Raw genomic sequence first — 144,179 nt, forward strand, 5'->3', positions numbered from 1 at the left:
CTGCTCCACTGAGGACCTCCATGGGTGGCAGGGGGGTGGCCCTGCCATCTCACCATGGGATACAGGGGTCTCTCTGTTCCAGCACACGTCGTCTCCTTCCTCCTCTGTTCTTCCACTGACCTCAGTGTTCGCATAGGTGTCCTTCTTGTAACTCCTTCTCACAAGTCCGCACCCCTTCTTAAATATGCTCCCCTTCTTAAATATTTTATCACAGAGGCATGGCCACTATCACTAATTGGCTCACCCTTGGACAGAGGCGAGTCCTACTTGGAGCTGGGGGAGCTTTCAAGAAGCTTCTTACAGGGGGCCACCACTATGGCCTCCTCCCTCACTACCAAAAACCCTGCCACACAAACACAGCACAACTTCTTTAAGGCCACGAGATCCTTCTCTCTAAATTGAAGAGATATGGATTTGATGGGTGGACTGTTTGGTGGATGACGAATTGGTTGGATGGTTGAATCCAGAAGGTAGTGGTCAACAGCTCAATGTCCAGATGGGGATCAGTGAAAAGTGGTGTCCCTCAAGGGTCCATATTGGGAGCAGTACGGTTTAATATCTTCATCAATGACATGGACAGTGGGATCAAGTGCACCCTCAGCAGGTTTGCAGACAACACTAAACTGAGTGGTGCAGTTGACATGCCTGAGGGAGGGGGTGCCATCCAGAGGGACCTGGACAAGCTTGAGAAGTAGGCCCATGTGAACCTCATGAGGTTCAACAAGGCCAGGTGCAAGGTCCTGCACCTGGGTCAAGGGAACCCCTGGTATCAGTACAGGCTGAGGATGAAGGGATTAAGAGCAGCCCTGCTGAGAATGACTTGAGGGTGCTGGTGGATGAAAAGCTGGACATGACCTGACATGCACTCGCACCCCAGAAAGCCAACTGTATCCTGGACTACATCAAAGGAAGTGAGTTCATCAGGTTGAGGGAGGTGATTTTCCCCCTCTGCTCTTGTGAGACCCCACCTGGAGTCCTGTGTTCAGCTCTGGGATCCTCAGCACAAGAGTGTTGTGGACCTGTTGGAGTGGGTCCAGAGGAGGGGCACAGAAATGATCAGAGGGATGGAAAACCTCTCCCATGAAGAAAGGCTGAGAGAGTTGGGGTTGTTCAGTCTGGAGAAGAGAAGGCTCCAGGGAGACCTTATTGCAGCCTCTCAGTACTTAAAGGGAGCTCATAAGAAAGATGGGGACAAACTTTTTAGCAGGGCCTGTTGCGAGAGGATGAGGGGTAATGGTTTTAAAATAAAAGAGGGTAGAATTAGACAAGATACAAGGGAGAAATTTTTTATGATGAGGGTGGTGAAACACTGGAACAGGTTGCCCAGAGGTGGTAGATGCCCCATCCCTGGAAACATTCAAGGTCAGGTTGGACAGGGCTTTGAGTTGAAGAACATCCGTGCTCATTGCAGGGGGGTTGGACTAGATGATCTTTAAAGGTCCCTTCCAACACAAACTATTATATTCTTTTCCCAGTATCTGCATCAGTAATCAGAAGTTGGTGTTAACTGGCAATGAATGAATTAAATTAAGTAAAAAAATCCCCTAGTTAAGACTATTTTGCCCATGACAGGTGTTCAGAGTAAGTGCATATACCAGCTGTCCTGTAGTCTGGAAGGTTTACCTAAATCCAATTCAATAATGAAATGGGATTTGTGGTCTTTTGCTGATGATAATTGTGTACCAGAAGCAAAAAATTGGGAGATGGAATATTTTGCAGATGTGCAAATAACAGTTTTATTTGAGATTTCGATCTGAAGCAAAATAATGATGTGCTGATTTTATGCTTTTCATGAAATAAATACAATATAAAGCAACTTAAAAATTAGAAACTGACACAGCTGTAATTTGTTAACATATGCAAATTGTCTTTCCCTGAAACCATCTGCTCAGAATTAATCCAGACAACAACAGAAAGCACAATAGGTCAATATCAAGCAAAATAGCCATGCCCATGCAGAAATGTAAGTGGCATAGAGTAAAACCACCTCTAGACAGTGTATAAGCCTATCTTTATTGGTAAGCATGTATTATGTTTGGTCTCCTGTGAGAAACTTTATAGCAGATTGAATCAATGGTGATGTGTGTGTGTTTGCATGCATCCTTACATACCATCCTAATCTATAATGGAATATTCCAGTAAACGATTTTTTTTTTTTCCCAAATTCTTGATAAGGAAATCAGAAGATACTAAATCATCTTGAAAAACACTGTTTTGCCTTCATGTGTGGTGATCTGGTATAAAGACCATTCTTTGGGGAGGAGAAATTGTAGAAGTATTTCTTATTCAAGTAGTTCTAGCAAAGGGCATTTCAGGGGTTAATGCTATGAATATCCATCTTGACAAACAAAATTATAACCCTTTCTAATGTATACAGTTTCCAGCTCCCTGGAAAATGATGCCACAGAGATACCATTTTTAACTTTTCTGTCTATTTTTGTCTTTTCCTTAGGACTATGACAGCACTTTATGCATGTAAAGTGACCTAGAGTTCATGCTTTACTGAGCAGAAACCAGTGATTTCTTCTTGCTTCTACCTCTGCTTCTACTTTTGATGTGTTTTTCCATGCTGTGGAAACTCTTGCAGAATTGTTATGCCAGTCAGACAGAATTTCGTTTAATATCCATCATAATCTATTAAGTCTAGAATCCTGGATGCTATTTGTCTTTGTGTACCTGTTGGATATGTAGGGCCAGACTTCAAAGTACCAACAGTTCTGTCTATATGCAAAATACATTTAAGGGACTTATCCCTGTTTCACTTCAGGGGATAATCCCATACCACCTTCCTTAAAGATAAATGGTAAACAGTGGTAAATGTGTGCAAGAGACTGTTTAAGTTACAACACTTAACACAACCAAGACCTCTGAATAAAGGTTCAAAAATAGAAAAGAAAATTATTTGTGTGCAATTGTAAATATAATTCCGTATTAAAATATGCATAGCTATTGAGAAGAAGCCATTTTTGTTCATGGTTCATACAGTTCTTTACATAAAAAAGGAAAAGTCTACAAGTCTAGCTCTCAGAGTAGCCTGAATTTTGACGTACACCCCAAGAACATATCCTAAGATCTTTTGGAACTTGTAAAAGACATGAAGCCAGTATGAATTTCAGATACCTAAAAATACTGTGTAAACATGGGACAGGCAATGTTGGGCCCTTCTTAAGAGGAAATACAGGATGTTTTGTCTGTTTCATGTCAATGAGTTGCCTGATGAGTGGCCCGCTAATTGGTGAAGGTCCGACAAGATAAATTGAGACAGATAGGCAAGATGAAGAATACATTTATACTGGGTAAATTTACTTCTGATGATCTGAAGTGCACAATGCGTCTAAGAGTTTTCCTCCTATGAGCACAGCTGGCTCAACCAAGCCTGTATCTAAAAGTGCCACAGCTATACAGGGGCTGTATATTTGGCCTAGAGCCTAGCCTTAGAACTGCTTGTAGAACACAGAACAGACATAATGACTATTCTCAAACTTCTTTTGAGTAAAGTAGAACGATCACATTTTTACACAGTAAACTTAAATTTTAGCACAAAGGCCATTTACATAACCAGGTGATTCGTTCAACTGGTAGTGCCATTTTTCTGAAACAAAGGCCAGCTTGCAGTGCCCATTGCGTTGAGCTCAGTTCAGCTTTCTTTACAATGGCTGTGGTTGCCCACTATATTCATGACCACCTTGCCTGTGCCCACCTCCTCTTAGCCAAGGAGGGTTTGTGCTGGCCAATGATATTCCATGCCCTGACTCAGACCAACATTAGCAATTACTGGTGTTGCACAGTGAGATTAATCTATTAATCAGAAGAATGACCAACCCTCTTGCCTGTGCACAGTGGGAGTGAGAACATATGCCAGTACGGGAGTATAGAGCAGTACAGGTTTGAATTCAGTACTGTGTGGCACTGTCGAACATAGGTTATGAATTATGGGAAATGAACTCTGCCCTGGGAGATTGTATATCTGGAAGGAGCTGAGTTTGCCTGCACAGAAAGTCCCTGTCCTGTCTCTTCTGTAGTGGGTGAAAACAATTTTCAGGTTGATACTGTCATAGGATGATTTCATCCATGTTCAACACTGGGAAAAAAGAGATGCATATGGACTCTAAATCTGTTGTCTGTGTTGCCCCTGTGCAGGTCCAAGTTGCTGGACTTTATAGTAATGCGCTTGTATTATTACATGGTTTGTTGTTTTTTTAATCTGGTGTATAATCTAGCCCAAACTTTCAGATAAGTATAACAAATGTTATATGTTACAACAATAGGAAGGGTGGAGAGTGGGAGCTGACTTTGAGAAGCAGGCTGACTGCAACAATTTATCTTTGAAAGGTTTTAGCACTATCAGTCACTTTGATGTGGAATTCCTTGTTTGTGCTTTTCCCTTGTAGTCAAATGTGCAGCAGGGTTTTGCATGAAAGATGAGAACAATACTGTTTGTTTCAAGGCATTTCAGCTACTGGAAGAATGTGAAATTTAAAAGAGCAGAATTAGGTTCATAAGTTGATTTTTCCCAAGTAGTGCTGGGTAATTTCATATGTACTCCAATAAGATTAATGAGTGACAATCCTACAATATAGCTTAAAACACTCAGAATGACAAGACAAATAATGTTTTCTTACAGGCCTTCTACTTCACAGATGTCCACAATTTGCTTTCTTGAACTTTCTTTTTATGTATCTGATACAGAATATTTTCTGAGGCAGAATGGGCATCGGTCTGATTGGGTGGTTCCTGGTTTGTCACTACAAGTGTTGTGTTCCCATTTGCTGTTCCTTTTGGGCTTCCATGGCACTGTATAAAATGAAACTGTGATAAAAGCTACCAGAACTCTTTCTTATTATTTTTATAAGCTAGAAAAATAAAAATAAAATGGTTCTTATTCAGAACTACAAATTGAACACTTCAGTAGTTTAGGAACCAAAATGTTTTCAGGCTTTTTACCTTCTTACTGCTCATATTTCCATCTGTTCTGTTTATTTAATTTCATTTTAAATTATCTGATAATTTAACCTCTTGATTTCAGAGACTGAATTTGTCTATGGTTTGGAAAACTCCCAGAAAAAAATGAGGGTGGGAACCATCAAGTGCTACTGCAGTGCAAGAAATGGTTGATTAGGCTAAGGTCAGGTTAGTGGCTCACTCCTGATCAAGAGAGAATTTCATGTCCCCTTATATATAATACATGAGGCTGTGAGTATTGATTAAAGAGCTCGATTTTGTTAATCCTTTTGCTTGTAGCAATGTTAAATGTTTACTTTCTCCCTTAGTATCCTGAGGAGTGTTTTAGCCCTGAAAAGGATACTCAGCCTTTCTGCTTTATATAGGTTTTACAAGTTTTTTCTTCTTTTTCCTTTTCTTTTCGAACATACATACATACATTCAGTTCGCACAGGCAGGGCGAGTGGATAGGGCATAGTCCCTCTCCTGGGTCTAGAGTTAATGGAGTTAAATCTGGTTGGCGGCTGGCCACAAGTGGTGTCCCCCAGGGCTCGGTTTTGGGGCCACTCCTGTTTAAAATCTTTATTGATGATCTAGACGAGTGTATCAAGTGCACTCTCAGTAAGTTGGCAGACGACAGCAAGTTGGGTGGGAGTGTTGATCTGCTCGAGGGTAGGGAGGCTCTGCAGAGAGATCTGGACAGGCTGGAGCAATGGGCTAAGGCCAACTGTAGGAGTTTCAATAAGGCCAAATGCCGGGTGTTGCACTTGGGCCACAACAACCCCCAGCAGCGCTCCAGGCTTGGAGAGGAGTGGCTGGAGAGCTGCCAGTCAGAGAGGGACCTGGGGGTGTTGATTGACAGTTGGCTGAACATGAGCCAGCAGTGTGCCCAGGTGGCCAAGAAGGCCAATGGCGTCCTGGCTTGTATCAGAAACAGCATGGCCAGCAGGGACAGGGAAGTGATCTTACCCCTGTACTCAGCACTGGTGAGACTGCACCTCGATTCCTGTGTTCAGTTTTGGGCCCCTCACTACAAAAAGGACATGGAATTACTCGAGTGTGTCCAGAGAAGGGCAACGAAGCTGGTGAAGGGTCTGGAGCACATGTTGTACGAGGAGCGGCTGAGGGAACTGGGGTTGTTTAGTCTGGAGGAGGCTGAGGGGAGACCTCATCGCCCTCTACAACTACCTGAAAGGAGGTTGCAGAGAGCTGGGGAAGAGTCTCTTTAACCAAGTAACAAGCGATAGGACAAGAGGGAATGGCCTCAAGTTACGCCAGGGAAGGTTTAGACTAGATATTAGGAATCATTTGTTTCCAGAACAGGCTGTTAGGCATTGGAATGGGCTGCCCAGGGAAGTGGTGGAGTCCCCATCCCTGGAGGTGTTTAAGAGTAGGGTCAACATAGCTCTGAGAGATATGGTGTAGTTGGGAACTGTCAATGTTAGGTTAGTGGTTGGACTGGATGATCTTCAAGGTCTTTTCCAACCTAGATGATTCTGTGTTTCTGTGACATAAAACATTACACTGTGTTTGCACTGACCGCTTTTAATGTTTTATTGAACCATTATGTTGTGAATGTGTATATTGTTTGGAATGTATTAATTCAGAATTAAAGAAGAGAATGCCTCACAGATAAAAATCTATCAGTGCCTCATCTCTAAGTGGCTGATTTATAGTAGGACAAAGAGAGGGTAACACTGTGTAGTATGTTGCTGTATTATGAGATGGCAGATAACAAAGAGGACTTATTCATTTCATTGACCCAAATATTCATGAGATTATCTGAAAAATATCTGAGCATGAAAAACTGAGGTATTTCCCACTTAACTGCTTATTTTGTGCATCTGTATTCTCATCAAGAAGTCTCTGACAGGCTTGTAGCAGAAGATACGTGTCCTTTTAGGCTTTCTGCCTCTGTACTTGTTCACTGACCTCATGTAAATGTAATCATTTATCCTCAATTTTTATACTAATGTGTTGAAGGCAGAATTGATATTGCCAGACATGTAATGGAATAAGCTTCAGGAAACCTTCCTTCCAGTGGTGAGGTGACAAATGAAAAAGAAAATAAAAATGAATTTTGCAATTTAAAACATAGTGCGTTTATGGAAGAATGCATAGCCAGCTGTAATGCGATATGATTCATTTCTGTATATGCAGAGAAGGATTTTACACAAAAGCATTATGGGAGATGTACAGGATATTTAGAGTAACATGACAACGCTTTCACTTAATGATGCTTATTTAGTCAAGAGCTAGAAGAAAGGTTTAAATACTTGTGTTTGCCCTCTTTTATTTCAGTAAGATGTCACATTATGCCTCATTCCATTACCTATTTAATCATCCTTTAAACCTGGTTATGTGTTTCGAGGGGAAGGTTGGCAAAGAAAGTAAAAATGCACATGAGTTTCCTTCAGTAAATCCTTAAAGATCTTGTTGAAACTTTGGAAATAAATTACATTTTAGATATATATGAAGCTGCTATAAAAGCAGTCAGTGCTTTAAGTTGAAAATTTTACATGGCTTTGGTGGATTTCCTCTTCCTTTAGGTGTTTTGTAATTAATGGCATGTGGATTTTAATGGTTTGAGCTGCTGCTGCTTGGGGAAGATTTGTTTTGTTCAAAGTTCAGGTTTTGTCTGAGCACAAACATAAATATCCAACTTTTCAGATCTTAAAGTGTGCAGTCCAAAATATCAGCATGGGCATTAGAAGGGACAGAGGACTTTTTAAAAAAGCCACGTGGAGAAGACAAAGAGGAACAAGTAAAAATTGCATTGGGAGAGATTTCATCTTGACATAAGAAAGAAATTTTTCCCAGTAAGACTAATCATTCACAGGAACAACCTCTCCAGGGATGTAGTAGAGTCCTATTGGTGGAGGCTTTCAAGACACTTTCAAGAGCTTGCATGAGGTGGCTCTAAATACAATTAATTTAGTGTTCCTTTAAAAAGCAATGACAAGTAAAACCCTGGACTTGTCTTTGGTTTTCAGTGAGTGTATACAGCTTGAAAGAAATCTTCTACCCAGTCATACAGGGCAAATTCACCTTCCTTGAGCTTGACTTTTAAGAATCTTATCTACCCCAGGGATCTCTGTTGCTCATTCCCTGACCCATCTACCCCTTCACTGATCTCAAAAGGCTCTCTGAGTGTTAGAAACAGTCATGATAGGCAGCAGAGACCTGTGGTGCAGATAAGAGATACACAGCACTGACTGGAGAGAAAATATGCATCAAAAGATTGCCCACCATGAACATATAACTGACTTTTTACACGGAGAGTGGCACTGAGTTGAGTTTATGTACAGTCTGGTTTATGTCTCGTACCATTTTCAAGCTTCATTCATCTATGCCTCTGTGAATGCTCCAAGTCCCACTCTGCTTCCTTCAGGTGTAGATTCTCAGTTTAACATTTGCTGAGATAACTATCTGTGGCTAAGAAGCATGCAGGTATATAGTACAGGGTATGAAATTTGATGTGGAGTAGGAAAGGAGCATTCTGTATGTGCTTTAATATTTATGAAATTAATTTGTTTTTCTGGAGGTACTATATTCTGAAGGTACCAGGTGCTGGATTGACTTGCTGCTACTGCATATTCTTACATTGTCCCAATACTGCTGTGGGGAGAGCTTGTATGATCAGCTCTGCAACACTCTTATAAGCATAAAGAAATAAGAATAAAGCTCTTTAGTTTGTAAACTGGAGAAGAATAAATGTCACTTAGATACTATTTCAGCCAAATGTTCCCTCTTATACTCTGCAATGACTGATGTGTTTTAATCTGAATATTTTACCTTGGGGGGTCAGCTTTAGGGAAGAAACCACTGTCTTTCTATTGTACTTGTCCACGCACACAAAACTTTAATAAAGCAAGGTCAGAGAGCTGTTAGGGATCTCTTTTTTGTTTTGGTGTTAGTCTGCCATTCTTCTTTCCTACAGACTTCAGCCCTCATTAGGGTCTTTTTTTTTTTTTTTTCAATTTAAATTGTTTTTATCTCATGTTGCCAAGAAGTCAATCAATCAGGACCCATCCCTATGAATACAGAACATCCATGGAAGAAAATATTGATCTCTCCTTAGCTGTTTCTTATTATACAGTTCCCTGGTGTGAGGAAGATGCTAAACAGAAGATAATAGATATTACACCTCACACACATTTTCACATTCTGACAAATACAGTTTTAGGATTTTTTTTTCCATTAAAAATGTAGCTGTCTTTGCTTGAAAAAGGGTTAAAAATACATTCCTCCTATTCGCTTTTAAGTGCTGAAGAGTAGAAACTTGCACAGGTATTGGGAGTCATTATTCACTCTGGTCAACAAAGAGTGTCGTTGTCTTGCAATAATTACTTGCATGATAGAAATATTTATATTTCTTGCTGTGTTAATTGGCGTTACTAGTACAGTTTGGAAGACAGGTATTTTGCAGCTATGACAAAGTCGCTAGCTAGTCAGATTAGTGTAGAGTGTATTAGTATTTTAATAGGATTTGTAGCTTTTCCAGGAAAAAAAAAGATTGTAGAAATAAAAATAGACCACTTAGAATCCTGCCACTTTCCCCTATTGAGAATTTGCTGTCTCTTGCGCACAAATATCTGAACTACTGTTGAGATCAATGGTCAGCATTGTCAAAGGTAGCTGCATGAAGATGAGGAAACACAGGATAAAGAGACTTGAGGTTCTCTTGTTGACAGGGAAGATGGACTAATCCTCTTACATCATCATAAAGAGTCCCAAATCAAACCTCAGAAAAGCTAGGCCCCATACCTTTATGTTGCTTACTGCATTTCCTGAGGACTACTCCTTGACTGGGTCTTCTGCATATGGTGGTTGTTACTAGTGGCTGTTATGGTTAAGCATCTCCTTCCACTCTAATTCTACTTTCCCCTCTCTTCTTCTGATAGCTGAATGCCAAAAAACTCCAGAGGGTCCCAATGGGTGCTGCTGTCTCTGCTAGTTCAAACTTTGTGGAAATAGGAGAAAATACCTGTCCTCCATGGAGGAGAGCTGTTGGCTCACACACAATCTTAACCCATTGCAGCTGAAGTTCTTGCTTCAGCTTTCTCTCCAGCAACTGCTTTAATTCAAAGAAGGATCAGAGTAGGCTTGTGAATGCACTAGGAGTGTATAAAGACAGCTTTCAAACAAGCTTTTTCACTTTTGTTCCTCTCTCAGCTTTTGTGCTGAATGTAATAGGTTACATTAGTTGGACACTAATGGCCTGCTGGGTCTAAAAATCTGTTTGGAAGTTTTAAAAGTTTATTTTATCCACCTTTACACTACCAAGTGGTTACTTCTCTAAATGGGCTGTTGGCTTCTCTTAATCCCCATGTATGTTGATTTGACATGATTAAGTCAACCTAAGAATTTTTCAAACACACCTTTTTAAATGTAAATTCCTTCTAGGAAAAACAAGTCAAACGTGCATTGAAGACCTACCAAAAGGACATTAATATATATTATTCTGAAAATTCTTGGTGGAATAAATTGAGAACTTCAGCAATGCTGCTTTCAGCAGTGCCAGATCCAGAGATATTTAAATTAATTTTGTTTCTAAATTGAGTCTCTTTCCAAATTCCAGGCCAGACCAGCAGTCATCTATATTTCTCAGCATTTCCAGTGAAATCTCTGCTATACTGGACTAATGTGAAAATACAAGAATAAGTGAATAAGAGAAGTAAGGAACAGACTATTCTGACTATAAGTATTGGGCCCAGGATGTCAATGTAATATGAATGTCCTCTTTAGGTTAAGAAAATTGGGCAAAGGTGGTCTTTGTTATTATTTTAATTTTTCATCTGTCTGTATGGTGAGGACTGTTTCCACAGTACAAAACCAACCAGTCAAAAAGAGATACTGGAGTCTTAATCAAAAACCCTTTTTAATTAGTTTCCCTTCTTTGTTTTGCATGGTGCAAAAGGGTGAAAGGAATCTTTCATCCTGAACTGTCGTTCACATTAATTCATCAGCATGTCAGAAGTAAGACTTTTTAAGCAAAAGGATAAATTAATCTAACAGTAGTGTAACCTGAACAAAGAAGGGAATGTCCTTGTATGCAAGCAACTTCGTGTGATATGAAAGAGAGCTAATACACACACATACACACACTCTCACTAACGCACAGATGCATCCATATGTGTACTTACACACATACACATATACTTAATGTATAAGATGAAGGTTCATTTTCATTTCGGCTTTGGAAAATGAATTCTGTTTACAGTAGGACCACTTGACACAATACTGGCAGCATAAATTACCCTTAGCATTGATAGAAGTCAATGACATCAAATCCTTCCATGTCATCAGCAAGCAGACAACAAATTCAGTTTTTCTTAATCAGATTTACTAACTTCCATATGTGAAGTACTATTTCCCAATTTCATAGATGATTTCATAATTTATCTGTCCTTTTTTTGTGTCTTTCTTACCTATTTTAACATGATAAGTATATTATATTAAGCATTTGCTGTATTTACAGTGTTAACAGCCAGAAAGATTAGAAAAGATCAAATCTCACTCCATTTTGTTGCGCACCTCTGTGAATAGCTGTTCCAATTTTCAGGCTCAAGACACTGAATTTAGTCACCAGACTGAATGCAGAAGCTTACATCCCACTGCATCACCTGTTCTCCTCTTACAGTTAACAGAGAGAAATAGGCACTTTCAATTGGTGTTTCAACTGGTGATTCACCTTATCCTGGAATAGGCATCTAAATTGGTTAGATGTCTCAAATCATAAGTCTGCTCTTTTTTTTTTTTTTTCCCCTTGATTATAGAGGAATCTCAGGAGGATGAGCTGACATGTAGAGGTCTATATTGCATGTATCTGACTTAATGTGAAAGAAATCCCCCACAAAGGTAAAAGTTCAGTAACATGGGGGGATCTTGCTTAGAAACCAGAGAGCTGATGTCAAAGGCAATTTTCGTTCTTGGTGTGGCTTCACCATTTGCTCTTTGCATGCTTAGTTCCTTCTGCTGTATATTCCCTGCCTCTAAGAGATGACACCTCCCCTAAGCAGGATTTCACTCAACAAATATATATATATATATATAAACTTTATAGTAAACATGATATTGCTAGGTGCAAAATAGAATGTGATACTAACTTCTCAGAGATTGGAGGACCCCGTTGCCATTTAACTTCAACAGTTGTCCTTAGTGAAACCTGCTTAGTTTGTTTTATTTTGGCAGAGCTCAGCAGAAGCAAGTAGTCATAATTTCTGTAGCATTAGGCATTGTTTAGAGAAATCAGCCTGTAAGGCCTCTGCCATGTACTTAACAGAGAACAAGCTAATTAATTTAACATATTAGTAAATATTGGACTGGTGTTCAAAGAGTAGTTCTCTTAAAAAAAAAAAAAATTCTGACTGTACAGAGCAAGTTTAACATCAACATTGTTTTTGCAAGATTACTTAAAAATTGTTTGGAAATGTACTAACTTGTCAGTGAGAGAGAAAAGTAACTAGTTCAATATTCAGGCTAAAAACTGAGTGCAATGGAATTGCTTGAATTAGGGGTGGCACAGTGCAATCTTTCATTATAGACTTAGCTATAAATGACAATCTCTTACGGTTCATTTTGGCAGAGTGATGAGACTCCCCCATTTCCTCCCTCAGAAAACCAGTGAGCAGATGAGCATGCTGAGTGTAGTCTAATATCACAAGTTATAATGAAATATGCAATAACACAGTATGTTTGACTTGAGGTTGGTAGTTTTCAGCAATAAACATTATTTACTTTGTACAACGAACAGAAAATCCTTGGACTCAATTGTAATGTAGCACTATGGTAATAGTGATTGATTCACCAGATGTCATACTGTATGTAGTGCCTGTTACCATTATTGAATCAATAAATACTGGGTTAGAACACTTACAGAAAGTGCAAAACCAGCAAGGAATATCCAAGGCTATTATTACCTATGCAAGTGTTCCTAATTCAAAGCTTAAAATGTAAAGGCAAGAGGACAGGTAACTATCAGCCCTGTGTTTAAGGAAACTTGATTTTTGAACTACTTAGATACAGCAAAACATGAAATTTGTGAACTCCAGAGTAATATGGATCTAGCCCAGCCTCATTGTTCTCTCACGGTTCCCAAATGTATGCTAGAAGCAGAAATAAACACCTACATAGAATTTCTTGGTGTTAATATCTTTGCAAATTTAGCAATCTTGCTGCAATGTAGCAAGATGTGTCAATTTAGAGCAGTTAACAGAAAAAGAGCACAAAGCGTTTATATGAAATATCTGCTATTTTCAATTCATTTATTTACAAATGTGCTATTCAAAGCCTGGATGCATTTCTTATTATATTGTCTCCCTAGTTTAGATTGTGTACTCTTTGTGGCATAGATATTATCTTGGTACTTTCCAAGGCAATGTGTACACACTGCTACCACCACTTCTAGTAATAATTCAGCGATCACCTACTGAGTCTTTTCTTATTTCTTTGATTCATATTGTAGAGATGTGACACAATTAGTAGTTGGCTTTGAATCATTCTGAACATTGGTGCTGTTAGGATATACTGACATGGGATTTAAGTCCTTGAATGTCTGTGCAGTACTTCGCTTTTGTTGTTTCCAAAGAAACATGGGGAATTGCAGACATTCCTTTGCTTAAGTTTAATATTACAGTAAGTTCCAAAGCTTCAAAAAAAAATGGAAATACCATTTTGTGAAATGCTTTATAGCTTAAGAATTTTGTTTCATAAGAGGAAAACCCCAAAAATTTCAGTGTTTCCATATTGAAGAAACTCTGAAACAGAGTATGTGTCAGATATGTAAAAATTAAATGTTTTAATGAAAACACTGAGAATAACTAAAGGAAATACCTTAGGTGCAAATGATGAGAAAAGGACTCACAAAGAATATATCAACAGCAGTGATGCAGAACTTCAGCTTCTTTGATCTAATTTTCATTTTGTCACTCAAAGCAGAAGTTAGAGACAAAGTTAAATATCTCTAGAAAAGGACACATATCACAGAATTCAGAAAGAGTTGACAACGTCTAAAAGAAGAGCTATTTTTTTCCCTTTAAAACTGAGAAAGAAATATTTAAGTAGAAAACTTACTCTAGAGATTGTGTTTTGGAAATGAGACCAGAACTGGCAAATATCCTAAACTGTTTTCTTGATTCCTTTCTCATTCTCAGTCCTTCATTTACATCCTTACTAAACAATGAGAAAAAAATTGAAATGCCAACTACTTGAAATCAGGAATAGTGAAACTGTTGTACAAGTTACCTTACACACATTTTATTTTAAAAATACAAATTATGACAGGAGCAGCAGATGCCAACATGTAAATTCATTCTTCTAACAGTGATTTCAACCAAGTAAAGAAAACATAGTCAGAACTGTGCTTGGTAGATTCACATAATTGCACATCTGAAAGACATAAGTGGCAATAACCATTATTAAATTACTTTGTAATATGATTTAAAAATTCAAAGTAGCATTTCTACAATTACTAATTGAAGGGATTTAACTAAGCATGACTATTAAAAACAAAAAAACCCCATTGTCAAACTGATCTTAAAAGTGAAATAATGCTTTTTTCTTGTTTAGCTTTGCTGACTTTTCGCTTGTCAACTTTTCCTTATTGTTCCTGGGGTCAATGTTCGCATGTTTATATTGATCTCCAGAAACGCCGCATAGACGTTGATATGATGATCTGATGAGATCCAGAGTTCAGAAGATAAAATGGGATTGGAAATGAAGATTGCTTTGTGGTGGTTTTACAGCATGCTTCCTACTAGCAAACTGAATAAAATCATGGGATGCTTTTCTATAAACTGAGCAGGAACGCTTTGTATCATGATAGTCCTTTTGATCTGAAAGTGTATTTTATTCAGTATGCTTCCTTAATTTTGAAGTAAGTGGGAAAACTGTAGAAAAACAAAAGACAGGCCTAGAGGAAGGAGCTGTGCATGGTGTCACCATGCCCAGATCATCTCTCAGAGGCCTGACACAGTGAATTGGAATACCCTTCTCTAGAGTGGATCCTATGTAACTTCCCTGGATTTGTGCATTACAATAATGTAAGTGAAGGTAAATACTGAGACTATTTCTCTTGGTGGATGAGAGTCCATTCTTATAAATCTATGTATCTGCTGTGAATAAGTGTTCAGATAGGTCAGAAACCATAGCAATTGCATTATGTACAGAGAGGCAGTCTAGGAAGACACCTGAAAGGAAGACACTGAGAGCAGGGGAAGGAGTCTTTCTTTCTGCCCAGGGAGGTGGTGGAGTCCCCATCCCTGGAGGTGTTTAAGAGTAGGGTCGACATAGCGCTGAGGGATATGGTGTAGTTGGGAACTGTCAGTGCTAGGTTAGCAGTTGCACTAGATGATCTTCAAGGTCCTTTCCAACCTAGATGATTCTGTGACTCCAAAGAAACAAGGAGAAACCTGTACTGAAAAATATCGGAAAGAAGCCTTAAGGGAAAGATGGTAAACAAGCCAGTGTGAGAAGTGATCTAAATTGTATCTGATTTTTGCATGGAAGAGCTTTCACAGTTGGGTTAACTTTTTCTGCATTATATTTAGGCAGAGGGAATATCTGAGATTCTATACAGGATCACCTAGGGAGCTAGAGATACTTGTACAAACCCCGAAGATAATTTTTTTCTTACTATTGCATATAGAGGGAGACTCAGTGCCTGGTTTGCACTGCCTACATATATATATTTCAGACAGGTGAAGTTAGGTGAGTTGATTACCATTTTAAGTTAAATACTACATTTGCATTTCTTTGAGGAGAGAAAAGAAAATCATACAGTGAAGAATAGTTTATAAGCCAGCTAAACACTTGTTTTAATAGAGTGCAAGGGGAGAGAAAAGGTTTGGCTTTTTTTATTATAACTCTGTTTTTTATTTTTAAATGTGGATATTTCTTTTGCCAAAGAATTAAATTAAGAATGTACTAAATCATACTTCTAGCTTGAGAAAGAGAAATTGAGGGAGTAGGTTTCTGCATATACAAAACCCACTCATAACTGTATCCAGGGAAAGGACCTTCCCCTTAGGGCAATCAAAAATACAAGGTTCACATTTACCAGAAATACTATATTAACTTTCTGAAAAGTATCCTGAGAAAACCACAAGGACAAAATAGTGCTTAAGAGAGTATTTTATGAGAAACTGCATAGAACATCTGACAATATCTTTTTGGCAAAATACTTCAGAGATTTGAGATGCTTATGCTCTGTTTCAGAAAGCAAAACATTACTTCAGAAATGGAAAGATTATATTCCCTACCTGCCCAGGGATGAGTCAATGAAGTCAGAGCTGTTTCAGCAATAGCCAGAAGGCTGAGTTCTATAAAGAGAAGTAAAGCTGGATTTCTCTCTGCAGTTTACTGCCAGAATTTCAGCAATATACAACTCCCTTTAGCACATCAAAACCAGCAACATTGGTACTGTTCTGTGGGAATTTCCTTGGCCTTGTATGTGCATAAAACATTTGAAATGTAGTCTTATTTTTGAATGTATTGCTAAACAATAGAAAAAAATGTATATTATGCTTTGTGTTGACTTATCAAGCTGAAAAGCATTAAGGTCCAGTCAGCCTGAAATAAAAGGTTAATGGAGACTTTCAAGTACTTCTAATCCCAGTATTCTTTCATTATTCAAAGGTTGCTAGAATATTTTAATGTTTAAAGACCTATCTTAGGTGAAGTACATGTCTGCTAGAAATGTGTTGTCAGTGGCAAATATATGTTTCTTCTCCTGACCGTCATGCTTTTTTTTTTTTTACAGAAACATTTCTTTGTTCAATTGTAAAGCATGTAAGAAAGAAAGGAGAAAAAAAAAAATCAGTGTTGTCTTCTGAAAACGGACTAATTTGTATCTATTTAGAGAAAAAACCAACCTTTCTTATCTTTGAAAAACAGCCGAACTGAACCAGAACAAATATTTTGGTGGCTTGTGTGTGTGGGCAAGTGCAAAGTCCTTCTAGTTTTCAAAAAATAACAACCGGGAGTATTTTCTTTAGGTCTATGTTCAGGAGCTTCTCCCCATTGCTCACTCCCCAGCCATGTTTTGTAATGTGACTTGCCTGTTTTCTGAAATATTCACAGTAATGCTTAGAGTCATCACTTGAAAATAATGGCTGGGATTTTTTTATCCATACATACATTTGCTCAACAGAATGATTCTGAACTGCTGGCAGTAAGAACAAAGAGATCTTTCACAATTCATCTCTCCTGCTTAGCATGTAACAAGCTCACAGCAACTTCTGAAGATTAACTATTAGGTCTACCTAATACAAGTACAAACATGGAGAAAAGGGGACTGACAGCAAGAATATTTTTTTAAATGATTTTTATTTTTAGTTAATTTCCACTGTGAGAAGGAGCTGCTAAAAAAGTTGGCAAAATTTGTTAATTGACCAAAAAGAGGGGTTGGCTGAAAACATAAGTTTGCATTGAGATCTTTCTTTCTGCCCCTCCTTGCCCCCCTTTATTTTGCTGGAGCAAAACAAAATAATTTGTGCTTTGTTAAATCCAGCGCTGAAGTAATTTGTGTTCTCATACCTGTTTCTCAACTGATCAGATAATGTTTGCAGTATCATTCACTCTATTTAACTTCTGAGTTTTTACTAGTCTTTTATTCTGGTTATATTTAAGAGCTGAAGATCATTTCTGTTGCCCTCTGTGAGGTTCTCTATTAAATATTCTTTCTGATTAAATATGATGTTCCTCTGCTACCAGCTATATCAAATCTTATTATTGATCTCATTAAACTAATATAATTAGGAACGCCTGTGTTATATGGAATCTGTGTTTGTGCTATGGAAGAGGAGTCTATTAATAAACTTTAAGCTTCTGAAGTTGTCAGAAGTTCAAGTAGTATACTAGTATGCCATTTAGCTACTAGATTCCATGAGTTCTGACTTTTTATTGTACTAAATATTGGAAAGCCTTTGCAACTGTATAGAGTGGATGCCAAAAGTTGTCATCATGAGGCTGTTTTTAACTGTGCACTTTGTCTTATTTTGCACTATAGTATAGCCTCGTGCAGCATAAATCCATGTCATCTTCCAGAGTTCTGATCTTCTAATCTACCAGCGTTCACAAAGGATAGGATACAAATGCACCTGTGTTTAGCAGCATTTGGTTCTGATAATGATAGTTATTTGCTGACAAGAAAATGTCCATTATCAGTTCCTACTTGAAAATAACAGGACAAGCCTGAATTGCAAATAAGGGCTCATGTGGTAGTTACAAATGTTCAGGGAAGCCTACAATTCTCTTGCTTCAAAATTTTTTGCCTACCTCCCAAGGTGCTGCCCACCATACCTTTAGTTTGTATAAACTGGATCTGTACTATTGGGTTTTTAATGAATTTTACTAGTTGAATTCCGATCCAGGGTATGCAAGCAGCTGAAAAATAGTATTTCAATTAGGTTGAAAGATCCATCATGTGCAATGGCACAACTTACAGGAAAAATTATGCTCAAGATCTAAAGGTCCCAATCTGTATTGATCCCTTCTCAAAGCTCTATGGATGAACATCCTTAGTAAGCAGAACGAATTCACAAAGGGTGATTAATGAGCAGGTGGAATTCAAAGGCCCACTGAAGTCTAACTGACTTCCTGGGCTAAAAAGCCAAAACACTCTGATATCACTCTGGGAGGAGTCCTTTGTCTCTCTGCTGAGCAACAAGTGCTGATTTTCTGCTGGATCAGATGGGGTCTGCAGGTCTCACTCAAAACTCTTAACAATAACTTGGAAGATTTATGGAGATGCTTAAGTCGCTCTGCCACCTATTTATTTATTATGGTTAAGAAATTCCTCTTTATGTTTATCTCCATTTCTTCTTATTATTATTCTTGGGCAATGGACCTAACCTAATTACTGTTTGCACATGCTGACTCAGAGACTTTGATAAAATAAATTACCATGATGGAATGGGCCTAAAGCTCTTCTTACTAGTGTGCCAGATGATCTGCTGGAGACACAGAAGGTACAGCTACCTAAGCTGTTTTTGTGATAACCCACTTATACTGTTACAGATATAACCCCATACACACTCTATTGCAATTTGAAGCAGGGCTTCAACCTGTGAAAATCAAAGCATGACAGCTGACTTCACTTAATCTACATTGATTTAGATCAGCTGAATGCCAGATACAGCACTGACAACTTTTAGACATTTAATTTAAGCAATTCTGTGGTTCTGCTATATACAATTGATGTAAAAAAACTCTGCAACTTGTTCATGAACATTCATTATATCTGTCCATTCTTTCTCCTTCCAAACTTCCTAAGGAAATGAAAGATAGCTGGTATTGTAGAAATTCTCATGGTACTGTCCAGTTGTGACCTCTGGACATCAAAGCTTTCACAATAAAGCAAACAAAATGGATATGTTAACTTTTAATGCAACAGGGGCAGGAATGCTTTGTTTAAAAGCATTTAATCTTGGCAAAAGAGATTAGAAAGGGGAAGCAGCTGCCACTGAAATGTCTGTATTTATTCAGCAGTCATACCCTAGTGACAGAGAACAAAGTATGCAGCTCAGCATGCCAATGTTTAGAATGTTGTATTCTTCTAACAGTGACATCTTTGGGAGGTATGTATTTGAGTGTCCCTGAGAGGATGAACTAAATATGCCTCAAAACTACAGGTAATGCTACAGTAGAATGGTAAGTAACTATGCATTCCAATTACATTGTGATAACTCCACAGCTTTTCTTCAGACGCATTTGGTGTATGTGATTGTCTTTGACAACATCTGTACAGTCATGCTACATCATGACTTTGTTCATCATTTTTCCTATGTGGTGTCTGTAGTCTGAAGTGTATTGGCATTCCTAGCAAGAAACCTCAGTCACAGAAAGGAGGCCGGGGGTGAAGGGAGAAAGGATAACTCCTTTTCAAGTTCTGATTCCCCAGGCAATATGGATGCAACTGGCTTTGAAGACTTAGTCTTGAGCATGAGCACAGCTGCTAAAAGCAGTACCGATAAGATATTTTGAGTCTTGTAGAGTGACAGCAACAAACTAGTAATGTTTGGCTGGAATAATAATAATTTTTCCTCTTTTCCAATTTTTTTTTAACAGTACATACTCCCTACAATTTGTGATAATTGTTACCTGATTTTTTTGTATGATAGTAATTTGCAAGGTTAAAAATGTATAGAAATATGTTTATAAATCATAGGAGAAGATTTTGACACGGAAGTTTTGTCACCAATCTAAGAACTAAAAAAGAATAATCACCTATCTTATAATAAGTACAACTGGAGTAAAAATATAAAACCCCAGAGTCAGAGACAAAAGAACTAGCTAGATATTTTTTTTTTTTCTGAGTCTGATTCAAATATTTCTATGGTATTAATCTGAGCCAGTGCAATGGCAGTAAAAATTTCCTGTCTTGCCCATTCATGTTAATTATAATAGTCGAAATACTGAACACAGTAATTGAGGCCGCACCTCAATTCCTGTGTTCCGTTTTGGGCCCCTCACTACAAAAAGGACATTGAATTACTCAAGCGTGTCCAGAGAAGGGCAACGAAGCTGGTGAAGGGTCTGGAGCACATGTCGTACGAGGAGCGGCTGAGGGAACTGGGGTTATTTAATCTGGAGAAGAGGAGGCTGAGGGGACACTTCATGGCCCTCTACAACTACGTGAAAGGAGGTTGCAGAGAGCTGGGGATGAGTCTCTTTAAGCAAGTAACAAGCGATAGGACAAGAGGTAATGGCCTCAAGTTGTTCCAGGGAAGGTTTAGACTGGATATTAGGAAGTATTTCTTTACAGAACGAGTTGTTAGGCATTGGAATGGGCTGCCCAGGGAGGTGGTGGAGTCCCCATCCCTGGAGGTGTTTAAGAGTAGGGTCAACATAGCTCTGAGGGATATGGTGTAGTTGGGAACTGTCAATGTTGGGTTAATGGTTGGACTAGACGATTCTGTGATTCTGTGAAAGCACCATCACTTTTTTAGCATTGGATTCAACTTAAGAATACTAGTCATATTACACAGTGTAGCTCTAGGGATTTTTTGTGTTTTAGAGGGACAAACAAGAAAGCTATTTAATTTTTATATACTTGCAATGCATAGAGCATTTGATCTTCTCCAAGAAACTTTGACCTCTCTAAAAATGTGTACCACACCTCACAATTGTGATGATGTCCTCCTAACTCATGATGGAGTATAAGATTTGAATTTACTTTAACTGTACTTTAAAAGACTTTCCTTCCTGAATGGGCTAGGTTAAGAGAGGATGTGAATAGAGAAAGTTTGGCAAAGTGGGAAATGAGTTCAAATATTTTGCCAGAGGATGTGCTGCTTGTCTCTTATTTTATGGAGAGACAGTCCCACTGGGTGACTAATTTAGCTGCACTGTGGATCTTTAGGTGATAAAGTGTTTACGTTCCTCATTCATTTTGATGTCGTTGATGCTGCATCATACAACTCCACAGATCACAGATTAATATTTTAAATCACTGCTGTGTAATATACTATTGCATTTCCTGACACCAAAAACTAGTTTCATAAATATACTTTGGGACAAACAAGGAGTGCTTGGATTTATGATGAAGACAGGGATATAGTAATTGTGAAAGGTGGTGAAATAAAGCTCTTTGCAGTATTGCTCTTTGGAATAAGATTAAGATTCCTGGCTCTTCAAGCTCATTTGGCAGATACACTAGTTTTCTTAAAGATGCTTTCATGTGACCATATTTAGTGACAATTTAATTTATTGAAATAATTTTTGTTTTCTTCTAACAGTTAATGGTAGACTAGGAACAGACACATTCAGCAGTAGCAGGTATGCACCAGTATATTTACTTTTCCATCAGGAACTAACCTGGTCCTACCAGAATCAGTAACAGGACTTGAAAAACTCAACACTGGAAGTTCTTTTAGCATTCCATGATAGTTATTCCAATGACTTTGGTTTACAGAGGAGTTGTTAGTAATTACTTAAAGTGAATAACAAACAATAGAAGAGCCATTACTGCTTCCACACAAGGTTGAACACTGTGATGAGAAGATTTATGTAAAATACTGCTCAGTTTCTGACTGTTCTTTTTGATCTCTGTGTTAGCAGAAAGGTGTGTGTTAGAGTGTTAGGTCTGTATTTTCCTGTTTCCTTGAAGATGTTCAAACATTCTTTAATATCTGTTTTGTTAATGTGCCTGAGAAAATGATTCAGAGGATATTATAACAATTTGCTTTGTTCTCTTAAGTTGCATTTCCTTTAAAGATTTCCAATCTTTTAAATATTTGCATCGTTAAATGTAAAGCCAGTTAGACCAGCAGAGAGATTCTGCTGAGAAAATGAAGCATTTTATGTTTGTTTTATCTTCTGTGTAGAAGAGTACTGCAGCCTAGCTGTTCTCTAACACTTCAAATAAGCTCATGGTTATGCTTTGTTATGCTTTGGGAGGTTGGAAGGAAGAAAAAGCAAAACGTCATCAGACAGTTCTTCCAGAATTCCAGAATTTTTAAATAATGGATCACCCACATACTCAGGACAATCCTCAGTAGTCTTTCGTACAGCTATTCGGCATAAAATGCGACTGATTATTTATGATGCCTTGCATTAACAGTTGTTAATATTGTGGTAAAGATGTAGAAAAAGATAAGGACTTCCGCATAGTCGTGGTCTCTTGATGAAAAAAAATCACCAATTCCAAAGACTACTAAAAAACAGAGCCCTGATATTTTCCAAATGCAGGCTTGTTTATGTTATGATTCATTTCTAAGTGGTATTGGTCTAAATTCCAAGTCTAGCTTTTATTTTCCAATGTCTCTTTTTCACAGTATCACAGAATCATCTAGGTTGGAAAAGACCTTGAAGATCACCTAGTCCAACCATTAACCTAACACTGACAGTTCCCAACTACACCATATCCCTCAGCGCTATGTTGACCCTACTCTTAAACACCTCCAGGGATGGGGACTCCACCACCACCCTGTGCAGCCTATTCCAATGCTTAACAACCTGTTCTGTAAAGAAATACTTCCCAATATCTAGTCTAAACCTTCCCTGGCGCAACTTGAGGCCATTCCCTCTTGTCCTATCACTTTGTATCAGAAAAATCAGTATTCTGATATTCAGTATGCTCTGAATTGCTTGAATGTTATAATGTATAAAGTACATATATATACAGTACATAAAAGTTAGAAAGAGGTGGAGTGCTGATGGATTCAAATAGATATAGCTGAGTCAGGAACTTGTTTCTGTTTATAGTTTTTTTGGGGGATGTTGCCCATCCATGTATTGTAGACATTGATAGCTCAAAAACCTAACTGAACCACGAGTACTAATTTAAGCTACTCCTCACAGTCCCCTAATAAAACTAGATAAAGTCTATCAAGTTTTACATACCTAAATGTTAGAAACTTGATCTAAGTTAGTCACATAGGCTTCCTCTGTTGTTGTTGTTGTAGAAACTGTCAGAGAGCTATCCACCTAAAGATGGTCTAAATTGCCATTTGGAGTCAATTGTAGCAGTGTCTAAACAGAGATTGATGTTGCTCTGAAGTGGACTGGGCTCCTGATCTCTTGGTTGTCTAAATAGGTGATCTGGTCAGAGTATGCTGTCTCTCCCTTTTGTTCCCCACCCTTGGATATGCTTTCCTTGGAAACAGAGCACCCAGTGTGTGATAACACAGATACAGACCTTATCCTGATAAAGGGTTGGGGCACAGAAGGGTGGTGCATCCACACATGTACATTAGATACTGCCTGTTTCCCTTGTCTATACTACTGTGGTTTAGACTAGATGCCTGATTTTTAAACCTTTAAAGCTATGTGAGATTAATATAATACCAAATAGAGATCTCTTTGCATCTTTCCCCGTCGGCTATGGTTGGAATTGGAGTTAGGGTGTCTGTTTTACTCTTTCTGCCCTCCTATTTGTAGGTCTGAGAAAAGCTCTCTTGAAGATCTGAGGCCTGCATTTAGATCTCAATATAAACAAAGTTGATTCAGAATTTGTTATAGTGAATTCCACCTTTGGGCTCCTGCAACTGGAAAACTTGGTGTCTGATTCAGCTATCTGATTCATTCTATAATCACCTCACCCAGTTGCTTGTGTTCCTTGTTTCTTTAGGTTATGCAATGTTAATGTTATGATTTTTATCTCTTGTGTTCTTAGCTTTCAGATATTTAGGTGTGTGGTGGGTTGATTAAGCATGTTCCAAAGAAAACACCCACTTCTCACTTCAGTTGGCCATTTCCCTCTTTCAGAAACAACTATGAAAATCCTCCAAAGCCATGGCTTATAAATGGAAAATGTAGAAATAATAGATCATGCCTTTTTCTGACCCAATTTCTCTGTTTATTCTGTCTGCCAGTCCCTTTCTTTCATGTCCAAGATTTGAGTATAATTATTTCAGATTTAAATTTCCATCTAGGCTATGCAGAAAAATTCTGTTTATTTCATGAAAGGATATGCCTTTTCTTTTATCCCCTGGATTCTGAAGAATGTGTCCATTCTACCATTTTCTTCTCCAACAAAAGAGAAAGTTCTCTTTATAACTTTCTCCCTCCATAGTCTGCAACATTTTTGTGTTGTCTGTTTACTGCTTCCTACATTTCTGCCCATTTTACATTGTTGACACCCATTTCATGCTGCATCACCCTAGATTTCCTTTGTATTTACATGTTACCTGTTGCAATTTCCTGAACTGTTCCGACTCCTGTTCTCCAGGCACCCTACATTGGGTGTGTATTTGACTTTTTGTTTTGATTTTCCTGTCGGTATGACCTAACATTTGTCTTAAGCTTCAAAGGCCACACGTGCCAATCTTGATGATGTGGCCTACAGGTTTATTTGTTTTAGCAGTCAGAGAATCACAAAATATCTTGAGTTGGAAGGGACCCAGAAGGATCATCAAGTCATAAAAGTTTGTGTCTGCATGGAAAAGCAAAGCTTTGGTATTGAAAGAAAAATCAGAAATTAATATGAAACCCTAAGCATGGATATCAGAGTTGACAACAATACCCCTATGGGTTATGGGCTTTTTCTTAACAAAAGGAAACCTATAACCTGAAAATAACTTTGTGGGTAAAGTAGATACTTCATGTGATTTAAAATGTGATAATTTAACAAATTTTTCCATTTCAAGAAAAAATATGACCTCTACTACATTTTGTTTCATCCTCTGGGGTAAATGGTAAGGAGAAACTTTCTTCCTCCCTTTGTATATCCTCATAATCTAACTTCAATGGTGAAATGCATTTGGGCATTAAGAGAGTTTCCCATGCACAATCAAGTGAAATTAGAATTAGAAAAGAAGTTTGAATAACATACACTACAAAATGCCTTTTCAGCTTCACTGCATATTTCATCCAGTGATTTTAAATAGCCAATTCTTGTCCAATGTAGCTATAAGATATGTCTGAATTTTTGTAAGTGGATCTTTTTATCCATGAGATACACAGAGACGTTTGTATTTATAAAGCTTCAGCTCATTGGAGGAAGATAGGGTGGATAGCTGGACCCAAGATTTTATCAGAAAACCATGGGACGAGTAGATGGTTTTATACTGTCTTTATGAAGGTATAATTTGGAAAATGTTTTGTCTTTGACAGTTTCTTTTTAATTTTTGGGGCCCACATTCACCAACCTTTGGCTTCTTAAGACAATTTAAAGAGTTTTAACAATCCTCACATTCTGCTATAGACAGAGTTTCATGAAATTTGTTGTAAAATTCAGACAGGGATCATTGAAACCTGAGACAGACCATTGTTGTGATATACTGAGTGTGAATCTGAATCTCAGATGTTTACACCATAGAAACCCTTCCCAAGACAGAAAAATGAGAAATCACCTCTTACATTCTTTTTTTTCTTCCTTATCCTCTTATAACTTAGAACAGAATCCTGTCCTCCTCTTTCACACTGAATTTGCTTAGTCACTTCATCCTTTTTAAAAGATGAATGTAGCACAGAGTGACAGATGTAAAACCAGTTCTACACATCCCTTGCAGCCTGTCAAGAAACAGCAATGTCATGTTTTAACTAATAACTAGTACTAGAACTTTTGACAGGAGCCCAAGTGAATACTTTCTCATTATCCTGCCTTTGCTGCTCTCTTCTTGGGATCAAGCTTTGCACTATTTGGGCACTTGGTCCAAGGCATCCCAAAGGCTCAGCTAAATCCTATTCACATCAACACTGTCACCATAAGGTGTTTGGTTTTGTTTGGGTTTTCTTTTTTAATTTTATGTGTTGAAAAAAGGTATGCATGAAATTACTTTTTGCGGTGACAAAAAACTATCCATGCTTATTGCTGGAGCTGGTCTAAATTTACCTCCTAAGGACAACTCAGAAATTGTGATGACACCTGGCACTCATGGGTATGAGAGGAAATTCCTTAAACTAGCTTTCCCTTCCTACTGTGTCATGCATAGCTAAGTGAAAGCAAAGAAAGTGGATCCAGTTTCAGAAAATGAGATTCGTTCCTTTGAAAAAAGGAGCCTCTAGGATAAATAGCTGTTTGACTGGTTTTATTTAGACACCCCTAAAAAGAAAGAAGGATAAAGAAGAACCCTCACACAAATATGGTCTGAGTTCACCCCTCTCTCCCAAAATAAAAGAAAAATCAATTTCAGAACAGCTTTGAAAGGAGGATTTTCCTTCTTTCTATTTCACTAGACAGTAAGATTAAATATTTGTTTACATTAAAAAGTGAATTAAAAAGTCACATAAAATGCTACAAAATCCTGCTCAGTAGCAATTGCTATTATTCAGCACACTAGGAGATAGCAACACATAATACCTAGAAATACGTTAAGGCTTTTTATCAATTATGTAGGAAGTCTTCTAAAATGTAGGCTTCAATGAGAGCACGGTTATAGCAAGAAAAAAAGAAAATTCTGAGCAGATGATTTATTATTCTGGGTATATATAAAATCTTACTCAGAATCCCAGACCATCATTTTATTTGGAGAATTTCTGTAGGAAGCATTTAATGTATGGGAGTGGTGCAAGTGTAAAGGTGTATGTTTATGTATATATACTATCTGTGTCTCTCTCAACCATCCATCCATCCACATGGACACTTGCACATATGTATTGCCAAATATGCTCATGACCAAATACTGAAATTCAGCATGCAGTTGTATGAAATCAGTCGTTATGTGAATTTGTATCAGTACAATCAATTTCTGAGTGTAGAAGAGCTAGGGCCTGATTTCTAGAGGTACTTTTCTGTAGTGATGAACAGTTGTAGATGTATCCTGGGGTCACAAAACACCTAGCCTTTTCACTCCAGATATCAGCCTTGCTTCTAGGTAAACTGCTGATCTACATTACACTTCATCTACTCCACACTGCCAGCAGCTGTCCAACCCATACACTGTGGAACAGAGAGCTTGATGGAAGGGCAAATCATGCTGAACTGGTGGCCAGCTTTATGAGCCTTCTGCTGAATGTAGCTGACATCCTCCATCTTCAGATACTAGGAGCATAATTTGCTCATTATGCTTAACAGTGAAAATAAGCTGACAAGAAGAAGGTATGGAATAGTTAAACAAGGAGGACTTCAATTTTCAAGTGCAGTTATTTTGACATTCAAGTAAATGAACAAGACTAAATGTACAAGGAATTTCAGATGGATGATAGCAACCTTTGTTCTTACTATGGTCATATTATGTATTTGATTATGTGTTATGTGTTTATATATTTATGAACCATTATGTATTAAAATGTCTGTCAAAAAGACTTCTAGCTCAATGCAAGGCCTCTATTCTGAAAGTATTTGTGGAAAATACAAATATACGAGAATGTTACACCATTGTTTTTAAGGCCCAGATATTGTAAATACTCTGCTATGGTAATATTCCATGCATGTATATTTATAGGAGATAGAAATTGCATAAAATTTTCACAACTTTATCCCCCATACAAATCACATCTGGCTGTTTTTATGAAAGTATACATTTTGATGCTGTTGTAATAGTACCAAGATAAACCACTTCAAATCCTTTACTATTTCTGGAAAACTTGCTCTTATTTTGCATGTTCTCTTACAAGTGAAACATGTATATTTGTTTTCCTGCAGACCAGAGCTTTAAATTTTTCGCTGGTTCAAACTGATATAATCAAAAGATTAGTTTGTAACTTCCTACCACCTGCGCCATTTCAGGGGCTAATATCCCTTACATTCACACTGGAACTGTGTGACAGTTACAGCAAATAGTTCATAGGAAAACAATACTAAGAAAATAGCGAACATAATCTTGTAATTAAATTTAATAGTATAATATTTTATAATAAATGAATAATTATATAGTATAATAATTTATAATAAAGTATAAAATACATGATCTGTATGACTAGTTGGTTTGTTCCGATTAACATCTAATAGCTGTTCAGATCCCTAATGCCACAACACAGACTCTTTTTCACCCTATACTAAAAGGAACAATAAGACACACTTCTGCTTACATACCTACTTAGAGTTTAATTCTGTGAAGAAGAATACACAATGGAATTTTCTGCATTTTGCTGATGCTCTTGAGCTATGCTCCAGTGGTTTACTCTGCTCAGATGCCTACAAGGGATTCATAGCTTCCCATTCATTTCTGTTACTCTGAAGAGAAAGTAAAAGACAATTGTTTTGTGTAAACTTCTCTTTCCTTTCTCCATATAATTCTGTATTATTATCTATGTAAATATGGATTTGAGATTTGTCTCTGAATAGAAACATAATCCCCAAATCCTAAAACACAGCCTTGTGGATGTCTGCTGTTTAAGACGAACAACACTGAGATCCAGCAATTCTTTAGAGAATTCTTTAGAGAATCAGTATTTGAGGTGAAGGAAGCCCAAAGGCCTGCAATCTCCTCTTTTATTCTCAACACTTCTTTCTGTGCATTGACTTTTAGGGGAAGAAACAGCCTCCTTGCTGTCTGTAATTGCTTAGAGACAGTCTCTCACTACGCATAGCTAGCACTTGATGGTAATGGCTTTTTTTTTAGCATGTCCTCCAAACCTCTTTCTTCTATTTCTCATCTTATTTCTTTTTTTGGACATGTGATTTTGCTATGTCTTTTGCAAATCTTGTATTATCATGTCGCAGAATCTCAAAAATGTATTGTTTATCTCAGTATACTCTGAGAAGTAATATTCTTTGTTGCCATGCCAGGAATCATAAATAGCAACCAGCCACTGCTTCTCAGTCAGTCTCTTGGGATTCAACCATAATATTGTCTACTTCCTTTGCAGTACTATGCTCAATGAAGACAGTCCTGCATACTGGATGCACGTAATAGTCATGGGGTATTGACTCAACGAATTTGAAGGAGTCTGGCACTCTGAACAGATTCTGATACACACACTTGCTGCACTTGCTGTGTGTTAAAGCAGTTTAAAGTTAAAAACGTTTGAGAGTCTCTAAAAGAATAAGTGTATAGTCTGAATCAAACAATCCTGCCTTAGTCCTTTGCTAGATATTCCATATAGATAATGCAATCTAGTGAAGAACTGTATTGTTACATTGTTCCTTAGGAGAAGATCACAACCTGAGTTATCTGGTTAGCTAGTTGAGCTGTAGTGATCAATCAATATCTACCTAGACAATACTGAACATTTTTTATTTAGATGGAAACTTCCAGAAAGCCATTAGACTGTTAAAGCTATGAAGCCTGCAGACAAAACCAACCCTTTTGATTACGTTTAAATTAACTTCCCCCAGAAGTTCATTTTTCTTAATTTCACCATTCCTGCATGCATGAAATTGATACAATTTATAGAATGCAGTTTAGAGGCAGCGCTCCCTGTAATTTCTCTCAAATGATAGGTGAGATGCTTGAAATTTCAGCACAGCATGGTTGTAGTGTGTAAGTTTATAAACAGCTGTCACCAGCTATCTGTCTGTGCTTTAAAGGATCAAAGCAAAAAATATCTTTCAAAATCACTGTTTTCACTTAGGGAGACTCTACCTAATGAAGAGTATTTGTATTTTATATGTGGATGGTTTCCTTAAATTTCCTGTGATATGACACTATAAAATAAACATGCCTTACTAAAATGTCTGAATGAGTGTGCAGGGGTCTTGTACACCACCTCATGTTTACCATGTTAAAATGAACTTCTGCAGGAATGTAGAAATTATGAGATTGCACCAAAATGGTTTGAAAAACAGTACTATAATTTGTCAAAAACAGTATTGAAAAGTCTGGAAATCTGTAGTATTTTTTCATTGAACTGCAAAAACATGGAATATCACAAGTCCTGTCTGCACAGAAATTATGCAGAACTATTGGAGGGGAAAGGATGTTTACTTCTCTCTTTAAAAAAAAAAATCAAACAAAAGCTTAGGTTGGAATTTAAAAAATGTGAGTTTTGACATGAATAATATTTGTAACAAAACATTCAAATCTGAAGTCTAAATTGTGTGAGTGGGGAAACCTTTGGGGGATTTTTACATCCTTAATTAATGATTTTAATGTCAAATTAGGCCCCTGGCTCAATCACTGTGTTTTCAAATGAGAAAGTATCAAATCCACCTACTTTATTCTTCCTTATTCATCTCTGTTTTACCATTTTTGTGACTGGAAAGCAGTTTAGAATAAAAAGTGAAGTTACTTTTTTTTAATTCAAGCGAGCAGTTATAACTCTGAATGCATTGACGAATGAGGGAGACCCTGGCTCAGAAATAGTAAAAATGTTAGTGTTCATACATTAATTCATAGGAGAAACAGCTGCATGAAATACAGCGCTCAAGGAAGTATTCTGCTAGAAAGCTCAAGTAACATCTACTCCAACAGGGGACTTGGAGAATTTCCTTATATTTCCTTATATTGTTGCAAACGTTAAGGTTCCTTTCTGCTTCAGAAATGTCGCTTCATTCCCATGACTGGAAAAAAAAAGAATAGTTTATAAAGCCTACTACCATTTCTTTCAGCTGACTTGCTTCATGTGACTATAGCCACTTCCAGGGATACTTTTAACCTAAATATAATACAAACCGATGCTTTGTTCCTCAAGTAAAAGATTGCGGTCTGCATTTCTCATGCCAGTGGGAAACCCAGACTTTCTCAGTGGATTATCATAAATGCACTCTAAACTGCTCTAATGCTTAATCCAAAGAATACCTGGATATTTTCCATCATTATAAATGGCACAGATGCCCATAGTTAGAGCAGTGCAGTTTCCACATTTAAAGCATTTTTGGCATTTTCTACTGTAAGAAGCTCTTTTATTCAATTAAAGCATAGACAGACTTGAGGTTTAAAATGTGCCTTCCTGCTTTTCTGTTTCAGAAAAAAATTTAAATTGTTCATTAACTTTGGTTTGCTGACAGCCTTCTGTTCAATTTTCTTTTAAAGAACTTATTAGTTGAGAAATTATGCTACTTTGCTTTGAACCAGAGACATGAATTTCAGTTTGCTTAGTTCGTCAGTTTTGCACTCAGTTGCAAATATGAATATTTGTTGTTGTTGTTGTTATGAGTTTTATGGGTATAATATTCTTTTACCTTCCTTGTGAAATACTCACATTGTAACAAGAAGAAAGTCCTCACTGAAATTAGTAGCTCTGACTTCATAAGAGTGTTGAATTGTGAGCTATAAACCAAGCTTGCAAACCAAGTGTAAACAAAATATTGGATAGCTTCCCAGCTAAATGCAATTCATCCATACAAAAAATGAGGCAGACCCCTGAGATAACTTGTGGTCATGTAAATAAAACTTCTTTATTTTAATACAGACAAGAAAAAATAATTTTTTTTTCTTGATTGCTCACTGTACTAATGTTTAAATATCTGATATTTCAAATGTAATTTCATGTAATAAAATTTGGGTTTGTGTTTTATATAATTTGTACACAATATACATTGTAATTAATAGTACAGAATTATGTTTATATAATAAAAATAATTTCATGTTTTATTATTTCTGTGGTAAATGCTATTCCATGCATAAAATGTGCTCTTTGTATCTCAGAGACATATGGAAGTAATTAGTGTTTTACCTAAGCAAGCTTACAACTTTGGATTTTGTCAGTTTAAAAACAAAAGTGGCAGTAGTTATGCTAGAATTTTATATAATTTCATCTGTCTGAATGGAGACACAATGTACTGCTCTTCCAGAAAACACATGCTTTCAAAAGCTTGTGTTTCTGAATTTGGGAAAAAGAAGAAGCTCTTGTCATTCTGTCTTCAACTTCTGTAGGAAATAAGTAGTTGATATGCCAGATCCTCAACTCACCTAGCTCTATTGACATCTGTATCGGTATAGTTATTAGTCCAGCTGAGGATCCAGCCCTTCTGAAGGGATGGAAGGAAACACAGCTGGGTATAACCTATTTATCAAAGGAAAAATAAACAGTAGTTCAAGTAAGGTGTAAGATCATGAGAAAGTAAATAGTTCTGTTTCATTGCAGAATATTCTAGATGGTTTAAATCTAATTTATATGATTCCAAACCAAGTTCTTCAAGCATACACAATTGCCATTTTGCAGTGGATCATGCTATTATTATTTCTAGCTTTTCCCATAATTTTTACTTTAATAGTTTCTCTTCTTTTTTCTTTATTTTCTCTTTTTTTTTTATTTTTCTGCTTAGTGCACCTTGTCTGTTGCTGTGCTCTGAACCTTTAACAAGTGTCCACATGGAATGGATTAGTCATGTTCTGTGTAGTCTGATCTGAAGTCCACTGAATTGAACTGGAAATCTAGTATTAATTTAATAGGGCACTGGCTTAGCCAGTCAAGTGACTAAGAATTTGCAAATGTGCAAGTGTGCTTGAATATTTATAGGGCTTTGGAAATTATTTCAGCAGAGTCCAAGACCAGTTGGACCAACTGAATGTTCTACATCATTACTTAAGTTTAGGTCCACAAGTACTGTGCTTTTACAAAACTGCTTAAAAAAAAAAATGCCTTTCAAGAGACAAACTGGGCTGTTTTTTAAAGTGTATTAACAAATAATGAGAGAATAAATTACAGCTGGCTTTAGTGAATCCATCCACCATCTACAGACATATAATATGTCTGCAATAAAGCATTCCAAGGATACTAGGCCTCGTGTAAAACCTGGAGTGAAATCTTTATGTGATATGTATCCTTTGTTTGTTCTATGCTCTGGTATGGATTTGAGGAAATTAACTGTAAAGGAAGCATTTGATTTAGGACCTGCTGTGATTAGAACTGATCTTCAGGACATCTCTGTGAGCAATGAAGTGGTAGAGGATTTCTCGCTTACTTTAGATTGCAACTCACTTGATAAAATTTCTGTGTGTTTGTCTGCCAACTTTCCTATCTTCAGTTTCAAACAGCACTAATGAATTGCAGTTTTATTTAAAGATCATATAAAAACACAGTACAAGAGTTTTCTGTTCTTCATCCTTGAGTCAAAGTACCTGCAAGTAAGTGTACTTGGTTTTGACACCTAAAGTACGGAAGAGACTTTTTCTGCTTCTGGGATCTCTCACCCTGGTGTTTGTTCTTAGAAGCATCACCTTAGAGATGTGCTTTGCTTCTTCTGGAAGAAACACGTGTGGAGCACCAGCTACTCATTCTTAGTAAGGGCATCCCAGCTTGGTTTGTGTGCCTCTTAGCCCACTGTAGTAGAGTGTAATGACTGTGGAGACAGGCCAGCCTCTTTCTCTGCAAAAGGAAGGTTTTTCAGGAGGACTAAAGTATTCACTCTAGCAACATCTATACATAAAGAGCCTTGTAGCTTTGCAGAACTCCTGTCCCCTAAGTTAGGCACTCAGGTTCACAGAAGACTAGTGAGTGAGGAGGCCGAGAAGCTAATCTACAGAGAAGGCTGAGGAAGGGTAGACCTCTGTTTCTTTCAGCAGCTTGGAAAGCATTTGCATACTGTTTTGGAACATGATGAAAAACTCAAGCTGTGTAGTCTCACTTGAGATCTCTCAGTTATTCCTCTCTGATAATCACTGAAAGAGCAGCATGAACTAGAGCTGAGTAGTCACTGTACTGACTAAAGAGGAGGGAGAGCTTAACTGTACTTTTTGCTTCAGGTATTTCATTTTGGCTGTGGCTGGAATAAAGATCTTCCATGTACAGTATGAGTGATCTTAGTATTAACCATCAACACTCACTGATTGAAAGAAGGACACTAAAAGACATGCATATTGAGTGAAATGTCGTTGGCTTTGTATGATGAACTGTGCCGGTACATGTCATTGTATTTGGCAGATACCATTTAGACAGTACCACTTAATGCTGCCAGGTCTTGTTGACTGTGTGCTTGCTACAGAAGAAACTGGAGAGTCTTTGTTGTTAAAGGAGGCAAAAAAAAAAAAAAAAAAAAAAAAAGGTTGGAAAAGGTACAAGTGCGGATTTTGAGAACTGAGATGCAAAACATGCAAAAGATCCTTTTTGTGGAACTATACTTTGTTTTCTAGAAGGAACATACAGTTGTACACTGGTGTGTTTGTATATTTGGTTTGCTTCCTTTATTTTAAAGACAGAGTTGGGCTGCAGAGCTGGAATCTGAGACCGGTAATCTGTCCAGTATTTAACAGGTTGCCGTGATCTTTCAGGCACCAGTAAAATTTAGATCCACAATTACATTTGTCCGAAAGAAAAGAGCAAAAGAATTCTGGCACAAAATTTCACATGCACTTATTAGAAGCGTGGTCTCTGAATCCCATTGGGAATCTCAGGATTTGGTGTTTCTTTGTATCTGCATTGCTCTGAACAAGAATTTTGGTTTGGGCTCCTCTTTAATTACTATTTTTATAGAAACACAACCAAATAAGAGTATCTGACTAACTGATAACACTTCTGGTTTTATTTAACTTCTGCTAAGTATTCTTCTTCACTACCTAGATTTCTTCCTCCACCAGAAAACCCTAAAATTAAAAAAAAACCAAAGTATTTGCTATCCTATGATTAAGGTCCAATCTGCCCCTTGACATTTTTCTTACAAAATCAAAACTTAGTTATTTGTTGTTCAGACAGTTAAGTAACTGTTCTTGAACCTATTCCAGATCTGAAGGGCTATTCTTAGGAATGTGTTCAATATTTACTTGAATAAAAAGATCTTAATCTCGGCTCTTTTAAAAAATGCTTTTTCATATCCTCATTCCAAAGAAAATAAGTCACTATCGTATACCACAAAGGCTTGTTATATAAACTGATTTGGCCAGGTGAGCCAAATGATGTCTTGGAGAGAAAAGAGAGTCTGAAATATTTGTTTGATCGTTGTTTTTATGTTGAAAAGACAGGTCACAGAAAATGGGAATGTCAATTTCGGTTGTTTGGTATAAATTCTCAAACTTGGCTTTCAGCATAAGGCAGAGCTGGAAAAGGAGAAAATTACCTGAATTCAGAGGAAAACACATGTGCACTGCTCAGGATTCAGGTGGAGTTGTGACTGTATATCTAATTGTTAACTTGCGTTCAGGAACCATTTAAAATGAAACATTTACTCTTTGGTATTAGAAATGCATCTTTGCTGGAGGGATGACCTCTCTTTTCCTTTCAGTGTTTCTCAGCTTTCTGTATGAGTGTACTAATATATATGAGTAAAGGAATGGGTCCTCTGTGCAGTATAAACATCCTCCAAGATAATAATTTTTGCATACATAGTGAGATACTGTGCCCCAAAGAGAGACAGGCAAAGCAGAGGATTTCTGTGTAAAGGATTGTGAAGTAAAGCAATTGTATGTCACCTCTCAAAATAACAGCTAAATGTAATGTTTTCCTCAGTGCTGCAATTTTTCAATTGTAAGACCATGACAGCAGTGGTCTTGTCCACTTGAATCCCAGTCCAGTAAAATTATATTTGAATAAAATCTCCTAAATGATATAAAATCTCACACAGTGCCAACTCTTTTAGTGCCTGGATACCCTGTATAATATGACAGTATGTAACATATAATCTCCACTATCTGTGAGCTGCTTAAATGAGGTATAGATTGTTTGTAAAGGCAGAAAACCCCCAACTGACTCCAGAGAGACAGTTTAAGTTTAGGTAGGCTTATTAATTTAGGCATAGTCCTTAATAGAAGTGACTATTTTTTCCAGGACCAGCAAATCCGAAAACAGCTTCTGTGGCATTGCACGGCACAAAGCTGAAGCTTAGTAAGCCCTATTAGGCCTAAGCAGCTTGAGCTACCAGGGTTAGAAATACTGTGGGAGATGTGGGGACACCTCTGTGTCACTCCGTGTGGAGACTGGACTTAGCATGGGCTTATCAGTATGCTGTAGTTATCAGTACATTACCTTTTAATATTCCAAGTGCCAGGAGAATATATTAGTTTGGGCATGGGAAACTGGGCCCAGAAGTTTGGTGTTGCACCTGAGCTAAGAAGCCCACCTCAGACCAAGACGACAGAGAAACAGGAGACAAAGACGTTCATGTGAATCTGAGAGGAGCCATTAGCTCACCTAGATAATAAGTCCAAATTTATAAACAACAGCGAATGGCCACATGGGGAATTCCATTATTTTATTATTGACTACATTTATTATTATTGACTACGCTTTCCCATTGTTTCTGTAGTACTTGTATTACTAGAGTTATTCCATTTTCCAACATAATCCAACAAACCATTCCTCCATATATGGGAGAGTTGATAGTATTTTATAACCTGATTGGCACCTTGCCATTTGAGAATAACTTCATTGATGTCAGTGGAATTACAGTAGCATGAACTAATAAATTGGTGCAGTTATTTAAATAAAAAGAAACAAATTGTCAAGCCTGATCTGAATATCTCTGCCTCCCATCCCCCACCCCTTGCTAAAACAAACCATCTGGCTCTTACATGGATGTAGTATTTTGTTATCTTAGAAAGTTATCCTTTTTACAGTTAAAAAACAGCCAACCAAATGAAAAAACACCCTCCCTGTCATTTCCAATAAGATGTCTTCTCAAACATCTCTGTAATATGTGTGTGAAGACCTGTCTTCTGTAGTTTATCTAACATGTGATCACAGTTGGATGGATATGCTGATGTTTTCTTTATAATAATTTTCTAGTAGGTTTTTTTTTGTAATTTTCTAATAGACTAGGACAAACTATAGGGCACGAATACGTACTACATCCCTTAGATACAACAGGTATTTACTGACATTGGCTTTAATAGTTTATATGATCCAGCAATATACATAGCTTTTTGGGTCCTGCCATACTGAAGTATAATCTTGATCTTAAACATATGTTAATAGACATTGATCAGAAAATTTGCAAAAAGCCCTTTGATAGCATCCCTCATCATAAACCTGCGGAGCTTTCAGGATTCAGCAATAAACATGGCTTACCAGTCCTTAGTATCTGAACCCTAATCTTCACCAAAGTCTAATGATATCTGCCTGATGCGGAACCACCTGCTTATACTTCCTACCAATAACTCTTACTCTGTTTGCCCTTAATATCCTGCTATTCATAGCTAAGCGAGGGGCTAAAGGATAGTAAGAGTGGAGGATTTTCTAGAAGTTCTAACAGCTAAACATCTCATGAATTAAAATGCAAATCAAAGCAAGCTTCCTTTCTGCTTATTCACTTCTGTGTAATGGGTTGGTTTGTGATATATCACTGGCCTCAATCAAGACCTGAGATAACCTGGTGTAAAAAACTGGTTGGGATTTTATTTTCTAGGTTATTTTGTGAAAAAATCTGCTTAATGACATTTTTAAAAATCAGAAATCAAGTACCTCTACTAATTTACTGTCAGAAGTCTTGAAACCATATCAGAGTGAAAATGCTTTAACTAAGAAGAGAAAAGCAAGCAAGACTTTGAATAATTGCATAATATTGATTGTAAGTGTATGCACTGCAAGGTCACCAGTGCATTAACACTCGGTAATGACTACTATATCCTGGGGTTGTTGCAGAATTCTTTTTCACTTGTTTATGTCAGGTCTGCTTAGTTTGCCAAAGGCTAGTAAACAGATGAGCATAATTAGGGCTTCCACAAATAGAGTCTTTTTAATAATCAGTACCAGGATGGGTATATAGAACAGTAAAGAATAATTGTATTGCTGCTTAGTTTTTCTCTGGACTGTCTCTGCAGTCAATTTCTAACCAGTACCATAGGTAGCTCAGTAGTTATGTAGCTCAATAATAATATAGGAATATGGAAATGGACATGCTGGCATCATACCATTGGCAGCCTGATACTTGTAAAGATCAATATAACTGTTGCTATGTAGACTTCACAAATGTATGCATAAGGACTCAGAAAAGTCAGCCTCCATCTGCCAAATGCAAATGCTTAGCAGAATCTTTAACTTCAGAAGTTAGGTGTCCTGCCACCTTCTGCAGTGCACAGTGAGACCCTCAGAATAGGAATCATAGAGACCATTATGCTGAGCAGGAAAATAACAAGTATAAATACTTCAAGGGAAGAGTGATAACATAGGTAATCAAATGCCAACAGCTTACAGACCAGAAAAATTGATGAGGTTTTCTTCTTGCCTGTGTTACCTATAGACTGGATAAAGAGCTAAACACCAAACGAATTACTAGAGTTAAGTTACTGCAGAAACTAACTGCACATCATCTGCTTCATGGTAACTTTCTGATTCAAGACTAAATGCATTGGTTTTGTCCAGTAGTAAATAGCCTTGAATTGCCTTGCAGGGAAGAACAAGGCAATTTAAAAATTGCATGAGTGTTTCCATCTGAACATAAATTCCTTTTTTTCTCAAGCCGCTGTTCAATATTCTCATAGGGTAAGAGCATCTCTCCTGTAAACATATGTCGAGACATTTTGGGTTCTTTCAGCTCCAGTCCATAAAAATATCCTCACGTTCCATCTGGAAAATAATTCACGTTGCTTTTTCTGTTTCAAGCTGAATCAGAAGTTCATCAGAGAGAGAGAATTTGGGGGGGTTATTATTCACAAGTATAGTTCATTACTCAGCCAGCTGTGTACACAGGACATCACTGACATTAAAAGCTGTGAAAAAATACTTTTTTCAACACTTGTAGTTTAAACTATTTTTGACAAACCATAGTGACATTTACATCTTTTATGTCTTTCATTTGTGATCTTAAAAGGAAACTGCAAGTTTATTGGCACTGTAAAGTCATACCTATGTACTGCATTAAAAATGGGTTTGTTTACTTTCTTTGGTTTTGTCATAGAAAAACAAATGTTTTAATCACTGTGGGGAAAAGTACTGTTTGTTTATAATAGCACCTGTTCTTGCATAATAGGAAATACAGTTTGAGCCATGCTTTCCTGGAATTGTTGTCTGACTGGTACAGTTGTTCACTAAATTCGATACCCTTGTGTTGTCTTTCAAGAGATGTTTTATTTCTTCTAATTTATTTATTTATTTTTTAAATGCCTGGCATGTTTCTCTTTACATTAGTATCCTAGCTATGTTTCCTGAGCTGCCTCTGTGGATGTCTTTCAGGGCTGGACAGTAGCATCCAGTGTCTTCAAATTAACATTCCTCTATGAAGTTGACTTAAGTCAAATGCATGTGATTGTGGGCCAAGTTAGAGGTAAAGAAAACAGTATTCTACAAATTATAGGAGCTGCTTGGGAAGCTTTTTGGTTCTTTGCCCTTCTTAGAATTTTGTTTACTTTCAGTCTTCAGGTTTACAAACCAGCCTTATCAAGTCTACCACTTGCAAGAATTGTACCCCTGCCCAGTGGCACTTCCTTCCCTCACCCAGAGGGTTTCAGCTTTAAAATTTTCAGGAAATATTAAAAAGACTGCATAATGTGTGTTTCACCAATTGAAGAGAAAGACTTCACGTTCACATTTAGCTTCTAAGCCCAGAACCTTTAATGTATTCACCTCTGACTGGGGGAATTGCTTATGTCCAGGCAGACCCTTTAGTAAGAACAGAGATTTAAATAAGCTTAAGTGGTAGGGAAGCATACACTTTCTTGTTCTTTAACAAATCAAGTAAACTTTTAATGGCTCTAAAAGGTAGCTTAAATGCATCATTAGGGAAAAATGGCTAGAAAATTAAATTTCTACTCCAAATGCAAACAGAAGTTCATAGTTCTAAAATCTCTTGTTGAAAGCAAATTTTGATCAGTAATTTTTGGTTATTTCATCCTCAGATGGATCAATAGAAAAATTAATTTAGTGGAAAATTGAATATTTTTGGCTGTGATTAGAAAAGTATAAATTATTTTTTCTTTATGGATTTTTTTCTTTTCCCACTTAGATTTTGTATAAGGTTTTAAGTTCATCTTGGTAAGCAGGAAATGATGTACAAACATAACAAAACCAAACAAAAATATACGAAAGCTAAGCAGTGAGCATAATGAGTATTAAAAGTGAAAAATATTTTGCCAACTTTGTTTTTTTAAAAAAGTTATTGCTTGAAAAGACCAAGGCTGAAATTTAGGAATCAGATGAAGTAACATTGTAAAGGCCTGAGTCTCAGACCTTACTGAGCTAATTAAGTTACTGACTGCTACTGAATGGAACATTTTTGTCATATCTGGCAATGTTAGGAGAAGGATGGCTATGAGGAAATGGCTGTGATTGCCATTCTAAAGGAAATCACTTTCAAACACGAGATCTAAGAATTTTTAAGAAGACATGGAAGCCTTAGGAAGTGAAAGGGAAGCTCAGGAGCAAAGAAAAAGAGTGGATGTTTAAGGTACCTGTGCTGCAGATGTTACCAAATGGTCCAGAAGGGAAAAGTGACCTGTTAGCATGTCTCTTCAAAGAAGTGTTGATCAGATAAGACTTGGGCAGATGTTTTTGAAAGCTCAGAAGAGAAGCAGACTGTATAGTGTCATAGGTATATACTTGAATATTACAGGGTCTGTGATTAGTAGAATAAGTCCTAGCTCAAATCTTCATTGTGATGCTCTGAGGAGCTGTAGTGACTGGGGAGGCCACAGGAGGGTTATGGTGATGTATCTAAATTGAGTTTTACTCTGTGGTGTTTTATGGAAAGTTTGTGATGTCCTTCACTTGCATGACTAGCATCATGCTTACCATTCCTTTAAAATACACATAAATTCAAATTTTAATAAACACAACAGATCCATGCCCTGTTGCAGAACCTGCTTTAGGCAGCTCCGCTAAGGTCACGTAAATGTTCCTGGCATACTAATTTCAGTGATTTAAGCAAATTTTCCAGCTAGTACTGGATCTCCCTGTCATATGGAACTATCTTCTGTCTGCTTCTAAATGGATTTCACAGTGCTTTGGAGGGAACAGATTGCTTTTCCATAGCTGCAATACATTCTAGAGGTTACACCTTGTCATTGTAAAGCTGAAGAGATCAGAAACCAGTCAACTCACTATGTCTAATGTTATTAGCATGGTATGACCTCAGCTGGAGAATACTTGAATTATTTTTATGAAAAAATTTTCATTTTTAAAAGTCAGATATGATGAGGCCATTTTTGGTATCTCTCAACATCAATCAGTGCGTTTATGTACACTGCATGTCTTTCCCAAATCCTCAGTGAAAGTAAGTTGGGTTTTGGAATTTAAAATTAATGTTACCTTCTTTTCAGAGATTTCATTTTATTTAAGCACATCCTGGCATCTGGCAGATTTAAGGAAAAAAAATATGTTTAAGTTAACATTTCCTATTGTTAACATCTACAAACAGGCAAATCCACAGCAGATTGGGAAGTGTTTTATGGAAGAAAATGACTTCAAGTGACATAGCCTGTCTTCTTGTCAGCTGGGGTTAATTACAAGGTTTTTCATTAAATAGATTAAAAAATTTAAATTATTCTAAAATATTTAGGATTAAAAATTATAAACAATAATTACTTCCCAAATAGTTCACTTGGAAAATTTTATAATCCTTAGATTATTGTTTTTTAAATTTATTTTTCAAAGTATGTTCAGATTAAGTTGAAGATAGATTTGCACATATACCTGCTTTAAGTCCTGATGGAGATATGGCTAAAATTATATCATTCTGGGGAAAATTTGTTGTGATTGGGGTTGTTAGAAAGTTGTCATTTGCTAACAGAAAACCAAGGCAGCATTACCTAATGATTGGGTCACTGGACTGCATCCCAAGAGAGCTGAAATCTATTCTTGGCTTGCACACTGGCCTACTGGGTAAGTTAAGGCAAGTTTCTTGGTGTCGCTCAGTATGGTGGTTAGTGATCCATATCTCCTTTGAAAGACAACTTGAGTTCTACTGATGAAAAGGTTTATTTTTACTTATCCTTATTTAATGTTATATTAATATTAATCAAGACAGGTATTTTCTTCCAAATGAAAGCTGTTTGCTTTAGGAAGATTCAGTTGTAATATTCTTGATGAGCTTTTCTGAAAATCTGTTCCTCTCATTGTAAAATAGACCAATATTGAGCTTTTTGCACATTTATAGGTTTAGGGAGAAACAATAAATATAAATAATTAATTTGATCTCCATTAACTGCCTAAGAAGGTGCATGGACTAGGTAATTAATGTTAAACATTGCAGCACCTAATTTAACATTTAAAGACTGCATCTGCTGCTAAACTAGAGAAAAGTACTTGCTTAATGGATTTGAGCACTGTATCACAATTGTTCTTATGGTTCAATGAGAAGAAGGATCCCTGGTGTGTGGTTTTCGTCTGTGCCTACTGGTGCTCTCCCAAGCAGTGTTCAGTTCTGGGGGGAAGGACATGCCAGGCATGATTCTCAATAATCAGTTTAGAAGTTGCTACCATATTCTGGGAAACAGAGACTTTTGCAGTGTGGATGCAGCAAGGCTGTAATGCTTCCTGTTGGGACCAGGGACTAGTTTTATTTTGTGTTATAGTAGTAGTCAAAGATGGCAAACAAAATATGGCCTTTGGTGACTAATTATCACATTTTGCTATTTCTGTGGTAGTTTTATCATAGTTCGTTCTGCTGAGGGGAAAACACAGAAAATAACAATAATAACAGTGGTAGTAGTAGTAGCAGGGGCATGGATATGTGTGTTTTGTACAATCCATTAAGAGTTTTTCAAGTGTAAAATCTAGTATCACTTTAAGCAGGGCTTCAGGGTGAACCTTAGCCGTTTGCCTATGGTCTCTGGAGAACTAGCTCCTGCTGGTCTACTGAGTAGTGAGTCAGCAGCAGCATCCAGGAAAGGCTGGACCTGCAGTGGATTCTCAGTAAGTTCAATTTGCCTAGAACACATTAATTTGTAGACTGGCCTCTCTGCTCTTCAGGTTCACTGGATGGCTGTCACTTTGTGGGGGTGGCTGACAATTTGTTAAGGAGACACTTGTCCTAGGATTTGGCAAGGGTAGCCAAAATTAACTAATTCCTAATATCTCAAAACTACTATTGATTTAGGGAGAGGGTCTCTCTTTTTTGGATGATTTTGGTTGTTATACTTAACTCCCTAAAAAGGAACCTTTTTCCCACTTCCTCTGGGTCAGGTGCTTGTTTTAAATTTTGATCTAGAATCCAGAATGATTCACAGCAATACCATATTGTTCACCATTGCAAAGCGAGCTGCTTTTTTTAAGGGGTCTACTTCAGGGCTAAGTGCATGACCTGTGAATCTGATTTTTGCATCTGAACATCTGATGTCCCTTTTGTAGCTATGAAGATATGCTGAAATCTCTGTCAAATGATCCAAATTCCCAAATTATACCTGGACAAAATTTTGGTCAGAAAAAGGTTAAACAGTCATAGAAATAGAAATCCAAATACGTTTTGACTCCTCCACTTTCCAGACTAAATCTGGCTTCTCTCATCACAACACAATAAACTAATTCCTGTTGAAATGTAAGTCTACTTTGGATGTAAGCAGAGGGAAGAGGAAGAGAATGATGGTTCAGCTCAGGAGAAGTCTTCATGAATTTGTCTCTTTCTAATATAAGCACATGTTGTACCTCAGAAATATTTGTCTGACTTTCTGAAAACAGTAAGGAATTTGCTGTTACCTCAGGCAGGGAATTTCATCTTGGTTTACATAATATTCAGGAGTGCCCTAATGAACAATACCCTGAATAACTGCTGCAGCAATTCCTGTGTCTTTGACATATCATGGCTTAGCTCAGTGTAGTATGCAGTCTGTTAAAATGGTGAGAAATTGCTGAGGATAGAAATACATCCAACATCTTAACTGATTTGATTTCTACACATTTCATATTTTTCTGAATGAGGCACCAAAACCCACAAAAGCTTTTACATCAGTATTTCCCATAACAGTCTTCCTAGCAAAATGAGAACAGCTTATTGTAATCAGAGTATTTTACTTCCCTGTGCTTAAGTTTTTATGTACTGTTGACCACACTGTGCTGAATTTTCTCCATTTTTAAACCAGTCTTTAATGTGATGCTTTAGCTAGCAAAGTACAGAGTTCCCTGGGTTTCACCCAGAATATGTGCTAGAAAGTCAAATTATCATGTTAAAAATGTGCTTTAAAAGATCATATCAAAGTGTTCTAGAATTGAGGAGAAATTATATCCAAAGAGGAATTCAAACAAGAATACATCACTTTTACATTTCTTGAATTTGTGTAATATATTTTATATTCCAAAACAGATGGGACCAGTTTTCTGGATAGCATCCCTATTATACCAGTGCTGCTGGATTCTCATTGAGAGCCATCATATGAGGCTCCAGGAGAACAGAAGGATTTGAACAGCACAAAGAATAAAACAGAGATCTTATGATGCTGCCATTAAACATTATATCACAATATGCCTTCAATTCTTGCATAATCTGCAACTCTGTGATTTCCCTGCCAGCTTAATTTTTGATCTATGGATTTTAAAATTTCACTTGTAATCTTGGAAAGAACTGAGGCAATTTGGTGGATGATCAGTTTTGTCATGCTGATCTTATTCTCATAAACAATGAGAACCAAAGAAAGACAGAGCTGTAGGTATAAAAGGTAATGACAGCTGTATTTTAACAGCAAAGGCTTTGGGTGTGCTGAAATGATATCATAAGGCAGTATCTGTTGCAGAATCTGAAGTTTCAGCACCACATCACATGTGAAGAATGCTTATACTAGCATACAAGGCAAGAATCTTAAGTTCTTTGTTGTCCACTCATTATCAAACAGTTGTTTTCTATCATCTATAAATTTTTTTCTAACATCCTAGGAAAGATAGTTTTAGAGGATTTTGAGGCTTCATAGATTTGAATTGTATAGGGTGTTTTCTTGTTTGTTTGGGGTTTTTACATGTACAGATTGCATGCAAGACTAGAGATAATTCTGGAGGAAGCAAACAAGTAGGCAGCTGAAACTGTCATCACTGACAGTCAAAATGGAAACTGGTGGAGTTTTAGGATCACATCCCCGGAATAGAAGAGTGGAGCTAACTCCTGAAAGAGTGTGTGTGGGTTTGAAGAATGAGAGAGATAAGGAAGGAGAGCCAATGGAGAAATAAAGAATTGACAACAAGTCAATTAGAAGACTTTGAAGACAAATTTTAAAGGACTCTTTATGACAAAAGCTGAAAGATATAAGATAGAAGAGAAGGATGTTATCATACTGTAATATTATTCTAATACCTGGATAAGAATTGTAGCAGGTATACCTTAAAAACAAAATCACATTCATCTTCACAATCCAATAGATTTGATAAAGAAAACGAATTCCAAAGAATCCTAAAAAAATTAATAACCTCCTCTTTAATCTTTAGATAATGAATAGACTATTTTCAGTGATTAACACTTTGTAATCATATTCTTTCTTTAGCTCAAGAGACAATTATAGTAAAATTAGTAAAATTATAGTTTACTTAAGATGTATTGGCTTTTCTTCTCAGGTTGGCTTAGAATGGGGTCCTTGGAGAAAATCCATTCTTTTGTAGCAGGCAGGCTCTGAAAAACAATCTGTTTCTTCTCCTCTATGTGTCTAACTAGCTTTTTCATTGCAATGTGGTTTCCTTCTGCAAAACAAAGCAGAAGGAAAAAAATGTTATTCTTCTACAGGGGTCTCTGTGAAGTGAAAAACTCTCCTTAGATCCTTTATGAATGTCAAAGCTTTTATGGTAAACACATTCACAGACTTTTCTGTACAATGTTACTTGAATAAGTTCTCCTTATCAACCGCTTGAATTCAAACATGCTGTCTGGCTTTTCTATATATTCAGAATATGTGGCACTGCAAAAATTACCAGGAATTTCCAAGATCTTTTTAACTTTGGCTGTGACAACACCTAGTACGTACAAACAATTCAGAACTCTCAAGAACCATGGAAATTACTTGAGTTATTGAATGAAGTTACAGTATTTGAGAGTATTAGTATTTAGGAGTTGGCCAGACATCAACTGTATGTTGTTCTCATGCAGTTCCATCACTCCTGTGACTCAAAAATATCAGATAAGTACACTGAGGAAGAAGGTGTAGGGGAATCATATTGTACAAAAGTGAGACAGAAGAGGAAGAGTTGTTAGAGCATGCAAAAGCAGCCGGATTCCTGTCTGCTTGGCACAAGCATAAGGTAGGAGAAGCCTGGTGGTATGATGTAGTGTCATAGAGCTGCCAGTCAGAGCTGTGGATAGATGAAGAAGTGGAGGGGGAAGTGAGGCAAGGGGAACCAGCTGGGACAGGAGAAGGATGGTACGAGTGTGGCAATGAGCCTTAGCTTCCAGACACAGGGTGGGGAATCTGGTGTCAAACATGCAAGTTATGCCCGAGAGAGGGATCCAGGGAGAAGGGCACTTCTGATAATGCCTGAATTGTGTGCCGTTCAATGTTCTAATCAGATGCCTGTAAGAGAAGACAGGGTGAGGACTTTCCACATTTTCACATTTTATAGGTGATTACAGCTTATTTCCAAAGGTTAGAAAGAACACAGTAATTGAATGTGTTGGTGCTGTCTTTGCACTAATGACTGGAGCAGATGGTAGAAGTACTGTGTTACAGAGAGAGAAGAAAAAGGAAAGAACTGGTAGCTTCTGTGAAACAGCAGACATGTTATGTTTCTTGCATCTGGTCCTATGCCCATCACATTGCAGTGTGAATATTTTTGCCAAAATTCAGTTCCATTTTGTAACTTGAATTTTCATTTAAATGTGCTGGTTTCAGCAATTGCCAGAAAAGTTGTCTTGCATTAAAAATACAATTTCTGATCAAATCCAGAGACAGATTTGCCTGAAAGCAGCCCAGCAGCAATGAGTAAAAGAAAAGGAGTTAGATGTTAAGTGCTGGTATTGTACTCCTGGCCTGAATCAAGCAGTGTGGAAAAAGAAGCTTGACTTTATCTTAAATGAATGTAATCACTTACTCAAGGCTGGGATTTCCCTGCTTTTTGACAGGACACTTCAGCAGTCTCAGATTTGCCTAGTATAGCATGGAAACATTTCTTTAATAATTTCCTGCTTTCGTATAATTTTTAGAATTAAGCTACATTTCCAGTGAAAAGGAATGGGACAAGGGGACATGAGAAGCCTACCCCTATTTGAAAGATGTGAGTTAGCCTTCTAGCTTCTTTAGCTCTTTTTAAAAGAAGTACCTTGCAGTGATATATATCAAAAAATAATTTAATTCATAAATGATATGACCTGTTCTCACTCTTAGTAAGTAGCAGATAGTTCTGTTTCTAGAATCATCTAAACTGTCTGGCTTTGCCCAATTTCCTGAGGTTCCAGGCATCTCTGTAGATTTAGATAAGGGTCAGATAAACATCCACATTTTCATATGCTTACTCAAACCTTTTGCTGAGCTTTCTTCCTTTACTTTTCTTTTGTAATTGTACATTGTCATCTATACTTAAAAAAAAAGTTCTGAAAATTCCCTTGCTCTTTTCTCATTGTTGAAAGTGACAAGATAGTCACAAGGAGACTTACAAGTACCTACTGAAAAATCATTTGCATTCTCATATGTGCATTAGACTGTTGGGAAAAAATATGTGATGATCCTAAGTGGATCTGACACCAAATGCTCACGGTGCAGATAACAAATTTCATCCCTATTAGGCTCCTGTGTCCCCATATTTTATTCTCCCCTCACTTAGTAATGCCAACAACTGCAACATTTTTAGAATACCCTGGGAAAGAGAGGCTGCATTTTGAGCAGTTAAGACTGTAAAAAATATACCTGAAGAGCAAATGTTTCTAATAAGCCTTGGAAGAGTTTGTGAATATGACAGGGATCTCTGCTGTTTGTTATCAAGCACAATCTGTAACATTTACATCACTTAGCCTTTACCCAACCCTTAATAAACTGTATTTTTTTCTGGCTCTTCAAGTTCCAATCAGTGTCCTGTCTATAACTGTATGACCTCTACCCAGAAAATAGGATTCTCCTTAGGTTTCTGGGGAAATATCTTAAATCACATTTACTAGATGTAATTTTATGTTTCCTTCCTGTAGAGTTACCATGCCGTCTTCCAATCATCACCCATTATTTCATGAAGCAAATAAAACTGTTGGGATTAGATGCTGTCATGAGGATTAAAGGGAAAAAGGAAAAATCACAGATTGACCAATAAATAGACATTGATGAAAACTATTTTGAGGGAAAGCAATGAAGCTTACTTTGCAGCATCATGATTTGGCATCCCAGGAAGCACGAATTAGAAGAAGAGAGGGTAATAAACTTCTGCAGTTTATGACACTGGGAACATGCAAGTAAGTCTCCTAACAAGTTAGAAACAGATCCTTGTTGTATCTAATTTTATACCACACCCCAATAACACAAAGCATGTTTCAATGGCCTGATGAGAATTCAAGATATCTGAAGAAATATATGGTTGGACAGCGATGCAGCTCCTCCCAGCCCTAGCTTTAGATTGCTTTTAGATTGCTTAAAAAGTTGTGACACAGCTGAAAAGTTGTGTCAGAATTATCATTGTGTTACATGTTCTGAGAGACTGACAGTACTATAATAAATTTTGATTTAAACAGAAAGTCCAATGAAATATGAGAAGGTAGAATCCTATGAATGAGCTTTGATCAGAGGCAGGACCAAAAGATTTCCAAGGTAGTCTGATTCCTTCTCAGTTCCTTGTCTGATGAACCGAAGTAAGAGGAGTGGTCAACACATTGCTAAAGTCTGCAGACAAATCTAAAATATCTGAACTCAATGCTGGCATTTCCAAGAATCAAACTTGCAAAGCTGGTTGGTTGAAATCACATTCTCCAGAAACATTTTCATTCACAAGAGGATTAGGTGTGAGAGCCTTTCATTTTTTGTCCATTGTTGTAACAAATAGGAGAGTCACAAGGTATATGTGAGAAAAGAAAGAATGCAGAAATATCCAGCCCTTGACCTCAGACATTTGTGTCTCATTAGGTGTTTTCTAAAAAACATTTAAGCTTGAGTTTAGGTAACTTATTTGGAAATAAGGGCTATATAACTTGTAAAAAAGAAAACAAACGGCAGTATTAAATTTTTCCTCACCCTACCACTTCATGTACTGTAATGCAATGTAAAATACCTCCCTCCATTTCCTCTCTAGAATTTATTTATGGAGCACTGAGAGTAAAAGACATCTTGAAGGGTTTATGAGGTTAGATATTTAATAATACATGTTGAAAGTTTTTCTATGTTGGTTCTGAGTGAGCGTGGAGGAATTTGAAACCTTCTTTCTGTGTTAACAGTAAAATGCTACTCTGTAGTCCAGTTAAAGATGGTGACTGATTTTATTACCTGTCCTACTTCATGTGGCTACCAGAGAGTATTGATACATTGGCTCCATGGACAGACATAAACCCATGGTACCATCTTCTGCATACTCTTTGCAAAGTGTTATTTCAGTCTGGTTGTGTGCAGTTTATATGCTTCTGGATTTTGTGATCAAACATGTCTTCTCTGTTGAGGCTTAAGACTGTATTCAAGGAAACAGTCAGAGGGTGAAAACATTGTACAAGAATCTTTGCCCTGAATTAGTTCAGAAAAATGCAAGTTAGTTAGTCTTTTACATATAACGAGCATTCATTCTACTCTTACACAGTCCTTGGAAAATGATATTCGAATGAGTTCTAGGATGCTGTGATATTGTAACTTCCATTATAGTAATCATATAATTACTTCTTTTTATATTTATCTTGGAAAAACTTTTATTAGTACCAGATCAGTCCCCTAAAGTAAGGACCAAAATCTTAATCTCATTGGTTCTGTATTTCATAGGAAAATTGGGGGGGGGGGGGGGGGCAGGGGGGAGGCAGTTTCAGGGGGTCAAAAGTTTTATGTGTTGTGTCCTTAAATCTTTCATAGGCTCTAGTGGTTTAGGATATATGTGAACTTTTTGTTGATACCTTTACCAGTTTATCATGATTCCACAGTACACGTAAATGACTCTCTTGATTTAATGGAATTAGCCATGCGCTTGAAATTAAGCCAAACATTCGGTTGTTTAAGACCTAACTTGTTCAGGTTGATTCTAGTAAGAGTATGAGAGATCAGAATCAAATCTGGCTCTGCAGATCTGGCAAATCTGCACAAATCATTAGGTATCATTATTAAAAGTTAGCATTAATGGTGCCAACATCCGCATCTGACTATAGTAACCCTTTTTTCATGTACTTCTATCTGATGACCAGAACAGGTTTACACTGAATGACTTCACAACAGGCGAGATTGAATAAGGTTTTGAGCAACCTGATCTAGTGAAAGGTGTCCCATGTTTGGAACTAGATGATCTTTAAGGTCTCTTCCAACCCAAACTATCCTATGATTCTATGATCATATAGCAAACCTTAAACTGTAAGTGAAAGATTAAACAGATTTTTGAAACGTACTCATTCACATATCTTTCAAATAACCTTACTGTAAAAAAGAACATGAATACATGGGTAATGTCCTTCATGTCTTAAAAACATCTGAAGTCGTTATTGGTTTGTAACATGAACTAAGCTGTTTGCTTTTTTCTTCTGATTGTAATTTGCAATGTGTCAAAACTTAAAAATACACAAATCCACACTACTTTTACTATGAGGTTGCTTTATGTGCAAGTGTACTTTTTAGAACCTTTTCCTTTGTTTTATTTTAAGAATTATTTTCTCTGGCTCCTTTTCGTCTCAGGCCTATCGAAAATATTATGTCCAAACTCTGAGCCATAAAAATGTCACAAAAAATTAATAAAAAATCTGTTATGGTTCTTTTTGTTCTGTCAGTGGAGGGGGACACAAAGAATAAACTTCAAAGAAAAAATCATTTTCACTTTTTAGACAGATATGTAAAATTCAGTTAACCTATTAAATATTTAAAAATAAAAGCAGAAAATTAAAGATCAAAATAAACATCTATCTTTTTATGTCATTGAGCAGATAAAATAATGCAATTTATCTGTTATGAATTATGCACAAAAAATGTCTTCAACTTATCACAGAATAATATTAAGCCTTTGAATAACAGCTTTACAGCAACAGGATTTATTTTATCACTTGTCTGGATTTAATATAAGGTTTATATCTTTGTCATTAGCTAATGCATAATATCTGTACATGTTAATGAAAATTTCTTAGGCTACTTGCTAAAAAAATAACTATGTGCATCCCAATCCTGTATGCTAGAGTGAATGTGAGTTATCTACTGAATCAGTAAAAATGGTGGAAAGGACTGAAACGTGGTAGGTACTTCAGTATCATCTGTTGCACTAAGTCTTTCATTAAAGCGCAGTTTTTAAAAACTTTGTAATAGTCATAAATTTATAAGACACTTTTTAAAAAATAAAAACATATTTTAGTAATCTATAATGACATAGAAATGACTAACTGAAAACAAATAAATCATAGCATGAAACTTTTTTTTTTCTAGGAGGAAAATTCTAAGCATTTATTTTCCTTCTTAGAGTCTGAGAGATGATCAGATCTCACAAATGGCTTTCTATGCTGCTGTGAATCACAGACAAAAAAATTACTCAAATATCAATATGGAAAGTTAGGAATTTGGTTTTCATTCTTTGAATTTCCTGATGGGCAAATTCAAAATGTGCCCTATATACTGGCTTATAGAATATGCTCAAGTCTTAATGTGTTTTAGTGTGTTACAAAGTAAATGCTATTTTGTATTATCCTAATTCTTTAAAAAGCATATTTGCCCCATTTAAAATGTAGGGACAAAGTTTTGGTGTTCTTCTTCCTTATCTTCAACCAATTAGGGAGAAAGTCTTTGTTTTTATAGCATCTTCCGGTTTCAGTGACCAAACTATCAAGAAATGCAAATTAATTTAACCTCAGAACACTCTTTAAGAGTTACAGAGAAATGGAGAAATGAAACATCAAATTTCTAGAAATTAAGTGATATTTTCCATCATTAGCATGTGGCATATTTATAGTCAATTGAGATTGTGTGTTGATCCAAGAACCTGATTATTCACACAGTTTGGTTACGTGGTAGTTATACTGGTTCAAATATGTGTTGAGTAGTGTTATGAGAAGGAAATCCATTGAGAGTTACTACATAAGAACAATCTGCATGCGATTTCATGAGACTGAACTTCAAATTTTGGAGACTTAAAATATTCAGGGAAGTGTTATGAAATGTTTACACTGTTCTTACACTCTACATTTCCACTTATGACAGTGTCAGAGATTGGGCTATGTGGCTAAGATGGAAAAAAAAGTCTTCACATTTAAACTCCTTCTTTCAATCAAATCTTATCTTTAACACTTCCCTCACATTTTTATGTGTAGCAAGATGATGACACAGAACTCTTTACTTTGCACAGGTTGCAGTCTGAAATGTACCTTTCCAATTACAGTGGTCCTTCCTGAATTTTGGTTGATTTTGCCTCTACACAAGAAAAAAAAAAGTGCATTACAAGGTCTAAAAGTTTTATCTATCCAGAAAAGACAAACTCTCAGCACCCCTTTATTCAGTAATCTTGGTCACCAGTGCCATGCTTGCAGAAGATGGTTGGCCATTGGTTCAACTGTGTATGGCAGTTTCAAATACATTTCACAGCAGACACCTAGTGAAAAACCCTTCACTTTGATGATTTTCAAAAAGTATGCTGGCCAAAATTTGCAATTTATTCTAAACACAGAACTTCATCGGTTTTTGAGGACATTCTGTAATGTTTTCCATCACTTCTGCACATGTCTTCATTGCTTTGGGGTTCTTTCTGATATCAGAGAACTGAAGTTGTTTTAAAAAAAAGTGTGCTTTGAATTAAAAGGCTACAGTACTGAGGTTACTATATTATGACAACATCTCTGCTTCTTCTTAGTGTCTCTTGTAACTTTATTCTAGGTCTATCACCAGTGAAAAGTGAAACAGTGAAAAGCTGTCCAATGGCTGTATTCTTAGATTTATAGCCAAAGTAGGAGTTTACTAGAAGCCTCTGACACCTTTGTCAGATGTGCTATAATGAGAATTCTTTCAAGGGCAATGATTAACAGAAACCCCCAAGAGTTGCAGCTCAGCTAATGTCTTCTCTTTGAAATCACTAATTTAAGAAATTTCACACTTTCACTGCCAGAGGATGAACTATATGAAGTGTCAATGTCCCTTTAATGGCTGGCCCTGTTTACAACCCTGAGGCAGCAAGAGACTTGGTAATTTTCAAGTGCAGGGGGAAGTGATGTGGGGAGAGAAGTGAGTTGTCCTACTTAGTGATAAACTTGAACTATATAAGTTATTAATATCTCATCTTCCTTCAAATACCAGAGCAGAACTAAAAAGCAGATTCACTCAAATTATTCAACATGCTAGAATAATCAGTGCTCTGAGACTTTAAAAGTAAAGCCCTTCAGTTTTGCTTTGTGTATTTTTATGTGTGAAAAAAAAAATTAAAATATGTATACACACACATCAATAAAGGTTCCCTGCTGCCTTTGTCTTTTGATTTTAGGTACCAAAAGAACATTACAGAGCTTCAGTAAAAAAAAACCACGGCGATTCATTTCCTGGAGAGATGAAGTCACTAAATCTCCTAGTCTTAGGCTGTGGTATTGTTTCTGTTCATTAATTATTGATTTAAGATTTGAAGTAAGGATCGCTTCTCTGCCATCATAATGATAAATAACAAGTGTAAAAACATGAACAGTATGTGCATTTCATAAAGATTACAAATTCTTTAAAAGAAGGAAAATAATAAGGAGAATGACTGTCTTGATGTATTGTAGAAAGTGTATAGGAAGAGAGGCAAAGGCTGGAAAGGCAGGAAAAGGACCTAATTGCTCTCTGAAATGGTTTTAAAGCTTGTACAAATCAACAACACTGTATAGCAGCCTCACATTGGATGTTGTAACTAAGTGCTTCAGGATTATATTTCCGTCTAGGAGGACTATCATGATTTAGAGATCCATATCACGCTTGAGAATAAGTGTCTACTTTATCCTACCTGAACAGCCAGAATTTACTTTGGAGATCCTGGAAAGTATCTGAAATAATTTAAATTACAGCCATTTTGTATTTATGTATTTTAAAAGATAACATTTTTCCTTTATTATTTGAGGTTTAAAATCTCAGAATACAAAATTTAGCACTGTAAATAATGGAAAGAATCAGCAAGCTCTCTTTGTCTGCATTTCAGCAAAATGACACCTGCAGAATTTGATCCCCACATAATTTTTTCTTGCAAGTTTCCCATCGCAACACAAATAAATTATCCTCACAGTCAAACAGAGAGAGTCCAGCCAATGACTCCTGAGACAGATGTGTCTGAACTGTTCAGTTATTTCTTCCGAGACAGATCAAATGACTGTCAAAAATGTTGCAGCTTCCATAATAGGTACCGGTTACTCCCGGGGAGATTCCAGTTGGACAAAGGAGGAAAAATTTTCACCATGAGAACAATCAGCCACTGGAATAATCTTCCTAGGGAAGTGGTGGATTCTCCAACATTGGACACTTAAGATGCATCTGGACAGGGTGCTGGGCCATCTTGTCTTATTTTGCCAAGAAAGGTTGGACCAGATCATCCTTGAGGTCCCTTCCAACTTGGCATTCTATGATTCTATGATTTATTTTCAACAAGGCACCGGGATCCAGGGGAGCTCTGTGAACTAATCTCAGCATTCCCCTTGCTGAGGCTCCTAGTAGTATGCAAGCTGTTCTGTGTGGCTGTTGTCTTCTGAAAAATGTTGGATGAGGCTCTTCATGAAGAAGATTGATCACTCCTTCTCTAATTTATATCATATGGTCAGGAAAAGGCAAGTAATTTTCCTCATTTTCTAGCAAGCAGCACATTCATTCTTTTACACTCCAAAATACAGGGCTGAAACTTTACCAGTACATTAAATTGACTTTCACCCAAAGGAAGCTGACTGATTCAAACTTACCAGAGCTTTCAGTTTATTTTTCTGACCTTGTGAACTGTCATTTATATACATTATTACCTTTGTAATGATCCTGGGCTCCCACATCGTAGCTTAATTTGAGACGTTCGCTAAACACTCTTCTTATGGAAGACTCCATAATACACAACTATGTGGGAGTCTTTTTCCCTTTGGATGATTGCAGATAAAAGTTGAGCTATCACTTTGGCTATACTTTAGTTTACTTGACATTTTTCTGTTAAAATATGTTGTTTTCTGCTGTTTCTGATGTTACCAAAAAGTATCCATTTGGATTAAAGTTTTCCCACAGATGGCATTTGCTACATGAAGACTTTACCTTGAAATGCTTCATTTTACATGGTTCTTTTTTGACATGAGGGAGAGCAAAGGGGATGTGGAAATATATGGGTTTTCCCTATTGAAAAATAAGAAAAAACACAACAATTTCACTGAGAAGCTAGGGAACATTGATGCTTTCTTGTAAAGACTTGGTATTTTACTCGAGTATTGTCAGTCAGGAGGTTTACTTTTGGCTGTCCTTGTTCTGAAAAATTAAATATGGTCAGTAAAAATTTATTTGCAGCCGTATCCTGTCCTCTGAAGCTGAAGTCTACATCCGGCCTGCAGACAGAATATATACAAAGAAATGCCTTTATACAATCACACACATAGTGAAACTGAGCAAAATTTTCCATTGAAACAGTATTTATGGTTGCTGTGAATCATCTGGTGCAAGGTACTAAATCAAACACTTTTCACCCGTGTTAGCCATTTCTGACTGCATATTCAGGCAGTGAGGAGAAAGACACAGTTGACCTTAATCCTACTGTTTCTTTTTTTCCAAGTGCTTGAACATTCTGTAAGAATTTTTTTTTTTTATGGGTGTTGCTCTGAGTTGTACATAATTCTCTCTATGGCTAGCATCAGTTCATAAGATACCCTGAAGGCAAGATAACTCTTAATTTTGAGCAAATGTACAGATCATATACCATTATATGTTTTCACTCAACCAAGTGCCCTGTAGCCCCACTTTGGCTCTAAAGATTCAAAGACAGGTCATAATCCACAATATCAACATAAATGAGCAACCATACCACTGAGGATACAGAGCAGACCTGACACTTGAAGATATGGAGATGCATGAAACTAGTATGTTATTAGTAATTTTAATCATATTTGAGGAAGGTAGCCCTCAGCAACCATTGCTTGTTTCTGATTGTCTCATCTGTGAATTCATTTGTGGCTGAAAAATTGTAACTGTAAGAAAATTGACTACAGTTCTGTAAAGCCGTAAGAAAGTTGACTATACAAACACATACAAAATTACATACATAAAATCATAGTGCATGTGCACACACAAACATGGAGATACACAAGGAGTTGTAAATTATTTTGATGCTCTGAAGAAATATAAGCCATATGCTGGCAAAGAAACCCAAACCCAAGTAGCTCAACTACAAACATTATTGAAATATATTTCCTTTGTGTCTTGTGAGAAAATCACCAATAATTTTTAAAAGGCCATTAACTTTAAATCGCTTTCTCCTTCAGGCAAGGATTTTATCCTTTTCCCTTTTCATTTTTATTAATTAAAACTAGCAATGTTTCTGGAGAAAAATATAGTTACAAAAAGTATTAAAAAATATAATTTCCTTGTAGAGGTTAATATAAAAACACTACCAGGGTTATTCATCTTGAGTGATGTTTTACAGATATGAGGAGTGCCAGTGATTAGAAATCAATACTTTTTTTAGTTATTAAAATATATATGCTATCATAAGACCCATAGAAGGTGTGCACATGGACAAGTGTGAACAATCTTGTTTTCCTTTACCTAGACTTGAAACTGTGCTGGACAAAGCCAAGCTTTGATCTGTCAGCAGTGTTACTGTGGAGCTGCTCCTGAGCTAATACAGCCCAAAAGAAAGGCAGTATATGTTACTTTATGCTCAGTGATATGTTAATATGGTTATATGCATGGAGCTAACATCTGACAGAATGAACACTTGTACTCCGAACTCATCCATGGAGTCACGGAGTTGAAGTCCAGGTCAGACTAAATGCATAATTACTTCTGCTATGAGGTATTTAAATGTTGCAAGTTATGATATTTAATATGTATAATATGTAAAAATATATGCTGTATATTTATTATAGCTTTTGCCATTTGGTAAATGTTAGATAATCTTGGCTGGTAAAAACTCAATCAATGGTATTTATAGTAGGTGAGGAGGAAAAGAATTCATGCTATTAAACTGTAAGCCTCTAGTTTACTTGTCTGACAGAGGAATTTAAAATCTGCAGAGAATCCAAGCTGCATTACAGTGCACTAAGAGAAAAGGTTGATAGTATATGTATTCTTCATAAGATTTTTTCCTGTTCTTTGACTTCATGTGAGGCTTCTGAACAACTGACTTCACGTGAGGCTTCTGAACAACAATCGCTGTTGGTTTCTTCATAGCGTTCTCTGGTCATTTACAAGAAGCTCAGATTTTATCAGGCTTTATCACACCATACAGAAATTTTCTGCTTTGGAACTGTATTTTGGGAAATAAATAGATACAGATGGACATGCTAGTGTTACTCATATTACTGTGTGCTCAAAGAATCCTCTTGCCTTCCCTCTGAGTCCAGGGAATGAGATTATGCTATTCACTCACACTAGGTAACAGTGAAGCATAAGGGTTATTTGGGAGCTCTATAGGTCCCATTCAACATGTGAGAAGCTATCAGAATATCTCTCTGTATTTACTGCAAACAATTAATGCAGAACAGGACACTCTTTAAATGCCACATAAAGGATTCTCTCTTCACTGTTCTTTCTTTTTCATTCATTTTGCTTACACTTTATATGACATTGTGGATTTGATGCAGCACCAGTGAAGCAGTAGCAGTTTTTATGCTTGGTTTGTTGAACATGGTCCGTTTTCCATAGGCCCACATTTGTATTTCAAATACTACTGAGTGACTAACATTCTGACACGGTATTTATTTTTAGTAGCACATTGACTCCAGAATTCAGTTATTTGCCTGTCTCTTATGCACATAGGGGAACAAATTCACAGTGTAATCAGACTTTGAAAGCTTTTGTACCCCAATACTTTGAGCTTATCACATTTCAAATTGTGCTTTTTGAACTGGATTGCGTATTTCATTGCAATATAGATTTTATATGACTTTTGCTTTTTTCTAATACAACAGTTTTCTGTTGTGGTCTGTAGATACCTCCAGACAAGGGGTCTGTAAAAGATTACTAAGGAACAGTTTATTGTCAGTAGGTTTATATTTGCTACACAGGGGTCCAGAGCTCTACTGAGATTTTTTCTTGGTCTCTTAAACAGAAAAAAGCTAAAAACTCTCAAATATTTTGTATATCAAGAAAAGACTACTTACTTACATTTACTATTGTGTTTGTATCCTATTTTGGGTAATTTAACTCTATTTGTCAGAGATAGATAAATTCATTTCACCAAATAGAGGTAAAAATATCTCAACTTTTTAGCTAGCAGACAGATATAGGCACTGCAGGGTGTAATGTCGATCATAAAGATAATATCTAAGAGAGGATAGATGAATTGGAGAAAATAGGTCTAAAAAATGTGTTTTCTTTTACTTAGACTAGAAAATAATTTTTTCTTTTAGTTCATTGTAATTTTGATGTTTTTCTTAAAATTTCTATAAGTTGAAATCCATTTCAGTGCAAACATTGAAAAAACATTCATTTAGAAACTGTTTAGTTAACAAATCAGTAAATCCAAGAAGATTTCGTAAACCGGATAGCCCTCAACTTCAGTTTTTTATTTGGATGAACAATTTGTCCCCCAGTAATGTGCTCTTGTTGCTTCTGTGAAACTCAGTTCAGAAAGTGAAAGCCAGTGGCAGAATAATTATAAAGATCATTACATGGGGATGCCATATGTTGTCATATGACATCAATCTGTTACACATCTGTACAGTTCTTTTCTCTTCAAATCAGTTCTGAATCTGTTCTAGGGAGAGCATAACAATATTATAGTATAAAATCTGGCATACTGTGTAGAAATCACAGCCAAATATCCTGCCATTCAGCTTCCCTGCAAGCCAAGAACCATGGCCAGATTTTCATGTCTCATTCAACATTTGCCTTTGATAGCATGATTGCTATTACTGGAAATAACTAGACTACATACTGCTGCAGACAGTGATAGAGCTATATTGTTTTATATGAGGAAAAAGATGTGACACACTTGTAAACATTAGATATGGTTTACAGAAAGTTTTATAATCTTGATGGGGTTTATCTTTCGTTGGTGTAAATCATAACTTCATTGACCTTCTATTCCACCTTTCTTCTCTGTAAGGCCATAGATAATTTTCTATTGATTAGTATTTTTTTCTAGGTTGCTTTTTCTTCTTGGTTTGCTATCTATCTTTTGCCCTGGATAAGTACAGACCACTGTATAAATAACACTCCTGATAAGATGGCATTCCAGTAACAGTTTTTATCCTAGATTAAAACCCAAATGTTCTGGGTAGCAGCATAAATTTCTGATTATAGAAAACAGATGACAACCTATAAGAGTGCAGGGTAAACCCTTTTACTGTGTAAAATAAGATGCAAAGTTGTAGTTGGTATGCTAAGGCTTGCTTTTCATGGCATGTGAGGAATGTCTCCATGATTTGTCTAATACATATGGGGTGATTTGGAAGAAGGCCATCTGCCCTGTGGTGTAACAGAAATAAAGACGGCTGTTGCACTCAACAACACACATGACTAAAAGAATTTGACCCCCTCTGAGATCCACTTGGAAATGTGATTGCAAGAAAATTGGATTGCTTTGCTGATATTCATCATTGCAAAGAAAATGTGGTGAAAGGATGATCAAAAGTGAGACCAAGATAACTGTAGAATAGACTATAACTTAGAATTGAAAAGAAACAAAACATGTTTTTATTTAGCTAGCTTTTCTCTATCTGTCTGTTGCATTTTGTAAAAGTGTTCACTGTACTTGTTTATGGGGTGGTTCAGACTCATTTTGTGTAGCCATGCATTGTGGATGTAGGGAAGCCACACCCCAAGGGGGTGCCACCAGCTGTCTTCCACTGTGACTCTGTTCCACTCAATTCTTTCTTGAGACCTGTGGTATCGTGGCTGCTTTTTTCTGTAACTCACATAATGTGCTTATGCTCTTTCCTTTTCCTTCCTTCCTTCCTTCCTTCCTTCCTTCCTTCCTTCCTTCCTTCCTTCCATCCATCCATCAGAGGGCTGTGACCATATTCTCTCTCAAAATGGGAGAATTCTGCACTCAAAGGGTGCAGAACTGTAATTTTTCTCACATCTTTAACATAACAAGTGCTCTAAAAAGGACTAAAAAGACTAATGTACTGACTGCTCTGATTCAATCAGTTGTGTGTATTGGGAGGGTGCCTGAAGTCTGCCATTCTTCCTATGCCACTCCATGTCTTCAGAAGTCATATCAGTTGAGAGGCAACTCATATAAAAATGCTAAACTTTCCATTTTTCTTAGGGTTACTTCCGCAGAGGCAAAGCACTTGGGCCCTTTGTCTATAACTGTACTAGTAAACTGTACATGCCAGGGTGCACACTGTTGCAGAAGGCAAATGGTATGGTACAGCCCACAACTACACCAGTGAACTTGTGAGAGTGTGCTTCTGCTGACAGCAGGTTAGATAGCAAAGGTGTTGGCAAAGAATGTGTCCCACAGGTTTTGTGCCTGCTCATCTACATGCTTGGCTATCATACATGCCTTGCTCCCTTTCATCTTCCTGATGAATATCACTTTGTTATGCCTTCAGGTACATAAGAAAAAGCCCTATGACCTATTCCTTCAGATTTGTAGTCTCTGTATAACAAATTGGCGTTAAATGTTGTTTGCAGTTGCTACCAATCTATTTCAGGATGTTCAGGCACCTGAAATCCTGATGCTTATAGCAGGCAGTTTTTGATACCTTCTTAGGACCATGCTGGGGACCTTTTCCTTCAAACTACAGCTAGAAGAGCTGATAATCTTCATGCCATGTAAGTCAGGTACCTAGTTCTGGTAGTGAACTGTGTAGAGAAAGGGGGTCTTGATGTCATGCTCAAGTTAGTGGCAGGAAGAAGAGCTTAGGTGTTGGTACCGGGAAGGAGGTTGAGGCCAAGCTCAATGTTACAGGGGAGTTTGTACTCTGATATGCACAAGGTGCTGAACCTTTGGATGGACCCCACTTTCCCTTTCCACACAAGCCAGCACCTGCCATCCAGCACCAAAGTACCATATTGTACAAGCCCATCACCATCACATGGAGAAGATGGTTGCCATCTCTGTAGCCTTGCTATTATCTACTCTTACTGGTAAGTAGGTAACAGGTTTAGGTTTGGCAGGTCTACAGAAGACAGAGTTATGTTGGAGGTCACTTATGCCAACAAACAGACTATATTATGGAGCAGATTATCTTGAATGCCATCACATGGCATGTACAGGACAACCAGGTGATCAGGCCCAGTCAACATAGGTTTATGAAAGACAGGTCCTGCTTGATGAACCTGATCTCCTTCTATTTGAAGGTGACGTGCATGAGGGAATGACTGTGGATGTTGTCTACCTAGACTTTAGTAGAGCCTTTGGCACCATTTCACACAGCATTGTCCAGGAGAAACTGGCTGTTCATGCCTTGAACAGGTGTACTCTTTGCTGGGTAAAAAACTAGCTGGATGGCCGAGCCCGAAGAGTTGTGGTGAATGGAGTTAGTTCCAGTGGCCAGTCACAAGTGGTGTTCCCCAGGGCTCAGTATTGGGATCAGTTCTGTTTAATATCTTTATCAATGATCTCAAAGAGGGGATCTAGTGCACAGTCAGTAAATTTGCAGACAACACCATGTTGTGTGGGAGTGTTGATCTGCTTGAGGGTAGGAAGGTTGTATGGAAGGATCTGAACAGTCTGAGTTGATGGGCCGAGGGCAACTGTATAAGATTCAACAAGGCTGAGTGCTGGGTCTTGCACTTGGGTAACAACAACCCCATACAACGCTACAGGCTTGGGGAAGTGGGCCTGGAAAGCTACCTGGCGGAAAGGGACCTGGGGGTGTTGGTTGACAGCCGGATGAATATGAGCCAAGAGTGTGCCCAGGTGGCAAAGAAGGCCAATAGCATTCTGGCTTTATCAGAAGTAGTGTGGCCAGCAGGACTAGGGAAGTGATTGTCCCCTTGTACTTGGCACTGGTGAGCCCACGCCCTGAATACTGTGCTCAGTTTTGGGCCCCTCACTACAGTAAAGACATTGAGGTGCTGGAGTGTATCCAGAGAAGGTCAGTGAAGCTGCTGAAGGGTCTAGAGCACAGGTCTTATGAGGAGTGGCTGAGGGAACTGGGGTTGTTTAGCCTGGAGAAAAGGAGCCTGAGGGGAGACCTTATCACTCTCTATAACTACCTGAAATGAGGTTGTAGCAAGGTGGGTGTTGGTCTCTTCTCCCAAGTAACAAGTGATAGGATGAGAGGAAACAGCCTCAAGTTGCACCAGGGGAGGTTTAGATTGGATATTAGGAAAAACTTCTTCCCCAAAAGGGTTGTCAAGCATTGGAACAGGCTGCCCAGTTCTGCCAACGGGATGGTTGAGTCACCATCCCTGAAGGTATTTAAAAGATGTGTAGATGTGGCACTTAAGGACATGGTTTAGTGGTGAACTTAGCAGTCTTAATTTAATGGTTGAACTTGATGATCTTAAAAGTCTTTTCCAACCTAAGTGATTCTATGATTCTATACAGTGAGGAGTTGTATTCACCAACAATGTTGGTGATGCCTCATGGGCCAGGAACTGCCATAATGTAGATCCTGATTCTCTCCTACCATCCTCGCTTCCACAGCATTTGCAAAACAGTTCTGCTCTTTCAGAGCTCTCTGGGTTTTGCTTGCCTCTAAGTCTGCCCTGTCTGCACCACACACTGCCAGTCTACTTCTAACAAGTACCCACAGTCCTTTTTCTTTCCTCCATTCACTGCACTTTAAATTCTCACTGTCTGCTTTTTAGCAGTTTTCCACAGCTCCTATTCTTATCTCCCTCTATATCTATTATACCTCTCAATGACATCTCTCCATTTTCTCCCTCCAGACTTTAGATAGATGGACTTTTACAAAATACTTTCCCTGTTACACAAACTTGCAAAATCAAGGCTCTCACCATCCATACTTCTTACAGGTGCCCTCCTCACACAGACTCTTAAACAGCTCTTATCTTACCAGCCAGTAGTCTTAGTGACTTCTTTATACAAAACTATAACACAAATCTGAATTAGTGCAAGCTTTATTTATATAAATATTATATTTAAATATTTGAAAAGAACTTTGAGAAGGACTGCGTGTGTATCCTCCTGGCCCTTGTACCTGGTAAGAGCAGGCCAGTGATCAGTTGGATGTCTGCTCAGCAACAGTTGCTTCTGCCAGGCTAGATGCTGGATTACTGCTGAGATGCTCATGCAGAGGGGCTTATCTAAGCACATCTGCAGTGATCTTCAGATTCAAAAATGCTTCAGTTGAACAAGGGTAGGGAGAGGCAGAACTGTAGCCTCAGTGTGCCTCTGGCTTGTAGAGTGTGAGAGGTATGGTGGAAACCTGTTCCAATTATGCTGAACGAATTACTTTGTCAGTCTTGTGCTATGAGTAAGGCAGATTTAGCTACTTACCCCTGTATATGGTACTGGCTGTGTGGTAGTCTCCAACCACAAGCTCAGCATAGGTAGTGGAGATGATTCAGAGTCAAATCCTTGTCTCATCTTCCCCAGCTCATTTTGGGTGATAGTAAACATACCTGGGTGAGACACCTTGGTGCTCACTGTCTGAGTGAGGTCATCTTGAAAAATGAGAAATCTCAGAAATGGGACTTTTTTTTAATATCACAATGCCATGACTTCTACGCTTCTGGGGAGCTGGTAAGAGAGTGTGCAGGTGTGACCCTGGTAGCAAAATGACCAGGGACTATGCCAGAGCAGAGTGCCAAAATAGCATTATTTCATCTCTGCTGCTTTTTGGAAACATTACCCGAGAAATGCCATCTGGGAATTGTTTGGGAAAGTGTAGTTGTGAATCATAAGCATGCCAAAGTCTCTTCCAAAAGTTAATCCTATGAGCAATGACCTTTCAGCATCTTGAGCACATGCCCTATTTGTGTTAAAGTTACCAGTACAGATCTAGCTTCTGCTTGACAAATGCTAGTCTTGTTCTTTCTTCTGAGGTTATATTTTAGCAGTGTTATGCAAGTTTTACCTGGGAGAAAGCTCATACTCTTTTCCTGGTTTGTGGTGGTAATGTTTTTAAAAATAGCATAGGAAAATGATGCATGAAGTAACTGGATTGCTCAAGGGATTTGCTATAGGAAGTTACCCTGCATGCTTCATTGATGGCCTTAACACAGAGGGTAGCAATGGGACAGATACAGAATTACTCCTTTGTTAGTATTTCAATTGCTAAGGAAAAAGAAGTATGGGTGAGTATAGGAGAGTGGAAAAGCAAGACTGGTCACTATCAGCTCTGCAATTTCCTTAGGGTTAGATGGATACTGTTGTTTTACAACACCCTCAGGCAGATACTGTATAGCAGCACTACTAGTTAAGAAGAATAAAAAGAAGCTCCTTTCACTATAGATAGATTCATATCCATCCAGTCTGTCAGAGTGAGAACACAATAACTGACTGCCAATAAACTTTCATTATTCAATGACGGTAAATTTTCAGTTGTGATTTGCTTGTAAATAGAAAGATATGATGCCATTCCTGCCTCTTCCACTGTTAGTTCTGATTGTCTGGATTGATACTGTCTCTGTTTTTTTGTAAGGCTTGTAGAAATGAATTATCAGGGAGTACTTCACTCCCCTCCCAAGGTCTTCCAGTTGGTCAGCTTCAAGTCTTAAATGTGGTTTGCGTGTCCATCTGTTAGACAAAATCAATTAAAGCAATTGCAAGCCATTTTCCGTTTTCATTTTAGAAATAAGGTTCATGCCCCTTCAAGGCTTGGGGGATAAGACATGTATAAAAATATACCAAAGTGAAGATCAAGCATACTGAAGGGTGAGCAAGTGGAGTGCCTAGAAGGCATTGTCTCAGAAAAAGGATACATTGCTGTGACCACAAACAGCTGAATCGTCTGAAAGTGTGCTAAACTCTGTGGGCTATTTAGTTTCCTATTAAGGGATCTCATGACAGGTCAAAACAAGACAAATTACTTCCGATAGACCTCTAGTCACAGTGCTGTAGCTAATCTTGTGATAAGGTTAATGTGGCTACAGGAGCACCTCACTACTCCAGATAATGGGATTCAGTAAGTTATGTATTAGAAAGTATATGTTGAGTGTGCATGTTCACTCCGCTCAGCCTCTGGATGAGCGCTTTGAGAGTTTCCAATTTCACTCATTGACTGAATGCTGGGGAGGTCATTAAAAAACGTGGTCTTTGAGAAAGTAGCAGAGAGCTTTTAATATAACCTTATTAATATCAAACCTTGAGAGAGAGAGAGAGGAGTGTTTATCATGTCCAAAATGCTTCCAGGCACAAAACGTGGAAGGGAGAGGCAGGCCTTGGGAGTAAGTAGCTACCACCTGTCTCTATAGACAGGCTGCTGGCAAGGTCACCTTGGCTGATGAAATAGATTGTTCAGCCATCCTTGTGATAGAGTCAGGTAATATCACTATGAATTAATAGGTTACATTTTTATCGAGAGCCATTCAAAGCTTGCTTTGGGTCTGTATTTCTGATATAAAAATAGACAAATAGTGGCAGTTGGCTTATTTTGTAGTTGAGTGTGTCAAATTTATGGAAAATTTGGTATTAGCTGACAAAATTTTTTTTTTATATGGTGCACTCAAGTTTGACAGTCTGTTTCTCTGAAGGGATTGTTTTTATTTTGGTTTGGATTTAAGCTATCAAAAATTTGATACTGATTGCAAAATATTTCAAAGTTTATCAGTGGCTTAGTTGAGTCTAAACAATTATGATGGAAGATGGATGGCAGATTTTTAGTTCTTTATCCATTCAGTCACTTGAATGTCTTTCTAGTATATGGCAAATGAATGGCATGTTACTGACTTGATAAAAAACTTATGTTAAATTCTCTGTCAATATCTAGTTCAGACTCATGGCCTGAGCATCAGCAGAAGAACAAAGGTCTTGAGTGAAGCCTGAAGAAAATTACAAGCTCAGCCCTGGGCTCTGAAAATGAGAAATGCAGTGCATGGGTAACATTGCTTCCATTCTACAAATGTGTGTGAGCTTTCAGATATTCTTGATCTGTGTTGTGCTTAGCCTTCGATTTTTTTGACAGGAAAAATCAGAGAAAGTGCCTGTATAGTTCAGTTGCTAGGATTTGGCCTACTGAAGGAAATATCTCCTGACATTACTTATGGAAAAATATAGTGACTACAAGCAGGGGCTACAGAGAGAACACCATTATGGAAGAGTATAAAATATAAAAAGCACTCCCCTAGTATATGGGAAGCTGAAGTTTAAGTTTGTCATCTCTGTCAGTGATCTGGTAATTAAACTGATATTTTAGAGTCACTGTCTCACTTGTTCTCTGGCTTTACTGAGGAATTTCTCCTTGACAAAAATGATACAAGGACTCCTGTGAAAACCATTAGTATTTCCAAAACACTCACATGAAAAGGGGTGTTCTGTCAGCTTGCATACACAGCTGGTGCCCTCATTCACTCACTATGTGCCTTTCATAGTTAAAACCAGTAATAACAAGCTATCAAAATTAGTGTCAAGTATCATGCCATCAGAGATTTTTGTCTAGTAGCAGTGGTGATGAGCTATAATCCTTTAAATAATGGTACCTGATATCAGGCATTTTCATTATCACTGGCTACAGCTTTACAGGCAAGGGTGTCATGACATGCTGTCACTGCTGTCATGCTGTTGACCGAAACCCATGTGTTGTGATATACTTGACTTCTGGGATGCTTACCAATATAAGCACTATAGTTCAGATTTACCCTGTTCTCCTCAACACTGTGTGGGGCCCTGATCTGCTGCATGCCACAGCACATATTCTGAAGCAAAAGTTTGCTGAACCATTTTAAGTTCCTTAGCATAAAGAGCACACAGCTGTACATAGTCCTACATCTGTGCTATCCCATCAAAGCAAAAGCATTCCTGAATACCATGCTCTCTGTGTTCTGCTTCACAACAAAATGGTTTCAAAAATATTTAGAGATCATTTTCTTTCTCTGATAGTGATATTATATGTATGCGAGCAAAAAATCAGTAAGAGGGTGGAGGATTATTCTTTAAATAGTGGTAAAAAGATTTTTCAATTATTGTTAAAATTGTTTCAAAAGCCACTTAGTAAATTCCTTTTTCTAAACCTGTGACTGACCTCCCAAGTGCATATACACAGAAAAGATGGTCTGGCTGACCTACACATATTACACTGTTGTACTTATAAATGGTATCTGGTAAAAGAGCAAATAATTACTGAACACTAGTATCTGGCACCATTTCTGTACTTCTGATAAAACAAAGCCAGAGATCATTCCCTGATATAGGGAATATAGTATTGGCCCTGTGTTTCTTCCAGGCCTCAGTAGCCCAAGACAAAATTATAATTAATTGTGTGTGCATTTGGGTGGAGGTAGTCATTTTAAAGTGTCAATAGCATGAAATAATGTGTGGACTGTGTGAAACTCAGAATATGTGTTGTATGTTGTGGGATTTGGCGTGCAGGCATATGGGGATGTTTAAGGTATTAAATACTACTGGAATACTGCTGGAGGATTACGCAGAGAGAAAGGAGCCTAAACTTGGTCTTCCCTCTTCTATACTGACTACTGGGAACTGTCTTTAGCATATGCAGTCCCAGCTGTGCCTGGGTATTGCCCAGGGGGAAACCTTGTTGAGACAGGCCAGTATGATGCAGGAAAGCAGGCTACTAAGGGAGCTCTTGACATTGATGATAGAACTTGCCCCCTTGGGCTTCTGTTTTATGTAGTGTCCATAGATGTATTATGAGAGACTAATTTTCTTCTATAGTGAAAATGTAATGATATATCTAGATAAAGCCTGATATTTTAACTGTGGATATGATACTATATCTGCTCAGCTGGTATGATCAAGCATCATAACGTGCCATGCAGAAATGTTCAAGATAACCCTTTCTCTGGGTGTCATGTTAGCCTAGGTGATATGATGCACTGACTGCACTGCTTATTTTTGTAGCAGTTGAGTATCTTTGCACAACACTGCACTGCGCCACATAAGCACTACAAAATGCCCTATGAAAAGGAAAAAAATGTCTTTTCCCCTTTGGTGCTTTCCTTACATAGGTTGCTCCAAAGTGTTTCTTTGCAAGGTCTAGTTTCTCCCCCAGTGGATTTCTCCTCAGACTCTGTGTCCATGCCATCCTGCTGGGGGCTGTTTCAATTTAGGCTAATCCAGCAAAGAGACCATAAATCCCACAGTTACAAGTGTGGTGTCTCTGATAGATTAAACACTGACCTTTTAATGTGAGACTGGGCCAAAGATTCTTAACTGCAAAGAGTGCATTGTGACATTTTAAAAAATAAATGTCAAACATAGAAGTAATGGAACATACACAGTACTGTTACAGAAGACATAAGGAGACTTAAAGCCTCATATTAATTTATCGAGAATCAGTGGCACCTCAGTAGTACCTAAGAGGTACCTAGGCTGTTTGAATTCCTACAGAGTAGAACAACTGGAAAATTAATCTAGTACTGATCCAATGATAATACCAAAGCTTTTGTATTAGAAGCCAAGTATAAAGCTATAGTTCTTGTACTGTACATTTGTCACAGAAAATTATGTGTGTACAGAGAGTCTAAGAAGTTTTCAATTGTATTAAAACACAATGATTTATGAAACCAAGAACACAGCAATGCACCATAGTGCTATAGTTTTCAAATACCATTGTATAATTTAGTCTAGGACACTGTGATTATCCCTTAAAGAACATAACGTGTATGAAACACAACCAACTACAAAACTATCAGCTAGATTTATAGATTCTCTTTCTTTGCTCTTTTCACATACTCTTTAGTACTTCTGTGTTTTCTGGACATCATTGTGAGACCATAGCTATTGTTAAAGAAAAATTCAGCAACATGCTGGTATTTGTTCAATAATTTGATAGGCAAACACTTTGCCAGTATAGCATCATATTTATGCAATAGATGGTAAAAAGCTAACAGTTAAATAGATTATCTTATCAGTAGCATAAAAAAGTAATATGTGTGGAGTTAGTCTGTTTTCTGTTAAAGGTCATGCTCCCCTACACATTTCAAAACAGCATGGGAGTTGAACCACAGATGCAGACAATCCTGTGATTTTCCTACATTTAAGTACAAAACCATAGCATTCTTCCTCTGGTGCCTATCAAGTTATACCTGTCAGCCAGCTGGACTCAGCAGTTTAGGATACTCTACTGTTTCTTAAGCCTTTTACATATTTAGATGATTTGAAGCTTTCCACAGTGTCAGTTTATTTGATCTAAGTGAAATGAGATGGTGTCTCACCATTCTGAACTATGGAGATAATATTTAGAATCAAACTACTATCCTTTTGTTTTCAACAAGTTTGGACTTCAAATAATATCACCAGTTAGGAAATGTTATCTTTTTGAGGCTTAAGCAAGTACAGGACCAGTTCTGTAACTACTTCTGTATTTGCATGCAGGTGCAAGTGCTGACTTACTGTCAAGTCACAAAGTTTTACTGAAGCTTAACTATCAAAAGTGCTTTTAACCAAGAATTATAGAAGCATATGTTAGGAAGAAAATGAATTAAATATAGCAGATTTCTACTGACCTACTTTTTGTCAGCAAATCTAAGAATAAATTAAAAATTTGAATGGTAGTATTACTTACCTTTACTATTGAAAATCTTTATTTTTAGTTGCTTATGCATTTTTTAAAATAAAGATGCACATATAACTTCAACAGGTTAAAATTGTCATGGATTCTCATCATTTGGAGATTGAGTCTGAAGTTCTTAACAGGCCATCAAAACTTTTATTTCCTGTTTTTCTATTCCTTCCCCTTTGTATTGGTTAAAATAATAGATAAAACACTTTTTTACCAAGAAAATCATCAGCAGCAGTGAATTTAAGAGCAAGTGGAAGAAACAAAGCAAGGTTTAATTTTTCAATTGATAGGGATAGACCTGGTCTATGCCCTACACAAATTGTAACATAGGGATTTCAGTTGGTAGGTTTGGGGTTGTGATACAATTGGAGATGATATCCATATATTGTTTCAGATAAGTAAAGTCCAGACAATTCATTAATTAAATAAATTTAAGGATTGAAAGAGGTTAATCTGCAATGGTCTCCAGTAAAGTGCATGGCAGGAAGAAGAAAAACCCCTCTAGTAAACCTGAAAATATCTCATGAGGCCTGCTGTGTAAGTGGAAACAAGTTCAGACAAATTCCATGTGAGAGTGATAGTAAAGCCTGGATCTGTAGCATTTGTCATGTCCATGCAGTGGTGCTTTAGACAGTCTTTGGATAAACAGAACCTGAGGTTAGAATTGCAATGTTGCTATTTTTCCACAGTGGAAATGTATGATTTTGAGAGGCTGTTATTCTTTTGTTTATTATATGTGCTCTTTAGACTTCATGCAGGGATAATCTGCTCTTTGAAAACTCTAGAACTGAAAAGTACCCAAATCTTTCTCATCTGAGAATTAGCCTTGCTGGCTAAATGGAGACCATGTTGTGCAATTCATAAGAATCTCTCTTATCAAATAAAGAAAGAAAGAAAATAATTTTTGATTGAGGCATTGTGTTCTTTAAATAATGTGTCTTTCCTGTGGCTTAGAAGCTTTTTGTACATCTAAGGTGATCAGCAATGAATGTGGGTGACTAATAAACATTAACAAGGTAGCTAACAATTCTCCACCACTTCCATTTTTTCCCCCTCATTCTCCTACTTTTTTTAGCCTCTGCCAGCATGATGTATGCCTTTCTGAATCTTGTGAAGTTTCTGTATCCATATGTTTATTTAATTCAATGGCCTTTTGAACTGTTGATAAGATGATCTTGGATGAAGAACTGTGCATGAAAGGTTAGGAGTCTGAATTGAGCATATTAGAGGTTTATGGTTGAAAAAATTACTTGGACAGTGTGAAAACACACTGAGATTTATTAATTTACTTAAAATTAGCTTTAAGTGAAACTGAGTCATTGTTCCCAGGTAGATGCCATGGACAACACAAACTGCTTCAAAGCAATCCAAAGAGGAACAGAATGTTCTTGTCTGTTCTGTTCAGGTTCAAGATGGAAGTGATCTGACTCTTTATCCATTATAAAACTCTATTTAAGAAACACTTTCTAAAAGACATTTTCTCTTTATAAGTTGGTCTAGGTAGAATATTGACAAATTTTATTACATTAGTTTTCCTTTAATAGGACTTTCTATGTTGTTGTGCCTTGTAAATCAATATATTAAATCTGGAGGAAATCAGGTTCCTTGAGCAGAAGTCAGAGGACTGTTTCTCAGGGTTAATCGGTCAAAAAGCTTTCAAAATGCAGTTCAGTAGCATAAAAGAAAAATGGCTATCAATCAGGCTACAACACATAAAACACAGGGATATTGATTCCTCAGGCTTTAATCGTAGGTGTGCCAGCAAAGCAATTTATTTTTGTGTCTTTTTTCCAAATAAAGTGTTTTATCAATAGAGTTTTGTTAAGACTGTAAGAATAAATCTTTCCTATGAGGAAACTTAAATAATAATAGGATTAGAATTTGGACCCCATAATCTTATACGATTCTTTTTCTCTAAAAGCCTATTTGTGTTAACTGGTTCTAATTGAATCAGTTTAGGGTGCTCAAAAGCCTGAATCTGGCCAACACGTTAAGTGGGATAGATTTCCCAAGTAACAAATTTAATGATCAGCTTTGAAAGACAGGCTAAGAGATAATCGATAACCCCCTAGGGATGTGTGTTCAAGCTTAATGGATTTGACCAAAGCAGATTTTCCTAGTATTTATAGTTGCTCTTCATAGACAGTTAAGAAAACATATGGTGTTTACCTGAAGAAAACAAAGAACTCATGTAGTCTTCTTTATCAAGCTATTCATGATAGCAGTTTTAGCCCTCTCAAACTAATGTATCTTTTTAATATTTTTATCAGGGATTCCACCATGTGGTTTTAAAGCATTGAAAGAGTAACTTCATCTTATTGGGGTTGGATTGGTATACCTTGACATGTGGTCAGGCTGGTATACTGAGAAAAAAGCCTTGTCAGTTGTTTCTCTTGATGGTGGTGATAGGCACTGCTTAATTATTCTGTGTATTCTTTCCACCACACAGTCTCAAAGAAAACCCCAAACCAAACATGAGAACTTTTAGGTTTCATTACTCTTTTCTTTGAAAGGCACTTTCCTGACAGACATTGAACTCTGAAGAGTGTCTGGGCACCCTTGTCTGTACAGAATGTCTTACAGTCACTCAACAGTTCTAATAATCTGTCCTTCATTGTTTTGTTTTCCTTCCCAAAGAAAATCTTAGTCTTCATTGCCATCCATCTACTGGAGTAAGTAATATCTTTGCAAGAGCTGTCTGAAAATTGGATCATGTGAATGTGCCAGTAAGAAGGTACTGAGCATTCTGTCTTTGGGTATGATACATATTATTGCTGAAAATGAAGTGCAGAATACATGGTAATATTCTACAGAGAGGCAAGGAAGCAACATGATTCAGAAACAGTCATTTGTGTCCTAGTGACTGCATTTACACTTCTGCAACTGTACCCCTGTGAAACTCCATAGGCAATATTCTGTAATTTTCAATGGTGCCTTATCTTTGGATCACTTCTGGGGCATTATAAGACTGGCTTGATTGGTATAGTGTGCGAGAAACTTCAGAGCTGTTCATGTCTTAGAGATCCCATCACACAATCATAGACAATCTAGGTGAAATGGCACTCTGGAGCACCCCAGTTTGGACCAACTTTAAATGCCAACATGTACCCATCAAGATATTACTGCAAAGGCATGTTCTAACCTCCATACCCTCATATCATGTCACATTGTCTTCAGGAGCAATATGCCTTTTCTGTAACAACCTTGTTAATAATTAATTTTCATTCACTGGGTTGCCCCATCAATGCCAGAATGCCAGGTAGGACAGACGACTTGTGAGCCATAGAGAAATCCCATAGTATAGTCTCACTGGAACTGAGAAGTATGTCAGCAGACATGACTGGACTTACCATTTGCTTGCCCCATGTTTAACAACAAAGAACTGCTTGTTCTTTCCAAGATGACATGACTTGGAATGATAGTGTGATTCTCCCTGCACCCTCTGCTCCCCTTTTACAGCCTTGGGCCTGAGATCCAACATTGCCAGATCTGATGTTGGGAAAGAAAAAGAGAAAAAACCTAACTCATATTGAAAAAAAGTATCTGTCCCAGCCTCATTGGTGCAATAGGACAGGTTCCATTTCCTAGTAAATATTTTCAAAATCACCCTGTTAGAATAAGAGTACAGAAATTGTAAGAGAAGTAAACTTTGTGACGATGTGTAAGTTTGCAAACATCTGGTCTAGTTTAATGATTTGTCCAAAGCACTCATAAGGAATGTTTTGTATTAACTCAAATAAAGGTTTTAATGTTTTCTAGGAGTTATGCACGTGAGGTTTGATGATATATGGCTTACCTCTTGTGTCAGTGACAAGGGGAAAGATTTATTCAACAACTGAACATTATCATCTCCTTTTTTTCCCTTAGAATGTGTAAAACTTCAGAGATCCCCTGACAGCTTGGGCTGGTACAGGTTAGGTCTAGTCTTCTTAGTGAGACCTATGGGTTCCTACAGAGAGTGAGAACTGAGATCTTTCTTATGTCAAAAGCCAAAGTAATGGTGGAGGAAAGTCTACGTTGTGCCAGAATTGGAGTCAAAAATTGAGGGAACATATTCTTTTGTACATGCAGACCAAATCTGCAAGAGCAAGTAAGTGTTCCCCATGCCAACATGTGCAATCTGCCAACTTCAGGGACAGGGAGGTTTTGGGAGAAGACAGGTAGACAAAGGGTAGGAGGAGGAAAGAAATAGAGTGAAACAAAGTTCCTTTGTGGTTAATCCCTGGGTTTATAAAGCAGACAAACCACAGGAGCTACAGTGATAATTAGACCGACCTTGTCAAAGGTATTGAAAGTGTTTGTGGATAACTGGTGTGTCCAAAAGTCCTCTGTGCAGACTGCAGTTGGTCATAGCTAAAGCTCTCCGGATGAGCATATATCAAATGCCGCTTAAGCATACTCAGGTGTGAACACAAATAGGTAAAGACAGGACACTGGTACTCTGAACAGCTCCTAGAATCTGGGGGATGTATAAAGTGTCATTAGAAGAATTAGATCAAACATCCAAGACTTTTAAGTGAAAGAAAAAACATGACAGTTAAATTTATAAATTTTATAAATAAAAGACGTATCATCTTTTACCATTCATACCTTGTAGTACAGACTCTTACTGTTTTCCTATGAAAAAGAAGCTACTGTAGTATTCCTCAGTAATATATCCCAATAGTGTTGTTGTAAGATGTCTCTTAAAAAAAAAATATTTTAAAATGGTTTCATGTTCTTTTTTGCATGTAATTTTTGTATCATGATCTTCATTACCATTTATTGCTTTACTATACAGTTACATTGACTTACTGTTCTGGCACTGATTAATTGGTTCCCTTTTTTTCAGACTTAGTCTAACCTGCTCTTCAAAAGGTGCAAAAATTCTAAGAATTCTTACAGTAAAAGGAATCTTTTAATGTTTTGGCAGTCATGGTTTTATTGGCATTTCTGACTAACATTTCTCAACTTTCTTCATCCTGCTTTGTTTAAACCAAAGGAGATATTGAGAGGTAATATCCTGCTGCTGCTTTGTTTAAACTTGTTCCATGTTCCCTTCTGAATGTTGGTCTGTTTCATCTTGACCTGAAACAGGATAAGGGATTATAATACACTGACTTCTGGTGAATGCTTCCTGTTCTCTGCCCCTCTCCTAAGAGTTTTCCACTTGGATATGACAAGGCAAAAATCTAATAGCTTGGATTAAAACTTTGCACTGAACATTTTTTCATTTGTTCTTACCATAAACATATGCAAGATACTACAGAAAACCTGTAGAACTTGTACTTCCAACTGTTATTACATCACATAAAAAAAATCCTCTGCATCTTTTCTCTCCTTGCTACCACTCTGGTGTATCTAAAAGACCAGGCTAGTGTGGCATTGACGGAGAGTTCACATAGAGCTCTTCTCATTGCAAACGTGTTTAGTATGACGGACATCTTCCTTCAAAGTCAGCTATTCAGCTAGGACTTGCTTTCTGACATATTTGATTCCTGTGCACCATCAGAGAAATGTATCCCATCTGAAAGGAAACCAGAAGAACTATAAGCAGACATAAAAAGAAAAATTTAATCCTTGTGAACTCTCTGGTTCATTTTCCCCTATTACTTCATAAGAGGTATTAGTATGGGCTTGGTATCCTGTACGAGTTCAGACTTAAACTAGCAGTAGAATACAGAATGTAGAAAGAACAGAAAGTTTTCAGTGGGTATGTAGTCTAGGTGTGCAACCCTGATAAGCTTTTTTTTTTTTATAGTTAACTGACTAAAACCGATAGATCGGAATCTGGTGTCATTGATAGTGGTATAATAATTATTAGCATAAAAATTATTGTATTCAAACCTGGGAGCTTGTTCTTGAGTTTTGCTCATTTGTTCCTTTTAAATGTAATTTGATTTTCACTGAGAAGAACCAATAGCAGGAAGGAAATGACCAAAAGCTGTTTGAAATGCCCAGGTTCTTTCATTTTATTTTATTTTTTTTTTACCAGGAACTTAGAAACATATTTTATATTATTTTTGTTTCAGCTTAAAAAGTTATGAGGCAAAAGCAAAAATGAAGAAAGAGAAAGGAAAAGCAAGCAAGATAAAAATTATTGGTTTTCATTAAACTTTTATACCAAAAAAATCCTAACAGAATTCTTTAAGAACAGTGTTTTTCTAGAATTTACCGTGCAGAATGGTTTGCCCTTTTAACCATCTCTATTTTTTAATATCTGTACATTTCAAAAGTCATCCAGCCATTGTCCAATACTCACTGATATTTCTAGTTTGAAGAGTACAACTTTATAATAATTCAGGAACTTCACTGCAGTAGAACTGAACAGACACTGACACAACAGTCATGGAACAGATTAGAGTTGACCATTTTATTCACCTTAAATCAATATTCTTTTATATGACTCAGCATAAATAACTATGCTTTCTGTTTCTTGGATCTCTGCTCCACCCCTCTTCCACTCTTCCATACATTTAAACTTGATATATAAATAGTAGGCTTACAATTCAATAGAATTCAATACAACAGTATTTCCTTATTATTTACCATTGTTGCTGTTTTTAAAAAGAGTTGGTAAAGCTAGTTACAAGAGATAAAATCTTCATTAACAAATTGCTGCATATTTTTCATTTATTGATTTGTAGTGTCTCTTAATAAAGATCCTTCCTGATTCACACACAGTGTTTAAAAGAGGTGAGCCTCATTTCTATGTACTAGACATTGCCTATTAAGCATGAAAATAATGATATGAATTAAATTAACTTTAGGATTTAGCAAGATCTCACTGGGATATTTGAGAGGGGATAATATACATTCAGACTTCAGAACTATGTATCTGCTTTTCTAAATGTGATGACATCATTTAGAAATACTTCACATTTTATGCTAATATCAGTGAACTTCATCTCTCAAGTTAGACTTAAATATGACATTATGAATTTGTCTTTACCTTTGCAGATTTATCAGTTTCAATTGTGCTCAGAAGTATTTTTCAGAGATAAATTGCAGTTTTAACAGCTGCTTTGCTTACTCTAATATAAGCTACCATTCTAGTGATGAATTAATTTAGGTATATGCATGCAATTATGTATGAAATTCCTTAGAATTTATTGGCTAACACTTAAACTTCTATTAAGAATCTTAAACTATGAAGGACAATTTTATAAAAGTATTTAACAGATTTTTTTTTGAGGATACAGACATGAACTTCCCTTGCATAATGCTATAACCTCTGTGTTGTCCTTTAAGAAATGTACCTGACTGAGGAAAGATGAAAGCTAAACTGTCTGTATCTCAGACATCCTTAATTTTTTCAGGCCAGATGATGCTCTTGGCAATTAAATATTTTGGAATTTTACTTTTTTTTTGAGAATGTTTTGCTTTTATTAGATTGCATTATTGCTGTTATCATTCTTCTTATCAACATTATTAATGATAATAATAAGGTTCTGGAAAAACCTATGAGTCAAAAAAGGTCTCTGACTGTGCATTGTGCTAACACAGAGACAAGACAGTCCCTGTTGTGAAGAGCACATAAAAGATTTAACAACAGAAGGAATGTAATACATTCCATGGTATGATAATAGCAAATATCCCAATAGGTTCACAGCCTACACCAATATTCCCTTATTTATTGAAACTGCTTCTGTAGGGGAATTGTGCATAGTTGGAAAAAATAAAGTAGAGAAAAGGGAAGGAGACTCAAGTGAGGAAAGAAGAGAAGTAGATGAGCTGTGAAGATGAGGTGAAAGACTGTGGAACTTGGGAAAAGAGAGTGTAGGAGAGAGACAAAGAGTTGAAGCAAAAAGCCCAACTGTGCCAAGGTGGTAAAGTCCAGTCATATTCCAGAAGGAGCTGGAAATGTGCTGTGGTCTTTCTGTGTCTGCCTCTGCTCTGCTCCCCCCAGAGTCCTCCATTTATTGCAGGACATGGGTATTGATGGCCACTCTTAATTTTACATGGTCTCTGCTGTGACTAGTAAGGACAAACTTACGAAGTTATGGAACATGCATATATTTCACTTGTTAGTAAGCTAGAAGTTTTATTTAGAAATTGGGTTTTTTTTAAAGAAAGATTTGTTAGTTCAGTCATTCTCTTTCACTGTTATCTGAAGAGAATACAGTGAGTGGTTCCTGTATTGAAACATGGCACAGACCACAAAATCAGAGATCATCGATATAATATAAACTGAAATACTAAACCAGAGGTAGTGCCCAAGGGAAGCAATAATTCTTTAAAAATTGCATTATGTTGTTAAAAAATTATATGCCAAGGTTTTTTTCTTTGACTTCTTCTGATACAACTTTTTTGAAGTAAATGCTGTTCCTTAGAGAAGAGATTCTAATTTGGTCCTGCACATCTGTTTCTGTTAATGTTATCTAAATAAAAGGGGAGAAGAGATCTTATTCTTTAGGTGAACTGACTGCATGTATTCAATATAACGTAAAGATATCAGCAAAGCGTCAATGCTGTTTGAACAAAAGAGAACCATCTTGCCTTTCAACAGAAGTAAATTAAACTCTTTATGGAAACAAGATGGTCCTAGAAATGTTGGTACTTAAAAGAAAATGGAAAATACAAATTTGCTGTGTTCATACAACATGTTGACACAGAAAAAAAAGCACCCACTCCTGTAAAAGGATGTTTCATTAATAACAATATTAACTAAAATACTTACATTTGAGTTGATTATTGTGCATGTGAGACTCTGAAATTCAGGACTGCGGTGTTTGTGGTCCTTCATTTAAATGAAAGTCTCTAATAATTTATTATTCAACAGATGTCCTGTCACACAACCCAGATCTGGACTAAAATGCTGAACTTCTTACTGACGGTGGTATTGAATTGTACCAAAGACAAAATGTCACGGACTTCTCTTCTGTCCCTTTCTTTATTGTGACTCCCTATAAAGTCTTACAGGGACCTTGAATGACAGCCCATGAACTGTCCTCATTCTGCTAGTGCTTTGTTCATTGTAACTGAAAGGTAATTAAGAAGCAATAGGGATCACTACAGCATTTTCCTGTACAATAGGTACAGAAGCATGCAGAGGAACTGCTACCTGACTGGGGCACATGGTGGGGAAGTGCTCATGGGCGTTGTTTGCATCCAGAGGTCTCCTTACATGCTGGGACATGTTCAAAATGAAGGAAAAGTCAGAAGTCAAGCACTCTCAGAGATGTTTTTCCAGCCTCCTACCATATTTATATCATAATTGACTGAATATCTGTGTGCTTGCCTAACATGGACCATTATTAGTAGAGCAATATCTCATGTCCAACTACAGGAATACCGTGTGATGCTTTGTGATTTATGATGTGTCACATAAATGGGTTTATCAGGATTATGCACCAAATTCTGAAATTAAATAGCAACAATAATAACAGAATAGTATTATTAGAATTGCACTGAGTCGGTGAACCTCTGGAATTTTCATTTTTGTCATTTTAAAAAAGCTATCACTTCTGTTTCTCACCTCCCCATCTTTTTTAAATTTCTATTCATTTGGTACAAATGAATTATCTGGATCTAATGTCTCAGTATATAACGAACATTAAATAACATCTCCTTAGCCCATTTTTAAATAGCAAAGAAGATATTTTATATGATTGTTTTCCCATGGCCAGATATCCAACATATCACAGAATAAAAATATCTGTAAATTAGTGGATACTCTTTGGAAATTATTAAATGAATATGAGACAGTCATTTCACTTTCCCATTCTGTGTTCTAGAACTAGCTTTCCTATTTATAAGAGGTTAAAATGTACACTACTAGGGTTTTTTTAGACGCTGCACACAAGCTAGTGTCTGACTAGTCTTCCATGCATGTATTTTCTAATTATTTTCAGAGTATAGCGGGTATGTAAAATCACAGTATTTTGGGTCAGAATCAAGAGAAATATGATAACTGTGATGAGTTCTTTGTATTAAGGTAAATTCAGATGAAGAAAGATAAAATCCCTAGTTTCCCCCTAAGGTCAATAAAGACAAAAGGATTTCTTCAAGGAGCAGTTGAGCACAGATTTAAACTGTCCTCTGGTGAAGTCTCTCTCTACTGTCAATAGGGAAGCCTGGGGAGCGTAGCTTAATGCTAGCTTTTGTGACTGTTTTTCAAGGCATCAAATTCATCCCTTTGCAAAGTAAGCACAGTTATTATTGAAGATTGTGAGAATTCCTCACAGTTACAACAAGAGAGAGTTTGACCAAGCATCTGAGAAACAGAAGGCATTAGAGCTTGCAAATGGAGCTCTGCTGACTAGCAAGTTTAAGACAGCAATGCCATGAGGAGATGTATAGGCTCCCCTACATTTCCCAGTTAACATGTCTGAAATCTGATCTGTAAGGACCATCTCTAAACTTACAAAGTGATTCTTTATACTGGCTGACCTTGAACTTCTTTTATAAACACTAACTCAGGCACTGCTTGGCAATGGCTGTGGGTCTAGGTTTAAAGTGAAAACACTAAAACTACTGTATTTTTCAGAGTAAAGGGAAATATGACCAGTTTGACAGTCTAAGGATGGCATGGGAATTGCATAGATGCTAGTGTTCTCTGGGATGTGTGTTAGTTACAACTGAGCTGTCTTTGAATAAAGTGGATGCTCTACTTGGGCAACATTTCTCTGCAGACAGAGAACTCAGGTTGTAGTTGATGTACCAACACAATATCCTGCCCCCTTGATTCTCAACTACTAAAGTTCTGGCACTAAATAATGGGTGCTGCTTCACAGGTACATGGAAAGAAATAGATGCAGGCTTGATATGTCTTTACTAATCCTGAGAACAGAGATGTTGGACAGCCAATTCTGAAGACACCTAAGATGGCCTCTTTTGTTTAGGGGGGTGGGAATTACAGTTTAGTAACTTTGGTACCAGGCTAATGAGCTTGACACTTCTCTAGCTGTGGATTGAGTGACTCCAATTTGTACTGTCTGCATACCATATTGTTTCATTCTACAGATCGTCTGTTGTGACTTTCACAAATGCTTTTCCTGATCTATACACTTGTTAACAATGTCAGGAAACAGATAATACTACATTGATTTTAGAATATTTTTCAGCTGACTATGGAGTCAAAAAAATCGAGGTGGGGGAAACACATTGGTTCAAACACTTACTCAAAGCTGAACCATGATGAAAATATAGAAAGTGCCACAGTAGCATACACGTGAAAACTTCATGGAATTTCATCCCTGTAAATCAATTTGCCCCAAATATCAGCTTCAGGACTGGACTCCTAGTTATTCTGATATTTTGGGGTTTAGACACATTGGAGATAAGGTGAACCCAAAAAACTTGGAAATGTGATTTTAAAACTGCAACAATTACCAAATGGATTTCAAGTACATATAAAGTTTGAAATTTCTGTTGCATTTAATAAATACGAACTTTTTTTTCCAAATACCTTATGTTTATTTTAATAAACAAAGTCATTAGTAAGCACATCTTGTGAAAAAGTATTCACTCATGCTGTCTTACAAATGCCATCCTCAACAATTTTATTTGATGGAGATCCTAATCTAGATTTCTTATCTGCAGAATTCCTATGTATTTTTTGAAGTAGTCTCCTTTTTATATTCTAGGAATACTTTGTGTGGTGTTTGTTGTAGATGAGAGCCATGATATCAAGATTTATGTGAGTGTAAATCCCTCAAAAATTAGATATGCTCCATACCATCTCTTTTACTAGGCAGACTCTGGATGCCTAGTTCACAGAAAGACAGAAACCCCACAATATTTCCTGTCTGATTTCTGATGAAGAGTATTGATAAAGGCCTAGAATCCTGAAGCTACAAATGACACAGAAAATCAGGTATTCAGGTAATATTAAAGTCTCTGCATAACGTTACCTCATTCATAGCATTACCTTTTCAGTCATGCCTTTTGAGCAGGGAATTGCCAATATATGCTATCAAAATTATTTTTAAGCATGCAGATCCTGATTCTGCAATGATCTCTATACCAGTAGATGACTTCACAGAGTGACAGTGACTTATCTAAGGCTGTCTATACAGGGAATCTATCTGTGTGGGCTTACTGAAGGAATGGGATCATATGCTGTTGTAAAACCATTCATGGAACTCCTATTCGTGCTCATGTCAGACTGAGGACAATAAGCCATATGATCCTGAAATGTAAAACTTTGATTAAGTCAAAATAGCTCCAGTCTATTTCTTGTCACTGACATTTACATTTTCTTCATCAAAGGAGAGTGTAAGTGCCATCTTACCATGGTACTTGTAAACTGTAGTTTCAAAAAATTGTGTTTCTTCTACTGCTACTACTACTTTTTCATTGGAAGTACTAAATTTTGACTTCTCTGTCTCTGCCAGGGGCTTTATCCCTTGGGAAATACTTGTCAAATGTAAATGATCTACCAGATCTATCATCTTTTTTAACAGAAGTACACTGTGCACTTATGAATAGTGCATCAGAGAGCTGGGACAGTGCTGTTATTTAATTATTAAAGTAATTAAAATCTGACATTTTTGATTGATTTTCTACTCTTCTACACATATAGAAACAGTGAAAAAGAAGGCCTTGATATTCATCAATATCTATGTTTTTTAACATTAATAATTGCAGGGATTACTTTGATATCAGCCTAATACATTTTCCAGACACAGGTATAGATCATAGATTTTATTAGCACATTTTCAAAAAGCAATTGCAAGTGTAATGGTAAATGCTTCTTCTCCATTGTCAGAAGCTTTGACGACTGTGTATCTCCTTTAACACCATATCAGCAATTAAAAAAAAACCAACCCTGACTCCATTTATTAGTCCTCATTTCACAGAGCATCCCTTATGAAGTGTATATGGAATGTAAAGAGTTGCTGATAGCATATGGATCCTCTATGGAGGGCAATTCTCTTATCACATGCCATAGATTCTGCTTCTCGTCATGATGATTTTAGAGCCTCTTGCATAAAAATTGTACTTCATATTGCTGCTGAGTTCAGCTCTTCCCACTTCTTTTTTGTCACTCAGGGACATAAACCTGTTTTAAAAATGTCATCATTGACATGCCTGAGGGATGGAGTGCCATCCAGAGGGACCTGGACAGGCTTGAGAAGTGGGCCCATGTCAACCTCATGAGGTTCAACAAGGTCAGGTGCAAGGTCCTGCACATGGGTTGGGGTAACCCCCAGTATCAATACAGGCTGGGGATGAAGGGATTGGGAGCAGCCCTGAGAGAAGGACTTGGGGGTACTGGTGGATGAAAAGCTGGACAGGAGCTGAACATGATCAAAAGGAACATGGTCAGCAGGTCAAGGGAGGTGAATCTGCCCCTCTACTCCACTCTTGTGAGACCCCACCTGGAGTCCTGTGTTCATCTCTGGGATCCTCAGCACAGGAAAGATGTAGACCTGTTGGAGCAGGTCTAGAGAAGGGCCACAAAAGTGATCAGAGGGATGGAACACCTCTCCTATGGAAAAGGCTGAGAGAGTTGGGGTTGTTCAGTCTGGAGAAGAGAAGGCTCCAGGGAGACCTTATTGCAGCCTCTCAGTACTTAAAGGGAGCTCATAAGAAAGATGGGGACAAACTTTTTAGCAGGGCCTGTTGCGAGAGGATGAGGGGTAATGGTTTTAAAATAAAAGAGGGTAGAATTAGACAAGATACAAGGGAGAAATTTTTTACAGTGAGGGTGGTGAAACACTGGAACAGGTTGCCCAGAGAGGTGGTAGATGCCCCATCCCTGGAAATGTTCAAGGTCAGGTTGGACAGGGCTCTGAGCAGCCTGATCTAGTTGAAGATGTCCCTGCTCATCGCAGGGGGGATTGGACTAGATAACCTTTAAAGGTCCCTTTCAACCCAAATTATTTTATGATTTTATTATATTCTCCATGACAAATAATCATATTATCATAAAGACTTAATTTGTATGGCTTCATTCTCTGCAATTTGTGTTAGGTGTAGGATTTGAACTTCTGTCCCCTGAAAGAATCTTTTCACATTAGGAACTTGTTTTTCCTTGAAATGTGTTTTGGGTTAGTTATACTTTCACGGGTGTTTAATTATTCAAACAAGTGTTATGCTGAATCAACCCGCTACATATACAGGTCACTGGCAGCCAATGGGAACAAAGAATTAATTACACAATCTTTAATTAAAAGAAGAAAAAAGCACCTAATAAATAGAGAGAGGAAAAAAACAGCTGTTTTTCACATTTTCACCAATATAGCACATATAAATAGATGAGATGCTCACAATTTGTGCTAAAATATATTTTAGGGTCTCTATTTAGAAAGAATGTCAGACCTTTTTATTAGTTAAAATGATACACTGACATATAGAACTCCTGTTTGTTTCATTTTGTATTATGTACTGAGTTATGTTTGTGTCTGAGAAAGAATGAAATAAACCAAAAATCCAGCCTGGATAAGCTTATTTTAATTGTGTGGTTGTACTGTCAGACTGCCAAATAGCTCAGCCACTTTTAATACCTAAATTTGACTGTGCTACATAACAAAATATCACTACGTTTCAGCCTCCTAATTCAAAAGAAACAATTATGTATGGAAAGGTGAAAATTTCACTGGAACAATCATCTGGCAATGTGTAGAGAGACACCTATGTGATTGCTTGTTGTAACCCCAGGCTGCATTCTGCTGCTTAGATGACTTACAGAGAAAGTTTGTCTTCTACCAGTCCTTGTTTGTGGTCATGTCACCCTCCAATGGTCAGGTCTCCAAAGGAGCTTAAATGCTGCATTGAATTAAATGTTAAAACCCACATTTTTGCCAGTTGCCCAGTATCACTGTCCTGTGAGTATGTGTGAACTATCTAAGATTCATGGCTGCTGTCTGCAGCATGTCAGGTTGCATGGGGAATGCCAGAACAGTAATGGCAGAAGGTGTGGAATAGTCTCTGGAAGATAATACAACCAACAGTATTTGCAGATCTTTGAAGTATCTGCCTAAGGCATTAGCATATTGGAGCGTGTGACTGGAGATAAGTACACACACAGGGGAGAAGGCACTTTGGCTGTAACAAGAAACTGTGGACTAGCAGCTGAAATGTCCCACAGCACGAGTGTCACATCCCAGTGTCTCCCTCTCTCTCTGGAGTACACCATGCCAGACAGTCACCCACCAATGTGACCAGCTGGGGATGGTATGTGCGATGACAGAAAGGGAGAAAAGTCCAGGGGCTGATTTGTTGATAAGGTCATGTGAAATAGGAGTTGGGATTCTGTGGTGTAAACCCCATAATCTGTGTGTGAGATTTGAGGGGGGTGGGCTTACTTCATCAGAGTCACAAAGCAGTTTGCCCCCCATCGAGTCTCCCTCATGTGATGTGTGGATTTATAATGGTAGCTGGCGAATACTAGAAACCATATAGTCAGAACTCATGCAACACTAGTACACAAATTATTGCATTTTTCATGTTTTCTGCACTCTGTGTGTGTGTATCTTTGGGAAACCTCCACAGACAAACCTCTCTCAGACTAGTATAGAAGGTCTCTATTGCTTTTTCATATTTGTAGTGCCCTGCTACAGCCATGAGCTTGGTCCTAACTGAGGTTTGAGGGAGAAACCCTACTTTAAATATCTTCGTTACTTCCATAGAGGACTCAATATCCTTTGAAATGCTAAGATCAGTGGCCTTTCAGATTCAGGGCATTTCTTGAAAGTAATAGCTTGATCCTTAATGACTTTGAACAAGGGGACCCTAGCTGAGAGGGTTTAACTACCCAGAAGGAAAAGCCACTGAACTCAGCATCATCAGGATCAGGCCTTGGATAATTGACCAGTAGCCTTGAAGGTTTGTGTCACATTTTGATATTGTTGTACCTTTCCTGCTGATTTCCTTGACCTCATTACTCTTTTTGTAGAATCACCAAATGTGCAATTTGGCTCATTTAGTGATAAAGCATAATGGGGACTAATGATAGAATGGTCCTTTTTACTTCTGTAAAAAAAGAACAAGCAGCTGGAAAGTAGGTAAAGGCTCCTCAGGGTGTCTGCAATTACACAGGTGAGAAACACTGCTGGCCCTCATGTCACTCCAACTGTCACAGCTGTATGATCCACTAATGAAAAAAAAAATGCTCTCTCCTTCCACTGTTGCTCTCTGGAATAAGAGAAGGATATTTGAGATAGTGTTAAAATGAGTACTGTGCCTTTAAAGCTTTTGTTATGCTAAAAGCCGATGAGCATTTGCAATTTCCAAGTGCTTTTTGAGTGTCTAACTAGTCAAAAATCTCTAGAAACAGAGATTTTTAATTCTACATTTAGAACGCAAAGCCCGCCCAAGCAATTTAGTTCTTTTTACAGCTTTCCTGAAATGGTTGCAATCTGTGTGACAGGGAGGTGGGTAGCAGGAAAAAATGTTGGGGAATTTTGCTGTTACAGCTCAGATTATTTTGTAGTCTTTGCTCGCAATTTACTGCAGAGACAATTCTCCAAGGTCTAATAAGAGAAGATTAATTTTTTTGTATTTAGTTTAGCTTTTTTCATCATTTGCACAGGATGAATCTGCTCTGGATGAAAGACAAGGACAAGTGTCCAGATCTAGGGGTTCTGATTTAGAGGAGGGAGACATCAAGAGCCTGTGTTTAACACTCTGTTCTTGTGCTATTTTTAATATTTTGATTAATAGAGTTGACTGACCAAGGAAACAGGTGATCTAAATGTGTTTCCTGATGGTTTTCTTATGTTTGAATAGCCTGATCTATTTCTTTCATCTTTTTTTACTATAGTTTAAGCTCAACTTGGCAGTATTGGTCACTAGCAACATATAGGAGCTTTTAAGATTTTTTCGCTGCTTGTACTTGGTCCCTTGCAGCAACAGGGGGAAGGGTGATGACTGGCTCTTCTATCTGTCTTTAAAGATGCAGAGGGGCAGTAAAATAATACAAAGATACATTTTTATTAAAAGAAAAATCTGTGTAAGGATTTGAGTTATGAAGTTACAGGTAACTCATAACATCCTGTTACGGAGGCTCTCAAATAAACAACCAACCACCAAAAGATAAAAATTTATTTTTAACACAATTAACTAGCTCTCCGTAAATTACACGTTCGAATGTCTGTGAGAGGAGAACAAAACAACTTCCTAGCGTTTAACGACAACCCAAAATGCTCTATCACTCACCTAACAAGTGAGGGGTCTCAACCTCGAGGACCTGCTCAGGGCAGCGTCCCGACCCAAGTCACCTCGAGGAGTTTCCTTGGGCAGCATCCCGACCCAAGGGGAGAATCCTCAACTGCAATGTGCTGCTCCAGGGGACAAGCTCAAAATAGCTCCCCAGGGGACTCCATTTATACCCAGGTCAAATCTGATCTGTAATCAATAACGGCTCCCATTGGTCAAAGGCCCCAACTACTGTGAAGCCCTGAGAACAAAGGCAATCAGGAGCTGCTACATTTCAGCAGCCAAGAAGCCCTATTTTCATTGGGCAGGTGCACCTGCCACACATCCAACAAAATACTTCTCTAGCACTACAAATTGCAAATGAAGTGTAATATCATTCCTAAATGGAAAGTATGATACCAGCTTATTGAAGTGAGCCCTCAATATTGCAAGTCTTCAGTTAATTTTTAAATAGAACACTGTGAGTTAGACTCTAAGAATTATGTTTGGAACAAAGAGATTTGATTACTCAACCAGAAGCCTCTAGCTTTTAACTCAATAATGTAATTTTGAATCTGTGCTTGCAGTCATCACTGTAAATATTGCTTCATAGTTTAGTCTTCTAAAAGTCTTGTCAGGAAACAATTACTAAAGGCCAGCTTCAGACTTGGCATAACTAAATTAAGTGAGTGAAACTATATCAATGATGCATTTAGCTCAAGATTGCACTGAAATCTAAATAAAAATATTATGTGTGCAACTGTTTCTAATTATCTAACAAGAATAAAATAACATGTGGACAATTTTAGAAACTATTAAGGACTTATGACTCCATTAGAAACCCAGAAAGCATCAACTGAAATAGGGTAAATATTCCAGTTAGCACAATTTTCCCCTTCATCATTCCTTACACTGTACAGATTTCCACTCCTCTAGCTATTATGATAGGCAGGGGAGATGAAAGTTTCTATTTTGTGATTGGACTAAAGTTCTCATATTTTGCCACTAGATTACTTTATGTCCCTGTACATATCCCAGAGTTATCACAGCTTTCAGTAGTGCAAAACTGCAGTCTTAGAAATCTGGAACTGCGGATTTCAGTGCTAGATGACTGCTTGCCAAAGGACAGAGGGTGCCATCATCATTATATCACGCATCAGCTACTCCCTATATACAAACATAATGAGCCTAGAACTCGCCTAGGAAATTGGAAGATCAAGGAAACCCTTGACCTCAACATTTGTGTAGTTCATAGATGAGATGTTTCTCCATTTATTTTGCTAGGAGAAGGAGGGGAAGGCATGATTTGGTAGTATATTCATAGTATACCTACTGGAGTACATGCAGACAGTGGTTATGGTTACATCTTTTGGTAGTAAGAACATATGGACATCTACCTGAAAGTCCACAGGCTGGTTTCTTTCCCTGACATAATGTAGGATCTCCTGCTTTCCACCCCCTACTAGGCTGAATGGGTGTGCCAGGGTACCTGCATAGAAAACTTAAGGATTCATTCAGGCAGAAAGGTGTCAGACCATCTGCAGTATTTGCTGCCGATTCCTTTAGCAGGGTCACTAGTTTGCATCCTGTTCTGAGGTGCCTTTTACTACAGGCTATTCAGGGCATCAGCTGAAGATATGGTTGATGTTGTGCTTCCAGGATAAAAAAAAAAAAACCAGGTGCAGTGAACCACAGCTCCTAAATTCCTCTGTGAAGCTGTGCCAAAATGCAAATACCACTTCGTGAACTAGGGACCGAGGGTGTGGAAAGTAGGGTATAATGAACATGGTAACCACCACACTGAGGATATTATAGGAGCTATCCATGAGTGACCAAGAACAAGAAGCATTTGAGTTTTATTAGTCTTTTTAGGGTTTCTAAACTCTAGTAGAATATTTGGTGTGGGTTATGCTTTTATTCTGTGCATGCTTTTAATTTGAAAACTTACTGTTTCCTGGTGGTAATGTAATTATATCTACTGAGGAGTAAAATTGAAAGCACACATTATGTGGGGAAGATTAATTGCATGAAAGATTAACAAAGACCATTATAAACGAGAAAGATAGCTTGGCAGGAATTTCTTGGATTAAGCAATTAAATGTTCTCACCATAACTCTTAATTGTAGGGTATTCACTGTTTTTGGAAATATGGTATACATGAGATTGTAACTTTTCCTCAGAGAAGCCTTGAAAATATTTTGATTATGCTTTACCAGCTGGCCTTATATCCATATATTAATAGGCCATCAATTTTAAAATGGATCTAAGTATTAGCATGAGTGTATCTACTTAATTCCATTCTCTGCATAGGCTAAAATTCAGAAAGAAATGAAATGTTTTCTTTGGTCATGTGGACAAGTTTCAAGGATGTACATGTGGCTATACAGTTATGCTTTAATTATAGATTTTGAAGTTTTGTAAACCATATCAGAAATCAATATGAGGTAGCATGACAGCAACGAAATTTCACAGGATGGATTATTAGATGAAGAAGGAAGCAAATGTATGGATACACAGTAATGTAAGCATGCAAACTTTGTATGGAAGTTATGACAAATACAGTTATTGTTCTCCTCTTGATTGTTCATTTATAAATTTAACTTGCTTAGGGTTTTATATGCAATTGTAATTCAATACTATTTTTCTTAATGTCTCTAGTTCTTAAACCACAGAAAATTAAACAATGTAGTGGAAAACAAATGCTGAATAATTTACTGAACACTGAAGTTAGAACTTTTTCTGCAGCTCAGGTGTGCAAGACTGTAACTGCTCACAAGTTGTATTTTGCCTATATGAATACATGCCTGGATGTTGCAGTGAAGTCCAATTCCATTTGCTAACATTATTCTAAGCATCAGGAAATAATAAAGATATGAGTTTTCCAGTGGATGTTAATATCAATGTCCTTGTCTACTTTTCTTCTAATTTTGGGGCTGCAAAACTCACTTGCTAAGAATGAGAATCTACAGTAAGTAACCCTTATTTTTTGTAAAGTATCAGAGAACAGTCTTCTAATATCTGTGAAAGATAAGGAAATACTGCTACTCACATTTACATGTGGGGAATTGATGTGCCACCATTTATTCTTGTAATTCCACCTGTCTTCAAAAAAAGAGTTCTAAAAACCCCTGCAAGCTGCCACTTAGCTCCCAAGCTGCTGTAGACACTTCCAGGCACCTATGGTTTTGCTTATGGGTGTACTCCAGTGTTGGTCCTGACACAGCTGAACCTCTCTCATCAGATGCCAAAGCCTCGTCCTCAAGAGGTCTGAAAGGCTGCATGAATTTATAGAGCAGCCTCTCTCATTGCAGGATTAGACACTAATTCCTTTAAAGAGGTAGATAAAGAACCTTTTACATACCTGCAAACAGGTTTCTAGCCTCAGAAAGAAGCCCCTTGAAATTAAGTGTTAGGTATGATTGCAAGCCTTTGGAGGACTTCTGATTGAGACTTCTGGAAGACTTCAGCACTGTCTTCCCTAGCTCCTGAATTCAATGAGACTTAAGCAAAAGACTGCTATCAACCTGTTCAGACATTGACAATTTGTGCAGCATGTGTCGCAACAGTTGCAGCTACCTAGGGAATTTCAGACCAAGCAAAGAAGCACACAGGTATTTTAATTGCTTGTCCTCGTGACTTGAAACAATTTACATTGCAACACTTGGCCAAGTTACCATTTTCTGCCATGTCGTCAACTGCACAGCTCACTGAGTTTCTTCTGAACTCCCATAATTTGCAGTCTGACATGCTAAGGTAAACCATAACTCATGTTGTGTATGGCCCATAAGCACTTGATTTCAAGCACTTGACATCCTATCATAATGAGTAGTGGGCAGATGGAATCCTTGCATTTATATTGTCTTCTTTAGCTAATTTGTACGTGAAAAAATCTAGAAGGTTTATGTAGCACTTTCAGCCAATCAACATTAGGATTTCTTAACTTTTTTATTTATGAATAACATAATTATCTCCATGTTATTTTAACTTATAGCTATGATTTTGTTTTGTTTTGATTTTTACACCCATTGATAGCTTAACGTATGTTGTGCACAGAAACTGAAACCAGTTTGGAGGCAACACTAGCATTTCTGCATGACTGATGTATTTAAATATCAGATACTGAAATATCAAATACTACAATATATGTTTGTAAAGACTAGAATGAGAAAGTATAGCTTTCACAATAGTGTTAAAATATTAATTAAATTAAGCTAGATTCAACACCTATGATATAACTTGTGATAGGTACTGACTTGCTGCAGTAGCCTGATACAGGTACACTTGGTTATCCTCTTTAATATTCTTTGTTCTGTGAAGAACTGATGATATTTAGAATATCTGTGCACAGATGAACATTGTTAATTGAATTAATAATGTGATTGACCAATTAGTTTCCTTAGCTTCATTGAATTTCAGTTCTTAAAAAAAGTTTCTCAAATTTACAGTGATGATTTGCTAATTTACTAAATAAAACCACTTAGGGGAAGTTTGTATGCCATTCATTTGGTGAGATTTGTCAGAAAAAAATCCATATTTCTATCAATTTTATATGTAAATAAAGAAGGCATGCAGAATATGCTTAAGGCTTATATACAGTCCATAAAGACTGCCTGTCAGAAGGTTTAAGCCATAACAAAAAGGGCATTTCTCTAGAGTAAGAGGGAAATCAACAAAATAGTGCACATTTAGTACATAATACAGAGTTCCTTCAAGATCCGTAAGAAGAATGACCCCAGGTATGTTATTTGGCTGTCTTTTCTGATGAAGTCTGTGGATCATTCCACTTCAAGCTGAAGTTAATGGAGTTGGAGTTTAGAGTTCTCCTAATTAAAGTGCAGTTACAAATTTTTGCTGTTAAGTGTTTGGTTGAAAATGGTCTACTTGGAAATCATGACTTCAGTGGAGATCCATATTTGACAGCCTAAACATAAGACATTTAACATTTTTGAACATTACTTCCACAGATCTATTTCCAAGAAATTACTTTCAAATGCATTAACTTTGGACTTGAGGCCACAACTGTGCCAGATTATAAAACTATTGCTTCTAAGTAGAAGGGACTGTTGTGAAGACATGGTTACCATACTGTAGAGAACTTGTGGTTCTCAAAGGCAATTATCTTCTGTAAGCTAGATAACACCATTTTCATCCTGGCAATTAATGAACTACAGTGAAAGCAATATCTTACCATTATTGGTGATAAAAGAATAGAACCCAGCTATTAGTGTCTGGCTAGATTTGCATTGACCTAGCAGTAAGAGAAAATAATGACAGTGTAAAGTAAGGCTACTAAATGTTTTAATTTAATTCAAATAGAAATTGTCATAAATTAATACAGTTTCTTATGAAATGTTGATCTTTGTAGGTTCAGTTTTCATCTAAAGATTTGCATCCTTTGGTAAACTTCAGATAGAAGAGTAGTTGCACTTCTAATTATGGTATTTAACCCACATTAAAAAAATGTATCTGTGACAGAGCTTTACACTCTACTCACTTAATCACTGCAGTCATTAGCTTGTAGAAGTGTAACTGAAGATGAGTTTTTGAACATTCTGTATTCTCTTGATACAATGCAGGTACTAGCTCTGGATTTCCAGGCCACTGAAAGGAAAGTCTAAAGGTCTGAAATGAAGATGTGAGCCAGCAATGACCATCTGATTGCATAGGTTCTCTGTTGATGCAGCATTTAGAGTGTAGTATCCATCAGATTAGTCTAAGTCATCTAATCATTTTTCAAAGACACACTACTTGTTATCAACTCCTCATCACAGTATCAAACTGTACTCTGTTACTAACAATCTCCACAACTTATGCTGTCACGCTGTGACAACCAGAAAGTGAATTTGTTCTGTTAAATATTCCTTATTACTCCTAAAGCTTGATGAGCAACTTCCTGGCTTTGAATTGTGATATCATCTCTTGTGCTAACAGGATCATTTAGAAAATTTCCACATAACTGAGAATTCAGGAGTAGCCATGTGTGTAGCCATGTATTGCTGAGGATTTATACATCTATGAACAGCTGTTTAACACCAAGTCCATCTCCACACTGCTGACCTGACCAAATTTTGTTTTCACATTGTTGAGTTTGTCATCTTTGTTTAAATCTCTATTTATATCTGCACAGTGAAAAATTGTTCCCATCCTTATTTTAACAGTTACAAATGGGAGAAGGATTAGCAGAAGAGAAAACTGAGTGCAGAAAGCCAGTTTTAGGTCATATACTTTTCCCCACCTCATAACATAAAAGAAAAAGTTTATAGCAGTTTTCTAATGTTTTGCCTCAGTGACATAAGAATTGGAGGGTCATTCAGCAAAAAGACTTGATACTGGTATAGCAAGGGAATTTCAATGTTCCCCTTGTTATGAAAACAAGAATTGTCATTTAGGAGATAGAAGGAATTACAGCCAAACAATTTAGCACTCTGTTGTCATTATGTAAAGGATAGTAGTGCCAAGGATTTCTGGCAGGTTCTTTGTACAGTGCTTGTAAGGAAGATTGCTGCAGCCAATGCATCCATAGGAAACAAGTACAATGTGACTGGGTGAAAAAGAAAGATAGGGAAAGAGGTTATAAAAAGCAGAAGTCACAAAACCTTTTTGTCCTAAGCAGATGATAGATAAATACAGCAAGAAAAGTTTTTCAACAGATGTATAAAACTAGTGGTTCTAGTCTTCCCATTGCTTTTCTCCATCTGCCACCATCTTCAGATACCCTGCATGGTAAGAGAAATAAAAATCCTGTAAAACAAGTAATGTGGGGGAAATGCTTTCTGAATTCTATGAAATTTTTCATTTGTTAAGGAAGGCAGTATTGTAATCATTACACAGCATACAGAAAGGTCCACCAAGGCCAGGTCACTCTAGATCAGGTATTAAAACCAATTCTAAAAAGGTCATTGTAGTGGGTGACTCCATTCTGAGGGGTGTCAAAGGCCCAATATGCTGACCGAACTCGCTTCATAGGGAAGTCTGCTGACTCCCTGGGGCCCGGGTGAAGGAACTCATGGCTAAACTTCCCAGACATCTGCTGGAAATACAACACAGCAGAGCGGGACCAGTCCCGGAGATTCCTGGAATGTGTGGCGGATAACTTCCTGACACAGCTGGTGAGTGAACCGACCAGAGAAGGTGCCCTGCTGAATCTCCTCTTTGTGAACAGAGAAGGACTGGTGGATGATGTGGCTGTTGGAGGCCAACTAGGGCACAGCGATCATGAAATAATGGTGTTCTCTATTCTTAGAGAGGCCAGGAGAGGGGGCAGCAGAACTGACACCCTGGACTTCCAAAGGGCTGACTTTGTCTTGTTTGGGCACCTGCTTGACAGAATCCTTTGGGAGAGGTCCTGAAGGGTATAGGGGTCCAGGAAGACTGGACACTCTTTAAGAAGGAAGTCTTAATGGCACAGGAACAGGCTGTCCCCAGGTGCTGTAAGAGAAGCTGGCAGCAGAGAAGACCACCCTGACTGAACAGGGAGCTTTGGCTGCAACTCAAGGAGAAAAGTAGAGTTTATGGCCTTTGGAAGAAGGGGCTAGCGACTCACAATGATTACAAAGATGCTGTGAGGCTATGCAGGGCGGAAATCAGGTTGTCTGAAGCCCTGCTGGAAATTAATCTGGCTGCAGCAGTCAATGATAACAAGAAATGTTTCTATAAGTATGTCAACAACAAAAGAAAGGCCAGGGAGAGCCTCCATCCCCTGCTAGATGTGGGAGGAAACATGGTAACAAGTGATGAGGAAAAGGCTGAGGTGCTTAATGCCTTCTTTGCCTCAGTCTTTAATAACAAGACTAGTTGTACTGAGGGAATCCAGCCTCCTCAGCCAGAAGACAGAGACTGGGAGAAAACCCCCCCCACAATCCAGGAGGAGACAGTCAGTGACCTACTGCATCACATAGACACACACAAGTCTATGGGAGCGGATGGGATACACCCAAGGGTGCTGAAGGAGCTGGCTGGGGTGCTCGCCAAGCCTCTTTCCGTCATTTACCAGCAGTCCTGGCTGACTGGGGAGGTCCCGACAGATTGGAAATTGGCCAATGTGATGCCCATATATAAGAAGGGTCAGAAGGATGATCTGGGAAATTACAGGCCTGTCAGCTTGACATTGGTGCCCGGGAAGCCGATGGAGCAGCTCATCCTGAGTACCATCAGGCAACACATGCGGGACAACCAAATGATCAGGCCCAGTCAGCATGGGTTTATGAAAGGCAGGTCCTGCTTGACAAACCTGATCTCCTTCTACGACAGGGCGACCTGATTATTGGATGAGGGAAAGGCTGTGGATGTTGTTTACCTTGACTTTAGTAAAGCCTTTGACACCGCTTCCCACAGCATTCTGCTGGTGAAACTGGCTGCTCGTGGCTTGGATGATCGCACGCTTCGCTGGATAAAAAACTGGCTGGATATCCGGGCCCAAAGAGTTGTGGTGAATGGAGTTAAATCCGGTTGGCGGCCGGTCACGAGTGGTGTCCCCCAGGGCTTGGTTTTGGGGCCACTCCTGTTTGACATCTTTACTGATGATCTAGACGAGGGGATCGAGTGCACCCTCAGTAAGTTTGCAGATGACACCAAGTTGGGTGGGAGTGTTGATCTGCTCGAGGGTAGGGAGGCTCTGCAGAGAGATCTGGACAGGCTGGAGCGATGGGCTAAGGCCAACTGTAGGAGTTTCAATAAGGCCAAATGCCAGGTGCTGCACTTCGGCCACAACAACCCCCAGCAGCGCTCCAGGCTTGGGGAGGAGTGGCTGGAGAGCTGCCAGTCAGAGAGGGACCTGGGGGTGTTGATTGACAGTTGGCTGAACATGAGCCAGCAGTGTGCCCAGGTGGCCAAGAAGGCCAATGGTATCCTGGCTTACATCAGAAATAGCGTGGCCAGTATGGACAGGGAAGTGATCTTACCCCTGTACTCGGCACTGGTGAGGCCGCACCTCGATCATTGTGTTCAGTTTTGGGCCCTTCACTACAAAAAGGACATTGAATTACTCAAGCGTGTCCAAAGAAGGATAACGAAGCTGGTGAAGGGTCTGGAGCACATGTCGTACGAGGAGCGGCTGAGGGAACTGGGGTTGTTTAGTCTGGAGAAGAGGAGGCTGAGGGGAGACCTCATCGCCCTCTACAACTACCTGAAAGGAGGTTGAGGAGAGCTGGGGATGAGCTTCTTTAACCAAGTAACAATGATAAGACAAGAGGTAATGGCCTCAAGTTGTGCCAGGGAAGGTTTAGACTGGATATTAGGAAGAATTTCTTTCCAGAATGGGTTGTTAGGCATTAGAATGGGCTGCCCAGTGGTGGAGTCCCCATCCCTGGATGTGTTTAAGAGGCGGGTGACATAGCTCTTAGGGATATGGTGTAGTTGGGAGCTGTCAGTGTTAGGTTAATGGTTGGACTGGATGGCCTTCAATGACTTTTCCAACCTAGATGATTCTGTGAAAATAGTCTGTGCTCCTGATGCTTTTATCTGAGCCTTTATGATTACTAAATAAATATAAGATAATCTTTTTTCATGCTGCATTACTTACACAGTAGAAAGTGTTACAATAGCACTACTAGTCTGTTTCCCAGGTGAGAATTCTTCCATTGGTTAGTGGAGAGGGCAGTGATTTCTCTGTAGTAAAATTAGCCGAGCTGAAAGTATTTCAGTAAATGTTACCTTTTAAAATTTCCATTAAAATGTTATATAATTTGTAGCCTTGAAAAATGCCATGGTCAACATAAAAAGTGAGTTGCCTGAAATAATATAAATGAAAGATTCTTCTGGGGACATCCTTGTCCTGTAGTTATCAGGACAAAAAAGAAAAATAAGTGATACAAAATCATCATTAGAAAAACAAACGCATCAAAAAACTGTCAGCACTCTAGTACTGGAAAAGAGGGGAAATTTTGGAGAGTACAGATTATATTACTAAGGGTTTAAGTTTGTAAAACTATTGTTTTAAAAACAGTAGGCCAAAGACATAACAAACATGGAAATTATAATTACCATAGTTAGAAATTCTGATGGGTTTTATTAACTATTATTAGATGTGCTGCCTCTGTATCACTAAATGATGCTAAATAAGGTAAGAGCATGGGAAGAGCACAGCTATTCTCTGGTTATGGCAACATCATATGCCAACATTAAAAGTGGAAAGGAAGAAAAATATTTGCAGGTAGAACACTAAATTCTTCAGTAATTTACTATTTCTTAAATGGACAATAGCCAAGTGAACTGATAAATATGCCTAAACAGAGACTTTTTTTTTAAAGTAAGATCTCAATTTTAGCTTCAGGCTAAGAAATTGAAATCTCTGACTCATGCATGATTCTGGATAATAAAATTTAACAATTTAATAAAAACTAACTAATGCTTATAGATGGCTCTGTGCTACCAGCTGTCATTGTACATACTGCAAAACTCACAATATGCTTGTGGTCTCCTGCAATCTATTCTGAGTCTATTTTCAGCCCACTTTTATGCTAAAATGTTTCTTCTAAGCAGTGTAGTTGATATTTCTTTATTTTTTTTAATGATTTAAGTATACATCATGTACATTTGTGGTAGAAACACAATTATAGTAAATTATTTCCATGAAACACCTGGACAAGATGACTTTATGAAATTATAACGTAAATATATGATCAGTTAGACAATTAAATGAGACATTAAAGATTTATATTACTGCAAATGTTTCAAAGAGTTTATTAATTTAGAATGCAACAAAGGTATTTATATGGATTGTTTAAAAATATCTGAAGATCCTAAGTGCTTTGGAACTATAGTGCCTAAAACCATTGCTTCAAAGATAGATGGTACAAAATTTTTCAGTTGAAATGCTGAAAGCAGAAAACTGTAATGTAAAATTTATTGTGTGCAAAAATTTTTTACTGCTGTGCCACTATTGATATTTTACCAGGATGATTTTTCCTAATTTTATGGGGGGGCTGTCTTTCACTCTTTTCTTTTTCTCCTTCATAATACCATTATGATGTCTCAGTGTTGCAGCCTACTGCAAACAGTGTTTTTTAATAAACTATAATCTTGCCTCATCATATAATAAGCAATAATAAACAAGATTCTTACTGATACCTGAGAACTGACAAGATGCCACTTAACAAAGGGATATCACACAGTGATACTAACTCTGGTACCAAAAGCAGTACAATGATATTATCACCATAACGTATGCTTTGTTAGTGAAACTATTAAACTCTGCCTCTCTCTTTAACCAAATAACAAGCGATAGGACAAGAGGGAATGGCCTCAAGTTGTGCCAGGGAAGGTTTAGACTGGATATTAGGAAGCATTTCTTTACAGAACGGGTTGTTAGGCGTTGAAATGGGCTGCCCAGGGAGGTGGTGGAGTCCCCATCCCTGGAGGTGTTTAAGAGTCAGGTTGACATAGCACTTAGGGATATGGTGTAGTTGGGAGCTGTCAGTGTTAGGTTAATGGTTGGACTAGGTGATATTCAATGACTTTTCCAACCTAGATGATTCTGTGATTCTGTGATTCATCACAGGAAATTGATTTAAGTGCAGGACAGTCCTAGTATGTCTATAGAGATCCTCATTCTGAAAATAACTCAATATCAGCTATTTTGTTTTCTCTTTCCTGGGAGGAGATGCCCAGAACTTAAGATGCTAAGTAATATGTTTAAATGTGCTGAAACTAGCAGAGGAGATAGGAGGAGAAAGAAGGCCAAGAGAGAATGCTTGGGACAGTGAAGCAGGCTGAGACCATACATTTGCTTATGGCATTGTCACCATCCTTATGATCACATGGTAGCTGCCAGCTCTATAATCCTTAGATGCAAAATTTATGCCCTTTCTAGTTGCACTCACCCAACTATAAGATGAAATTAATGATGTGTACATGAAACATTTGGTTTAGTTTACTAATATTTCACAAGTATATTCCTCTTGTTAGACAGTGTGTGTTACAGGAATCACAGGTGTCCAATATTGCTTTAAATTTTTCTTAGCTGTAGTAGCTTTAATGAGCAGTGAACTGTAATGAACTTTAAAGAACAGAAAGAATGCCAAATGTTTTGCAGGGTGGTTTTTTTTTTTTCCCTAACAAAAAGTAAAAGTAACAGTATTGTTGATTAGATACCCGATGACAGTGTTCATGGAACACAATCGTGGTAGCAGATAAAGGCAAGTCAGGGTTTGGTGTCCAAAATATAACTTAATGCATTCAGTAAGAAATGGTGTCCCAAAAGCACTCATGCTCCCAGTGCAAGTCTAGAATGAATGCAAGAACATAGACAAAAAAGAACAGGAATGTAGAAGACACTCAGACAGTTAACAGCTGATATCTTAAGAAATAACATCATACTGACTGCTTAGCTGTCAAATGTTTGGTAGCTGTCATGAAATGTGGAGATTTGAGGTGACTAAGCAGGATGCCAAGGTCATTCTTTTGTGTATGTCTTGGAACACTTCTCCTGTAAAGGAAGGCAAAGTCCTTTGGTCTGATTATCTAAACAAAAAGCTAGTAGAATGCAACAGGAGGTTGGAAAAGCTACCATGCTGCATTTTGCTCAGATAAGAGGGAAGGAAATATCTATTTTTGTTATTTTTCAGGTGACTCTTTGTCCATCTCCTTTTCATCCAAAACTTCTTGAAAATGGTCTGCTATGTTGTATTCTTTCTCTTTATACCACCTAGTGACTAAAAAATGATGGACTTTAAGAACAAAGTGAATAAAATTGGAACAGACACACAGATCAGTGAATAATATTACTTATGGTATGCATCATATGCTTTTTCTGTTAATGTTTTTGGGGTGTTTGGGTTTTTATTTAATGTCTCCATTGAATGTTAATGATGGAAATTGTTTTGGTTTGGTTTGTTATCTGACATTTCTTGACTGTGGTTGTTTGCATGGCTAAAGATATTGATACAATCTATCTGTATCTGAATGGTATCACCTGGTTGATCTATATATGTATCCATAGATCCTTTTGTACTTCTGCTTTATCTGACAAAGGATTGAACAGAACTCGTAAATTTCATAGAAGACTACAGCAATACGTTTAGCATTTTTTGAGATCTTTTTGTTCTGCTCTAGGTAAGGGATAATTTCAGCATAATCTTCATATACACTGCACCAAGTATGCACACAATATTGTTTTAACTTTTTGGATCCTGTACAGCATGTGGACAAAAAAATGATGAACAGCAAAATAAATATGTAATGCATTCATGTGTCTGAACCAATAAACAAGTCTATTTCAGCATGCAATCAAGTTTATTATGTACATATACAATAATCTTGGCAAATGAAGTGCTGACTAAGTAAACTATGAGGAACTGTTTGGGACTGTTTTGTAATAATTTTTTATTTTGTGTGTGAAATATTTTTTCTAAAATTGCTTAAAATCACTTCTAGAGTGACCTGCTGTGCTGTCCAACTGGCTAAGTGATTTCTGTTACTATATCAAACAGTGTAATGACAATTAGAGAGGAAGAAGGAACCATGTGGTAGTGCTACTTCACTCCCTCCTGGAGCCTCACAAAATATCATTTGTGTCATGCAGACTGCTGTTTATTTTAGAATAAGAGACATTTACAGGTTTGACTCCTAAAGTACTTTGAGACTGACTACTAAAAAGGCACAAACGAAAAATAAATAGAAGAACTGCATGATTTTAATGCATCATCACCAATTTCCAGCAGCTGCAGAACCACCTTATTTGTATTTCGTAAGACTACAGAAGGCTGTCTCAGACTACAAGATGTTTTTCTATGGCTTAGCGTGTGGCTTCACAATAAGTTAAAGCATATCTAAAACTGTGATCCTTACTAAAAGGGCCATCTTGGCTGCATGATCTTGCTGTTCTCCCTGCACTGGTTCAAATGATTGTGTGTAGTAGAGTTGAAGAGCAACTCTTCATCAGCAAAACATAATTTATTTTTCAGTGGGCTCAATGAGCGTATTCAACTTCCTAGATGGCTATAGAAAACTTCTTTCTGCCCAGCAGTTTATACCTTATATTTACAACTTCCTAAACACTAGTATATTTCATATAAACATACTTATACCAACAGCCAGCAAACGATGGGAGAAGTAGGGGTGTTTTGTGTTTCCTTATTCTGGATTTGTTTTGGTTTTCTTTTTGTTGCCTTGTTGTCACAAAGGCTTTTTTTTTTTTTTTTTTTTCATGTGTTGCACAGTGAGCTCCATAATGATTTCAACTGGGAAAGGATTAAACTGAAAGACACGATAGACTTGGTCACTCTTTGTTTTTTTTTTTTACTTGACAGTATTACTTTTTACATCCAGAAAATAATGCAGTCACAACACTATCTATGCAGTCAATAAGCCCCTGCATCTCAGGAGGTATACTTTTTCTCCTTCATAAGTCATATAGAACGTAACAAAAGACTTCCTCTGTTTTTACCATCCAATAGGACTGTGTAAAGAATGAAAACCCTGTGGAAGAGTTCATGGCCTTTCAGGAATGTCTTATAGAAATAATTTAATAGAGAATGAAATTCATCATCCTCCATCTGTTCACAGATGATTTTAGGTATAGAAATTTCTATTAATATCTCACTGAGATTACTTTTTTTTTTTTTTTACTTATGTGGTTTCCCTTTAGAGCTAGCTGATCATTTAATTTTAAAGTGAAATTGGGGTGTTGCACATCTGTGTCTTTCTAGAGCAACTCAGAAAAGCTGTATTACCAATGTGTTGTCTTTGTGTTTGTCTTAATTAGTAGTTCTTGATTGTGAAGTGTTGCTTAGCACCATTTGAAGGTGAAAGCATTTAATTCAAAGCATCATAATAAATACACCAATTTACAGAAGTGCTTGTGGTAAATGTGATATGCACAGAGATGAACTGAAAAGAATGGGAAAACAACTATGATGGTAGTAGTAGAGTGAATGTGAAGAGGGAGAAGGAATTACTTAAAATGTTTTGGTGCAAATACTATATACTTTTGAAGATCCATGCATGCTGCTGATTGTAACTCTCCTGTCTTCCAACCATTCCCATCTCTATGTTATGGTCTGCTTGAGGCATAATTTCATTGACCTATGATATTGTATTCCTAATTGCTTTTTGGGAAAATATGCTTACTTTTAAAAGCTTTATTTTTTCACTGTTTATACTAAGAGGAGAAATACCTCCACCTCTGGATCATATCTGTGCTCAATATTCAATGGCTTTTGGCCTTTGACAGTGTTACCATTGTGAGCAACATGGGTGGAGTGACAGAATTGCTTCTCCAATTTACAAACCTGTGTTGTAATTCATTGCAAACCTGTAATAACTTATCACATCCGTGGTATCTCTTAATGGATATACCTTGTCATTTACTTATGAAAGTTTAACAACATGTAGCCGTGTTCTGTTGCAAAATATACATTGTACAGTTTTAATGAGGTTTAAAAATACCTGGCTGTTGGTTTCCTACTGGAAGAACATTACTATTGTCAGAGTGATGTTGCAGCAGCCAGTGTTTTGCACTGTAATAGCCAGATATCTTAGAAAGGATTCAGGGAGAGAATCATTCAGAGTTGTTTTAATTTTACTGGAGAATAATAGATTTTAAACTGACTAATTAATATACTTTTAACTGAATAAGAGGTGAAAGATAAACTTCTGCTCTTTACTCATAAAATTACTCTTATTTATAATTTACTTGTGTACTCACAGTTACTATATATAAATAGTATTGTGAAAAAAATTGGTTGTAATGAACATTTTCTGTTTCTATTAAAAAATACTTTGCTTTGATTACTTCAAATGGAAATTGTACTTAATCTGGGAAGGAAAAAGATGACTCTATACCAAACTTCACCAAAATTCCACTTTCTATCCATGGTCACAAGAGTCTTTAAATAGTTACAATATTTGAATTACTAGACTTCAATCATACTTATTTATACCACTATATATGTATAATTGTGGGCACAAATGAAGCTCTCATTTTTTCACGTGGATTATGGCACATCCCCTTACTCTCAAAACCAGACTGCTCTATGGCTTCATAGACACAAAATCAAACCCCTCTGAAGACAGGTGGACAATCTGAATGCCGGAATAACAAAGTGGTGTGATTTTGGAGATTCTTTAACTGCTACTGGTGGTTGCGAGAAGGGACTTCCAACTGCAGTGGCCTTGATCCATCATCACATCCAAAAAGTAGGAAAGAATTAGTATTACTGAGCATAAAATGCCTCTGAAACTGTATTACTTTCAGTGAGCATGAAAATCTGTCCCTGTAAAATCCATCACAATATTACTGATAAAGCTGAACATTAGACCATCCTCATAGCAAGTGGCAAAAAGTAAGCTCCTCCATCAATAAATGTAAAGCAAGTAAATTAGGACTTTATTCTCAACCATACTCTGTAGTGACCTGCCTTTTCTATTTACCTTGTGATATCTTAGTGTTCACACCTTTCTCTTGGCATTCAGTGTTCAGAGATGCACCTTTGATATTCTGCTTATTTCTCTCGACCGTGTTCTTTCTACTAACCAGTGGATTGATTTTTATCTCCTTCGTAACTCTCAATCTCAGAAACAACAATTCAGATAACTATGTTGATATTTTTTCATTGCTTCCCCAATAAGAATCAATGCACACAAATAAACCTGGAAGGGGGGTGTATGTGTAGATTACATATTTTACACAATATGTGCTGTGCAACTATATGTGTTTATAATTTTCCAGCATTGCATTATGCATTTTGCCTACTTTAAAAGGCTGGTGAAGTCTCCTGCACAACCCACTGAAATATTCTTCTGTATTTGTTATACTTCTTGGGAGCAGAGACCACTAAGAAAAGAAATAGATTAGATCTGCCCACTGGTTTTTCTCATCTGATTTTTTCATAATTAACATTAGCTGTTCCAAGACTTCTATTTTTTCTTGGCAAAAGCATATATTAGGGCAACTGAAGCCACATTCATTGATTGTGAATGTTTCTAAGATCAACAAACAAAATATTACTGCAGCAAATTCCCATCTTTTATTTCTTTTGACAGCGTGAATATGTACCCAAATGAATTGCTCTCATTTTGAGACTCAAAAGATGTCTCATAATGTATCTGCCGTGCTTAAATGAAAGGAATAACATTGTGCATGTCATGTTTTTCAATGGCTAGCAGTTCCATAAGAAGGTAAAATTTATTTGTCTGACAGTTCCTAAATAATTTTAGATCCATCTTCTAATAGACTGGTATTGGTTTTTGCAGTGTTCAGTTTTTGACTCACAAAGCATGAGTCAGGAAGTAAGATGGATGTGTACATTTTGCTGAAATACAAGAACTCAACAGTCAGCAGAAACAGCAGGGCTTGCAATATGAGACCCAGTTGCCTGCATTTTAGGGTAATCTGGCCTCCATCACATATTTAGATTTAAGCAAGGTGATTGGTGGTATTGCCTGGCTATGCAATTACCCTAACAGAGTAGTTGTGCTTGTACAGAGAACAAAGTCATGTGTGTCCTACTGAGAGGAAGTACAAATACACAAGCTTAATAATGAAAATATATTAGGAATGCATATATCCCTAACCAATGTTCTCATGCCAAATGATTTTATGTAATAAACATTTGCTGACAGATAGTACATAACCTGATCCTCTCTGTGGCAAGGATAGTAATGCAAGTAGAGTAAAATGGTGCAGCTGATCACAGTTGTCTCAACCAATAAATCCTTGATTGTGTTGAAACAGAAGAAACATAATTAATTAAAGGAGAATTATCATTTTGGGTGATCTGATACAGGAGCAGTCTGTCTCTTCTGAATGGAAGAACTTTTAGTTCCATCTTCCAAAGAGATATCTGGAGATACTGTAAACTGAAGAACTCTACTAAATTGAAGAGGTCTGCCACATTGCTTTTCTCTCTCTCCTTCTAATTCTGAATTTATGGAAGAGATTGTGTCTACATGGTTATCACTGGGATATCACTTGAAGAACAGTATATTCAAAAATAGTTTACATCTTTTATGTATCTCTGGAAATGTGATATAGTCTTCTACTGTTTAACTTCATGGGAAAGAGTTCAGTCATGAATTTGTTTTCAATATTATTCAAAGTTACAGCCATAAGAAGTTATTTTTAGGTGGATGCCTAAAAATTGATTTGAGAGTCTTATTTTTTCTTCATTGTTAGTAAATCTGGTGAAACAGAAAAAAAAAATTCTATGTTCACACATGTATTTCTTTCATCAAGTTTTAAATTTGTAAACTCTCCTTTCACTTTTTTCCCCTTAATTCTCTGAACATTTCCAGATTCCCAAAACTGTGCAATGATTTATTGTTTATGATCTCTCTTTTCTCAAAATACCTCATTAACTTAAACCCACTAATATAAAGTCTTCCATGGGATTATCCATGACTTTAATGTACTTTCTTCATAAATAAGATGAGGAAAATGAGTATAATTGTGTATTTTTAGTATTCTGATATCATCAAACAATAAATATCGTGGAAGAACTAAGCATTCTTTCTTCAGTGATAAATTTAACTTACAGAAATCTTAATGCATGTTACATAAACTTTGTTTGTATAAATTTACACTTTTCCATCATGGCAGGAACACTCACTGAAAGCAAAAAAGAAAGTGAAATGAACATAAGGTCATTCAAATTCTTTAAAGATGTGTTATTCAAAGTTTTAAATTTATCATCTATGTTATGAGATGTACCAAAAAGTGACTGGGTCATCTTTTTGTTTAATTTTTAAAGGACCAGGAGAAATATATGTTCAGCAAAATTTGCATAGTATTTGTCACTTTGCCAGAGCTACAATAAAATGGATCTTAAAAGACTGAAGTGATACACAATTTCTATCTAAATTATAAGATACAGTAAAAATTCAGTGTCTAGAATTAGAACTCCACACTTCTTCAGAATGGAAATATTTGACAGTTCTTACTAACTAATTGTAACATTTGTTGTTTTGCAAACACTTTTATGCTGCATTGTACATTTTGTCACACAAGTATATTTGTATACACTAGATATATTTCATATATTTACATATATTTTTATATATTAAGTAAATACAGAGATTTTTTGTTCTTAAAATATTCATATCAATTTCTTAAGTGTTATTTTTGACAGGTTCCAACTTCTAAACAATACTTATTAACATTGGTATGCAACCATTGCATTAGCATGCAACATTGGGTAATATATCGGCATTGCATTAAACCTCCATTCCTCCCTGTACCTGTGAGAAAACTGCTTCAGTCCCTAATGCTGACTGAGTTTTTGTGCTGTTTTTGTCATTGGTAAAGGACCCTCGTCTTACTCCTACAGCCATCATGAACTCTACACTACTGAAGAAATACATATCGTTTATGCCTTCTTATGAAGATACCACAGGTGAAAAGGCTTTTCAGATCATAGTCTAAAATTAAATTTAACCATGGAAAGTATGTCGAAGGAAGTTTGTGTTGGAGATAAGAATTTCTGTCAGAAAATTTAAACAAAAGCTTTGAGGTCCCTAAACCATTGTGAAACTGGGAACGTAGCTAGACATTAATCTTCTTCCTTCATTTTCCATATTGTCTCTAGAATGAATATGAGCTCAGTCTCAGTCAAAATCAATATAAGTAAAATTGATGTGTATGTATCCATCTACATATATACAGAAAGTTTGTATGAATAGTAGATAGTCCTAATTGGCATATTAATCAAAATTATATCATCACTAAATATAATCATAGAATCATAGAATAGTTTGGGTTGGAAGGGGCTTTTAAAGGTCATCTGGTCCAACCCCCCTGCAATGAGCAGGGACATCTTCAACTAGATCAGGCTGCTCAGAGACCCATCCAACCTGACCTTGAATGTTTCCAGATGGGGCATCTGCCACCTCTCTGGGCAACCTGTTCCAGTGTTTCACCACCCTCATCGTAAAAAATTTCTTCCTTATATCTAGTATAAATCTACCTTCTTTTAGTTTAAAACTGTTACCCCTTGTCCTATCACAACAGGCCCTGCAAGAAGTCTGTCCCCATCTTTCTTATGAGCTCCCTTTAAGTACTGGAAGGATGCTGTAAGGTCTTCCAGGAGCCTTCTTTTCTCCAGACTGAACAACCCCAACTCTCTTAGCCTGTCCTCATAGGGGAGGTATTCCATCCCTCTGATATTTATTCCTTAATTAATTTACTACATTTCTTCAAAAGTTAAGCAAGTCACTGAGTGTGTATAACGTAACTAGTCCAAAACAATTAGATATCAATATACTAGTTTAATAATTTCTCAAGCTATACTATTTTCCAAACTCCTGGACTGACCAAGCATTCTACTATTATGTATCAGGAGGTAGAGAAATTCTGATGCCATGAGACTAGTAGTTGCTATGGAATCTTTCAGTAAATGTGTACATCTGAATTTCACACCAGTTAGAGAGTAAAGCCTACCTCTAGAAGCAAAGTGGAACAGGAGCTAAAAGCTTATCCTAAAGTGCATGTAGGATACCTATAATTTCCATTCTCATGGTGGAATGTTCCTGTACTTTTCCATTGTTCTTCGTTCTTCACATATAGCATGAAATTTGATGGTCAGCATTCAGGTAGGTGACCTTAGACTCAAAAAAATAGTTTTTGTTGGAAATTACTGTGTTCCTGAACTGCTGCTTCACTCTAAAGTTACATTAATGTAAATAATAAAGCCAAATCCAGTGTTATGATTGGGGTGGTTTGGACATTTGATCAGATGAACAGTTATATTTTATTCCAACACAAACTTTGTTTCTTATTTCAGGGGGCCTTTGAATGTTACTCTGTCAGTGCCCATGGGGTCAACAGAAAGGACCAAGTTAAACCAAGTTAAAAAGATAAATTTATTTTACTTTAGTTTAAAGCAGCAGAAAGAATAAGCAAGGTAATGCACCTGATAAAGAATAAGCAAGGTAATGCACCTGATCATTACTACATAAAGTCAGCTATAGTGATTAAGAAAGATACATCACCAATTGCCCTAATACTTTACCATCATCTAGATCCAAGCTTCAGCTGGGGAGCTCTGTCACAGTGAAGGATTGGAGAACCACTCCCGGCAATTGGGAAGTCCTACGCAGTGTGTCCACTCGTAGGTGAGGTCTCCATCTTTGCTGTGAGAGGGTCCTGCTTTTATACAGTTTAACAAACAAATCATAAAAAAAGGGGCATGAAAACATCTGGTAGATTGGCTTCACTTCACTTGGGTGCATCCTGATCTGGCCAGGATCCCAGGCACGTCCAAGGAGTTCCTGTCTTTTAAGAAACGGCTGGCTTAGAGTCCAAAAATATATATTCTTTATCTAGTTTTCAGAGGATATTACCAAGGTCAGATTTCATGCTGATATGATGCTGGTCAGGAGGTTCACTCAGAAGTCAACTCCTAGGTTCACTCAGAAGTCTACTCTGGTTTGAGGCCTATGGTTCAGGCTTTGGTTTGAAGCCTATGGTTCAGGCCTTTTTATGTCACCATCTTCATAGTGGTAAACTTCAAGTAAAAGGAACCTTTGTATCTTAGAACTTGACTTCAGTTATTCCAGGAGACAAGTGTTTAAATGCCATGCCAAAGTACCACCAGAGATTAAACAGTGACAGTTAAAAAAGAATGAATATTTCAGCCTGTCATATTTTCTTGAAACACAGAAAGAATCACAAACCTGAATTGAGCCCAAAGCTCAAGTGAAACCCTATTTTATGGTATAATATTTCAGGCTCCAGGTTTGCAGTAAAAGTGTCCAATGTAGTTGATGGGATTTTAATTAATAAAGATAAGATCAATCTCCAGTATTGACAAACAACCTTATGAGTAAATTTTTTTCATGAAAACCAAAGAAGGGGCACTATGCATTTTATATGGCACAGAGGACTTTACTCATTGCAGGTTTTTAATAGCAAAAGATGCTTTCAGGAAGAGAAAGTAAAATTAAGGCATACAGAGAAAGCACTGCACTGGGACTTGGAGGATACATGTTCAACTTCTGGTGCATTGCAGCAACTTAAGGCAAGTAAGTGAGTTTAAATATTACTTTTCCTCAGTGAAGATAATATGTCCCTTTCTTCCTGCCTTTAAAATATATGCCATGTGAAGATTTGTGCTGTCAGTCTCTGGAGCAGTATGATACCATTATTTAGATCCAACTAGCTTACATGTCTAAGGCTGACATCAAAGATTTTCGCTGAAGTTAGATGTTCATTTCACTGAACAAATGCCATGTCACTACTTTTATAGTATTGGAAGAAGATACTAATAGTGTAACTGCCTTAGACGGGGAATGAGGCATATGAGAGAAAACATGGATAGAATAAGTGGGATTGCTCTGGAAAAAATGAGAAGTGGAAAGTTTGGTTAATAAATAAATAAATAAATCTGTTAAGATTGGAAATATATTGTGCTGGGAAGAAACATTCCTCAGGGATCTAAACAGAGTTGTGGGCCTTAATATGTATGTAAGCCATATCAAAGAGTTTTCAATGTTTTATCACATGAAATTAAAAGCAATTTGACATTTCTTTTGTCACGTTTATTAAAAGATTAGGCAGTTCACCTATAATATAGCATAACTATAAAAAATGTCTTGAAAATGTTAAACTAGTCTGGTTAAGTTTGGAAAATAATTTTCAATGTGAAATATTTGATGAAACATGAATAAATCAATGAACTATTTTAGTATTTTGGAGCTACGTTTTTCATTAAAGCAGTGTTGTTTCATTTTTCTCTAGTCCTTTCCCCTGACTTCTTTTGGAAAGCCCATGATATGCTGCTAATACTTCTTCAAAAACACTTTATTTTTAATGCCAAAAGAGACATTCAAGAATTGAAAATGTAGTTAAGACAACGTGTAGAGAAAACACAGAACTGGGACTTGGAGGATACAGATTCGACTTTCAGTGCCTTGCAATAACTTCCTGCAAAGTAAGTAAGTTTAAATATTGCTTTTCCTCAATGAAGAGAGTATGTCCCTATATTACTACCTTTAAAATGCAATACAACATCATAAATTGTTGCTTTATAGCAAATAATTTTCTCTTCCCCACCTCTGGTCTTAGAGACTTTGATAACACAGAAAAGGGTGTGAAAATAATTTTCATAGTTCTGTTTAGTTAAGTCAATAGATTTTGTTTAATTAATCATCCCTGCTGATGACATTAATATTGAACTAACCAGCTTGAGGAGTAGGATCAATCTTGATTTTGTTTGATTTACTATAGTCAATTTACAGATTAAATCAACAGAACTAAAATCTCTTAAAGGTGTCACCTACAATTTCTAACAAGATGATGCACTCTGCTTAAAGGGACAGACTTGGGACTTTGATCAAACCTGTTTTTTCATTTTCCAGCTGAAAGTCGGGAGTCTACTTGTTGTGGTCAGCCAAATGTTATTTTATTTCAGGTTGCATTAGTATGATTTCTCTGTGTGTACTCTTAGCTATGCATTCACATCACTTTGCATTGTGTTAACTAAAGATTTTATCTAAAGAATTGGTAATATCTATTCTGTGATTATGGAATGACAGAATGGAAATAAGGGTCAAAGTGATCAAACTGCTAAGCTGGAGAAGTTGACCTCTCTAGTTGATATGGAACACATGTGCCTCTAGGTGATCTAAATCACATACAAGAGTGGGTAAAATTTAATTGCCGTTTAATTAACAGATCCTTCAAACCCATGGAAGTAAATAAATGTCCCACTTTGTCCAACCCTATTACTCCTTTATGAACTTCCACATCAGACACTATCCTTATTGGCGGAAGAGTGCTGGGGATGGTGGGTATGTCATATACAGCTTATTTTCGGTCATAAGTTGAGATGTTGCATTCTTTTGCATTTGGAATATGTGGATAAAATATAACAGAAGTCAGGAGATGACCTTTCACTGCCCAAAGGGTTTGCAGTTTTTACATTTCTGCTTAGGATTAGTGAGGCACTCGAAGATAGTGATGTATGAGGGAAAACTAAGAAGCAACCTATGAGCATAAGGGAACTTGGAAAATAGGGAATTAGAAGAAATAATAAATACAAATTCTTTTCTGGGAGAAGGGAAGAATAATGACAAAGGAAACTTACATTCATTTGATCATGTTTCTCTTGGTAGAAATTTAAGAGATTTGTGGCAGAGAGAAAAGTTCCATTCCTGGGAGAGAGTTTAGGTGGTAGAAAATGTCTTCTTCTGAAACTGTAGATTCAGTGTAAGTGGGAGTAGTCAAGTTCTTTAGCTGAGAGGGTGTCATAAGGGCAAACAAAGAGAACAAATTTTGTGGGAGAAAATATTGTTGTGTCACAATTTCTGTAGAACAACTTTGCAAATGCAGAAAGGAAGGAAGCAGGAATTGTAGGTTAGAGGTTGTCCCTTGGCAGGTCAGATAACATTTTGGGAGGGAGTCAAAGGTGGAAGGAAGCCTTGGGAGTGTTTGTTGTCATGACAATGGAGAGATCAGAGATCTGACGTCCATTTCTGTGTTCTGAAGGTCAACATGCCCTGCAAAACTGGGTAGAAAGCCTGAGCACTAGGGGGAGGATGTTCAGCAACACCTGAGAGAGAAGAAATAAGGAGAAGGACAAGTCATGTTTGGTGAATATCATGTAAATTAAGGGCCTTGTTACTAACAGCAAATTGCTAACATCAGTATCTCCAGACACATGGTTCTCTGGGCTTATGTTGAGGTTACAAGCTGGCCCACGTTTCTGAGATCTCATGACGTAACAATGCCTTCCATTTTCTAAGCCAGTAAATGCTGTTGGTGTTGCCAAAATAACAGCTTTATTCCTCTGGGAGACAAGTGTCAGCTATGTCTGGTTTTGAGGCAAACCACTAGGAAGGCTTAGATATTTCACGTTTTAGAGAATAAAAACATTTTGTAGGATGGATTTGAACTGAGAATATGGTAGGGATGTAGGCAAATGTAACATTACCTATAGTCTGTCTGCTAGTTTTAACGAGGTGAAGAAAGGATTATTGTCATTGTTCTAACAAGATGCTTACTTGTTTGCTATCCTCTTGAGCTTTGTAGTTACCCCCAGTAAAATGGTAATCAGATAACAGACCTCATTAGTGAAATCTGGATGTTTTCCACTCCCAGGCCACATCTTTGCTATTTATTTTGTGAATTATGCCAGATTGAGCCCTTTAGGAAAAATTTTACATCCTGCTTCTTTTACTGGAAGCAATATTTCAAGGAGTTTCTTTACAATAAATGAACCTTGAAGGTGTAAGTACAGATTTTTATAAGACTGGAGTTTTTATAGCAGCAAGTAAAGTTATGTTCACATTTCTACTACAAATCTCATCTTGGAAGGACTTGTAAATCTGCTACAATAGTATCCTCATTTGAGGAAAAAAGGCTGGGACACCAGATAGTGCTTGCATTCATTTGAGCATGTATTTGAGCTAACTGAAAAGCCCTTTTTCTCTAAAGGTGCCTGCTTAATTAGATGATTACACAGTAAACTGTAACGGTTACTCTAAGTTCATCAGAGGATTAATGTGCTTGGAGCTGGAGCTGTTGTTTGAACCCTGGAGACTATTTCTGCAATCTAGAGTAGTGGCAAATGAACACATCATAGGGGATGTATTTGCAGCACTGCTGCCTGTACTCTGTCTCTTGAGTGAATATATTTGTTCCTTTTTTTTCTGAAAAGGGAGTTTGACATGATAAGCTCTTAGTCCAATAACTTTTGGGCCAGACTGGCCCTTTTTAGACACTGTGCACAGCTACATTTTTCTTGATGACTGTAGAAAACCAAGAAATCTTCTTTCAGGAGAGGGATAAGGAGATGGATAATACCTCATCCTACTCTCTGTGTGCAAACAGCCATTCATGTTGTACTGTCCTAAGGTGTGTGCTCTCCCTGTGCTCTGAAAAGTACTGAGCACGTGTAGTTGTGTGCAAGTCTGACCTCCTTTCCCTACTGTTCTAAGACAACATTGTTTGACTAGATCGGTGAATTATATAGTAGTCACCAATGCACTAAGCATGAATAATTCAAGATGAATTGAATTTTAAACTACTGAGAGTATCCTTGGAAGATAGATGAGCAGAGGAGGGGTGCAAGTCAAACCCATGGCACCACAGTACCAAACCTTAGGCAAAGGGAATACCAAGCATGTAATTGCTTTTGCTGTGCTGAGTGTGATGTATGTCTTTGAGTAGCATGTGGGCAAGAACAGTCAAGGAAAAACAGATGCAGGCAATATGGAAAAAGGCTCAAGTGGTATACAGAGCAATCCATGCCTCAGCCCAGGGAGGCAAAATAGCACCTGTCTCATGACATACATCTAGTGTGTACCTTCAGTGTCACTTCTCCCAACAGCTTTCAGGAACTGATGAGCGTTTCAGGGCTAAAGGGGGAGTCAAGTGATCTCTTCTTGGCACTGTTGATTTGCTCGTGCCAGATAAAACATTTTTAATGCTTTACCCCAAATGGAGGCCAAAAAAGGACTTTTTTCCAAAAAATCCAAAGTTTGGACAGTAGTTACTTCTAACTCTTAGTAAAAGGGATACAAGACAGACTTTTTTTTTTTTTTTCATTAGAGATATTGTTACCTTCCCATATTCCTGTTTACTTGAGTAGTATCAGTTTGCTCCAGTTTACTTATCTTAAAAAAGCATGATGAAGTATGTCAATATAGCAAAATCAGAAAGCATCGCTGATAGTGTATTAGTGTGTAATAGTGTACAGTGTGCAGGAGACTAATAAAATGTGTTCCTATCATCATATATCACTAACAACAACATAATAAAATAATAAAATCAAGATGTCCCCAAAAGAACACAACAGATTCAAAGACTAAATCCATGCACAAACTTTCAAAAAATTTGAAAATTAGTAAACTTCTAAGCACTGTTTCTAGTGGATATCTTTCATTTTATCTGAAGTATTGGCTTTGGACTTTTATTACCCTACCTTCTTCAAAAAGAGAAAATGCAAACAAATTCACTCACACTAATAAAAAAGGCCTTAGAGATTTATTTTTTTATAGACCATTATAATTCTTGAAACATTTCAATAATTTAAAGCAGCTAAGTCAGCCTAGACGTTTTTCCTTCTATGAATTGAACTTCAGAGCTCTCTGCCTTAGAAGCAATAATTTTATTTGCTGTAATAAGTTTTATGGCCAGATTTCTAAAGCATGTAATAGCCACATTTATAAGAGGATAAATATGTTAGTGTCAAATCAGTAACTGCAGTTTTCTGTGTAGCTGCTTAAAATAAAGATACTCAGCTCATGGTTGTGAAAAAGAGGTGCATATTTTTACAAAATATATAATACCTATTGATTTTAAAAAGAACTTAAATCAGTTCATATATTCCCATGTGTATGGATTTTTAGCACACAATTATAAAATTCCTTTTACTATTAGATACTATTTGTGTTATTTTTATGTATTCCAATACTTTGGAATACTGACCTTTCAAATCTTTAGATTTTAAAGAGGCACTAGACATAAGGACTGTATTATTTAAGCACTGTAGCCTTTGAAGCATCTGTAGTACAATGGTGTTATATTCTTTGAGATCAAAAGGCCAGCAGTGCTGGAGTAAGCACATCCCTCGTGGATTAATTATAATGAAATTACTCATTTGGAACACTATGCCAGAGCTTTGACACTATGCAAGCTGCAGTAAAAATTTCATGTGAGCTTTCTTTACACTGGAAGAAATGCTGCAGTGGCAAAGGATGTTTTATTTATAGCAACCCTGTCTATACAGGAGAAGGAAGAGCTACTGCTCACATTTTGAGAGCCAATATTTTCACTGTAGCATGTAGTTATCCTTCAGCTACGTTGCAGCTTTGATGCTGAAAATAGATGCACATCATAGGAAGAATAAAAATGCACTTAGCTATTATATTCATAGCCCTCAACTTTGAAAGATCCCTTGAAATCTGGAAATTCCCCTTTTAAAGATTATTAGAGACATTTTTATTTTCAGAAGTGAAAGGGGAAACAATATCTGAAAAGGAGAATATCTGGACTTTCTGAAACATAATCCAGAGAACAGTGACATTCTTGAAGATTCCCAAATCATCCCCAGTCTGATGAAGTTTTTGGGAATTGCATCAGACCCAAATGTACATATAAGCAAGACTGCTAGATCTGTGGGTTCACATGGATACTCTTTGTCTTTATGTCTATAGTCTGTGCTCCTAATTTCCAATGCAGTAAAAGGCCAGGTTAGCCTGTTTTATATGAAGTTGTTTATACAACTCAGCAAGAGTTCAAGAGAAAAAAGCAGAGCTTCTTCAAACAAAACACCTATTAGTACAGGCCATGGATTGAGCTGAATGTTTCAGTCAGTTAAGGGGACCATAAAACTTGAACTGGATAGACCAGAATTAGTATGCTGGAAATAAGAGTTAAAGAAGTACCAGCACAAACTACTAATTTTTTCTGTATTTTGAGTTATCTTCTCCCACTTTGCCTTGATTTATGGTTTGAAAAGGTTAATTCCTCCACAGTCTCTCAGACCATACAACTCCCTGGGCTCTTATCCCTCTCAGATAAGCGTGACTACCACCAAGCTGGAAAGAGGAACCTGGTGGCAAACCTATGTAGCCAAAGAAGAAAGATTTAAAGAACAGCTGATATATGAGAGCTATGCCATCCTTGATGTGATGTTATCTTTGTTCTCTCACTTTTTTTTAAAATGAGGTCAGGGTGTGTTGTTTCCCTCTTTTACCTGCCCTAGGTAGGGTCTAGGCTAACTAATCAAGAGAGCATCTTGTGACTGAGAGTGGTGCAGAGCAAGGGTCAAAGCAACCTTGACATTAGTGCAGATTTGCTAGCTTAGGCAACATGGCTGTGCTGTGCTGTCCCTCCAGAAGTGAGTTCACACCAGAGGCCACATCAGGCCACCAACACCAGAAAGAGGATCTTCATCAACTCTGAGTCTTCTTTTCTTCTATTTACCATAATTTTTGTCTTCTTTTTCTCAAAGGAAATAAATGACTTTACGACAGGCATGCTGGTTAATCCCAAACTCTCTAGAAATTATAGTATTAACTGTTTAAATACTCACATAGGACTTCTTCCTTAGAAGAACTCTACACAGCTGTAGGTGAAGATTAGCAAAACTGCAAAATGGAAAAAAAACGCTTAATGGGCAGTAGCTTTTTAAAAGGTCTCTGTAGACAGAGCCTCTAGGCCTTGTTTAACGTTAATACAAAGGTATTTTCTCTTTGGAATCTTTAGATTTATTTATGCTATCTAGGCTAACACCTGACCACCTGAGGTAGATCAGATTTCAGGGCTAGGGATCCAGTAGGGACAGTGAATCCTTCTTTCAGTGAATTCATGTTAACATGAATCATTACATTAAAGTGCGTGAAATACTTCTGATTCCCAAATATCTTCTATAGTTTTCACCCTTCAGTTGCTTTCAGTGAATTCCATGTAAGCTGAAGTGCCTTTTCTGGGAGCTAGGAGCAAGAGGTGGTTGGAGTGAGACTGTATCTATTAAGGGTGATATTTCTACTGATGAACTTAAAGGGTATCATAAAGCATATTTTTACAGTTGGAAAGATTTGGGTGACAAATGTGAGGTGACAACATGACATACTAAAGGTGACCCTGCTTTAGGGTCTTAAAGGATGATCCACAGACTTCACAAGACAAGCAGTTTCTATGATATGTTATCTTGTGTGATACCAGTACTTGTGCTCATATTATAATTAGTGCTGAAGCCTCTGCACTGTATTGCAACATCTCTCTCTCTAATAATAATCTGGTTGCTTGCACTGGAATCTCTGACCAATCTCACTAATGTCATTGACAAGAATTTAGAGGCTGATGGAGAGAGAGGTTGTACCAGTCATGTTCAGATTTCTTAATATACTTATATTAAAAAATAAGCATGAACTATGATTACAGAAATTTAGAGGTTCCAGATGAGTGGTGGGTAGCCCAGTAGATTGGATGTTTTTTATGATCGCAAATGAAAAATTAATTTCACTTTGATCTGGTTTGAATCTATGTTTATTTTAACTTACAGTGGGCCACTTTGAATAAACTGAATAAGCAGTCCTAGAATTATTATTAAGTTTCCAGAACTGCAAGCAAATGTAGACAGTGAGTATGAGACAGAAGATATAATTCAACTGATAAAGAATTTCAGAAGAGCTGAGTTCCTATAATGCCAGTTTAAATACAAGGGAGTTCTAAATTCTTTTCCAACCTCAATTATGTCTATCCCACTGATGCTACCTACACTTTTATCAGTTTCAATCCCTAAAACACTTGTCTTTCACCAGTCACTTGTCAGTTAACCATAAACAATGCAGAGTTTTCCTTAAGATTCCTTATATTTGTGAGCATGAACTTTGCTATATAAGGTATGTTGTCTGTAACATCAACTTAAGTGGCCTGCAGTTTTGACAGAAATCCTAGCAGATTAACTGAGTTATGTAGGGAGAAAAATTCCATATAATCATGGAGGATTAGTTGAGATGAGCAAATAAATTTGACTTATTTTGAAATCCAAATGAATGTACTCAACTGTGACTGTACCTCCATGAAACTTTCATCGTCTTCCTCTTGGAATTATCAATTATTCTACAGCTTTATTCAAGATTTCTGTGTGGCTTTTGAGGCAATATTGATGCTTCAGTGAACCATCTACTATTGTTTTACTTCAAAGGAAAGCAGTAAAATATTTCCAGACTCTGGGATCTTCTGATAGTCTATGAACCCCCTGCTGAATAAATGTACTGACAAACCATTATTAAAGTCTCTTTGAAAAATTGATCTATTGGAAACAGTATTCTGTAATGGAAGTTCAGCTTAGTATATCATGATCCCTGTGGGAAAAACATCAGTGGGTTTTGCCAACAAAAAGCCCTGGCTGGCTTGTTAAATGCCAAAATGACATCTGCTTTCTAGGTAATAAAACTGAAAAAACCCCAGAATTGTTCTCCATAACATGCTTAGAAATCAAATTAAATCATTCTACAGCAACTGTATGATAGTTAAGAATTTTGAGGTACAACTCAGTAGTTTAGATCAATAGTTATTTGTACACAGTATTCCTGAGAATAAATAATCCACTTGCTTTATTTAAAGTGGTCCTAAGCTTAAAGCCCAAAGACACATAATTTTCCCAGTACTATCCACTCCTCCTCCTCCTCCTCCTTATGCAATAAGACACATCAGCCTAGGACTCGCTATTTAGGAGCAATGGACTTAAACTTTATTTCTACATTATTTTGATAAGTGGATTCTGAGAGTTATGCAAAGGGGATTTTAAACTATTGCTTCATGGAGAACAGTGTAGAAACATCTCAAAAGCACTTATGATGGAACATTTATGGTGGAGTGCTGCAGGATGTGAAAGAGGAATGTGTTAAGGTCCAGAAGTAGTAGATTTGTTACCTCAGAAGATTGTCTAAGCCTTGCCTGCTATGCTCCTTATGTTAAAAGAAGCTTAAAATTCTTTACAGCCTCATTCATTGTATGGAATTTCAGACAAGAAACTTGTAAGAACTTTTCTTAGCTTAAAATTAATTTATGCCAATGAAGAATAAGCACAAGATGTTCCCATTCCAATTGGCTGTCCCAGAACTGATTAAATATATCTCGCTATTGTTGGTAAAATTTAATATTGTGATAGTTTTGGGGAAAGATGAAGAGAAAAAACAGGCCAGGAAGTGTTAGTGGGAGCTCTGGATTTAGGCTGGGTTCAGGGCTTCAAGGAATGGAAGCTAGTCCCTTTTCTCTCTCCATCAATTATTAGAATAATTTCTGTTCAGGATTCAGTATCCCCCTCTACTTCCCATATAGCTATCTCTTTTTTCACATAGCTATCTTTCTTCTCACACTTTTCAATTAATGTACACCCCCTTAACTATCTTTCATTTGCTTCCCATTTTGCTGTAAAGGGATAAGGGATAAATTGTGTCTATCATTTTACTAGAGAGAGGGACAAGATAAAAAACAGAAGAAAGGACAGTCGTGCATATTCCCTTGCTAATAGGATAAGTAGAAATTGAGTTGGGTGGTAAGTTATAGGACAAAGTCAGCCCTACAGATAGACAAAATCTGCCACGCCCTCCTGTCTTCTGCTCTATGCTGCTGGGCTGAAGTTTGGGCATAAATAATCACAGTTTGGGAAGTGACTGATGAGTGAGATTCATAATTTGACAGATGTTGCTGTGATTTGAGTGAAAGAGAAGTCACGGCAGCTTGATTCAGCTGCTGCTGCTTTTGACTAACTGGGTCTGGGGTGAAGGTGGATGAACACTAGTATTTGGCTTACTGTGGGTGCAAACATTTGTTTTACTGCTACTGTTGTTCTTAGCAAAGAGCATATTTTTGCTACAATAATTGCATGTCCACTAGTGGCTGTATTGTACAAACAACACTATCAAGATATCACCTTCATAAGAGAACTGTGTCAATACTACAAAGAGTGTAGGTAGAACAAGCATTTTTGTAAAGGATCTGCTAGTGAGTAAATAATCTGTTTCATGCTGCTAAGAAGCTCATCTAGTATACTGAAGTCCCAGTGTCTAACCGGTGTATTTAGTTGTAGTATTCAAACATGGAGTTTGTTGTCTCTATTCAGGGCTTTGCAAAGTGAGTTGAATTGCAGTAGAGCCATACTGACACCAGGAGGTTACCAGCATTACTGGTCAAAGATGTGTGAACATCTTATTAACATGATTTACAAAAGCTTTTTTAAAAGTGCAGTCAGTAAATAAAAAGGGACAAAAAAGACCTGAAATGTCCACTTTAATTGCAGATTTTTTTAATCTGATGTTCTATTTTCAGGATAGGTATCCTTCTCTCCATCTCCGGGTTTTAGCTGATGGCTTTTCAGCTAACGCTGCATCCCATGTAACCGTGAAAATGAGGACTACTCCTTTCCTTTGATAGTCATAATAAAGTGGGAGGTGTTAATAGGAAAACCTCTGCAAGAATAAAGTTGAGGATCCATTCAAACACAGAAAAGGTGCATGTCTGAAATTCTAAATAATAAAATATTATGGAGAGGTGGTTCTCCTCACTTCCAAGGCGTTTTTTCCCCTGTTAATTAAGGTGTGCTCCAACTGAGTAACTTCTAGCACATCTGTTGAGTCATTGTTTCTGTTTCTCCCTGTTGCAAAAGCAGCAGAGATCAGTTGAAACAATTATGAAGTTGGAGCTCTGCACCACTAAAAACCCTGTTTTGGAAATGAAGATGGCACAGCAAATGCCTCTAGCGGTACACACTACACAAAGTCAGCTACATAGAAAACACCTGGCATCTGCAGAGGCAGCTGGTCAAGCATTCAGACCCCTTGAAGACTGAAGCAGCAACGGTCATTCAAGAAAATAAAATCAGAAAATTAAAGGTATATATTTATGAGATGGACAGAAACCCTTTGGAATTTAGGGGAAAGTCAGCTTTTTACCTGGGGGAACTCTCTCTTCTTCATAGAAACAAAAGCTTGAATGTTTATACTTTGGGTTTGAACACAGTCAAAACCTCAGGAAATCATCCTGGATTTCTCTGTTTAAAAACATACATGTGAGGCTATGATATCTTCTTTAATGTCATGTCCATCTAACTCTGTCCCTATCAGCAATAATCTGGGCAGTAATTCTTAGTTCTTAAGCAGGAGAGTAGATGGAAATACAAATCTGTTTCAGGTCGTGAAGCCATATCTCAGCTAACTAGACTTTTCAGGGTAAATCAAAGAATATAATTTAGTATTACAGCTGTTCGTTGTTAGGTAGAGGCTACTGGACTTAGCGATAAGCCTAAATATTGTTGTGATGCACCAAATTCAACTGTAAGTTGATTAATGTATCATACAGGGCATTTTCTCAATGGTAACTTGGTTGTGTCTTTGAATACTGATTTGTAAAAATATGGTGCCTTCTTTGTGTTGCACACTGCAAAGCATTGCTAGGCATTATGACCCTATTTTTTTGATGGGTAAGTTGAAATTGCTCTGTCACCTGGAGTTAAATTAGGAAAGATATCTGAATGTCAAGTAGCTTTGTTAGTCGTTGTAGGGAATAAATGTGAATTATTAGTATCTGTCAAAGACATGGGGGATACAGGAAGGGCAGACGGTACATGTACTCTGCTTTTATTGAAATGAAAGTATATTTTTGGAGGGGATACTTGCACTGAAGTGCAGACTCTGTGCAATTATATAGCCCTAATTCCAGCATAGTATTATTTCGGAGCTTTTGTGGTTCGTAACAATTTTCTCCTGGGATTTAATTGCAACCACCAGCCCGAAACCTTCCACGGCAGTGCCACTAGGTGGTGAAGTTGGCTAACAGTTTGCAAACTCAGTGTGCTTTCCTGGGTAGGGAGAGGATTCGTCCTTTGAAGGCTGGGTGATCACTCGCTGGCTCTCTGGGAAGGGGACCCGCAGACCTGGGGCTGGTTCTCCCCGAAAGAGTAAGTCCAGTCTGCCTGAGAAGTCAACGTGAGCCTGCTGCCTGAATGGGCTTAAGCTGTATGAAATTAAACTTCAGTTTACAGTTATTTCTTCTGCATTTTTTTCCGATTGAGAGTCTCTAAACTTCTTGCATGAAATTAATAGTAATTTAAATTTTAGTGGAAAAGTGAAAAGGAGATGTGAAGTAAGACTATTCTCTCATTGAAATCTCTCTTACCTTTAAAATCTATACTGTAATATTCCTGTCCACAATTTTTCTCATTAAAAAAATACGAATAAAAAAAGTATCTATTTATCCCTGTACTTATCAAAAAGTGGTAATAAAAATATGGTGAAAAGAGAACAATTTTGAATTTTATGTGTTTGGGGTGAATGAAATGCAGGAAAGGAGGATTTAGGTGGAGAAGGTTAATTGTCAGTGTTGTATAGAAACATTTCCATCCTTTGGTAGTGTTAGGTTAACAGTTGGAATCAATGATCATAAGGGTCTTTTCCACCCTAAATGATTCTATGATTCTATGAAAATCCCACTGTACTTTAGACACCACCTTTTCATTTCAAATTTCCCAAGCATTTAACAAAAAAAGCTATTTATTTTCATTTTTAATCATAACTAGAATGAGCACCCAAGCTACACTTTTTGATAGAACAAGCTTTGGGAAAACATAGCAGTGTTTAACAGGAAAAAAAGGTGAGAATTAAGCTTCAGGTTTGGTTTTAGGGGAGCTAGAATGTTATAAATGTTGGTTAATTGCAGAAATATTTGCATGACTGGGTGAGCAGTGGCACAAACCAGAAAAAGCAGATATTTTTGCAGCCTAAAAGATTAATCTTATAAAGCATGACAGTCTTACAAGGAAAGCAACAATATTTTGAGAATAAATTGTATTTAAATTTTTAGGTTATAGTTCATTGTACTTATTTGATAAACTCTCAGGACAAAACCAAATTGTAAACTTTAGTTTCCTCTCCTGTATTTTGTATTACTTAAGTCACACCATTATATATATGATTGTAGTGCCTTTTCCCCTCTCAAATGAAAAAGCTAAAACTTGTTTTCAAAACTAAACCTTAGTTCTGTAGGAGAACAGTAGAGTGGCATCTAATGTGCAAAGTCCTGTGAGAACTAGGGGGGAGGGGGAGAGAAATATGTCTTTTTTATTTGTTCAACTTGTATTTTATAAATCTGAAAAGTGAAATGAAAAGAAAAAAACCTTGATGAATTTTTAAATTTTTAATTGGCCCCCAAATATATAATCAGTAAACAAGGATTTGCATATAAAAGTACAGTAACTTTTAAATTCATCAAGTAATATATTCTCTGCACATATATAAAAGAAATGGAAAAGAACCCACAAAAATCAGAGAAAGAGGCAAAGCCAAGTTCAAAACAGGTAAACTATTGGGAAAGAGAGGGAAGGCATCAGCTGGGAAAAACAGAGGTGAATGATCTATAAGAATGAAAAAATGAACTATGGTAAATCTCATCTTACATACACATGTGAACCCATGCTGCTGCTGATTTTTTTTTTTTTTTATTTATCTTTTTTATTTTTACAGTTGTTTTCTATCAAAAACAGAGTCAGAAACAAGTTCCACTGCTGCTGGTCTTAGCTTGAGGAAGAAATGCAGCAAAGCTTTTCTGGTCCTGCTACTGTGGGAGTAAGGATGGCTGTCAAACTTTGTTATACAGAAAGCTGCCTGGCCCTGGCTGAAATTCAGTCAAAGCAATTTTCACATTTGAGAAAAGCTGTGGGTAAAAAACAGACAAAATACCACAGCATTTCCATGTGTCAGTCATCTCCGCTGAAAAACAACCTTCCCAACTACTACTACATCCCAGATTTATCTGGGCATAGGTAAGTTACATAGTATTAAACCTGTGTGACACTTGTGTTATGGTGAAAAGACATTCATATACCTAAGAGATGACAGGTTATTTGTATTAGAGTTTGTACATTTTGTAAGTATAAAACAATTCTTCTCAAGTGCTAAATCCTGTTGCATATAACTCTCAGGAAAACTACAATCTTGTCAGAAAGTTAGAAATGGAATGCTTGATTCTCAGTTCTGTGCTGAAAGCAAATGACAAAGAAAAAAAACCCCCACAGCTCCCAACTCGTGTTGATAAATTATTCTAAAAAGCAGAAAATGTAGAGATTGCTACCATAAGTTTTTAAGGTTTTGGTTTGGTTTGGTTTGGTTTGGTTGGGGGGGGGGGTGGGGCAGGAAATAGTTATATCTATTGTACTGCCTAAATCTATTTTTTGTCTTAAATGACTTGTACGTTTTGTTTTATGTTTTTCTTAGGTCTAAATGAAGGAAGTGTCCTTTTGCCTGTCTTCCTTCGAGTCAGTTGGGGTATATATGCAGGATTTACATCTCCAGCGTTTCTATAATATTGTACTGGGGATCATGTCCTTGCTCGCATTGAACACTTGCAGCCACTGGGTGGAGAACTTGTCTAAGAAACTATCTCATTATGACAGAGTGAAAATCAATCCAACTGTACTTTGCTGGCTGGGCAAATTTGTCTAATACAGGTCATATATTAGGCTTTTTCAGTGGTCAACGTGGTTCAATTTCCAGCTAGGACATAATTTGCACAATACCCTGAAGTTGAAATTAATACTAAGAAACAAGCTGTACTGGGTTTAAGAAAAATCCATTAGGCTGTCTGCATTAGAGGAAGAAGCTGACCAATGGAGTTGAAGCACATTTGTTATACTGTAAGAAGAAAGTTTCAGACAAATATCACAGGAACCAGGATGACACTCCAATAAGGTAACTTTAGGTTTAATCTTGACTGCAAATAAGAATATTATTATGATGATTTATTTGTAGTACTATCTTGTCTAAAGGACCCAGATGAGATCAGAACCCCACTGTGCTAAACACTGTGCACTTGTAGCCAGGAGAAAACTGTATCTTCCCAGTGGAGCTTATTTTTTGAAGTAGATAAAAGTAAGAATTGTCTGGAGGACCAAAGAACAAAGCAGAGTGGTCCAAAATCACGAAACTGGTCATTAACAAAGCTAAGGACAGAATCCAGGTTTCTGATTTTTGGTCGTCTTGTTACATCACAGCCTCCATGATACTATGACTTAAATGTGTCCTTTTGTTAAATGCTATTTCAAAACAGAGCAGGCACACCAGAATTCGGGGCCATGCTAAGTAAGGATTTTGAATGGTGACAAAATAAATAGGTAAAGATAGTTAAAGAAGTTAGACCTTCCAGAAATAGTTCAGAAGGGGTGAAAAATTGGGTTTTTTTCCTCTTTCTGAAGAAAGACATATGTTTAGCTAAAACAGAAAGCAAATTTCCAGCTCCCATCCTTTCAGTAGCAAGGGGAATATACAATGGTAACCAGAGGAAAATTTGTTACTGACAGTGAGCTATAAAACAGAAGTCAGCAGTACCCAGGAAAAAGCAAATGCTTTTCTTTCATGAAATCAAACTGCTTTTCCTGTGAGTTTTCTGCAAAAAGGTTAAACTTAAAAAGAAACATTTTCATCAACTTATTGAGTGGAGTGATATAATATCTGATACAATACAGAGACTTTTGTGAGATAGGGCAGATCCCTGGGGTTCTAGTGGACCCTAAGAACGAGATAACTTGCAAATTGTTACTTTTACTTTTTAAATATGGGTGACACAGTAGCTCTCTGGATATTACATATAATGATCTTTTTATCAAGTCAGAATATTTCTATCACAAAAATCTTTGTCACAAAAAATGTGTCATATCGTTGAACAGACTAAATTATTAATACAAGATGTTCTTATTTATATACTTGTCTTTGATTTAGAAAGATGGAAATTATTCTGGGATAGATTGCATCAGCTTTATTCCTGTTAAGTAGTAACTTCTGCGGCAAATCATCCCAGTGGTAAACAAGAGCAAAATACTATGGAAAAAATTATGGACCTGGCAATATTAGTGACAAAAAACTTTGAATGGAGTTTGAAGAGCTGCAAATTCCTTTATTCATTATAGATAATATGAACTGACATTCTGTGGGTGCCTATGCCATATGTCCTGGTTTCCTTATATATGTATATGCTTTAAAAAAAAATTACCCAATTAACCATTTACCTGATAGCCATCTAGCTGGACAAAGATCCTATTGGTAATGATTATTCAAACAAGTTTGTGTAAGTAACAAACTGGCTGAATATTCAGACTATTTTTGTGTCTGAACAAATCAACAAAAAATCATAATTGGTTCAGATCAAATAAAACTGTCTCTGTTCTCCTTCATTCAAATCAGAAACTAAATTATTTGAGGTTGTACCAACCGTGATATTTATATTAGGATATTCAAAGAAAAGAGCGTAGTTAGAGATATACTGTATTACTGGTGGAAATAACGTTGCCCTTTTACCTAATAGTAAAGATTAGTATAATAAAGATTCAAATCATTTTCTCAGAAGCTGGAAATCCAGATTCCTCCTCTTTCTGAGAAAAGTATATACCCTGTAGTCACTGATTTTAAAAGGCATTGTCTCATGAGAGGTGTTGAAGTTCCCATATCAATATTTAAATATTCATTGACCCTGGAATAAAAAAATACATGTTCTTAGTGCCCAGTGGCCAGAATACCCACCTGAGCCTAAGGAAAGCTGTGCTCCATTCACCGGCCTATGAATTGGAACAGTTCAGGAAAACTGATATGGCATTTAGAGCTCTGTTCTGCACCAAGTGGATTTAAATTTGGAGTTTCCCCAAGTAACTGGGGTTTGCTGAAAACAGTCAATAGATGAGGGGTGCCTTGAAGAAGTAAAATAGAGATAAGTTTCTTCGCACTGTCATCCTGATATATCCCTTAGAATTTTAACCTACACAGTTACACAGAGGTCCCATCTGCTAAAAGACAGAAAGAGCAGTCATAAACTTTCATTACAGAACAATAAAAGAGAATAGGTCTGGATTCAGCCATAGCTGTGTGACTAAGACCTGTGAGTTACAGTATTCTACCACATCCTTTTAGCAATACCTCACTAACAGAACAAAAGTTGTTTTTTCCCAGGTTTTCCTTGCTGGACTTAAGTTAACATGCCCTGCCTGTCATGCAAAGGAGCTGCATTAAAACATGGCTGTGATTTTTGTCCAGTTTGGAGGCAGAACACTGAAGCTTAGGAGATCACCTGTATGTGTCAGTTTGTTCTGCATATTGCAAATCATAAAACATGTTCAAACAAGAGCATAGACATTATCCAAATCACAGATAAAAGTTTTAAACTCTATATTTAGGTAGCTATTTTCTGGATGCACAGGGACCTTTGTTTTGAGTTTCCTGACATAAGCTAGTAACAAATAAGGGGGGCCTTGGGGGGGTTTACTTTTGATCCCCTGCAAGGAATTTTGGAGGAATTCACTTTTTTCTGTGATTATGAGAAAGAACACCAAGCTTGCTGTTCAAAGCTGGACAGTAAGAACGCTGCCCATGTTTGTAAGTACTCACACCTGACTTAGGTGTTGAACCAAAATTAATGACAAAATGCCTATGGCCCCTTTGAAATCTATATATTTGTTATTAGCTCCACTGGGGACAGCGATTCTCTCTAGCTTGTACATTGAGCTGTGCAGAAGAAAGAAATGTAATCAACTTCTGGCTTTCTGTGCATCTTCAAACACACTCCCCCTTTCCCTCCCTGATGTATAGTTGTCGTAGTGTAAACATTCTGCTAAATATTTCCTCCACCTGCTTCAAAGAATTAAAGAATCATCTCTTAACAGGAAAAATAAATGTACCAAATGTCACAATGCCTCAGGGGGATCGAAAATGATAAAACAAATGTTGTAACATTCTATTTTTGATCCAAAGGTAAACAAATGAAATTATGTGTGTATGTGTGTATACACATAGATTCACTCTACTGGTCATGTAATCCATCACTGAGGCTATTGGTTAAGAGAGAAATTACAGTTCCAACATATTTTCCAAACATTTAAACCTTTCTCATAAAATTATTTTGGGCTGAAAAATGTGTCCTGCTCATTTTCAAGCCAGGTCTCGGAAGTGAATTTTCTTGGAAGGTTTCATAAAAAAATATGTTCAGGGGTTTTATTTTCACATAATAACTTTGAAATACATTAGTTGACATTTTCCAGATGCACTTTTGTGCTCAGCAGCTCAAAAGGAGCCTTTATTCAGGAGATGGACTAGATGGCAAAAAACAAAGAAAAACTTTTACCTTTAATCCTTCTGATTGCTATATGTGAAAAATAGTCATTTGGTTCTGATAGAAACACTCCCATTTTATGAGCATAAATCTGCTAGTTTTTATGTCTTCTTCTGATAGGGCTAAATTCTGAAAGAAAATGTAGATCAGTACTTTCTAATGAAGTTAAATATATACTTTTATTTGCAGGAAATTAGGTCTAGATTTTGCCTTTCGCTGGTGCAATCGACAGGAGGTGGTTCAAAGAGGGAAAAGGAAAGAAATGTCTCATTGTTTTCCCTTCAGAGCTTCCAGGAAGTGATCTTTTGAATTAGAGACAAAATAGGAGGCTTGCAGACAGCTCAGGCTCCGGATCATGTGTGTGGATGTCAAAGGAATTCAGATTGATACTTAGAGATTTAGTAGTCTCCTAGAGGCCAGCAAATGAGAGCTAGTTCTTAGGAGTCCCCAGAACCATGTGCATAAAACATATTTATTACTATACGTAGTCACAGACAACCTTTTCATTTATTAGATGTGTATGTTGCTTTGTAATATTATGCTGCTAGCTGTTTAGAGAGGAGCCTGTGTATGTTCTTACTGCTTCCTCAGTGCCTACTTTTGTGTCCAGGCTGTGCACTATTAGCTAGTCCTGGGATAGGAAGAAATAATCCACAGCAAACTCTGTGTGGACATCTCAAGCTAATTACAGCATGAAAGAACTGACCAATCATTTGTCTTCAGTTCAGTTCTAGCTCCACTGCGATTTTGTCAGGCAGCTTAGGATATACTTGAATTACCTTTACAAGAACTAATGCAAGCATTTGAAGCATCCTGTGTCCTTCCTTCTGCTAAGGGCATATTGACCTGCACCAGCTTCCATAACACTGCAGCTAGACTGCTTCTCATGGTACCAATGTGATAGAAAAAGTTAGCTCAGGCAATCCTATGCTCCACTGCAGTCTGCATCCTAGATGTATATTGCCTGCTTCTAAAATAAGGGTAAGAAGAACAGCAGAGGTTTTGTGAGGATAAATATATGAATAATTATGAGATCCATGGTTATGCTGAGCCATACACCTGCCTAGATATTATAGAAGGAGATGGAGTCCTGCAGAGCGAGAGTGTACAATATTGTTGATGCAGTAGCCTTCCGTTTTGATGCTGCTCCTGGCTAATAGCATTTAAGCTGCTGACATTTGAATCAATAACTAGTTATCCCTTTTCAGAATGAAGATCATTCGATAATGGAAATGACAATGAAAGCTAAGGTGGACTCATCTGACAAAATGAAAGCATTCTTGTCAGTGGCATTAGCAGAGATTTCAGAACTCTTACCTTAGTCTTCAAAGTTTCTGCTCCTGTTCTCAAAAGGCAGCTAGCCTTTTCTTGGGTGCTCTGTTTAAATGCTGACAGGATGTCTTAGCTGTGAGGCTTGATTATCTTATCTGTTCAGAGCACTTTATCAATCTGTCTGATTTGCATGAAGAAGGTAAATAAATTAAAACCTCCTAACACGTAGACTACCAAAGAGCATGTCCCTGATGCCATGTACTGGACTCCGACACCTAATGATTTTGAATCTGTTTGCTTTAGAATGAAAGTAAGAAAAGGAAAAAATAACCACTGGATTAAAAGGCATCCAGTTGAAAGATCATGTGCTCCTGGCATCATCTAGTAAGCTCCCACTGAAATCAATGGAAGTCTCCCCCTGGCTTCATGGAACTTGTACAGAGTTCATATGGATCACATAGTCATTCCTGTATTTATAGTTTGAGTTAAAGCTAGGGCCATAGTATTTTCCAACAGGGCAGGAAGGGACTGTTGATATTGCAAACAAGAGTGTAAATATTTGTTGCAACTGAAGGCCTCTTTTCATTGAAGCAGTTAGAAAGGGGCGCAGAACAATGTAATGAAGTAAATGAAGATTTCATTGTGAACTTCAGTGGATACAATATCAGGTTGCAGAAAGCAGTTAAAGTACTTTTTCTGGGTATTGTTGGACAACATCAGATTTTTAATCTAATTTTTAAGCTAAATCTAATTTTTAAGCTAATTTTTAAGCTAAAGAGGATGGAAAACATAAGTATCTTGACATTTTAGGATGCATTACTGCATGCATCAGCCTCGTCCTCACAAGTTTGGCTCATTTTTCTGAAGCTTTATAGGTAAAAAATGGCTTTCCTATGTTGCCCTGATATTCTGTTATATTCTGTTCTTTCTTTCTGGCATGTATGATATAGTGCTATGACATCACATCCATTAAATCTGTCTCTCTTTCAGAAATTTGTTTAAGGTTAACTGAGGCACAGGGGTTCTATTTCATGTATTTGATGCTATTTAAACTGCAGAGCTCTAATTCATAATGCCTTTAAAACAATGAAAGAATGACCAGCAAATGGGTCACCAAAGTTGATACAAAGCTTCTGCACTAACAATACTCTATATGTTATACATGATTGAAGCACTTTTCATTTCCTGAACTCTTCACATTGGCAGGGAATACAATCCATACTTTGTTCTCTTAACATAACTTTGCTGTTTTAATAAAGTCTGCTGATTCAGCAATAAGTAAAATTAAATTGAATATTAATACCCATGTTAACTACCTGAGAAATGACACCTACAGTACTTCTCATCATTAATCTTTACTTAAGCAGATGCTGAACTGGGGTGAACATTACATATATATGTATATATATACACATACATAGATGCACGCATATATATACATAATCCCAAGAAATATAACAATATGAGAAGACTGATTAAGTGCAATGCTGCCATAAAACTACTACATATAATTTGTTACTTTTCTCTGTATCTCCTTTTAGGGATGTAAAATGGACCAGCCAAAACTTGAAAATCGCAACATTGTCCAGCCTAAATTTTCACAGAGAACAAGCCAGCTCTTAAATAACATATTTTAAAATAGGCTATTATACATGCTAAAACTAATTTGAAAATGTCAATTGGCGATCATATCATTTATGATCTTCAGACAGGTAATTATACTGTGTAAGTCATGAGACTCAGATGGTTCCTTTCCAAGTTGTTGTCTAGTATTTGTTGTATTCAAGTATTAGGCATGATACTCCCCCAGCACAAAGCCGGATATGTTCCAGATATTATTACTTTTTCTCTTGCATGCAAGAAAAAGAGGCTGTCCTTGAATACTGAGGTAGTAACTCTTGACGTCTGGAGATACTATGTTCTTACTTTTGGCAGCAAAACTTGCTCATCGTCCCACAATCTAGATTAAATGCACCCAAAATATTAAGATGTTCCAGTGTACCACATTTGAAACTGTCCACGATGGACCAACATGACAAGGCATGATGCTTACATAGCTGATAGCTACATTATATAAACCCAAGAACAGGTTGAATAATGTACTCCTATGCAATCACACTAAAGCCAGTTACCTTTCCTCTCACTCCAAGCTATCACATCCCAACCAACACTAGATACCAAGCCTTTAGAAAGAGGAGCCTGCAAGTAACTTGTGGTGTTGATAGGTAGCATGTGACTAAGGCTGGTCTAAGAATCATTGAAAAGCCTAAGCTATGAGCTATGCTTAATCTGTCTGTAATATGAAAAGAGAAACAATTGGCCCACTGCAAAAACTCATCTGCGTGTGTGTGCGTGTGTCTGTATTTGCATGTCATGACTGGAAAGAAGAAACTGATTAGACTAGAAACACTGGAGTATCCTCTCTGAATTAGGAAGATCTTTCTTGCAGTGGCAGTGATAGACTCTCTCCTTGGAGGTTTTCAAGACCTGCTAGGATAAAAACCCCAAGCAACATTGTCTGAACTCACAGCTGAGCCTGGTTTGAGCAGGAGGTTGATTAAGAGGACTCCTGAGCTCTCCCTCTTCCAACAACTTCAGTTCTATGATCCTAAATCTATAGCTGGATACCTACAGAGGGTCACCAGAAAATACTGTGCTGTACTGGAGAAAATTTGTTTCTCTGTAGTGTTGCTTTTTTGTTTTGTTGGGGGTTTTGGGGGGGTGGGGTGTTGTTTATTTGTTTGTTTTAATTTTTGTTCTTCCCCCCCCCCCAGAAACTAGCAAGAAAGTAGATTTCTACAAAAATTTTACATAACTTTTAGTTTCACCTGTCTTTTAATCACAATTGCAGATTCATTCATTTTAAATTATGTTCTTACTGAAATTAGCCCTAAAAAAAATTGATTTAATAAAAATCCATTAATGTCTTGCCTTTTTTTTCTTCATGTTTTAACCCTGATTTTATTTTTCATCTCCATCTTGTTGGTTAAATAAAAATCATAGCCTGAACATTGGGAATAAAATTGAAATTAAAAATAATTTCTATTTAAAAGGCTTTTAAAATCCTCCAAATTCATAGGAAAAACATAATTTAACAAAAAATGTGCAAGTTATTGTTGTGGGTTTTTTTCCCAGCCAGCTTTTTTCTTCAGAAATGGGCATGAATCATGGTAAGTTTTTTAATAGTAGTAATCAGAAGGCTTTGCAACTGAAACCAGTCAAATTATGGCTTCTAAATGCAGACTTTTTTTGTTAAATGTTTAGTATAGCCATTCACGGAAACACAATGTTGTTTTATGCTAACTAGCACAGATTGAAAGTATTTTTCAGTCTCGATGTTGAGTTGTCTAAGAACCTTTGTTTATATTGTATCCTATTTATGCAAGAAAATGAACTTCATTTTAAAGCTGGTATCTTTGAAATAGAGGATAATTTGCACTGCGTGGATTTTGTCTGCAATATTAGCTAAGTTTGCAAAGAAAACTAGTGGTAAAATCAGTAATGTTCAAACAGCCATATCTCTATTCTATACTGATGTAACTCTATGGATTAGAGGTGTGACAATTTACCTAAACGATTTACCGGTGTAAGTGTTAATAACTCTTAGTGGATTTATATCTGTTAAGTCTCTAAATCAAGTGACCATTACTTTTTTTCAGAAATGCTAAATACCACTTATGTCACTGGGGACTGCTTGCTGCCTTTCCATTTTTGCTAAAAATCAGGACACAAGCATCACATTCAAGAAGTTGGTCCTAAAACTGTATTATAAAAATATTTCTCTGAGCTAGTTCTGGAGAGATTGAGTTCCTCCCAGTCATAGTGAATGGGATTTGTTTTCTGATTCTTGAAACAGACCATAGTTTGAAGACAAGCTTATGAAGGGATTGGCTCATCTCGTGTGAAATTTTGTGTGTTTGAACAATACATCACTTTTCTTAAGGAACACAAAATCTACCAACCTGGGAATGGGTATAAGATATATAATTCTGGTCTTTTGTGCTTTGGGGTACAATGGGCATGTATCAATATCAGGTTCACATCTGCACGTATATATTCATAGAATCATAGAATCATTTATGTTGGAAAAGACCTTTAAGATCATCGAGTCCAACCATAAACATAACAATGCCAAGTCTACCATGATAATGTCATATAACTTTGCCCACTAATTCTTTTCATTATTTTACAGAAAGGACTCATTGTTTTCACAGAACTTTCTTGCCTGGAGTACTTGTACTGGAGTATTGCATAATAGACAGTGCTTTCTTGCATTTTTCACACATTCGCAATGGATTTAACTGCAGTAGTATATTAAGCAGAGATGGGATACAGGCTTAAGCAATGGCATCCCATTGCCCAGGCAGATTAACTATTATTAGCACTCTCCTTGGCACAGTTTTTAACTGGATCATCTAATACTTTCCCAGACAATTGTCAAGCATGGTTTGGAAGATAGTTTGGACCAAGGACTGTTCCAAGTAAATAGTTTGGACAATAGCTGTGGGAGAGAAGAGAGTTTAGCTGTATTTTATTATTAATCAGTAGGTTCTGTGACATAAGTCATTTGTTGAAAGTTTATGGATGCTTAAACTATAAACCCAAGTCTTCTAAGTCTTTGGCAAATGTCCTAGCTGTTGGGCTATCCTTTCTTTTGCTTGTAGTGGCTCCATACAGGAGGTTTTCTCGGTTTTTACAGGCCTAAATCTAGTCATTTACTACTGAAATTAGTCACTAAGTCTTTGAATAATCATTTCTTAATCAACCCAATATGTAAGGTTCTGCCTGAACAGCACTTATGAGATTCAATGAATAGACAGCAAAGTGTTGGGACACAGGTTTTTTGTTTCTTATTTTCATGCTTTCACTTTATGGGGTTGATTTTCTCACAATTTCAGCTAGTCCCCAAGAATACAGGTGCTCTGTAAGCCTGAAAATACGTTCCTCACTATTCACTCTTACTCTTGAATATTTCCGATGCAACCAGATTGAAATGTGCCTCTCATATTCTGAGTGGCCTGGCTTCCTAACATTTTTAAAGGGTCATTCACTTCAGTGAGAGTTTGCAACTGAATGAAAAATTCGCTATATTTGATTTTTATATTCTCACATGCTAAAAGGAGAGTGATATACAAAATTATCTCCTCTTAGAACTTAGAAATTACCATGTCAAGATTGAATTATAGACATGATGAAAAGATGCATCTTATCCACATGAAACTTATACATGCTAGTTGATATTAGGATGCAGATATGAAGCCAGGAAGATTTTCAGAAGTCCTCAGTATCTAGATCTGGATGAGTTTCAAGACATGGTTATCTCCAGTCTAGCATTGTAATGAAGTAGACCAGATTTCCAATAATTTTTAAGAGTAGATATCTCCCCTTCTTAATGGAAGCAGGTGGATGAACAAATATGGAAATCTAGTCCACTGCTGTACTGGAAGGAGAATGGAAGATTGGATGTTTTCAAATACAGATATATTTGTTAGTACCCCAGAATTGCACAAAGCTGTCTCATTATTTGTTTATATTTCAAACATCCGTGTTGCAGAAAGATTGTTGTGCTCCCAAAAGGCCAGGAATTACTTCCAAAACTAGAGGTGAAAACCAGTGATTCTGTTGGCTATCATCAGTGTTCTCATTTGCCACCAATTACTATTTAACTTCATAAATCTTTAGGGATTTTATGAGTAAAGCTCATGCAGCTTTGAAACTGTGGGGTTTTTTTAAAAATCTGATTATTCACAGCTTGCTAATTTGTAATTGGACTTTTACAACTCAAAAACCTCCAGATTTCAGAAAAACTAATTTATTTTTTCTTGGTTTAATTGTGGTATTCACACTCAAAACTGTGGAGTGAGATTACTTCTAGTGGGTTGTATGCAGTGTTCTGGAACTAATAAAATATATTATTGATTGCTTAATGAAAAGCACCCCGTTCATACAGATTTACTGTGGCTGAGGATGGATACAACAGCTACTTATTCTGTTTTGAGGATCACCTGCCATTTTACTTGGGTGTATTGCTGCATATCAAGTGTGCTTTTAAATTAAGTTATGGTTGCCTACAGGGCACTATGTTGGGTGGCTCCATTAAGGTGCCCTTATACTTTTCCTTCCATGCAGTGCTACCCGTTGCTTTTAATTTAACTTAAGATCATCAAAATTAATTATGATAGAGTGTATTAAAAGTTGAAATAGCAAATCAAAGAGTTTTATTAAGTACCCTTTAGATTTCCTTATGTGTTTAGTGGTTTTAGCTTTTTATTTGCTCATCACTGTCTGATTCATTGTGATTACTACAAGAAGGATTGGTAAAGTAGAACAGAAATGTCTGACTATGGTGGGAATAACCACAACTCTCTTAGTTCCTACCTGGGCTTGATATCCTTACCAGGGGAAATAAATGCACAACTGTTCTAGGAGTGATGGTGGCAACTCATACTTGTAGTTGCCCTTCCCTTGTTAAAGTGTTTGGCCTGTACACCTTGGCAGCAAAGCAGTGGCTGTGCATCAGGCATATGTAAAAATGCTGCTGGTCCTCCTACATCATCCCAATGGCAAAAATTCCTGGGCTTTAGTGGCACATCCTGACAATCGTCACTGTGCTGTGATGAGTCTTGTAGTGGGGAATGAGCTGCCACACTACCCGTTGGACATGACACGGCGTGTCCACTGCACTGAGTGGTTGGGGCAGGCTTTATTGGGATTTTTTGGTTCACAGTTGGTAGGGGCTTGTGGAGACCTATCCAATGTACCCTTGAGTGGGCCTGCTTCTCTACTGTGCTGGTTGCTATCCCATGGCACAGACTCTGTGAGGTCTCCTAGGCATAAATTCCTGCTGGGATGATAATCCATTTGGTGCCCAAATAGACCATTAATTCTGTGGTTCTAGTGCACATCACATAAACCTTTAGTCTCCTACTAAAGCAGAGGAAAATTCTTCACACAGATGCTTAAGCTTGCTCAGTCCCCTGCATCTGCTGCATCTCTCTCTGTGCCTTACTATCTGGCTGTGCAAAACTCCACACATAAGGGATTGTAACACCTATGGTGAATTCCAAACCTAGAGACATCATCATCAATATGGCCTCAGGCAGAAGACCCATCTAACCAGACTCAACCTAGAAAATATGCCACCTTTGGTTCAGCAAATAACTGTCATGTATTCATCTTATTTTGCGGTCGTAGATTTTTAAGTGAAAAGACGTTATAGCCACCTATAACCACCTTCAACCTTAACCTATCTACATCATCACATTACATTAACTCAGGTAATACATTCAATATATGTACTATACCCGTTGATATGTACATAAGCATACACCTCTTAACCATATTATACTTTTAGAGGATTAATAGTTTAATGGTCAACAGAATAACCACAATACCCGTACTAGAACAATTCCATTGGCATACCATGCATAACAATTCCTGCTAAACACAGCAGTGCTCACGTATCCTGAATGGACTCAGGTCAAATCAGCTCCTCATTTCTACATGTACCTACAGCCAACATTCCAGGTTATCTATTAGTCATACTTCTCACATGAAATCAACAACCCACCACATATGAGACCCATATGCGCTAGCTTCAAAACCATTAATTCCCCCTAAACTACTTGCACAATTTGCTGTTTTGAACCTCTGGTTCCTGTATCAAGGCCAGCATACTACAAGTCAAAGAATGTTATCCATTAATTTCTCTAAAAAAACACAATTCCTTTTGCGTAAAAGATGACAACAAGAAAGTCTTACATAAATGATACAATACTGGGTAATTGTAATACCCCTTTTGCTCCAAAAGTTAGTTCTCCTCACTGTTTCAAATCCTCCCTTTGCTTCTAGTCAATTTTTGCTTAGATTCACTTTGGATCTTTTTATACCTTTTCCTGCCAGATTAAACTCTTACTACTATCAGAAATATTTTTTCCACATAACCAATGTGCAAATTATTTCCAGGTCATTTGACAGATCAACCAAATAGGCTGTACTTTTTCCGTCTCTCACAGCGAAGCATAGTTTGAAGACTGCATCATTACATCTTTCCAGAATTGCTTCCAATTCCTTGATATCCTTTTAGAATTATAGATATTCATTCTGGACACAGAATTCCAGTAATGGTGCCATTAATGTTGCCTTACCACTTTTATCGTGTTCCCTTGCTTGCAAATCAATTAAGGATCATGTTAGCTCACTGAAAGAAATCAGGTTCAGCTGGTCATCTACCATTATAGTAATTTGTTGGCAATCTTGAGACAGAATCATTGCTCTCAACAATAGCTTTTCTCATTTTACAAATACTCCTTGTTTCTAGATGATAGAAGACCATGCACTTGTCTGCATTAAAACCTATGTTTGGATCTGAACTGACCTCTCCAAGCAATCCAAGTCTGTACGACTGACCTGTTCTCTGTATTATTTACCATTCCACCAATAGGTCACACCCAGTCCTCTGATTAATTGACAGTAAAAGGAAATAGATTTTTTTTCTATATAAATTAGTTTAATGCATGAGGCCATGACTCAAAGCCCATTAGACTCACTGAAAGAATTTCTGTTGAATTTGGGGAGCTTTAGATGGGGTTCTCAGTCAGTTGCAGTTCTGCTATTTTAGAAATTGTCCTGAACCCAGGACTGTGCATAATACATTATGGGCTTTCCTAACGGCTACCGAATTAATTTTGCTTAGTTTGGTCTACTTTTCTTTTTTCTTTTTCTCTCTTTTTTTAATTTCCCCCAGCAAAGAACAGCTGAACCATCCAGGCAGTATGGGGTTAAAAATTGGCTTCAGAGCCCACACTGGAATTAAAAATAATTTTCACTAGCTTAACAAGCTAATAGTCTGTGCATCCTGGAAGTATCCATATGCATGGTTTTAATATGTTCTGTATTTTCTTAAGGAATAAATCTGTTTGTTCAATTATTTTTCTTTAATGACACTAGTGAAAGGCATGATTTGATAATCCTGAGTCAAAATTCATGCAGATAGTGAATTTTGCGTAAAAGTACAAAATTTCAGATTTTCATTCAAATGTGGGATGTATTTTTTTAAAACACTGAATAATCTTATTACACATTTTATAATCTTAAAACACTGAATAATGCAAGTTGTCCTTGTTTCAAGTAACTCTAGGAATATAATTAATAATCCTTAATAGATTGAAAGTCTTTGATAAAGAAAAGAATAAAGATTTTCATTCAACTCAAGTTTCCTGAACCTCAGTTTCCGATAGGAAGTGAAACGTATTTCATTTGAATCTGTCTTGCCTATATGAATTACAGACTTTTTCAGTGACTGTTCCTTAGTGTTTTTATGGGTAGCATCTGATGTAGTAAGTCCCTGATCTCAGTTTAGATTAAGACACCTGTGTAATGACTACTAATAATTTTTCAATTGAAAATAAGCTGTTACAGAAATAAAAAGGGGTTACTTTAAGGTGAACATTCTTCAGCATTGGCTTGAAGCCATCTTCAACAGTCAACTACAGAAAGATATATTGGTCAGATGACTTTCATATGTATAGCACAAATTAAAATCCCAGTCCTGGAAATTTATGTAACAATAGAACCCTAGACCATGTCTACATCTAGATTGTTGTAGAGGACAGCCTGAATCCATGTGAATTTAAGAACTATAGCAACCTGCCTCAGGCCACAAGATACCCCCCCATTTTTTCCCCAACATCATAAGTAGGGGGTTCAAAAAACCTTTACTGTATTCTTTTATTGGTATTAAAGATAACACCTACAATTTTCTCCCTCCCAGTGGCTGGAGACAGAAATTTAGTTGCTAATGGTTGCCTTTGTGCTTTGGCACACAAGGCTGTAACTTTCAATATCAAAATAGTTGAGTAAGATAATTACACTGATCCTAAAAGATTCAATGCCTGTAGTCTTTCTTCAGTGCATTCTGTATTTATATCAGAAAATAAGCTTGTCTTGTCTGCTTGCTGTGCTGTGCGTGGGTTCTTAACCTCCTGCTAAGATCCTAGCTATTGATTTGGGTTGGCTCTGTCTGTAGCTGCCTGGCATGATGCATGATGCCTTATTTCTCACAAAGTATTAAATACCTGCTTGTGAAAATTGGGACTTTTGCTGGTACTTTAAGATGGCCACCAAAAGCATGTCTTTACTGGTTAACTGAGAATACTGCCTTAATATAGGGACCTAAAATCTGGAAATTGCTGGTGGCATGCAGTAACTTGAGCAATGGCAGCAGATGTTCTGCCCTTTGATGAAAATTGGGTGGATAGTATCCTGCCATGTTGATAGTTGGTTGTCAGTGGATTTCATTGAAACTTCTTACATTTGTTCCCTGAAATGGTTTTTAATTTTTTTCTGGAAGAAGATTTACATATGAACAGATAACTAAGTTTTGCATGTGGTCCTGTATAATAAATTCAATATATAAGTATCCCTGTATGAGCTTTTCTTCTATTGCACTGATAATTTGCCATTCAGCAGCTGTATTTTTATTTGGACATTCATCAAGTCTGCTATGAAGATACAAGGGGAGAGAGTGCTTTTTTCCTGTGTTTTTTGATAGTGTTCAGATATAAGAAAGGAAAAGTGACAACTGTAGTGACAATGTAGGGTGCTGTTCAAAAGTTTCACTGGGTAGTTTCAACAGGTGAAACGTCATGGCAGAAATAGCCAGTTAGGCAGTAAAACTGAAGAAGGAAAACCAGGCAGATTGTCAGAAATGTGTTCCTGGCTGAGTGACAGAGACCCACTCTGAAAAGCATGCAAACATGTGTGTAACTACTTGTGTGAGTGGCACTGCTGAAATTAAGGGGAGGAAATATCTAAAAAGGAAAAATATTACTACAAATATTTTTTCAGGATTTCAGCCTTTAGTCTATAGAATACGTTGGTTTTTACTGCTCAGCTTTACAAAACACTTCAAGAAGTATTGATGTAGCAGAGGCAGGAATATGAGTAATTGAGCAATATAGACTCTTACAGCTCACATTTGTATGACTCATAAAATTCAGGCTATGAAAAGTAGGAGAAGCTTTAATGCAAGGAATAATGCAAACATTTCTTTTGGTTTATTTTTTTCATTGATAGCTTTGAATGACAAAAGATTTCCCTATTCTGTTCTATATTTTAAGGAGGAAAAGTAATTTACAGCTCCACCTTCAGTGCTCTGCTTAGCGAAGACCAAGGACAAACGCAGATCCTGGAGCCTGCTCCGGTGCAGGTTGCAAGCAGCCACTAGGAGGAGCTGACTGCCTTAAAGAGGAGGTAGGGGATTGATTTACTAACAATTCCAATAAAAAGTGTTAATAAAATGAGTTCAGTACTAAAAGTAGTGCTAAGCTAAGATAAAGTTGAAGTATTTATACATTATTTACAATGGTTACATAATAACTTGTGGGATAAACGCTCTGTTTAATACTAATGTACTTCCAGACACCAGAGATAATCAAGGGCCTGATTTCAAAACAAAACTCAGAACACTGTTCTCTCCTAAAAGATAAGATCTAATTCATGTCAGTTCCTTAGAAAGAAATGTCCTGTATTTTATGCATTAGTGTAGAACACAGATAAAATATCTGATGAGTACAAAAATAAAAGGTCTCAGTTCTGTATGCGGTTGCATATCAGTGTGCGTTAAGCCAGGTGGCCTTGTTCATAAGCATGGCTCTTGGACAAAACAGCTTCTATTTTCCTTAATAGCCTTTTTTGCTGCATTATAATCTCCTTATATATTTAATACCATAAATAAAATAGTGTCATAGAAGAGAACTATAAATAAAACACTGGCATAGAGGGGATATGCCAAAAATGATCTCTCAACTTGTTTCTTAGCATCAGTGCCATAGTTAAAAGAAAACTCTCTTCAGTGCCATACTGGAATGGATGAGGGAGCAACAGTTTCATACCTCCCCAGACCAGCAAACACAAATAGTCACACTGGGAAAGTTACAAATGGGGTTGCTCTTAGTGATTCCTATCAACTAAGACTTCCCTTTTTCTTCTCCTTCACATGGAATTTATTGCTTATGAAGATGCCAGAGTGATGATGCTGACCTCTTATTAAGATGTGTTTTGGAAAAGGTTGCATATTTCAACCAGAGATCAAGCACCATGAACTAAATATGAGGTATTGCTCCTCTACCCTAATGTACAAGACTGTGAGTGAAGATTGGGGTTTGGCCTGTGATTATAACCACTTATATTTAGTCTGGCGCAGTACACTTCAGGGCAAATGCATCTTGGAAACAATGTCCTTGCTTGTTTAAAAAACAAAGGAGAAAATTTGATTCAGAATGGTAAATATAAAATATAAACTTTTTTCTTTCTGTAATTTAATGAGAGTCTTGAAATCAAAAATATTGCAGCTACTAAACCATAGCCCAAGAAACTTGGTGAAACAAGTTTTATTTTAGAGATCTGGAAAAAGAAGGAAGGAAAGAAGAGAATCTAGATTCTCTAAAGGCAAATTTCAGTGAGGGTGGAGATGATTGCTATGAAAAATGGGCTAAGAATATTCTTCTTTGGATAGAGGACGATAATGATCAGGGTAAAAACAGACAGCATGAGCTGACCATCTGTATTCAGCAAAAATGTATTTTTTCCATATTCAAAAGTACACTGCTGTGAATAGGAATCTTTTCCACACTAATGTAATTAGTATTAGGACAAGAAACCTGTCTCCTCTTTGTTTATAAGCAAGGAAAAAAACAACAGTAATGACAAAGTTAGAGCATGGTTTCAAAGCAGCTCTTAGCTCTGTGTGGAGGCAAGTTGCTGCTGATCAACAGAATACTGTTTTTAAGCAGGAAAGATCTCTGCTCCCAATGCATTCATGCAGATGATCATCCGCCTGGCACAGGTTGCCCTGTGACTTCAGTGTTGACTTCAGGGTAGACCGAGGAAGCTGGAAACTGCTGCTGTTTACAGAGGCAAGTTCTTGGTTTGTGGGGAAGAAGCAACTCAACTCCTACTATCAGTGAATTCAAAATACCAGGGTTACAAGGATCTAGGCTTTGCAAAAAAGGCAAGTATCTATATTCAGAGCTTGGTGGGGGCTTCTCTGAGGCAGTATGTTACCTTTGAGGAGAAAAATAACACCCAAAACCCAGATGGGAACTGCCAGCTTGTGCTTCATTGTCAGCTCAGCTGAGGTGCTGCCTGAAGTGTCTCGGTGTGCCCAGACCTTGCCAGACTCCGGCTGGGTCAACCAAGGACAAGATCTTGCCACACTGAAAATTTAGATATATGGTGTCATAGTTTCTATTCAATTAGGATGTCAGAGGAACTGGTATGTGGGATCTGGTTGCTGTCACTTTGCATGATCTTTTAACTGTGAAGGGCATTGATCATGACCTTCTCACTTCCGCTAAGGTCGGGAATCCATATAGCGTAGCTGCCTGTTGCAGATGCCTTTCTTTTGGTGGGAGGGATCCCCACTCCTGATGAGCTGGTGTTGCAAGAAGAGCTGGCAGCTATGCCTGTGGGTGGCAGAGGGTCTCAAACCACTTCATAATACTGACTCCTAATGTGTTTACTCAGCTATTCTCAATTCCTTCATCACTGGCAAAATTGGGAAGCTCAGAGTAAAAGGATGTTGATACAGCACGCTGTCCCACATCAACTATTTCACCTATAAACTTCAACTGTCTTTAAGAGTTCTTTGTATACAGACACTCCACTAGAAAATGAAAGAAAAAAATCAAATATCCAGACTAAACATTTCTGAAAGGAGAAAAGGAACAAAATTTTTTTCTATTGGTGTTTCTCAGAAAGCAGACTGTTCAGTCCTGCATGGTGGGGCTATATACTCATGTGAAGTTGGTTAACTAACAGATACATTATGGGCAAAAGTGATGGCTGGCCTAGTACCAAAATTATTCTCTCATTGTGAGATCTGGGAAGAGGTGTCATTGATACAACTTAATGCATGAGAATATATCTACCACCAAGCACATAAGATTCCCACTCACTCTGTCACCTGACCTGGTACAGGGAAAGAGATTTAAGACACTTAAATGTAGGTTTATGGTGCCATTTTAGTTCTCTCTCCTGTTATATCTTGTATCGAATCTGCCATTATTATGCCAAAATATCAAAACCCCTAGACTGCCTAAAATGTCACTTAGCCTATGTGGAGTCTCTCCTATTAGAATTCCCATAAGGTGCTCTCTTGGACCAACTGGTGAGTTGTTGGCAGGTGAATATCAATGACTCTAGCTGTGGTGTCTGAAATACTTGCCATCTCTGGCTACCCTCATGGTCAGTCTGGCAGATTAGAAGACAGCTGGAACACCTTAATCACCCAAGACCAAAGTGGCTTGGCTAAAATGTCATTAGCAGCTTTAGTTAAGCAGCAAGGCTTTGCAAGAGCAGCTGAGAGATGGGTGTGCATTGCACTTCACTGATAGAAAACCTCAAGTAGTTGCCTTCAAAACTTCTATATATATCTGTATGGTGTCTTGTTAAAAAGAGGATTGTTTCTTCTTTTCATAGCATAATTTTCCTTGCATAAAGAGCACCAATTTATGTTATCCTGAATAAACTGTAATTTGAACATGATAAAATAATAGAGAACAAAAAGTCTCCATTAGAGTGGGAAACATTCTTTTGGGCTAAATTTGCTGGGCTTCTTAATATGACTCCACTGCCCATTGACAGAAAAGATCCTTCACACTAACACCAAAGTCTGAATAAAATCCGAGATTAATAACTAACAGAAACATGACAACTCTTCATTCCTCTTGGGGGAGGTTTAGTGTTTAAAATACAGTTGGCCTAATTTTGTTTGTAAAATCTCATTCTTTTTGTCTACATTTTCATGCAAGAGTTTTTCAAAATAAGTCTCTCCCATCTCAGTACAGGAATCTTTCCTTCCCCTTCCCTTTACTTTATGGGAGGGTGCTATGTAACGTGACAGGCTCCATTCTGTCAAGCTCTTTAGCTCTTATTACACTATAGAAAATAAGGCAGCTGGGATAAAATCAAGTAATAAAATGTGCTAAAGTCCAGTGTCAAATATAGCTTATGTGACTTCAGTCAAATACAAGGTTTTCACTGTGATAAAGCTTGATTTTGCATCTGTTCATATTTTTATAGACAAAAAATGTAACTTGTAGATATCCATGATTTAAAACAGTTTTGACTTATCAACTTTTACTTGAAATAAAACTTCTAAAGTAAATGTAACTTTTCTTGTGTAGAAGTTGCATATTATAGTTAATGATCTGAATCCTAAATCCTTTGTGGGCCTTGCTTAGTTAAAGCTCCCACTGATCTCAGTGGAGGCTGAATTACTGCCTCATCAGTATTATTAATAGCAATTCTAAACATTGTTTTAAGAAAACAATACGAACTCCCTGAATAAATTCACCGTGTGAGCACATAAAGCTGATGGTTTGATGGACTGGGAAGTGCCAACCTTTTCTACAAATGATCCTTGGTGTCACAGCCACTATTATATATGAGAAGAGACCTTTTAAGAAGCTGGGTAAACTTGATGCATCCAAAATCATTAAACACCTGTTCCAT

This window comes from Strix aluco, chromosome 1, assembly GCF_031877795.1.
Source record: "Strix aluco isolate bStrAlu1 chromosome 1, bStrAlu1.hap1, whole genome shotgun sequence".
NCBI classification, from domain to species: Eukaryota; Metazoa; Chordata; class Aves; order Strigiformes; family Strigidae; genus Strix; species Strix aluco.